This window comes from Chrysoperla carnea, chromosome 1 (assembly GCF_905475395.1).
Source record: "Chrysoperla carnea chromosome 1, inChrCarn1.1, whole genome shotgun sequence".
Taxonomy (NCBI): Eukaryota; Metazoa; Arthropoda; class Insecta; order Neuroptera; family Chrysopidae; genus Chrysoperla; species Chrysoperla carnea.
In genome coordinates, this window is record NC_058337.1 from 76,903,329 (window position 1) to 77,034,911 (window position 131,583).

General features: G+C 29.0%; 11 protein-coding genes across 18 annotated transcripts; 7 read left to right on the forward strand and 4 right to left on the reverse strand.

The window, feature by feature from the left end:
- Nucleotides 1-4,118: 4,118 nt before the first annotated feature.
- Nucleotides 4,119-33,747, reverse strand: LOC123294659 (phosphatidate cytidylyltransferase, photoreceptor-specific). Of its 2 annotated transcripts, XM_044875773.1 has the most exons (7): nt 33,589-33,728; nt 22,333-22,335; nt 8,181-8,582; nt 6,837-7,196; nt 6,383-6,535; nt 6,040-6,171; nt 4,119-4,415 (listed from the first exon to the last, which is right to left on the reverse strand). In XM_044875773.1, the coding sequence occupies exons 1-7, from the start codon at nt 33,655-33,657 to the stop codon at nt 4,191-4,193; spliced, it is 1,344 nt and encodes a 447-aa protein (XP_044731708.1). In that variant the 5' UTR covers nt 33,658-33,728; the 3' UTR covers nt 4,119-4,190. The 2 variants fall into 2 exon arrangements, with proteins under 2 accessions (XP_044731708.1, XP_044731700.1); XM_044875765.1 differs by lacking the exon at nt 22,333-22,335 and having other exon boundaries at nt 33,589-33,747.
- Nucleotides 33,748-38,350: 4,603 nt separating this feature from the next.
- LOC123291097 lies at nt 38,351-43,481 on the forward strand. The gene is made up of 3 exons (XM_044871551.1): nt 38,351-38,406; nt 39,827-40,397; nt 41,023-43,481. Exons 1-3 carry the CDS (start codon nt 38,368-38,370, stop codon nt 41,496-41,498), a joined length of 1,086 nt encoding a protein of 361 aa, XP_044727486.1. The 5' UTR covers nt 38,351-38,367; the 3' UTR covers nt 41,499-43,481.
- A 943-nt stretch (nt 43,482-44,424) lies between these two features.
- LOC123291099 (RNA polymerase II-associated protein 1) lies at nt 44,425-53,779 on the forward strand. Its single transcript, XM_044871553.1, has 15 exons — nt 44,425-44,624; nt 44,683-44,864; nt 44,922-45,029; nt 45,412-45,836; nt 45,956-46,093; nt 46,447-47,012; nt 48,396-48,498; nt 48,573-48,710; nt 48,770-48,977; nt 49,578-49,711; nt 50,009-50,186; nt 50,973-51,439; nt 52,674-52,966; nt 53,343-53,530; nt 53,589-53,779. The coding sequence occupies exons 1-15, from the start codon at nt 44,489-44,491 to the stop codon at nt 53,757-53,759; spliced, it is 3,435 nt and encodes a 1,144-aa protein (XP_044727488.1). The 5' UTR covers nt 44,425-44,488; the 3' UTR covers nt 53,760-53,779.
- Nucleotides 49,457-56,769, reverse strand: LOC123291098. Of its 6 annotated transcripts, none has more exons than XR_006534924.1 (6): nt 56,319-56,769; nt 55,217-55,328; nt 54,670-55,044; nt 50,639-50,886; nt 50,137-50,257; nt 49,457-49,526 (listed from the first exon to the last, which is right to left on the reverse strand). XR_006534924.1 is itself a non-coding variant. In XM_044871552.1 (3 exons), the coding sequence occupies exons 1-3, from the start codon at nt 56,708-56,710 to the stop codon at nt 54,769-54,771; spliced, it is 780 nt and encodes a 259-aa protein (XP_044727487.1). In that variant the 5' UTR covers nt 56,711-56,769; the 3' UTR covers nt 54,550-54,768. The 6 variants fall into 6 exon arrangements, 1 of the variants encoding a protein (XP_044727487.1); XR_006534921.1 differs by having other exon boundaries at nt 54,652-55,044; XR_006534922.1 differs by lacking the exons at nt 49,457-49,526; nt 50,137-50,257 and having other exon boundaries at nt 50,627-50,886; nt 54,652-55,044.
- A 2,036-nt stretch (nt 56,770-58,805) lies between these two features.
- On the reverse strand, nt 58,806-61,504 carry LOC123305449 (protein anon-73B1). Its single transcript, XM_044887163.1, has 2 exons — nt 61,146-61,504; nt 58,806-59,565 (listed from the first exon to the last, which is right to left on the reverse strand). The coding sequence occupies exons 1-2, from the start codon at nt 61,299-61,301 to the stop codon at nt 59,461-59,463; spliced, it is 261 nt and encodes an 86-aa protein (XP_044743098.1). The 5' UTR covers nt 61,302-61,504; the 3' UTR covers nt 58,806-59,460.
- Nucleotides 61,505-62,053: 549 nt separating this feature from the next.
- Nucleotides 62,054-84,633, forward strand: LOC123291119 (inactive histone-lysine N-methyltransferase 2E). 2 transcript variants are annotated; one of them, XM_044871581.1, is made up of 15 exons: nt 62,054-62,117; nt 68,174-68,568; nt 69,250-70,914; nt 72,248-72,386; nt 72,495-72,542; nt 72,997-74,373; nt 75,087-76,227; nt 76,316-76,667; nt 77,979-78,106; nt 78,576-78,816; nt 78,949-79,160; nt 79,267-79,555; nt 79,768-79,899; nt 81,740-82,156; nt 84,419-84,633. In XM_044871581.1, the coding sequence occupies exons 2-15, from the start codon at nt 68,463-68,465 to the stop codon at nt 84,529-84,531; spliced, it is 6,360 nt and encodes a 2,119-aa protein (XP_044727516.1). In that variant the 5' UTR covers nt 62,054-62,117; nt 68,174-68,462; the 3' UTR covers nt 84,532-84,633. The 2 variants fall into 2 exon arrangements, with proteins under 2 accessions (XP_044727516.1, XP_044727517.1); XM_044871582.1 differs by lacking the exon at nt 84,419-84,633 and adding an exon at nt 83,002-83,128.
- Nucleotides 84,634-94,850: 10,217 nt separating this feature from the next.
- Nucleotides 94,851-99,522, forward strand: LOC123296947 (aminoacylase-1-like). The gene is made up of 8 exons (XM_044878682.1): nt 94,851-95,006; nt 95,100-95,269; nt 96,132-96,303; nt 97,236-97,382; nt 97,464-97,651; nt 97,812-98,041; nt 98,103-98,163; nt 99,086-99,522. Exons 1-8 carry the CDS (start codon nt 94,904-94,906, stop codon nt 99,242-99,244), a joined length of 1,230 nt encoding a protein of 409 aa, XP_044734617.1. The 5' UTR covers nt 94,851-94,903; the 3' UTR covers nt 99,245-99,522.
- Nucleotides 99,523-99,869: 347 nt separating this feature from the next.
- Nucleotides 99,870-108,582, forward strand: LOC123291120 (forkhead box protein P1-B). The gene is made up of 4 exons (XM_044871584.1): nt 99,870-100,138; nt 104,403-105,343; nt 107,305-107,537; nt 108,001-108,582. The coding sequence occupies exons 1-4, from the start codon at nt 100,079-100,081 to the stop codon at nt 108,486-108,488; spliced, it is 1,722 nt and encodes a 573-aa protein (XP_044727519.1). The 5' UTR covers nt 99,870-100,078; the 3' UTR covers nt 108,489-108,582.
- A 9,546-nt stretch (nt 108,583-118,128) lies between these two features.
- LOC123291122 (RNA polymerase II transcriptional coactivator) lies at nt 118,129-118,851 on the reverse strand. Its single transcript, XM_044871586.1, has 2 exons — nt 118,675-118,851; nt 118,129-118,610 (listed from the first exon to the last, which is right to left on the reverse strand). The coding sequence occupies exons 1-2, from the start codon at nt 118,726-118,728 to the stop codon at nt 118,341-118,343; spliced, it is 324 nt and encodes a 107-aa protein (XP_044727521.1). The 5' UTR covers nt 118,729-118,851; the 3' UTR covers nt 118,129-118,340.
- Nucleotides 118,852-120,798: 1,947 nt separating this feature from the next.
- On the forward strand, nt 120,799-123,613 carry LOC123291121 (zinc finger protein 569-like). Its single transcript, XM_044871585.1, has 3 exons — nt 120,799-121,059; nt 121,136-121,390; nt 121,625-123,613. The coding sequence occupies exons 1-3, from the start codon at nt 120,907-120,909 to the stop codon at nt 122,669-122,671; spliced, it is 1,455 nt and encodes a 484-aa protein (XP_044727520.1). The 5' UTR covers nt 120,799-120,906; the 3' UTR covers nt 122,672-123,613.
- A 2,888-nt stretch (nt 123,614-126,501) lies between these two features.
- Nucleotides 126,502-129,511, forward strand: LOC123305396 (zinc finger protein 208-like). Its single transcript, XM_044887100.1, has 3 exons — nt 126,502-126,677; nt 126,741-126,980; nt 128,073-129,511. Exons 1-3 carry the CDS (start codon nt 126,522-126,524, stop codon nt 129,300-129,302), a joined length of 1,626 nt encoding a protein of 541 aa, XP_044743035.1. The 5' UTR covers nt 126,502-126,521; the 3' UTR covers nt 129,303-129,511.
- Nucleotides 129,512-131,583: the final 2,072 nt, after the last annotated feature.

Sequence of the window (131,583 nt, forward strand, 5' to 3'; positions counted from 1 at the left end):
GATTAGACATACGCTTCATTTGTTTTTTTAACAATTTATAAAAAAAGTCTTATTCATTTTTTGGAAATTATATTTTAGAGATTATAGAGTTAGAATTTAAGCTCAAAATGTTTTTGAAATAAGCTACAACGTAAAACTTGCTAAGAAGCGAAATTTTACTAGAAAGTACTGTAGGTACAATAAAATTAACTTTAACAATCATAATGAAACCATGGGAAATAATTTTTCTTTGGATGTCTAACAAAATGAATATGGTTCCATTGCAAAATAATAACTATACTTTTTTTCTAATTAATTTATGTAAAAATTTAATTCAAATCTTTATTTATATAGTAGAAATTTTCTTTGGGGCCATTTAATCTTTCTCGAAAATTCTACTGTACTCTATACTTCAATAATATCATTATTATACCATGTATATGAAATATATCAAGGTATAATAAGTTTAGTCCTAAGTTTGTAACGCTTAAAAATTGATTGATGCTATGAACAAAATTTTGGTATAGGTGTTCATAAAATCACCTAATTAGTCCGTTTCCGGTTGGTTGTCTGTCGTCTGTCCGTCTGTCATCACGATAAATCAAAAACGAAAACAGATATATATCTTGTTTTATATAAAACTGAAATTTTTATAGCGTGCTTAGGACGTAAAAGTGAGTCAAGTTCGTAAATGAGCAACATAGGTCAATTGGGTTTTGGGTCCGAATTGTAAACCGTTAGAAATGGAAAAAAAGTTTAAATGTAAAAAATGTTCCTTATAAAAAAATAAACAACTTTTAGTTGAAACATTTTTTCGTAAATATCACTGTTTACCCGTGAGAGCGCAAATTATGCGCAAATTGTATAGTATGTATATGGGTATCAGTTATATATGTGGGACATGTATATATGTGTAATGTGATAGAGTAATCAACACTGTATACATGGTATTTCAACAATTAACACAGTCAATTGTTTGTTTTCACTTGGTTTTACTTAAATTCAATGACTAGGATTGCGAGGCCAAATAGACATTTCGGACTCATCGTTGAACGCAGACATGTTTTACAAGTCATGTTTAAATGCGTCAAGTTCTTGCCAAAAAATAAACTCATACAATACAATTATTTTGAATATTTTCTTGTATGATCGGCTTCAATTATCTGCTCCTTAGATTCTACATGAGATATGTTCATTAATCAACTTAGGATATGTTGCAAACCAACTGGGCGTTTTAAAATCTTTTTTTCAAACACTTTATATTCTGATTTTCGGGGCAAAGTGTCCAAATGAACACATCATGCTCACAGTCCGAGCACATGTTCAATGCAGTTTAATAAGGCGAAAGTTTTTTTATCCACAGCTGAAAAGAGTTACCAAAGTTTGGCTTGTAGTATGATAACTATCAAAACAGCCTTAAGGGAAAGTAATGAAAATTTTAATCAGCCTGAAAATTATTCGTAACTAAAATTTTCCTTATTTCAAATTGGAAATTTCAGAAACACACCCAACGTTTTAATACCATCAATGTATATATAGTTATAAATAACTGAAATTCGAGTATTTCAAGTTCGGTTTTGAGTTTAATCCATTGCGTTCAGAAGACAACTCCAACATAATTTTTAGACTATACTACAACTTTTTTACAAACCTTGAATTGTTTTTACGGATATTATTTTGTGAATCTATTCTTTTTCTCTTATTTTGAAATTATGGTACTAAATTTTAGGAATTGGAAGAGCAGTGAGAGTCGGACAAAAACTAAAACTATAGAATTACTTTATGAACTTGCGGGAATAGGATAATATGTTATAATAAATAAATAAAAAGATATTTTCCATATTCAAGCAACCGGCTATGCTTTCAAATTGTTTGAAAAAGGAAAAAATCGTTTTAACGATACATTTAATTTCCATATGTATTTAATTTGGCAAGTTTTTCTCTAATTATAATTAAAACCATTTCTGGGTAATTTTGTTATACATACTCTTATCGGACAGTTACTGAAATTGATATTTGACTAGTGTATTATTACATTGAAAAAAAAAAGATGTTGCAATCTTGTAGTTTATGGTAGCTCTCTCAAACTACGGACTCAGGTCAGAAAAGAAATCCTAACGTAACAGAGTGGACCAAATACATAGTTTGTGAATGCCCCCATAATTTGATGAAAATATTTATTATTTTTTTTTTTAATTTTTATTATTTTATTACAAAAGTAGTTGAATTTATTTTATTATTTTAAAATATAATTCTTAATATAGATTATAATGGTCCTTAATTTGGAACAGTATTTTTAAAGACCAGATTTTTAGTGTTGTACATTTCATTTTCGTCTACGGATTGATTTTGAAATTGTTCTCATTTATCATTTTTTAAATAATTAAAACATTAATATCAATAGAAATGCCCACAGATTCTTGCGTTTATTTACGATCAAGCTATCTGAAACAACACCATTTAAAAAAATATAAATGAGACCATAAAATTAATCCGGTTTTTTTTTGACAAACACATATTACACACTACATATATTTAAAAATAATTATCGTTGACGCCATATTTTATTAATACTGACCTTGAAGTTACGTATGTCTGAATATCATTGTGATACGCCACTTTTGGCGCTATCGAAATTACAGAAAAGGATTTCAGACTTAAAATTAGGAGAACTTATAGATTCTTTATCGTACTGGCAGCGGAAACCGAATTCCATTTGAGGAAGTGACTATCTCGCTGAATGAACATTATCTTAAATTCCACAAAATGAAATTTCAGATAAATCCATAATACTAAAAGTTTTAAAAAACAAATGCCTTAAAAATCGACGATAATTATTTTTAAAGACAAATTGCGAGATTCTGAAAAATATATTATTCAAAAAATGAAAATAATTTTTCAAATTATAATTTATAAATGTCACTCTTTTTTCTTCTAAACACACACATTTTTTTAAAAGTACGATCATACTATAAAAGAACTAAAACAACAAATGATACAATGATAGCTGACGAGTGCTACGGTTAAGAAAATAAATTATTATGATGAAAAATGATAATATAAACCACGTACATAGTTCGGAAAGATGATAGAAAATGAATATTTTTCGTATAATCGCACAAATTTTAAAATCAGAAATTTCTCTTCGAAAAAGACACCTGTCAATATCTAACTAATTAAAAAAATTTGAAACCACAAAAACAAAAATTTAAATCATCTTACTCAATTTTGTCGTGACAATATTTCCATGCAAATGCTGAAAGGTTACAATACGAACACCTATAGAGAAATTTTTTATTTAAAAGGTGAGAAAGGTGTGTTAAAAATTCATATTGAGATATATTTTGTGTCCAAAGCATGTTATAATAAAAAATGTTAAAAGTGACTAAAATTACGTATTTGATTCTCTATCGGTTTCGTAAAATTATCAATAGGTGAAACCGTATTCCAAGGATTGGTTTTATTGCTGTTATTTTTGTTGTTTATTTCAAAAGTTAAAAATTTATCTATTTCTATTCAAAATAATGAATTTATAACATGGAAAAATACATAATTTTTTAATTAATTACATAAAACTCATAACAATTAGTTTATTTCATAAATATTTCGTCATACTTGCGTGTTTTGAAAAGCTAAATCTAAATTTTAATCTACTAATTGTTAAAATAAGCGATAGCTGAAATATCTCTGCAAAATAATAAAATATTTGAACACATAAAAGCACGAACCTTGGTAAACAAGTATAACCATAGATCTAACAATTATATCGAATTACTGACCAATCCTAGTAGCTCAGTATTAAGCATTTCACCTATACACTCGATTTTGACGTTCCTAAAACGATGACTGACCTAACTTAAAATAACCTTTCAAAAAAAAAGATAAGTAACTATAGACTTATTAAAAGACAGAAATAATTTCTAAGTTCTTCTTAATCTTTCTATACCAGCTTTTTTTCTATAAATCATTCATATCTTCTAATATTTCTACGAAAATAACTAAAATAACAACTATTTAAAACAAACATAATATACGATTTTATACATACAACAAATATATAAATATATATAATATAATATAACCTAATAATAAATATATAACAAAGAAATTTTTCTCAAATATTTTCTCAAATTCTCAACTTATATATAATTAACATATATATTTTCTATGATCGTTTTATTTTATCATCTCTCTCAATAACTGTCCAACAATTAATGAGTATTTAATATATTTCTAGCTTCCAACGCATCTTTTAATGTGTGAAATAGTTGTAGCTGTTGTTCTGGTTTTAAATTATATACTTGAGCTAATAATTTTTGAGGACTTGCTGAACGTATAAAACTGCTGATGTACACATTCACAAAAGTTGCCATTAAAAACTGGCAATCGAAACGATCCATTATACCACCATGTCCTGGAATTACGTCTCCGAAATCCTGCAAATTTTAATATTATTGTAATTTTTAAATAAGTGTTTACTGACATCAAAGGCAGCCTCATAAGTAAAATGTTTAGTAACAAATAAATGGTGATATTATACCGGTGATATGGGCTATGCTAATAATAGCATTACTAAAACTGTGAATTTTATTTACTAAAAAAGTCATATTTAATCTATCGGTTTGAAAAAATGTAGCAGTAAATTTGTCGGACCCTTTGACCACTTGATAACATTAATAATTATCAAACAACACAGCTAAAATGAAATATATATGTATTACAAGAGTACGGCATGTTCGCGATGGTAGACAAACTCATTGGTGCAGTATTGTTGTGGGACAAATTATTTTTATCTTATAAATAAATGTATTAAAACTAAGTAAGTATGCGTCAAGAAAGAAAACTCTAGTATTTCGATCATACTCATTTGAAAACGCAGCACTTTCGAAAAAAAATTCGTAGAGGAAAGTTTGGTAGACTCGTCAAAAGGAAGCCACTCACGAAGTTTCAACTATGTATTGATCATTTAACAGAAAGGGTGCTGATCCTATATATAATGTTTACGAATTTAAACTGATATTTGAATTTGACAGTTAATTTTAGTCAACTAATTTTATTTTAATAGGTATTTTTAATCTATATTAAAATGTGTTATATTAATCTATAAATATATAGGAGACTTTCTATAGATATAGATAGTCACTCATCACGATATCTCTGGAACTATAAGACCTAGAGACTTGAAATTTGGCAGGAATATTCCTTTTGCCAAGTAGAGGTCAGCTAAGAACGGATTTTACGAAATTCCACCCACAAGGGGGGTTGCGGGGGTGTTCATGAATAAAAAATTCATATTTTTTAATTATGGCTTTTAATAGTTCAAAACTTGGTCAGAATGTTTTAAATTACATTTAGAAATTTTTTTAACCTTCGGAGGGTAGAAAGGTGTAGCGAGAAAGTGGGATGGAAATATCGAATATTTACAAATATACCTAAGTGGGGTATCAAATAAAAGAGCATGACATGTACATTACAAAACTGTTATCCAACGCAAGGAAATGTGGAGGGAGGGGTGCAAGTGGGGATGTTGCCCAGAAAAGCGGGTATATTTTACGCCACGCAAAGCGGGCGGGAAACAGCTAGTTTATTATAAATTTGTTGGTATCATTAGTTGTAAAAAGCAATTCAAAAATGATTTGACTAAACTGTTTTTCGCCTCGGCATATTTTAGCAATATTTTAACGGCTGTTCTCTAAAGGAAAAAAATATGTTCTATCATTTACAAGTATGCCTATAATATAATGGTATGATTCAACAATTTTTCATTTTTATTTTGTTTAAAAAAGCAATTTTATTAGTTTTTGGGTAAAATTGGACAATTTTGAAACTCAATCTGGATTTTTGGGTTTTGCTCGTACTTGTACGTACCCTTTATATTTTCTACGATTCTAATAACTTTATCAACAGGAGGGAAAAACGTAGGCTAAGTAAAACATGGGAAAAATCCAAAGCATAATTCGTCTTTGCCTATAAATGATTGCATTTGAATCATCCAGTGAGATAATTTTTCAGACTGTTTTTCTTTTCATTACTATAGACAATTTTCAGATTTATGTTTACCTTAATTTTAAATGCACGTTTAAAACCGGATGCGAAGAATCCACCAAATGGTCCGATAACACTGCTGAATACGGACATTGACAATGAGTGTAATAAAAATGGATATATTGTGAATGTATTTTTCATGTTAAGCTGGAAAAAAAAATTTATAATCATTTTTGTTTTCACTACAATCATATAATTATTATGTTAATGGACTTAGTGGTAACAAAAAACCCTAATACCAATTTGAAAATTCTAAAATTATTTTTATTATTATTAAAAATTAATGCAAACTTCCCAATTTATAGCTTTTAAATTTTCAAATTGGTGGAGTTCCGAGTACTAACTATTTAATACTTACTGTTTCTAAAATACCGGCTAAAAATGCTGGATAAGTATATTCTTGAGGCCGAAACAGTGAACTTGGTTCACAATCCATTGTCATTCGTCCTAAAGTTTCACTATACTCAATTGGGCATATTAAGTATGTATATTGGCTCAAGAACCATGATAACTAAAACAAATTAAAAATTGCATGAAATTTCATATGAAAACAATTTAATCAGTTAGTTGCCATCTTCAATTGTTTAAAGATATAATTTTTTGTCATCACAATATTTAAAAATTCCAGATCCCCTCTGTAATTTTTTGTTTCAAAATTAAAATTAATCCCAAATCCTAAATGTGTGTATTTTATGGATAGCTCCTGGCGAAAATTTACATCATTTGCAAGTTTTAAGCTCAAAAGCCACACAATGATTTTTAAAGATATAATCAGCGATAATAACTTTTGCTCGCAGACATCCAGTACTTACCACTAAGCCCAAAAGAACTGTTGATATACCACCGCCAATAAAACCTTCCCATGTTTTTTTCGGTGATAATTGTATCAATGGTGTTTTACCAAAAAAGAATCCAAACACGTATGCCATAACATCATTAATGACAACCATTGATACAGGTACAATAAACCATATTAAACCTTCAAATATATTTTCAATGATTAAATATGATTGTGTGACAACAATTAACAATGCCACATGTGTCCATGCGAATAATGAAAATTGTTTCATATAATATTTTTTCACCAAACTTAAAACAAACCATACAAAACCGAGGCAATATAAACAAAATGAAAAGAATCTGTGATATGTGACAAGCACACGTAAATAGTCCTGTAAAAAATACAAAAAAAAAAAAGAATTAGTAAATCGCTCCAGTTTCCTAAAATTATTCGTTACTCAATATCATCTCAAAACACTTTAAAATATCCTTCCATCTGTGAACTTTAACGTCGCATGTTCGTAACAACGACAATTGCATAAATTTCTTTTAACAATGTGTTTTTATATCTGTGGATTTTGTTATATTCTCGCTTCTGTCTCGGAGGAGTTTGAAAAGTATTTCTGTCTTAACTAAAATAAGAAGAAAGTTGCGAGCGAATTGCGTTAATATAATATCAAAAAGTTCGTCATCCTTTTTTAGATCTTTAATATAGCTATTCTCAGACGTTATACTAATATTTCTTGTAGGGCAACATTATTCCCAATTTTCATGCTCTAGATTAGATAGATAGAACACTTCTAAATCACAGAAAATTGCCATATTTCTTTTAAGTTGTTTGCCTTCGAAAACAAATTTTTTGATATATTTGTAGCTACAAAAACTAACGAAAAAATGGAGCATCACTAATGCAGGCAATAAATAAACAAAATTTGTTCCGTTTTCTAAAATATAAAACGCTCTGTCATTTATTGTTAGATACTCAACAAAAGTATTAAAGGATTATTTTTTACGCACCAGTTTTAGCGAAATTCGAAAGATCTGTATCTCTGTAAAATAGTTTTTCGCAGAGATACAAAAGAATCTAAATCTCGAATAATTCATAAGAAAGCTTGTATTATTAATTTTTTAATCTAACCCTCAAAAAACTCTTTCCACGTTGTCTCATTAAAAACCTAAAAAGTACAAGCTTTTTATAAAACTATTCGAGGTCCAGATTCGATATTTTTTCGTAGAGTTGCAGCTCTTGGTACTTTCGGTGAATTTGATGCGTAAACAACTATCCTTGAATATAGAGATTATACATGTGCTAAATTTGTCATAGCATTTTCATTAAATTTTCTTAATAGTCTAAAAAAAATTAAAAACATGCTTACGGTCCGATTTATGACTACACCGAAATAATCCACTAAATTCTCTCCATAAAAAAAATAATTAGAAGTGTAAAGGAAATACCATGATAATGAACGAAACCATGGTAAGCCGTGTATCCTGTATACGGCGTAACCAATATTTATGATTTCTTCAAAACATTTGACTTGTACGACTAGTGTCGCTATCATAAGCGCTAAAGGACCCAAATAAATTAGCAAACAAAATCCACCAATCATCAACCATGTGAAGATGCCACGTATAACCCAATTTCGCCATCGATCTGGTAATGAACTGAGTGCATCTTGTAAGAATGGTAATGTTTTATCTGTTCCTTTTGGTATTGTTTTCGATAAATCTATATTTCCCGTTGTTCCAGGTAATTTGTTGTCGTCTTCAGAGTCCACCTAGAAATTACAAGTAAGAAAACTATTAATTTCAAAATGCGAAAATTAAAATTTTTTTTAATATTTTGAAGACATTTTTTCAGCTGTTGGTAGAAAAATGCACTAATTTAAGATAATTAGAATATAATAAAAAAAATGATAAATCTCAAGCAATAAACTTATAAATTCGTCCCATTAAACAACTCATTTAAAAAATGAAAACAGTTGCGACACTCTAGTGTAACAGGTCAGTATCATAAGAAATTAGTGTTTCTATTATAATCTAAAACAGAACAGCTATCATATGGTTTTCATTTGAATGTTGAAAATAATGCGTTTTATCAATCACATCTTTCATTAAAATGTCTTTAAGGTATTTCCAGCATGGTATTTGCAGTTTCTATGTTAAAGCAATGGTACAATTTTTTTTTCGACAGAATTTAACGAAAAATTAAATTTAAGAATTTAATAATGCTTACTATTAATTCCCAAAGTTTCAGAAATTTTGACCGTTTAAAATGGGAAATAATTATGCCAACGTCCCAATTTCGATCAATTTACGTCAAAATTAATATCTCGAAAGTGAAAATTAATTTCTAAATTTTTTTTTTAGAATTGTATTGTATAAACATTTTTTTCTACTTTTTCTTCAATATATAATAATATCATAAAAAATAGTTGGAGAGACCGGACATTTTACATGCTTTAAATGGGACATGACCCTCAAAATCGCGAACTTTGTCTTTAAATATCTCGCGATCTAAACGGTCAAAAATTATGAAATTTTAGGAATTCATAAATAAAGCTATTATAAACCCGAGAAAAAAAATTCGGCCAAATCTGTCGAAAAGTGATTTCATGCTGGTACTACCTTAATGACAATTTTTTTAATAAACTATTTCCTTTTTAACCTAATGTAACCATTCCCTTTTCGTATTCATAATTTTTTTACTTAGCATTTCTACCGCCTCCCCCTCAGTTATGGCACCTTGGCTAGCGACTCAAATCCGCCCCACGAATCAATATCATAGAGGTTATATAACATAGAGGCTTAAAAGCATAGGAAACGCAATAAGTGAATTATTGACCGCTAAAAAAGAGACCGTCTTCTGACTCAGCGCGAATATTAATATTTTGAATTATTGTATATAAACACGTGCATGTCTGTGTATTTTATAGAGGTAATATAAGACAAACGAAGATAGCTATACGCGTACTTTTTTTAGGTCTCTCTCTATAACGATCAACCGTTTGGATGGCCACATTACGGTTCTATGTTATTACTTCTATGATCAATATCGATATTAATCAAAGTAAGAGAGAATGGACTGAGTGTTCCCTATTCAGCTGTGTAGTAAATACGGAAAAGAAACTATGAGAGAGATAAAGCGAGTGTACGGCCAGTAGTTGTCTCTTTCTAGAATTTTTACAGATCTATAGAAAATAGACAGGTTTTGGCTGCACAGTTTCTTTATTTCTTTCTACAGAGCGGTCAATTTTGTGCGGATATTGCTTAGTCAATATTGTATGTCTTAAATATTGACTAATATATTGATCATCTGAAGACTTATATGCCTCAGGCCCTTTTTAATAGTAGATTAAACTATAACTCAGGTACCATTGTAACTAAAATAGGATTGTGCTATCTTGTTTAAGACTATACTAACAATTGAATTGAATTTCGAGTTAAAAATGCTATTAAAATCCTGGACCTCAGTATGTACTTTGCCTTAAGATCAATGTATTAAATATTTAAAATTAATATCAATTAATATTATTCAGTTATTTTTAATTAGGAACAACAACAAATATTTTATAATAAAAACATACAAGTTCACTGCAATTTAATTACAATATTAAAATACATAAGACATACAACAGCAATATTATATTAAAATGACCTTCATCATAATATAATACCATCAACTTTTTATGTTGAAGAATATTTTAATTCTTAAACCTTGTACTGTGCAGTGGACACAACAATCGTATCTAATAATCTAGCATGTAACGGAACTATTCAAAAACTAATTCAATGAAATTTTTGATCGAGCTCAAAAGGTTCAACTTATTTTCAAATGATCTAAGCAGCACACTCAATAAAGAGCCAACATATTGAAAAAGTCGCGTTATTCGTAGTGTTTTTAATTCTCACTAACATGTTGTTCGTTAAATAAGTCGAGGTGAATGGTCGTGGAAACTGTAATTGAGGTAAATGGTCATGGATACTTACTGTTTTCTCCGTGGGAGCGCGTATCCCACAGATGGACACAGTTACTGGACACTGAGTTTTATGTACACTAGCCCCAAGTTGACCTCATAGACCAGATTAGTAAAAGCACTTCGTGGTTTAATGTGTTAAGGCGAACTTTATTGAGAATTTTTTTTTTTTTATACTATAATGTTTATTATCAGCAATTCATATTTAATTTTGTAAAAAAAATAATGAACGAGTTGTGTCGTTGGACACCCGGTAGGAAGTATATTCCTTTCGTACTTTGATACATTATAAATGCATCGCTTACTTTTTATATTAACAAGATATTTTTCTGACTTTTCTGTTTGATTCTTTAAAGAATTTAATTTTATAGCTACTATTTTGTTTTTACTTTATGAATTAATTGTAATATTAGTTTAAAAAAGACATACTTCTGATTTAGCAGTCAACCCAATATGTGCGTACATTACTTTTGGATTGAGCAGGATATTTATTGTAACATAACCTTTAGTTTCCTAGATAATCTAGATGAAAATAGTCGGGTTTTGGTCTTTTTTTTACACTTTTTTTGGTTTTACCTCCCAACCAGCAAATAAATCAGAACGATAACGTGCGATAAGAACTTAAAAACACAAACTTTCCTATACTCTCCATGTAAATTATCTGAACTTTAATTGAATTTATTGAGTTAGAGACGATTAATCGACTTCAAATTTGTATGGTAAATATATTATTATATTCTTAATAAGTATACACTTAATTAAAATTTTCTCTCGACGATATGCCCATAGCAAGACAACAACCTTAAATGTAAAAACATTGTATTTCACAAATAAATCTTGTGAATTTGATCTCTGTCCGAAATGAAGGTATAAATATTCTATTAACATTTCATGAATGGTTTTTCAATACGTCAGCGCTGTTCCACACTGGATTTTACTGTAAATAGAGAAACTGCATTACTGCCCTATAAGTTTATACAATTTATAAATTACAGTTTCAATTTTAACAAATATACAGATAAACCTGTTTATGTTTAAAAAATATGTAATAACATTGACAATGAATTCTGTCCATAATTGAAAAGGTGTTAGTTAATTTTAAGAATAATAAATAAATGATTATAAAACAATTTTTTTTAAATCAAGGCAAGACAAATCATTTTTTCAATTTCACTTTCATAATATGTTTATATTAGGCAATTTAACGGATATTTATTTGTGTAAGATGTAAAACATTCATGACACTTGCCTACTGGTAGAAAATAGCGTATTATTGTTGTAACAATAGAGAACTTGAATTTAATTTTTTGTTTTTGTTTAGGTAAGGCAAAGTTTCGATTTTAAATTTTTAATAACATGCAGCTAATTTAAACGTTTTAAAACTAATTTTGTTCTTTGAGTTATTAGCTGTAGATGTAGGGGTAAATTTTTTTTAAACAATTATTTGCAAACAAATAAATTCATTTGAAAAATAGCGTTTTCTCGGCATTTTTTCACAAAAATTTGCAACAAAAAATTTGTTTTTGGTTTTTTTTTTATTCGGAGTTCTAAAAGAACAAAAAAGTTCGACAGCACCAGTTTCTTTAAGTGCACCATTTACGAGCTACATCGTTTAAAAGAAAGCAAATAAATTTTTTTTTTAGCGGAATTTGCTGAATATCTCCAGTCTCTAGATGCCATTATGTGAGTACCCCTCTCTATAGAATAAAACCATTTCTGATCTGTAACCAACAACACGTAAACCATATCTTTTTCCGTAATTCTATTGGCCTATTAAGAAAATATCCTTAAACGGATTTTTCAAAGTTCGAATTATTTCTGGAGATACAGTTGATTTGCTCGGTTAGCAGAAATAACTTTGCAAGGCATTGCATGCGAAGTAGAAGAATGCCCAATGTATGAATCTGGGATCGTCAATAAATCCAAAGTGAGTAATGTTATTATCTGAGTTACTCTTCCGGAATTGTTTCTCAAACTTAAAAAACGTTTTTCTTGAAACTACATTTTTGGAGGTGAATTTTTTTTGAAATTTGGTGGGAATTTTTCTTATAAATTTTTCTAGCGTCTGAACCGTGGACTTCAAAAAATTTCAATTTTAAGTATTTTTTAAAAATTCGAAAATGTTAAAAAAAGGGGTAAAAATGAATTTTTGTTTTTCATTTCGATGCCATTTTGTGAATTTTTTATTATTATTTTTTTGGCCGAGTTTCAGACGATAACGACATTTTTACTAATTGTAAGTAAGAATTTTTCAAATTTTTTTGTTTCGGATCACTACAAGGGCTGGAATCGTGTTAACCATGCTTCGTGTTTTTTGTAGCCTCCCCTTCAACGGTGTGTAATTTGAAGAATTTTTATTTTTTTTTTTTTACAATTTTCATTTTGTATTTTTAAAATGTCAATAAATATCATATGAAAAATGGCTAAATAAATATTTTTCATTTTCTTATAATCTTAGTTTGAAAAGTGCCTACAAATGAGGCTTCTAGACCAGAATACCTTCAACTTTTGTAAAAAAACATTGGTTTTCATAAGGAATTTGATAAAAATTCAGAATTAAGAGTTATAGACAAATACAAAGTCATTTAAGTTTTGTACATTGACCTAATAACTGGTAGTTGACTGACTTCTTTATTTCAGCACGTTATTATTAATTTTATTGAGTTAAATTATTGTTTTAAACTACCCGTTCATGGAATGAGAATTTTTTTTTGAAGGTATGAAGGAATAAACAAAAATCGTTGCGTAAAATCGGTAAAACGTTTAAACAACAATCTGCCACGTTGACAAAAATATTTCATATTTTTCGCCAAAAAAAAAAACACCTGGTTGACACTTATTGCAGTTTCAAGTGTATACTATAGGATTTTTAAAATTATGTTCCATATAAATGACATTTCCATTCGTTCGATTTATGCAATACATGTTACATACACGTAAGTTCATGTAGCACTTTTAACCAGTTTAAGCAACGCATATTATAAGTCAATTTTTACAGATAATTCCATAAAAAATAAACGAATGAAAATATTATTTTATCTATTCTACTAAAATAAAGCTGAAGAGTTTTTTGTTTAAACGCGCTAGCCTCTGGAACTATCAGTCGGATTCGAAAAATTATTTTTCTATATGAAAACTACATAGTCAGTGAGTAGCATGAATTGTACTTTCCAAAAAATTTAGGGTTCTGCACAAAAAATTAAAATTTATTTTAAATAAAAGGGAGAAGATGACAAAGAAAGCGGAGGCTATAACGCGGTAGTCTGTTTTTAAAGTTGAAATTATCCAGCGAAGCGGGCGGATAACTGATAGAAATAGTATAATTTTAAAAATTTCGTAACAAATACTCTAAACCGCAATAAGTGTCAGCCAAGTATATTTTTTCATAAGAAAAACCAACTTAAAAAAACTTAAATATATAAAACTTCCAACTTTGCTGACTTCACGTTTTAAATAGCAATTTTCATCACCTTACACACTTTTACGTGCCTAAAAGTACGACTTAGAGAATAAAGCAACCATTACTTTCTAGATCATATCTCAAGTTTTTATCCATTAAAATAAAGAAAATATTATATCTTACATAATAATTAATATCTGAAAATGAAACACGTTTAACTATTTTCCGTTTATTTTTCACTCGCTTTTTTAATTTATTATTATTTTGTGAAAAGTCATTACTATCATTATTTTCAATAATATTTTCTGATATATGATTTTCAGCCATCACAGACATAGCACAAACAAAACTCACTACGTTGCCTTAACGCAAAAGCACAAAATTTTTTGAATAATCATTAAATACTTAAATACAAAAAATACATGAAAGTGAAAATTCAAAATCAATTTTATGCAAAAATTGAAATGAATTAAAACAATACCGCTCACGTATACCGGGTGTGTCATGCAAGGGTTGTTTACTGTAACTAATGGATACTATTGCGATAAAGTATTTCTGAACTTTATTATTGTAGAAAATTATTCAATATTGAATGTTTTTGGTCGAAAATATCACCGTTTTCAATAACTATATTTCGGAAACTTTGACCTTGTGAACCAATGGGAAACTTTTACAGAACAACATTTTTAAGACTAATATTAAAAATTGTTTCAAAATTTTTTGCCAGTGTCTAACTATTTCAATCTTTCTAAATATTTATATTCAATTTTCGCGGCTTTTTTGAACTAATTGGACTTTTCTCCATACCTCTCTGAACTCATGACCTGTTCATAATTTTATATAAAATTCGTTTGCTACGAATCTAGTCGTCTTTATACAAATGCTAAGAGTTGGTGAAAAAGAGAAGATGAAAGATAAAACTCATCTCCTTTTTGCAAACCATTTTAGCATAGCAGCCAAAAGACCGCGAAGAGAAATACCGTAGTAAATCCCGTGTTCCCATAACCAATTTGAATAAAAGTCTACAAAGCTCTAATCACATTTCTATTGGGTTGAGGAAAAGTACTTCATGTAAGTACTGCCATTTAAAACCATCATTTTAGACCATTTAAGGTCAACTTTTTTTTTTTAATTTTATCTATAATTGGAAAATAGTTGGTTGAATAATCAGTCAACCTCGTGAAATATTACTATAGCCTTTGCAAAAAAATATGTGTTTTAGCATTTTTTTCTCAGAAAATAATTGTCAAAGACTTTTAGAAAATAGATTCTCATTTAAAAACTAAAAGTGGCTTTTATTAGGCTTACATGGTATAAATTACATAAATATCATTATTATCTCGTGGGTGCTTTCATTACGTCCTTCCTACAAGAAAGCTCTCACGCTATCTTAAAAAAATTAATGTGATGAATTTGACCACTAACGTACACGCGATCAATCTTTTGACACAGCGATAATACGTAGTAATTTCCATTGTAGCTACGGCATCAAGAAAAATAGTATACAACACGGCCAGAATATTGAATGATCCGGCAGGTATAGTACCTCGGCCTTTATATCACATACGCTAGGAAAATCAACTGTCTGTTCTAGGGACATAATATACTATTTGGGTTTCTGGAAACTACTTGTTTTAACAAAAATTTTGACTCATATTTTGGCCTCAAAACTAAAATTATACAGTACAATATTATTCTTTTTTGCTTATTGCAAAGGTTCTTTATATAAGCATATAACATAATCTAAGCAATTGGATCCTTTTTTATTTGCTTTTCCATTATTACAACTTATGTAATAGTTTCCTACAAGATCGCAATTATTCCAACACTCAGAGGTGGATAATCCATAAGGCAAAATAGGCAACTCGACGCGACGTTACAAAGTGGAGCACGGGTAGAATTCTTATAACAAACATTAAATTAATTTTGTAAGTATGAAAAATTCAATGCAGGACAGTTTAATTCATATAATTTCTAAAGAAAATCTTAATAAAAATGAACTGCAAGCTTTAGAATTATTAATAGTCAAAAAATATGAAAAAGGCACAAAGAGTTGCAATCGAATCTTCCGAATTACTTCTTCGGTATCTGGCCGGGAAAGATTCAGAGAGTCAGTATAACTAGTAATGATTCAGTCAATATAGACGAAAAAAAGGCCGGACCTGGAAAAAATTACAATACTGACTCTGAGGTTATAGATCGTTAGGGGGGCATGTAAATAAATTTAAAAAAAATTAAGAGAATTTTTCGTTCCGCTGTTTTTGAGAAAATCCAAAAAAATGGGAAAAAAAAATTTGCAATGCGTTTTTCTCGGAATCTATTGGTTTAAGGGAAAAGTTTTTCAAATAAAAAATGTAGAAGACATTGTCAGCTACATTTTATGTCATTGGAGCAACGTCATACGAGTTAAATTACAAAAAGCAGGTGGCGTTAAAGTATCAAAAAAGGGTTTTTCACGATTTTCATTAAGAAAAAATGATGTTTTTGTAAAAGTGTAAATGAGAAAGTTGTTTGACTCAAAATTAGCTTCAACTTTTATTTAAACAATTTTTATGAAAAACTTACCGTATTTTAAACATACATTGTTTTACTATAGCTCGGAAACGGTAAGTTTTTCATAAAAATTGTTTAAATAAAAGTTGAAGCTAATTTTGAGTCAAACAACTTTCTCATTTACACTTTTACAAAAACATCATTTTTTCTTAATGAAAATCGTGAAAAACCCTTTTTTGATACTTTAACGCCACCTGCTTTTTGTAATTTAACTCGTATGACGTTGCTCCAATGACATAAAATGTAGCTGACAGTGTCTTCTACATTTTTTATTTGATAAACTTTTCCCTTAAATCAATAGATTCCGAGAAAAACGCATTCCAAATTTTTTTTTCCCATTTTTTTGGATTTTCTCAAAAACAGCGGAACGAAAAATTCTCTTAATTTTTTTTAAAGTTATTTACATGCCCCCCTAACGATCTATAACCTCAGAGTCACTATTGTAATTTTTTCGAGTCAAAATGCCAGATTTACTGTACCATAACTATAGACAGACTTGTGATTGAACTTCAAAAGAAACGCGAATTATACAGCAATTTTTACAGTATTTTATTATTAAGCAATTTAATCAATTTGAACGCTGACGAAGTTCAAAATAGAGCAAGTATGTTAGTATCGATATATTCTGGTGATTTAGAAAAGTGATTTTTTAATGTATTCATTTACGTTCTTATTTAACAACAATTACATGACACACTCAGTACAAACTAACACATACACTAACGCACGATTTACAACAAAACAATAAGTTTTTTAATTGAATTCATTGTGATTTGACAATTTTAAGTAGCCATCGATTAACTTTTTTTAACAACAAATGCATAATATTTGAATGTTCACTATAATAATAATAATGTACACGCTAATAAATACAATTAAAACTAGGGGGATTTAACACTTGAATTCATAAATTGCATCTGTAACACTACTTTTTGGAATGAAGATGTCGTTTACGTAGTTGATTGTTGTTGATCAACACTTAAAAAGTCCTTCAACATAAATATTAATAGTGATATAAAAAAAAATGTATATTCTAATCGTAGTATTTATTAATATTAAATGATTATACGTTTTATATACATAAATTTATAAAAATAGTTGATTTCTGACAGTTTGAATCAATTGTATTAGTACTATCAAATTGAAGGTCTACTTCAACCAAAATCTCTTAAAACCTGTTTATTCTAAAATCAATGCAACACATTTTATCGAGAAATGAGTTTTAGAGGGTATTGTTAAGATAGCGATATCAACCGTAATGCTATTTCAGATTTAAAAGCGGAAAACCAAGTTTCAGGAGACGTTGTTGATCTGATTTGATTTAACTTATACAAAACCACTCAGTATAAATAGACGTAATAAAGTAGAAACGTTTTTTTTCCACTAGCATGGACGGCGTCAGTCGTTATGGATCATTTTCCTTTAACAGATCGTGTTTTGTGTACAAATTTTACAAAAATAATGCTCTCACCAAAACCTTTTCTAATGCAACAAGTTTTATTAATTGTTATCTTTCAATAATTATACCATGTATATATGTAATATACATAGTATATTAAGTTTTTATACCATGTATATATGAAATATACATAGTATATTAAGTTTCGTCCCAAGTTTGTAACGCTTAAAAATATTGATGCTACGAACAAAATTTTGGTATAGGTGTTCATAGAATCACCTAATTAATCCATTTCCGGTTGTCCGTTCGTCCGTCCGTCTGTGGACACGATAACTCAAAAACGAAAAAAGATATCGATCTGAAATTTTTACAGCGTACTCAGGACGTAAAAAGTCAGGTCAAGTTCGTAAATGAGCATCATAGGTCAATTGGGTCTTGGGTCCGTAGGACCCATCTTGTAAACCGTTAGAGATAGAACAAAAGTTTAAATGTAAAAAATGTTGCTTATAAAAAAATAAAAAACTTTTGTTTGAAACTTTTTTTTGTAAACATCACTGTTTACCCACGAGGGCGTTAATTAGGTGCAAATTTTATAGTATGTATTAATATAGGAATATCAAAGTGAATATCTTTTGTTATTTACGTGACGTCAAAAAACACAAACGATTGCGCATCAACACTTGCGCATTATATGAGAATATCAGTTAAATATGTCAGATATGTATGTATGTGAAATGTGACAGAGTTATCAACACTGACAATTAACTCAGTCAATTGTTTGTTTTCACTTGTTTTAATATGACATTTACTATACCATTTATATGTAAGCCAATTGAAAATCATTCATATTTTAAATAAAACGCTTGATTTTTGTTGCAAATTTTATAAGATAACAGCGCTATGGTCGATTTAACTATCCCCTCCACCTACCACGCTCCAAGCCAATATTGAAATGATAATAATTGTTTGTAAGAATGAAAGATAAGGATAAATACATTGTCTTTTACTGGTGCATTTTAGACCATTCAATATATATGAAATGAACAATAATTTTATATTATAAAATTATTGTATAAAGTCTAAATTCTTATTATAATTAGAGTCATATCATCCATCCATACCATTCCATGCCATACCTAGTCAGTTGTCAGTTTTGTTATTAACAATCTATTTTCTTATAATCATCAAAATTAACGATTTTAATTATTTAATTTTACAATAATTGTAATTAGTAGTACACATTATTATTGTTTTATTTTATTGCATGCAAGACATTAAATACTTTGTCATTCTTATATTATGTCTTTTATTGATACTACTAGCTTGATACCCGCTTGCTTCGCTGGGTTTAAAAGTAACGATTGGTAAAGACCATCATGTTACATTGGTAAAATATGTGTACAGTTTTCAATTTTTTTATTCTTTTGACGACTCAATTGGAAGTTTGAAGATAGGACGCGTAATCCAACATCATTCAATAGGTTTTATAGAAAAACCAAAAGAAAAAGTTTATATAAGTGGCATCTTCATACTACAGTGTGTCTCACTTTGAATGTATTCGCCTTCGTATTTTTTATTAGAGAGAACGAGATTTAAATAATATTATGTGACACGATTTTGGCGCCCAGAATAATATTACCTATTTTCTAAAACCTAGAATAATTTTACCTATTTTCTAAAACCTTTGCTCTTTAAACATCTGCCTATTTACATAAGTGAAGATATGTATACAGGCTGTTCTACGATTGACTTCAGAATTCCGCACTTCCGAAATAAGCTTATCAAAACAAACGAAAAAAGCTATTTGTCATATTTCGATCTGAGGCCTAATTTCCCATAATATTATCTCGGAAATTAGGCCTCAGATCAAAATTTGGTAAAGAAATTTTCGTTTGCTTTGATAAACTTATTTCGAAAGTCCAGTATAAATAAAATAGCCAACACATTACTTCTAATCTCAAATGATTCTAGCTCTAGTTTCGTTATTGTACCTCCAAGTCGGTAGTTTGATTACTGAAATCAAGATTAAATATTTTCGGTTTAGACATGTGATTGAGACGTGTCACAAAATCGACCCGGTTCGTTTATCTAGACCATCCCAATTTTGGACAATGGTCTATTTTAAAAATAAATTTTTTTCCGAAAATTTTATTTTTTTCCAAGTCTCAAATACGCAAATATGAAGTTTAATACAAAAATTATATACCAGGTGTTATTTTCTCTTGATTTGGGCAGGAAATGGAGAAAACCAGGTAGTAACTAATAAGTATTGAAAACTGATCTTAAATTATTTCCCAAGATGCTTAAACATAATTGAAGCCATCAATATACAGGATGCTCACAGTAAATTACGGAAGTGTCAAGTCTATTAAACAATTATTGACATTACGATAATTTCCTGTAAGGTACTTGTATATGCTCAAATTAAGAAATAATTTTGTATGAATTATTTGGATATTTCAAACAAGAATAATTAGCTTATGTTTTAGTTTTCGAAATAAAACAATGTCTAACTCATAGCTCACACCCAATTCAAAGCCCACCTGATACATCTCATATTAAAATCGTTATCCCTACTTCAATATATGAGTACGGTTAGACTCAAATTGAGACACTTTGTATATGATTTTTTAATAGTACTTTTATGCAATATGTATTACAAAAATGACATAGCTTTTGCAACTCTGTGTGAAACAGTCTATTACACGCAAATGGGTGTTTTAAACAACTGAAAACAAATAATTGACTGAGTTAATTATTGAAATACCCTTTATAGAAAGTGTGAATGTCAGCGCTTGCAATATTTTTTATAAATTAGAAGAATTTAAATAAACCAACATAATAATTTGGTTTGTGCTTGTTTTTAAAAGAACCAGTTATTTGGTTTTCGAAAATTTCAAAATTTTCGAAAGTATTTATTAAATTTGTCTTTTGAGAATTTTTCACAAGATAACTAGTTAAAGCTACCTGCCTATCTTTTAAAGTTTTGGAGAGAATGGACACCAAAGTTTTATCCCAATTTTCACCCTCACTGGAAAACAGTGATGATTACAAAAAAGATTTCGAAAAGTTGTTTATTTTTTTATGAGGAACATTTTTTATATGTAAATTTTTGTTCTATCTCTAGCGCTTAAGATTGGTGATTCCTACGGACCCAAGGCCCAATTGAACTAAGTTGCTCATTTAGGAACTCACTTTTGTCAGCTTTCGTTTTTCAGTTATTAGGACGGACGGAAAACCGGAAATTGGCTAATTAGGTGATTTTATGAACACCTATATCAAAATTTTGTTCATATCAACAATATTTCTAAGCGTTACAAACTTGGGACTAAAATTAGTATACCTTGATATACATTTCATATATACAGAGTATAAAAATTGTACAGTATGAAGTTAGTAAATTTACTATCAATCAATGGTTCCAGCTCTCTTCTGCCAACGAATATAGTCCGAGAGACAGCAACTTTTTTGTTTATACGATTATTACATAATTGAAACTTCGTGAGTGGCTTCCTTTTGGCGAGTCTATCTAAGAGTGGTCATAATTTTCGAGTTTCGACAAATTCCCTGGTGCGTTTTTTCAGACCAATAACTTAAATATGAAGTCGCAGAAAGTTTGGTAGACTCGCCAATTGAAGTTTCAATTATGTATTGATCATTTAACAAAAACGATGTTGTCCCGCGACTTAATATATTAAAAAATTAAAATTGCATTTTATCAAAAATTTATATCTTTTTTTTTCAATTTAATAATTTCATTAATTAAAATTTGTTCATTTAATTACACACAATGATAATTTTAATCTAAATAATAACAAGGAATAATCATTATTATACACGCGAAAATATCGATAATATAATTAAATTACATTTGTAATTTTTGTTTTCAAGGACCGTAGATAAAAGCTATCAAAAAAAAGAAGATAATTGAGAAAGAAAAGGTGAATTGCATTCATTATATTTGAATTTTTTTAAATCAAAATAATGGCAACAAGGCTACTCCACTTTTCCAACCTTAAAAAAATGTGCAATCTTTTCAACAGAGAATTAATTCTATTTTGATAAAAGAATTTAAATTCCATAAAAAGTAAGAACCTTCAAAACCTTCTTTAATATGAAACTATATTACGCCTACCCCCTTTATGGAACAATTCAAAGTCTGTAGGTCCTACGAATCAAAAATATAGCAAGAACCGTACTAACTAAAACCTCATCAATTTCTAAGAACTACGCTATGAAAAGATTTTTAAGAAAATCGATTCAAAAGCTTTTTGCGTCTTCAAAATATCATTGGTCACATTATTATAAACAGCGCCAAGCCCAGGCATAGAAAGTTTTCGCAGCGGATTATAGAATTTGGCACTCTTGGGCAAAATTTCCACGGTGAATCCCATTCCTTGACCTATTACATATTTTTCGGACGTAGTCTTGCATTTTTTGAAGTTTAAATGTGAGTTTAAAACTGACTGAATTGTTTTATTGACATAAGCCTTTTTGGCCACCATTTTGAAAAATGCCCACCTGCGTAATATGAGCTAAAACGCCCACCTATGGAATATAAAAGCTACTTACGATGAGTCTCGTCTGCTTTTGTTCTCGATAATTTGTTACGGTAGTTTGAGCGCCAAGACAAGTTTAGATTTGTAGTTGAAATTATTTGTATCTTATTTTCAACTTTCATGATGAATTTTGTTATAGATTCATGAAAGTAAGCGAAAAATAAGAATAAAATTTTTCGATATCTGCCTTGGTTTTCGAAATATCGAAAGCTAAATAATTAAAATTTTCAATTTTCGACATTTTGAAAATTACTCCAGATGCCGAAAAATTACTCCAGATGCACGAGCAATGGGTTATGATGTAATTCATCACCGGGAACAACGACTTTTTTGTGTTTTCAATAATTTACTAAGGTTTAGTTTAAAATAGTTTTTTTTTTTTTTTAATTTCCACCGACTAGTTTTGGAGGAATCTATGAAAACATATCATTTATCTAAGTAAATATGCCTACTTTTGAAGTCATTTATTTATTTAAATAATCGGGGCAAGCCTCCCTTTCAGAATTGATTTAGACTTAGTTCAAAAAATTAAGCACTTTATCCAAAATTTCTCTGGTGCTCGTACATCCTTAATTGATGCTGATCTAACACTCTTGTATATGCGAAGAAAATGGTTTAGACCGTTTAGATGTAATGGTCGGATATCTAAAAAATTACTTATCTCTACGGTACCTAGTAATTTTTTTCTTATAATTCATATTCTCTACCTTTGAGCTTGTACCTTTTAGCTTATTGGGTGGCAACGCTAGACCCTTGATTTTTATGAAACTTCTGAATTTCCCTGATTAAAAAAGATTCCCTTATTAAATACACCCTGTAATAAAAATAATAAACTAAATGGGTCAGTCGTGTCTATTTATATTTCAAATTTGATAGATTAAATACGATACTAAGTGATAATAGATAAATAGTTGACAACTAGTGAGATGAAAACCAATTTTAGTTCCGTACCCAAAAACGACTCAGCCACAAGGTTCATATATTACTTTCCAGTATCAACACGCTCTAATACAAACGTATCGGAAAAAGTATACAAATAAAAATATTTATACAAATTCTAACATTTACAGTGGAATAGGCTTTTCTCCACTAAGAATAAATAAGTGGGATACAAGTTTCTATTGGTTACTTGATCACAACTGCTTATAACTTGAATACACAAAAATGATATACAATGCGTAATATCATTCAAGGCGCCAAGACACTCTACACAGTTTTCGAAGTAAATTTGAATTGGTTTTTGAAAATGTAAATAGAGTTTTTTTTAAAATAATTTTTTTGTTCAAATTTAGGACAAAACCCTATTTACATGTAAAACGGTAAAAGAAGCATTTGCTTAAATTAAAATTCAAATTATCTCCACAATGAAGAACTGCTCTAACACCTTCGAAAGACAAGAAATCTGATATCAAATTTTACAATTTTTGATATCAATGTAAGATTTGAAGAACAGTAGATTTGAGCGAGAATCGAACTCACAACTAGATTAGATCGAATCCTAGAATCACGAAAATCGAAATAGGCTATTTCTATAATCTCAAAGTTTGAACCATGATTAAACCCACAAGTTGTCTTCATTACCAAAATTACATTTATCAATGCTCCTAGAATACTGTATCGAAAATTAACGGAGAAGGGTGGGGTGTCTAATACATAGCTGGTGTATCAGAATAAATGACCAATAATCTATGAGGTAGACGAAAGAATACACCGAAAAAGATTTTTGGTATGAGAAACATCCACCTTCGGAGCTTTGGAAATTTTGAATTCTATGTCGAATTTCTACTCAATTCGTTGGCTTTTGAAAGCTATTCGACCAAAAATTGTTGGTGATTTTATGAGAAACATTTTTGCTATTTAAAGTTTTGCTAATCTCAAACGGTTTCTTATATTTAGAGCTTGTTTTGCTCTTTCTTCAATAGATCTTCAACAATTTTGCTGCATTTCTCACAATATGCTAAAGATAGAGCAAAATTTTTGTTGGAAACAGCAGCAGAAATTCAACAAATCTATGTAAAAATTTTTAAGCGGTTCTATAAGGTTTGCCACAGCCTCTCCAAATGAGGTAGGTTGAGTTGAAAATCTGTATGTGAATTAGTTCCTTATAAAAAAATAGACAACTTTTGTTTGAAACATTTTTTCGTAAACACCACTGCTTACCCGTGAGGGCGCAAATTGGAACAAAACTTTGGTTTCCATTTTCTCTAAAACTATAAAAGACAGGGATTTAAAAATTTTCAGGTATTTGCTTCAACTAGTGGCTTTGTAAAACAACTTGAAAAACAAAAAAATTCTAGAAAATACATTAGAAAACTTTCGAAATTCTCGAAAAACAAATAAATGGCGTTTGTTAGTATTTTAAACTCTTCTAATTTATAAAAAAAAAATGCAAGCACTGAATTCAACTCTTTCTATAGATGGTATTTCAACAAATAACTCAGTCAGTTGTAGTTTTACACTTGTTTTGTATTGAATCTAAAATCATCTAAAGACTTAATCCGACTGAGACATAATATATTTGTGATCCTCTGTTCTATCGTAAGAAATCCTAAAGAATATGTAGCCATAACTATATAAATTATGCCTTCCGAACCCTTACATAATAACTATAATACTAGATAAAAACCATTTACCCAATGTTTATTGATTTTATTTCTATAATAATATACTTTTCCTAATTCAATTAAACACTTACATAAGAGTACACCGTCCACATATGTGTGTCTCTCTTATAAGTCGTTTAAGCCATTTATAAATTAAATTATTCATAATACCATTGCTATACTGGTATCATACTATTTATAATAACAAGAACCTTTTTAAAACTGGGTGAATTCAAAATAACGTTTATAATTCTAATCAAATAATATTTCTAGTGGACCAAGTCATGAAATCCACCAAAACAATTAAACTTAGAGATCATGTTGATGAGGTACATGTTCAGAATTGCATTTAGGGAAGTTATGGCCTACAGAAATTATCTGCTAGACAAAAATTCATTATAAATGTGGGCTGAAATATTAGTGACCGACTTCACTCGACAATAGGGAATATTCATGTATTTTTTTATATTTTTAATTCATTGTTTACACCGTTATAATAAAGTAAAAAATATAAATACTGCTTAAAAATTATGTATTTAAGTGTAAAAAAATATTTAAAATACAGTATAATTTTGAGATATTTAAACACAGTTTTTTGGCGCTCTCTGTTGATGACGTATAAGTCAATCTGTCAATTGGTGACAGTTCAATGTATAATTTACACTTAAAAAAATGAATTTACAACACAGAATTTACACTCGTCATTATTAAGTTTTCTAATAAAAAGCCGTAGAATAGTATAATTTAATGAAATACCATATAAAATGTAAGTAATTAATACCATACAGCACGTTAAAAAATTTGACAAGCCTGTACTATGATGTCACGTCCGTATAAAAATTTTAGTTTCCGTTTTAGAAATTTTTAAATGCCCTCACTGAATTTGTACTTTTTTTAATTAATTTTAAGTAATTAAAAAGATATTAATTACTACTAAATTAATGGTTTAGTTGAAATGTCCAGTCATTAAGTTACGGGAGAAAAATATTTGAACCAAATTAAATTTCTTGAATATTCCCTATTGGGTTCTTGTAAAAAATAATAATCAACTTTTGTATTTTATTTCAATTATTTATTATAAATAATAATATTAAACTATGCCAAGAAAATTTTTTTAATAATGTATGTATAATTAAATATAAGTTAATTAAAATAAATAAAATATATAGAGTAAGATCCCGGTGCCCCCAGACGTTACTTATTTTCTCATAAGAAATATAAATGGGATAAAGTAGTGTTAGTACGTACTTTGAGTGTGTGCATACCTGCTACCTTGGGTCGACGGCCAATTCATAGGTACCAGGTGCTAAAGGTAGATAAATACAGTACTGATTTTTCTCAAATTCTCAGTGCTGATTTTTACATATGTTTTAGATATTTTTGTTAAAAATCAATAATCATTATTGCCAGACACTTTCCATCGGCGCTTACCCTTACCAGACGCTTTAAAGCTTAAAAAAAAAAAACATATTCTTACTTATAATCTCACTCTTGATTTTTATATATGATACTAAGGGAACTATTTGAACACCCCTGGTCAGCAGCCAGACCAATTGGAGGGGTCAAACATCCCCCCAGACACACATAAAGTGTCGCTATGTGTATAAGCGCGAGGGCATTATTTGTACGCTTGAGTGTGAGAGAGATATCTATTTATGGATATCTTTCTTTATTATTGTCGTCTCTAGGCTACTCTATTCCGTGCTACTCGATTCAGTGCATCTGTGATTCTAAACTAGATGAAGAAAATGAAAAGCATAAGGAGTTAATTAATAAATTTGAAAATTATTCGCTTTCAAAAATTTATTATCATCATCCTTGCAAATTAGAGTTTTTTTATAAAACATCAGTAAAAAAAGAAACACCCAAAAGTGATTGGCATGATCTTCGTCAGCATCATCAAACTGCTTTTGAGGAAATATCTGCTTTAATTAATGAAAATATAATAAAAAAAAGAACGATGCTATTTTTTGACTTATCTTCATTGATATTACATGGAAATATTAAATGAAAGTGAAGAAGGGAATTCTACAAAAATTAAAGGAAGTTTCACTCCACACAATTTAGAAATCAAGATAATAAAAGCATTTGATAAGCAAATTAAATTTTTTATCATTCAGAATAAAAAATTAGTAGCTCCGAAAAATTTAATTTCTATTGATGACCAATCATTTGAGTATTTGAAGGATGAAGATATTTTACACAAAGCTGCTTTATTATTGCGAAAATCTATTTTGCAAACTGAAAAAAAAATTGCCACAACTTATAACCGCACAAAACCTTAAAGAAGGTGAAATATCGATACCACAAGATTTATTAGACTTTTATTACACTCTGATAGCCGGCAGCAATCGAAAGCGCAAAAATAATCCAAAATGTATTCGTCAAGTCAAATCTTACTGTGAAGATGTCGTGTATGGTGTTTATAACGGACAAGTCAAAACGTCGAAACATATTGTGCTCGGAATGTCCTTGAAAAGTTTAACAAGTAGTCGCAAAATTATTGATGTAATTCATAGGTACGGTCATTGCATTAGTTATCCAGCTGTAGAAGAGCTGGAAACCGAAGCAACATATACTTCAATACAGCAGTCAAGTATATGTCCTGAAGCAATTGTAAAATCACCACATCTCTGTACTGGGGTTGCTTTTGATAATTTTGATACGTTTGTGGAAACTAACAGTGGCAAAGATACATTGCACGATACTGTCGGGATCATCTATCAAAATATTGATTTAGATAATCCAGATGAATCCCAATTGATAAGTTTACCCGCTGTTAACAATGAGACACCTTTAAATTCGAAGACGAGGAGACGAAGAACTTGCCAACATTGGGTTGATGATGACTGATCAAACTTAGACGATGATGACAGTAAAGATCACGCTGAATTGTAAAATGACATGTATAGCTTTGTATAATTTTAAGATTTAATAAACATGAATTTTTTAAATAGTAGTATTCAATTTTACTCGATGATAAGATGTAAAACATAGGTTAAAGAAACTTATATTTATTATTCATAAAATTTTCTCAACCCAGATCACTTTAAAATACCTTGTAATCTTCAGGTTCGATTCCATTTTGCATGTAACGAATCTTTAATCTCTCTTGATTATATCGAACAGAGCAGAATTTTAGCGACACTTTATGTGTGTCTGGGGGGATGTTTGACCCCTCCAATTGGTCTGGCTGCTGACCAGGGGTGTTCAAATAGTTCCCTTAGTATCATATATAAAAATCAAGAGTGAGATTATAAGTAAGAATATGTTTTTTTTTTTTAAGCTTTAAAGCGTCTGGTAAGGGTAAGCGCCGATGGAAAGTGTCTGGCAATAATGATTATTGATTTTTAACAAAAATATCTAAAACATATGTAAAAATCAGCACTGAGAATTTGAGAAAAATCAGTACTGTATTTATCTACCTTTAGCACCTGGTATCTATGAATTGGCCGTCGACCCAAGGTAGCAGGTATGCACACACTCAAAGTACGTACTAACACTACTTTATCCCATGTATATTTCTTATGAGAAAATAAGTAACGTCTGGGGGCACCGGGATCTTGGTCTAATAGGTACAAAACAATTCACTGATTACAAACGTTATTTAAGCATAGTGTGCTATGTTCGTGACGTTGAAATGTTAGAATGCAAAAGGCTATGTATAAATTACACACATAATTAAAATTATTATGTCACATGACGTATTCGATTCTCTATTAGTAAAGTTTTTTTTAAACTATATGTACTCAACTTAACAAATTAATATGAAAATATAAAAAAAGTTTTGTTATAAAACTTATATACGATCTTTCCATTTTTGTCAAAAAATACCTCCTCTAAGAATACTGAAAATTAAAGAAAATGTAATATCATCAGCGGAAAATTTAAGGAATTTTTGCATGATCATCATGGCCAAAACTTCGTTTTCAATTTTATACCAGAAATATGAAAGTTTACAAGGAACTAAAATCGGTGATCATAAAATCTACAACTGACCAAAAGTTCAAAGAGTTGAAAAGTAGCAATACTTTTCCATTATTTGATCTCTTTATGGGCTATGCCCATTGGATTCTGGTGTTAGATATCAATGAATACAAGTGACGCCATCGATAAAATCGATTAATTTTCCGCATTTTGCCTCCAACCAAATTAGTTTTAACATCTGTTCTTGGAGAAATAAGCAAGAATCTAGAATTGCGATTTTACGCGCCTATAATGACGCGCTAATTAAAGTAATGGACTTTCTTTCCATATTCATATTTGGCAACTTGCAAAGAAAGATTCAATAAGCGCTTCTTTATTTTTCGAGTTAGTTCATGCATTTGAGCTTCGAGTTGAACAATTAAACCTCGCCGCAGTCTTATGAAAACGGATACTATATTAAAGAGAATTGAAATACTATACTATACTATATCTAAGTACTAATAAAATTTATGCTAAATTTCCACTACTACTCCTTTGATGGTGGTAGTTTCTTTGTGATCAATGTAATCTTCTCTTGTATGGCTACTGAAAAAGCTCCTGCGTGTCTTGGTCACTCATAATTTTAAAGAATATAATACTTAATTTATTTTTTTAACTTAAGCCCCTGTTAGAGGTGAAACCTGTGACTCGATGCCAAAAGCTAATTAAAATAATTAACAAAACCATTTACTATAATGCCATAAATCAATCTTAATCTATGTTTAATACATTTGAAAAAGCCAAACTTGGTAAAACTAAGGCCATAAATGTTTAGTTTTATAACTTTTATTATTTAAGACTTTAACGATAGTCTTATTTTGTAATAAATATTTTTAAATTTGTTTGAATGACGAAACAAAATTGATAAGAAATTTTTAGGAAAGAATTGTTCAGTCTCGTATGTGGTCTGACAAAATTTTTATAATCACATGATTTTAGAACTGATATTATTGTTAAAATAATCAGTAATTAATAGAAGTTGTAGGGCCGGATTGAGAAAGGAGCTCCAGGGCCTCCACCAATTAGAAAAAAATCAATTTCACGACAAAATTTTGACGACCATTTGCTCCAAACTAGAGGAGATAGGGAGTTGAAAATTTGCAGGTATCTTCCACTAGTGGTCTTGTGAAACATTTTCGGAAAACGAAAAAAATATAGTAACTATTTTCGAATTTTCGAAATCTAATTAAATGGCGGCAGAAAGGGCGCCATAATTGTGATGGTTTTTTAAAATCTTCTAATTTATAAAAAATATTGCAACAAGCACTGATATTCAACACTTTCTGTACAGGATGTTTCAACAATTAACTCAGTCAATTGTTTGTTTACTATGTTTAATTTTACGTCACACAAAATAAAATTATTTGCAAATAAATAACAAAGAGTCCTAATTTATTAAAGGATTTTTATTTTACCATAATAAATACCATTCATTATTACAGTTTTTTTAACATTATTGCAGAGCTTTTTTTTTAATTTATATCAAACTATGGAGAGTGCGCCATTATAAAATTATTGTCCCGGTTTAAAAACGTAGATCCTGGTGCCATGGCTAATTGTTTTTATACTAAAACGATATGATATAAAATGGAATAAGTGAATTCTTCAACGGGTTTTTCTTTTCATTTGATATAATTTTAAAATAATCAATAAATTATAAAATTTTTAACAATTAATGCAAACGCATTATCTTGTGTTATCCCATGAATGACTCAATCTTTATTTTAATATAACTTTTCAGTAAAGATAATACCTAAGTAATTTGTCTTGACAAAATATTTGATGAATTAAATTATTAATTTAGTACTTTAGTGATAAAAGTAATTAATGAGTAATTATTTTTGTAGTATTTTCATTTATTAACTTTTAATGATATTATTTTTAAATATTTATAAATAGTAATAAAAAAAAAGAGTATATTATGTATATTGTTAATAGCCCGGGGCCAATCAGTCATGAGCTTGGATAAAAGTATTCAGATGGATTTTTCCAAAAATCCATTATTACCACATCAAAAAAAATCATATTTTCATATAGTTTTCGATATTGAAAATCGTAAATGATCAATTTTTTCAAAATTTGAGAACTGTTAGCTTTATAGTACAAGATCCAAATTAGGGTCGACCTTCACCCATCTGTTTACCGAATGAACATTTTTTTATGAAATGTAAAATATTAACAAATATCCCAGTAATGGCTTACCTAAAAAAATATGGTCAAGACTTCTTTTAATAAAAATATCAAAACTTCGAAAGCTTGTAAACTTTATTTTTTATATTCGAGTAGACGAAAGTTGTTCTGTTAGGGAAAATTAGACGAAAATTAAGAGTAAACTTTTTCGACATATAACATCGTTTATGAGATATTGATGCCTAAAGCTTCAGAGAAAATCACTTATAGAAGAAATTGTATACAAAGTCCATTCATTTCATCACTTTAAATGTATTTTATGGAAAAACCAGTGCCGCTTGCTATAATTTTCTTTAAAGGAAAATATTTTCCATTCTTAAAATTAATGAATATTAGTTTTCCAAATTTTTCTTAAGACAAATAGCTTTTTAACACCTCAACGCAAACTTTAACAGTCCAAATCTATAAATTTAACACTATAAAGGATATTAAAAAATTTATCTACTTATAAAGGGTATTAATGAGAATGCATATGCACGACCCTAGTAGCAACATGACTGATCGGACCAGGACTATAATATTTAATAATTTTAATTACCTATTCAATTATCAATTCAATAATTTTTGTGTTATTTTATTATACTTTCCCTTAGAGTACACTAACGTGATTCTGTCTTTAGCTTAAGGCTCACAGGATCCATGCCCAGGACCCCAACTTGATGACGCAATATGTTCGAACACGTCATTAAGATTTCTTTCTAAACGTAACTTATTTGATTCATCTTAACAATATCTACTCAGAATTATTTCTAATCTCAAAAAATTGGTGAAAACTAAAAAAGGCTAATTTTTAGACTTTTATATTTTTCATAGCAAACAACTCATTTTATATGTCTTTTTTGATAAATGCATTTTTATATAATAAACATGAAAATTCAAAAATCCACGTTCGAAATCCGATAGGATCGACTTTTTTCACTCAAAATTCAAGTGGCGTCAAAAGTGAATAGAAGTTGTCCACCTTCATTAGTGGCAAATTTAAGCTGGGCGCCCAAACCCGACCCTATGGTGTTTCAGCTTGTCTTTTGACGACAGACTGGTTCGCTATAAGCGAGCGCACGTCTAAATGGGCGGAAATGTAAGGGCAAGAAGAGTTAAATTTCTATAAAGTAAAGAAATAAATAATTATTCTTTATAAAGTATTTCTTTTCATTTTTCACACTCATATCAGATAACCCTTAAAAGTTTTCCTGGCAAGTTTAGTCGTTATTTAGTCGTAGTGTCGTAATTAAACAGGGGAGGTACAATCTGTGTTGGTCGCGGAGGTTCAAACGATTAGCGGCGATTCCCTATAAAAATTTCTTTTTTGTTTTTTTTCTTAAATGCGTCACTGGCATTCGCATCAGATTTTTTTTTAAATTAATTACCTATTTATTGACCCCACTAATTATTACTAATTTGTATACGAGATATATATTTATTAAATACAAGAAACTACTTTAGAAACTAAATTGATAAAAATTTTGGAATATTTACTAGAAATAATTAATTTTAACACTTCTATGTACTAAATGCAGACTGGTTTACAAAAGTATTGATTATATATTCATTACTTTAAACATAAATAATTCAGTACTCAAAAAATAACCGGAATTTGATAAAAATTGTACGTGTTTCCTTATTAACCCACCCTATACATCTGTGTTTTTGTTAAATCCTAGGTAAACAAAACATTATATTAGGTATATGGATTTTTTTTATTTATTATGAAATTTGAATTGTTGTGTACGCCGCAAAAAATGGCATTAATTGGCACTTGCGTGGTATAGAAAAACAAGTTTATTCCACAATTCGCAAAATACAAACAAATTTTTTATGTATTACAACCTGATAAACACTACTAGAAATATTATACTAAGTTAATAATATTACGATAAAAGATAAGATTAATTTACTATAATAGATATTTAAGAAAAGTAAACAATAATTAACAGCCGGGTCTTTTTAGTACTTAAATAATTCTCTGCCAGTCGCCCAAATTAAAAAAATAAACAAACAAAAAATAATAATTATATGTAAAAAAAAAGGAATGTTAAACCAATTTGTTAGCCTATAAATTAATTAACTCAATTAATTCATTAATATAAATTCAACTGCATTCGAATGATAATAAAAAAAATGTTTTTTTTTCACATACATGATCGCTTTCAGCACTTTCTGGAGTTTTATCGTCGCCTTCGCCGTGACGTTTACGTATTTCAGACATTTTTTATTAGAATTAACACTGAATTAAATGACAGTAAATTATCTTTTTAATACTGTTCACTTATAAATAACAAATAATATCGAAAAAACTTATTTCAAATCAAAATCATTTTTTTCAATTTTTATGTGTGTAGTGAGAGAAATGTCAAATAAATAACCGATGTACAATCAATAAATATTCGGGTATATGGTTCGGTAGGACTCGGCTGTCATGCGTGTATTCGTTTTTTTCACTCATATAATAATGGAAAGTCATAATAATGTATTTATATTTTAATGTGATAAAATTATTATAAAAATTTTCGTAATTCCTTACTATGAGAAATGTTTTAATTAAATAATTCATAAACTTAATTAACAACTTTTAATTTTTAGCAAATTTCAATCTTTCTTTTAATGAAGGGGGCAATATGCGTCAAGACTTCAAGAGTGTGTAAATTGCAATGAGTACAATTCTTTTCTCTAGATAACTTTGAAATATGTGATAGTGACACTGCATAGATCGATTATCGACAATTCATTTTGCTTTAACTCGTTGAATCTTTTGCTGAAACACGAAGTGCCGTATTGATGGAACTCTCAGTAAACTAACAAAATGTTCAGTTCTGTAGTTTTGCAAACGCATTCAACGTGCATCAAATCATTGTATCTCTCTTTCAAATAACTGGCGAGTATAAAAAAATTAAAGTTTGTACGAAAATACCCTAAATGGAGAGGATCTTCACTAATACTTCAGTTATTTTCTATTTCCACAAAAATTTACTTCGATTTGAACTAAGTTGGAACGTGGGCATCACAGAACACCCTTCAATAATAAATGTTAAGAATATTCAGCAGAACTTCAATATGTTTAGAGCAAAAGTTTAAAAAAATAAATTTAAAAATCAAAAAACCCGACTGCGTTAAAGAAAAACTGAAAAGAAAACAAGTGAAAACAAACAATTGACTGAGTTAATTGTTGAAATACCATGCATAGTCAGTGTTGATTTGTTTATCACATTACACATACAAACATTTGACACATACATAACTGATAATCAAGTATAGTACATATTATAAAATTTCCGCCTAATTGACGCCCTCACGGGTAAACAGTGATGTTTACGAAAAAATGTTTCCAACAAAAGTTGTTTAATTTTTGATAAGGAACATTTTTTACCTTTAAACTTTTGTTCTATCTCTAACGGTTTACAAGATGGGTCCTACGGACCCAAGAACCAATTGACCTATGATACTCATTTACGAACTTGACCTCACTTTTTACGTCCTGAGTTCGCTGTAAAAATTTCAGCTCGATATCTTTTTTCGTTTTTGAGTTATCGTGTTCACAGACGGACGGACGGACGGACAACCGGAAATGGACTAATTAGGTGATTTTATGAACACCTATGACAAAATTTTTTTCCTAGCATCATTATTTTTAAGCGTTACAAACTTGGGACTAAACTTAATATACTATGTATATTTCAATATACATGGTATAAAAATGGGTTCTGAATGTTAATGGGTTAGAAGTCGCTATGTAAACTACTTAACTTATTTGGTTCTTTTTATTTAACGAAGTCAGATTTTTTAAATTTATTTTTTTATTTTACACTTTTAGTTAGGATTTTCAAAGACCTATTGAATGACACCCGATTTACCATAGTTCGCCGACTTTCATTTTTTACATTTTTACTGAAAGAGATTTCGTAAGCCAATTAAAAGAAACTATATTTTTCGTCTGTATCTGTTAAATTACTAAGGAAAAAGATCAATACTTGAATCATTGATTAAATTTAAGCATTTTATGTTTAAAAAAGGATGCTTCACGACCTTTTAATGTTAGCAAGTTCTTACCCTCTGTACTAAGCGATGTAAATACATCAATTTGTAGTATATACACCTGTGTTAAATTATTTAACGAGAGCCGATTAAATAGTGTGCTCATGGTCTTTTGGATACTCATGTCCGGTGTGTTATGTTAATTTTTCGATTATGATAAGAACAACAACAATTAATAGATATTTATATCCATTACCTTTCGGGTGCGTTGGACTATTCTAACTTCATAATCAAATACCATCACAAACTATTCATTCCTCTTTGCTCTTTGACTCTCTCTTCCTTTAAGCCCCTTCTTTAAGTCCCCTTTCAATAAAACAAAATAAATAAAACAAAAATTTTTCCCAATTTGCTATTTTTATGGACAACTTTTCAACTTTTTTTACCTAAAAACCTTATCCGGACTGTGACGTAAATTTCAAAACATGAAATTTCCAAATCTGTCCAACCGATCTCAAGTGATGTATGTGTTTTCCAGCGAACAGTATTTGATTTGTATTTATGTAGAAGAAGATAGAAGATGATCAATAAAACACAAATAACGCACTTGCGATTATTTTAGTTATTAACGATACAAGTGGGTAAAGAACATTATTCGTAGAAATAAGTTAACAATGCGTTATCACATCATAATTATTTATTTAAATTTGTAAATCCATACAATTATATACGCACCCATACAATTCTATAATTAGAGTAGTGTATCGTTACCATGGAAACGAAACTCACGCACGGAGCGAATAAGGTACAAAACTTTACCTATATACTCTTATATTAGTGTGATCAAATAAAAAAAAAATGGCGTCAATTTTTAGATAATTCTGAGTTCGGAGAAAAAAATTGAATTTAGTAGATCATTATGATACAAATTGAGGAAACTAAAATCTAACATTTTTTGATGGTCGGAAGGGGTCCAAAAAAAATGGTAAAGTGGCCTAATCTGGTCTTTCGCGTCAGACACCGTCGGATTGAGTTAAAAATAAAAAAGTGTTTAATAATCTTAGGCGCCGTAAAAAGGCGAAAAGAATGAGCTGCGAATGAACCCGATTGGTCCATCGATGTCCCCACAAATTGCAAAAAACCATCGATTTTGCTCGAAATTTCAAAACTTCATAGCTCTTGTTGTTTTAAAGATTCAAAGCTGAGATTTAAATGGATTGTAGCTTTTGTACCCATGAAGTATCACACACAATTTCAGCAAGATCGAATGTATACTTTTTGCAAACCGCAGCTGAATGCAAAAAACAGGACTTTTGTAAAATGACCCTAAAAAAGTTGTGGTGCGGTAACGCGCTATTTTTTTTACGCGAGCATATGCTTCAATAGTTAAAGTAATACCTACTAAAGTGCCAACCTCTCATCTTTAGTAAAAGTTACTAAAATATTAATTTTAAATTACTATCATTTTAATATTATAACATTAAAAATAGGATGGGAGTAATTTGAGCAATTATTAAGAGACAGAAGTTATGTGACATTATAGTCTTAATAATTGCTCCCATTACTCCCATCCTATTTTTAATGTTATAATTTAAAATAATAGTAATTTAAAATTAATATTTTAGTAACTTTTTCTAAAGATGAGAGGTTGGCACTTTAGTAGGTATTACTTTAACTATTGAAGCATATGCTCGCGTAAAAAAAATAGCGCGTTACCGCACCACAACTTTTTTAGGGCCATTTTACAAAAGTCCTGTTTTTTGCATTCAGCTGCGGTTTGCAAAAAGTATACATTCGATCTTGCTGAAATTGTGTGTGATACTTCATGGGTACAAAAGCTACAATCCATTTAAATCTCAGCTTTGAATCTTTAAAACAACAAGAGCTATGAAGTTTTGAAATTTCGAGCAAAATCGATGGTTTTTTGCAATTTGTGGGGACATCGATGGACCAATCGGGTTCATTCTCAGCTCATTCTTTTCGCTTTTTTACGGCGCGTAAGCTTATTAAACACTTTTTTATTTTTAACTCAATCCGACGGTGTCTGACGCGAAAGACCGGATTAGGCCACTTTACCATTTTTTTTGGACCCCTTCCGACCATCAAAAAATGTTAGATTTTAGTTTCTTCAATTTGTATCATAATGATCTACTAAATTCAATTTTTTGCTCCGAACTCAGAATTAAATTATTCAAAAAGTTAATTTGATCACACTATATATACTCCTCTAAAATGTGAAAATAAACGGTACCTAATTATTATAATTTAAAATTTGTCACGGGTGAGAAAACTAGAGCATTAAAAAAGTTACCATAGTAACTTATTATTAGTTTAGATTTTGACGCTCACTATCATTTTGTACAGGCTCGATTTCCTGAACCCCAATTAGGAAGGAGATATAGCATTATAGTCTAAGAGACGGTATGAGGCCGACCTTTACCCATCTGATAACCAGATGAGACATATTTTTTAAGTACCTACATTTTTTTTTTTTAATTGTAGTAGAAGTTTAAAGGGTCCTTATATAAAGAAGTTTTGGGGCCTGTTTAAAGTTAATAAGAAAAGAAATGGCGATTATATATTTCAAAGTTTGATATTTTGATAATGAATAAATGAGCCAAAAATCAGAAATTAATATATTGGCATAGAATTTTAAATTAACAAGATACAAAGTACAAAACAAAAAGCTGCTATTTTTTTTTTTTTTTTTTTTTGTAATTCAATTAGATCACATAGTTTCGATTCTAATTACAAGTGCAAATACTTAATTATATTTAAAAAATTTGTTTCCCAATATTGTTTCAAATTTTTAAACGTGAAATCAAAATATTTTCAAATTTATGTAACAATTGTTGATGTTGAAGCGCAATCGCATATGTGCTAAAAAAAATTACACCTTTTGTCAAAAATAAAATAAAGTAGAAAAAAAACATTAACCATATGTAAAATGGCTACTGTTATAAGCGGCGATTGTTTTACAAAAAAGGTAAAAAGATTCGAATTCTATTTTTTAGATTTATTAAAATTGCATTTGTTTTAAACCGTTATGAATTGTAAATTCAAATTTGGTAAATTGTTTCTTTTGTTTTTAAGTTTATGTAAGGTTATGTTTCGTTTTTGAAACTTCTTTGTGATATAAATTGATCTTGGAATGAAATTCTTAGTTTTAAATTTTTGTATTTGTACACATTTTATCGATTCAAATCTTTGGCATGAGAAATTTTTTGTTAAAAATTAATAGTATATTTTCAACATGTATGAAAAAAGGCGTAAACCCTTGCGTAATTATACCCTTATGAAACGCAGGCTGACTATATATGTAATGAGTATAGAGTATGAGTAATGCACGAGTATATTTTTTCGATTAGAATTTCTCTAATCCATAATCGTTAACTTTTATTCTACCTAATCATGCACAAATAAGATTTTAACTTAAATAAATTATATAGCCAGAAATGATACTATGAAAAGCAGGTGTGTTTGAATTTCACCAATGCCAAGTATTTTTTTATTTCCTAATGAATCAAGAGTTAGTGAAAGAAATTTTTGATAGTAAAAACCGAGTGAAGTTTTTGAATTTATGTCCACATTTTTTTCTCCGTGAGGGTCCAAATTAGTACAAAATGACAAAAATAGTAGGTAGCTTCAAATATTGAGTCTGTTGATTGTAATTTCATTCTAAACCCATCTAATTAAATTCATGGGAGTAAATTTTCGGGGGGAAATTTTTGTGTGTTTTAAAATTCATTTCAAACCATGTAGATTACAAAAGACGGCAAATTGGATGAATTTTTTTGTTTTTTTAAACTTATTTTATGCCCACGAGAGATCCTATAGTGTTAGAAAAATAGGACAATTTTTTTTAAATGCTGACTTCTACGTCTATTAGAAGATACAAATTAATTTTAAAAAATTTTATACCGGTAAACAAAAATTATTAAAAAAGAGCATTTTTATCAGAATATTAAATCGAATCTATTCGGTAAAAAAAATCGAAAAATTGTCTTTTGCAATCGCGCCTTCCACCGAAGCTCCGAGTTACATTTGGCTGGCATCATATATAACACAAATATCCATAAAATACTTTTTCAAATGTAAAAAATATTTTGTGTTATCTGTTATACAAGTTGTAAATCTTCCTTTACAAAGTATTAAAACAAGTACATCCTGATACTATTATCTTTAAAAAAGCTATGAGTGTCATGAACACTTATGTTAACGATATCTTTAAACGTATTGCTGCTAAAGCATCACGCTTAGCTCATTATAACAAACGTACAACAATCAATGAATAAATTAAATTACATCTCATTTTAAATGAAAAATCTTCTACAAACATATCCATCCACTAATTTTTTGTAGATGAATATTTCAATCGTGATCTCTAAATCAAATTTTTGTTTTAGCTGGTAGAAGATGTTCAATCAACATTTAAAAGATTAGAAATTGCCTTAAAAGCACGTGAAACACAAATATTACGACAAATTGATGTAATACTACAACAATATGCCCTAAACAAAACTGGAAATCCAAAATGTTTTAAAAAAATCAACGTAGTATTTACTAATGAAGTAGATATTTTAAAAGCTGTATCAAATTTTGGTATTATTGATTTTGAAGGTATTAGTTTTGAAAATAATATTTATCAAATTGAAGATTATGAAAATCCAAATTGTGATCATATATGCTTACATAAGTGCTTAAAAAAAGTAACAAATGCTCCGGATGTTGTGCCAAATGAACAAGAAACAAATGAAAAACTTAATGAATCATCATCACCAATAGAAAAAGTATCATCGGATACAATAGTGAAAAATTTACATTCTTATGCATCGACATTAAAATCATTGCAATCAAATGAAAATTTACATGCATTAGCGAAAAATATGGAAATTAAAATATCTGATCATGTAAAATATACTCCAGATATTAATGAAAATCATTCGTTTGAATTTCAAGAATCGAGTTTTACATCAGGTAATAATAATCAAATACATATAAAAAGATGAATTATATTAAATTTTCTCTTCATATTTTTGCATTTTGTTGTGTTTAAGCTTACTTACTTACAATCATCTTAGGATTTCACCTCGGAATCTCACGGAATAAGCTGAATTTTTTTACCAACCTTTATTTTAATAGTAAAAATATTGTCTCAAACGCCACATATGGGCACGCGAGCGTGTCCTTAGATATTTAAGGGTGAAGGTCCCGAAAATCAGTTTTTTTTGAATATCTCTAGCAAGACATTTATTATTATCAGCTGTAATAAACAAAAAAAAAAAAAAAAAAGAAAAAAAAAAGGAAATTGCATGATAGAGTATACATTTTTGTCGAAAAATTTTTACTTTAAATTTGACCAAGAAATTAATAATTGAAATTCAAACACAAAAATACTTGAATAGTCTTTAAAATCGAGTATTTTTGTGTTTTTACATAACACTTCCAACGAATAAATTTAAAAAAAATTGATGACGTTTTTTGTAACTTATTATCCTCAAGAGGCTCTTAGAAAAAAGAAGAATAAGATAATTTAAAACATATACTCAACTTATTGTACCCTTTGAAATTTTAGATTTTTATTAATTACACTATTTTAAAGATTCCAGAAATTCAACTGATGATTTAAATGATGATTCATCAACCTCCAAAGTAATGTCAGATCATTCCTCGTTTGAATTTCATGAATCAAGTATAGAAAATACACCGAAAATGCAAAAAGAATGTACAAAAAGTTTCTATAACCGACATGAAAGTCGGTATGCCAAAATTAGTATGTCAAATTTAGTAGAATCTGAGGATGAATTTAAAGAATGTACACCTGTAATCGAATACGAAACGAAAAAACCACAATTTAGCTCAAAAAATGATTTAGTTAATCAAGAAGTCAACGAATCTAATGAAATAAAATCTGAGATAATTAACGAAAATCCATCCACACCGGAAGTGGTAGCATCAAAAATGAATATAGAATATCCAATTCAACAATGGATGCAACAAATATCAAGAGAACCGGAATTGGAACCAATACAAAATAATGAACTAATGGAGCATGTTAACATAACGACTATGTTATGAGAACAACATTTTAATGTTATACGTTCGAAATTATTAAATTGATATTTATTTTATATATATTTAATTTTTTTAGGGGGTTATATCACTTTGAAGTTCAAATTTAACTAGAGTAATCAGTTAAATTAAGGAATTGAAACTACATCCGACTCGCTAATAATCCGTTCATTGGAAGCTAAGGTGTTCCTTAAAAACGCGTTATTAACTATGCGATGCGATCAGGTCGACATCAACGACTACACAAGGGATTTATAGCTCCTCAGTCGGTATTTTTACCATAATATCAGAACATTACACTTCTCATTTGTAAAACTCATAAATAAGATCGCCAATGATAGTTTAATCGCAAGTGCCTAGAGTAGGCTAAACATATTTTTTTATTTTTCTTTAATCTAAGTCAAACTAACTTAAATTGTCTACCCAATAACAGAGATAACGATTGCAGTCGTTTTCCGATTTGGAGTTTAAAAATGCAGGAAGTTTGTTGTAACTGACAATTTAAAAAATTTAAAATTGCTCCCGCATTACGTATTTTTTATCAATTTCAAAGTGTGTGTAACTTCTTAACTTTTATCGAATATTATCCCAGTTTAATTTTTTTTTTTACTTAACTTGAATTATATTTAATTGTGTAAAAGCTGTCCTAAAATTATCACAAGTAATTAGTAATCTTGTAAACCTTTTTATTGATTCATAAATTATACAGTACAGAGTTATTTAATAGCATATCGGGTAAAATTCGACGGCTTTGTGGACTCATACTAACCTTTTGCCGAAATTTTATATTACTTTTTTGCGTAAGTGTGGCTAAATTACGTTAATACAGTGCACACTTTCTTCCCTCAAGACTTATGTATTTGTGTGCTAGTTGGCATAACCTATTTATTTCAAAATATCTCAAAGTAAAAAGTCCAACGCCGTTTAATCGCAGAATTTAAGCGTGCAATTCTTTGCTAATCTCCTTGCAAGCCGAAGATCTACCAAATTTTCATTACTTGTAAAATATTGCTCAAAAATGAAAACTCGCTGTTTCTTCGTCTAACTCTATTTTCATAACCCTATACTGTACGCTAAGAGCACAAATCACGCTCTCTTTGAAAAAAAATTTAATCTTAGATTAATTTTAGGACACCTTTTATATTCAATTTTCTATTCGAATCTTTATATACTTAACTAGCGATACACAAAGAGACTGATTCAATATGTACACTTTTCTTTTTTGAACCATGGATAAATTCGATAAGATATCCACCCACCGTCCAACCATTTTTCGTCATATCAAACTGTCGATGTGGAAATATAAAACTTATCGTACAATCTTTACAACCTTTACAAGATCGTAACCTTAATAAAAAAAAATTTACGCTCAGTTCGCTGGACAATGATCTGAATTTTAATTTGTACTATTTTTAAGTAAATTTTAGTCAATCGATTAAGTTTAGTCAATAATGCAGTAAAATTTTTTTAAATGTATTTAATAATTGCATTTATTTGGAGGGGAGGTACCCTCCAAAGTCATTAATTTATTCGTTTTTAATTTTATTTTTCAATAATGGTCATACAGGGTCTTAATTTAGAAATACATTTATTTAAGATGAGCCATACGACGAAGCTTACATGCACATAGATAAAAAATATCCTAGGATGTTTTAACGCATTTGTCTCATTGGTAATATTTTGGAAATGGTTTTAAGAAATATAAATTTTCGTGGGGCTAAAAACGCAATTAAAATGTAAATTATTCATTCATTCATCGTGTTGTAAATTATTTTTATTTATTTCGATTTTAGAAAGATGAGTGCCCTAGACTTATCCATATTTTCGAATCTCCAGACAATAATATATTTGTATATAGATCAGTATGATTGTAAAAAGACCCTGTAACCTTCTTATTGAAAAAATTGTATTTATCCGATCATATTGTTACTTATATAGGCACTAATGTTTTTGGAAAACAAAAACAAATTGTAGATAATTTGCACTCCAGTTACCAATTTTTATATTTATTTTTACCAAAGAAAAAAATTGTTATTTTTTTGTGATTAACATTAATATTAAAATTCATTTTAAAATTACATTTTTCTTATTTATTTAAAATAAAATAATTCCTAACAGTTCTTTCAAAGCTTCGAAAGATATATAATACAGAAGATTTTACGAGGTAGGTTTCTTCAACACGTTTATGTTTGAAATAGACGTCATGAAATTTGTGTTAAGGTTTCTATTAGAGTTATGCTAGAAAGTGTGCTCGTTATTTTCCTTTTACAGGAAATAGTAGTGTCTAGCTCAGGGAGGGGGTGAATCTTTATGCATCAACGTGTCATTTTTCTAAACAAATGTTTAATGAGGCCATCTGTTGTGTGCGTAAACATGGTAGGGACAATCAAATCGGCACCAGCGCTTCCAGTAGATAATTTTGGTGGCTGTTATGACTAATTTTCAATTTTTTTACTAATAAATTGTATAGCAAATGTCAAATTAAAATTATTGAAAAATAACAATTAAACTTGTTGCATTAGAATTTAAATTTTATAGAAAATATTAAATTTTCAATGTAAGCCGTATATACAAACCATAGAATATGTCCATTCATACAATCATTACAATTATACAAATAAAGAAGTATCGTGACTATGGGAAACTCCACCAAGAAACCTCATACACAGTACGAATAGGGCGTCAAATTAGTGTGACTTATTAACAAAAAATTTTAAACTATTCAAGTCAGGAAATTGTGGTACTTTATTGCAGGAATAATTTTTTGACTACTGCCCGAAACAAAAGTAAATCGGTAAAAAGGTCTATTGCGTTTGGGCACAGCATCCGTCAACCGATAACAAAAACGCGTTATAAGGTTTATGTAGAATAAGCTTTAACTAAAAAATGCCAATGTGACTCAGCCTTCATATGTTTGAAAACATTACAAATGTCAAACTAAAGCACATGACAAATAATCGAAAACTTTACTACATGTTAATTTAAACAGTTTCACAATGTATAATCGTCCAAGGCAATTAAAAAATGAGGAAACCGAAGAAGAATTATTGAAACAACAAGAAGAATTCTACAAAAAACTTGCCCAAAAAGTAGTAAACCCAGCTGCGAAATTAATAAAAACTGATGACTACCGTAAGTTTATCTTTTTGGTACTTTAATTAGTGTTTTGAAACGTTTCAAATTTATTTAGGTAAAAAATATGAACCACAAAATGAAACGTCACAGATGGAAGCAATTCCTAATACCAATATTGTCCCAGAATATGTTATGGGAAATATTATTGAAAGAATTGAGATATCACAACAAAGTCAGATGACAAGTATACCGAAAAATCGACCGCAAGGTTTTCCACAAGCATTTCGTCGGGATAAGGTATAAAATTCAGATTTCTTTATTGTGAGATATAATCATTTAATTTTTTTCTTATAGTCAAATACTGCCGATAAGCGTGGAAGTATATTTTCTCAAGAAATGGCACGTAGAAAATTAGCAAAAGTATCTCCCATAGATGACAATAATCAAGTTAATCAAGAAGAGGTAGGTGAAAATTTTCATTTTATTTATAAAGAGTAAGATCAATACGGCGAAAGCTAATATGCAAAGAAATGAAAAAAAACCGTACTTATAGAATTAACCAAGTTTAAAAAACTATACCGATTTCATATTACCGCTTGATTTATTTTTCCATAAAAAATCAGATTGATTTCTGAAAACTTGATTTGTTGACTAGTTTTAAGGGCAGCATATATATGACATTTATTGAAAACTTGTAGTTTTGGATTGTGATGGAATCTTTCGGGAAATACAATATTTCCCAATTATGTGCCATGATTTCTATCGTTTTTTTCCAAAGTTTTTCTGTCGTTTTCTTTAAGTTTTCTGGGTTATTAACTTCTAAAAATTTGAATATTTAATTTAGAAAATAAAAATTGAAGAATCCAATGATAGTTACATCATCAGTGGCCCAGAAAGTAAAGAAATACATAAAGAAAATCTAAAATTACTAAGTGAATTATCACCTACAGAAATTTTAGAAGAAAAACAGAATTTAATGATGACTTTGGATCCAAAATTAATAGAATTCATTACCTCAAAACGGAAACATAAAACAACTCAAGAGCCAACAACAAGTACAGTAATGGAAATTGATGAAAATTTTAAACAAGAGGAGACTGTGACAAATACAGGAACCGATGATATACCCCCCGTAATCAATGAAATTTTATCTGATTCAAATGCAGATAAATGGTTGCATTTTGATAAGTTAGAATCAGAAAAATATGCTTGGATGAAAAATATTGAGATGCCTGTTTCCACTAAAGCTGGAGATCAGTATGAGGCACGGTACGTTAAAATCTTTAGCTATAAAAAATAAATTTTTTTTATTCAATTTAATGCATCTATTTAAAAGTTCCATTTTAAATTGTAATTTTAATTTGTGTGCTTAAAAAATTGTATTTTAGATTTGATTTTGAAGGATGGTTACAACCCTTTTCGATAAAGGATGTCCCATTAAATGATAAAACACGAATTTTATACCATCATGGAAATGAAGAATATCGACCTGGATATAGCCTTGAAGAATTGATACATTTATGCCGGTAAATTTTATATATTATGCAGAAACTTATAATATTATCGTCTCAAATGTAGAGAATTAAAGAGTTATTTTTTGGATCATATAATTAAGATAAAAAAAAAACTAATACTTTTACAAATTTTTAGACTACTCCAAAAATTATTATTCGCGTTTCCTAAATAAAAATATTAATTTAACAATTTTTTTTTTTTTTTTTTCAATGCATACATTTAACGAACAATTTAATTTTGGTATTTTATTATTGATTCAATTTTAAAAACATTTTCAAAACGATTCAAGAAATATATTTTTAAATTTTCTCTACATGTTTCATTTACATTCGATGCTTGTGATTTTGATCTGTGTTCCTTATAGATCAACAGTATCCCAACAACGAATTCTAGCATTAAATACAATTGGAAATATATTAGCACTTTACACAATGGGAGTATATGATGGTATTTTTGAATTACCCACTGAACAAATCTTTTTCACGTTACGCGTTGCAATCGATGAAAATACTATCCCCGTATTAGCGGCTGGTGTATGTGCATTACGAAAAATTTTTTATTACGAACTTGATGAAATATGTATTGATAATTTTATGTTATATAATTGTGATTTAACTCAACCAATTTTGGAATATAAAATCGAAAAAAATGAAAGTAATCCTGAAAATACAGAGAATAATAATGAGGAATTAAATGACCAACAATTATCAGAATCAAATTTGATAAAGTGTTTACTACGAACAGATATTCTAGTTCGTATTAAATATATGTTAGAAACATTAAGTGTTCCACCGGATGTGATACATAATATTTGTTCACTGTTAATTCGAATTGTTCGAGATGAAGAGGAAGTTTTTCAACAAGTTAATAATTTTTTTGAGAAAAATGGTTTATTTGAATTTTTTGTGAATTCAGTGTTGTCCGCATCAGGTAAAAATCTTTTCATTTTCTTAATATAAGTACAATGCAATGAGAAATGATCTTTATGCCAACAATTCAGTTTGTTAAGGGGCTAGTTGCCCAGCAAGCTCATACTACTCACATGATTCGATTCCATATTCATGCTCTTTATTTGATGAACTATTCCAAGGACATAAAGTAACTACTCATAGCAGCCAATTTAGTTCTTTCTTATTTATGATCAAGAAGTCTTAGCATGACAGTTCTTCAATAACCTACGTCAAGCGTGCTTTAGTAAAAAGTCTGTTTACTAAACTAAAAAACAGCCTTCATCTCAGGATGATACCGAAAAATTTTAAAATACAAAAATTAGGTCCCTTTAAAAAATTGAATGAGTAGTCGGTAAGCAAAATCAACTAGATTTTTTAGTCTTTAAAATATCTAAGTTAAGTAAGACTCAATCAACATCGAAGGAAAATTTATTTATCTCCGTTTTGGAAAAAAGTATATTTAAGTGTAATTTTTTCATCAAAAAGTTTTCAAAAAGTAGTCATTCAATCACAAAATAGGGTATTATCGTTAGTCAAAAATAAATCATGAAATTTGAAAAAAGTTAAAATTTATGTAAAAATATACTTAAATATTCTGATTTCGAATCATAAAAGCACATTTTTCTTTTAAACCACCAGTCAGTTCAGTGTAGACAGGTGGGTATAATGTATACATAGATAATAAGTATTTATATTTATTATAATCAGATGTCTATGAATATATCTGTCAAACTTATTTGTGTTATTTCATATATACCCATATTACGTTATTAAATTGGATGCCCACGTTTTTGACAATTTAAAAAAGGTTCAAAATTTAATTTAAGTTTTTGGCAAGAAAGCGTGTGTATTTTTCCGAAATAATTTTTTGGTGGCTTTTTATTAGCAAAATCAATATTTTGAAGTACTTTTTCAAAAATAGTGGAATACCCTATTAACCAGATTTACGTGTTATTTTATTAAGTTAATCAAAGGCGCAGTATCGCCAGTATCTTTGCACCGGCGAGTTGTACGAGGTTACATAAGCATCAATTTTAATTAACACGTTTTCAACATCAGTTTTAGCAATACTTTGCGTAAATATTGTATAACCGAAGTGATGTATGTTTATATACACTCATGTTTCTCAACCATTACTCATTAGGTAATTTTCCTGGCTTATTGGAATTGAATAAAAATCGCTCACACGTCATTATTGTCCCTCGTCACACTATACATTCATTAAAAATGAAGTGAATAAACCGTTGATCGTGACGGTTTTTCAAATATTTTTAGGGTGACGTATACAGGTTTTTGAAAAACATTACTGTAATTTACTAAAAGCGACCGTTTATTTTAGTAAATGTAATTATTATATTTATAGCATCATTAACACCTTTGGATTTGAAAGCTAAGTCATCAACTTTAAAATTACTTAGACTAGTTATGATAAGAAGGGAAGAATTTGCTTTACAGAGCATTCAGAAGTAAGTCAAATACTAATAATCAGTAGTTTTTACCGTAATACCCATTTAAATAATAATTTATACTTTTTATTTAGATATAAAATTATGCCCATATTGTTACAAGTTTTAACAAACGACGCTCCTACAGGTGATTTTGTATATCTACAAATGGAATCGTTTTTATATTGTGCTGCACTACTGAAGTGGAATGTCTTATCTAAGGAATATTTTAGGTGCGTATATCAAGGCAAAATTTTCGAAAATTTGACTATAGCAAAAATTTTTTTTTTAGTGAATTACATTCTGTGATTACAAAACATTTAATTTATCATTTAAATCATACAAATATTCCACAATATAAATCACAAACATTTCGACATTATTGCTCAATTTTATGTGTAATTTCAAATTTTACAACGCCACAAGCAATCCAATTGAATTTATTACAAGATTGTCTATGTAAATGGTTAACACAACTTTCTACTTTAAATAATTTCCAAGTAAGTAATTTGAACAATATGAACTATGAAAAAAACTGTATATCATGCTAAGGATCGAACCATGGACTTCCCAATACCTGATGAATGAAATCAAACCTTCAACGTGGTTCTGTGGATGTGTCTGATATACATACCATTAAATTATATTCACGATTAAACGTATAATTACTGAGACATGACATCTTTGTATAAAATTTTATCTCGAGCGCCACTCATCTAGTCACATTCACATTGTTTTGTATCTTTATGTTTGTTCAGTTCCTTCGACTTCAGATCCCTAAATATTTGTCGATTGGTGAATCTAGCAATAGTTTTCCATTTGTAAAATAACACTGGCCCACAAATCCATTGCGCATTATACATAATAAAAAATGTAATCTAGCAATAGTTTTCCATTTATATTGCGCATTATACAGAATAAAAAAATGTATTATTTTGGTTTTCCTCTTTAATCAAAAACTTTTATTCTACACCTTTTTGCACGGTTGCACTTTAGAAGGGTAATATTTCTATTATTTATTTAGGTATAATATATTTAATCTCTAAAGCCTAGAAAATAATGCTTAAATAAATTATAATCTTCTGTATTTTAATTTTTAGTGTGGAAATTTATTAATAATATCAAGTACCATGAGATGCTTTTTAAATATAAAATTAAAACCTTCTGTATCTGTCGAAACTGCTTTAAAAAAAATTTTAACTACAAATATTTCTGAGCTGACACAAGATATAAGGTTTGTAACTTATTAGTAATCACGATTCTATAATATAATTTAATAATGAATCTCTCTCAAATCTTATGAAAAATAATTCTGACAAATTGTATAAGATAAAAAATACGTTCAGATATAGGGATTCGATGGACATAGCTTCAGAGCGTATTTTTTGAACAGTTTTAAGTCAAAACATCGAGTCACAGGACACCCTGCATAAAGAAGTTTACATTTCTTATTTTTTTATAAAAGTACTTTCATAAGATTTGACGTAAAATTTTATTTAAAAAAAAAATACTATAATTTTTAATTTTACAGAAAATCATCTAATTTCTTATGCTCGTTTAAACCACATGAAACATTATCGGCTTTGGATAGTGTTCAAGCTTCTATTTGGAATACTTCCGAACATATTATACCAATTTTACAAACTTCAAGTTGCTTACCATTTTTGACTTCTTTTGCATCATTTATTTTAGAGTTTTGTGAATCCAGCGTAAGTTAATTTATAAATATTAATCAATTTTTAGTGTTACGATGTTACGGTAAGGTCAAATGTTTATGTGTCTGAAAATAAAATTTTGTTAAAAAACCATATAGGCAGGCTTCCATTAAAAAAAAATAAACATATGGTCATAATAATTTAAACAAGGGATGGCTTGATAAACTAACTTCCTGTCATTTCTGCATTCGGTTAAATCTGTAAATTAAGACCCAGTTATTGAGTCATTCATTTTTCTTTTGGCCGATTCGTGTTAATAGGGCTTTTCATTTTAAAATCACGACTCACATTTGTTTCGTACTAAATGATTTATAACCAATGTGATAAAATGCATAACAAATATCTTCTATCTTAGTCCTACTTATCAGTACGAAAAAATAAACTCTGCACTTGCGCATGTGACATGATGAAAAGGTCTATGAAAAGGGACGAAAGTTTTGAATTACCTCGCACAGTCCAAAATTGTTGTCTATCAACATAATTTGGTTGTATGTAGTTTAGTTACTCATAATTCAAATGACTAACCATACATATGATACGGATAGTAACCATTTCATACAAAGAAAAATATTTCCCGCTTCCAATCACCCAGTGATATCAAAATTTACGAAAGAGAAAAAATTTAATATTCATTGATATCTTCGATTGCCGATTAATAGAAAATCTTTAATCTTCAAATTCACACACTTGTTCCCTGGAATAATTCAAAAGCATAAAAAATCTTGGCTTTATACATTAAAGTTCATTGAACTTCAGTAAATGTTGTTTTTTTAATTTTAGATAATTTTGGAATTTCTCCAACATAAAAATATTCAATCTTATTTAAAATCAATTTATTCCTCAAAACAGTTAAATCAAATCGATAATTGGTTTACTCGAATCGAAGCTGAGTTAGTTATAAAATGTTTGATGTTAAGTTTGAAAATTAAACAAAAACTGAATGAAAATGAACGCTATTTTTATTATATTTTATGTTTAAAAACAATTCATATACATCGAAATGAACATAAACAAACTTTGGGCATCATTTTTGAAAATATAATATTCAGTCGTGATTATATACCGAACGAAAATTTAATGAGGTGTTTAGAAATCAATACAACTTCAAGTTTTACTCAATGTTTCGAGCAAGTGCAAAATATTAAAGAATATTTTATGAAATTACTTGGATTTGAAAGTTCTACACAGGATGGAATATGGAGTATGATTTTAAAAAATAAACAGTCAGGATTTTTACCAACTGATTGGTGAGTTATAGTGAAATTATAAATTTTTATATATACAATTAGCAATAATCGAAAAAAATATCTATAAAGCAAGTAAGAATAATGACGTTGCAATATGTAGACTCTATATACTTATAGAATAACAATTGATGCAATGTGGGTCTCAATGAAATTATATAGTACATTTCCACATATTTGTGTGATGTAACATAACATAATTATATCTCCAACATTTTTCCAAAAAATATTGGATTATTCCAAATAATAAGCACTCCGCACATTTGCTCTATAAATTTTTAGGGGAAATTCATGAGAATTGTCAAGTGTTTATTTCTAGGAATTTTTCACGAAGAATTAAAAAATGTATACGAAGCAGCTGTTGCGTTGTTGCTTGTGGTAATTTTTTTTTACTAGTTCATCATTTCATTTTCAATTTTTAAAAGGATTCATAATGTTGTCAGAGCTATCACTCTATCGATATCCTGATCCCTATACAGAATGTTCGATTTACATCTAGGCATATAAATATCACGAGTATGACAGAATACATGCGTTAAGCAATGCATCTAAGTGAGAGTTATTACATGTGTTAAAGCTTCGATATGTGTTGAGATAGTTCTAAGATGCTTGGAAAGTGGGAGTTTCTTAGTTGAATAGATGAACTACAACAGATAAGCAACGATACAAGTCACTTTTGGAATTTCATATAACACCTATAATACCTCTTACTTATATGCATTGCTTAACGCATGTACCTACTCTATATTCGTGATATTTATATGTCTAGATGTAAATCGAACATTCTGTATATTATAAATGTGAAGTAAGGATGTTTGATTGTTTGTTTGTTACGCTTTCTCGCAAAAAACTACCGAATGGATTTAAATGAAACTGTATAATATATATCTCATACATCAGAATAACATATCTCATACATAATCTCATACATCAATATATCTCATACATCAGAATAACAAATGAATTATAATTTATAAATATAATGCCGTCACGACATTTATTATGGTATCACGTTTTGTCTTTGTCATTCCTATATATTTAACATAAGAATGGCAAAAGAAAAAACCAGCACAGACGCCTAAACTATTATCCAAATGTATTAATTACCCTATCGATACTATAATGTCACCAGGTATACTATTATGCAACAGTGCGAAATTCGCCAAATTGTTACGATTTATCTTGTATTTATTTATTTTATTATATTATCTTTCTCATCTATTTTTTCTATTATTAGGTTTTATTTACCAATTATTCATGAATATTCCAAACAAAATGAGAATAGTACGGAAGAATTAAAAATATCAATTGTAAGATGTTTACAAACTGTATGTCTGTTTGAGACACTTATACCAGAAATATCCAAATTTTTGAATGTAACTGATCGATATTGTCGTTTGGCATGTGTATTTTTGTGCAGTTCGGACATATTTTTGGAAGTTGATGTACAAAATCTTTTGGAAACTTGTTTTAAAAATATTTTTAAAGTTGAATGCTTAAAGGATTTAAATTTTTATAAAAAAATTCAAGGTAAATTTTCCCTCCAATGTCACATCAATATCAATAAAAATTTTCTACACCAATGTTTGAAAATATTTGCGTAGCAATACAATAAGTCACTTCATCGTTTTCCTTACAGTGCAAATCAGAGGTGGATTATCGATAATGGAAACTACGCATATGCCAAGGGGTGCGCGCGTGTAAGTTATTAAACAAACAAGCTAGTTATTCTCAAAGAAGCTAGCTAGAGCACTCTCGATATTTAATCCGCCTCTGGTGCAAATATTCGTTAAACATACGGTACAAATATTCAGTAATGCGAATATATGTAATAATATACGATCTTATTAGATTTAAAAATCCAAACTTAAATAATAGTTTACTGCTAAAACTTACTCAATTTTAGGTTTAAATAATTTTGAAGATTTTTATGCATCGTTATTGGAACAATATCAAGGAGTTAGTTATGGTAATATACTCTTCGGTAATGTGATATTATTACCATTAATACAAAATAATGGTACTAAATGGCGAAAAATGGTTTGGTCCGAATATGCTGGTGTTATACAGATTTTAAATCTTCAAATGGAACAAGTATAACATTATTCAATTAATCAACTGAGCTAAAAGATAATTTATGGTTCTTTTTTAGGTAATGATTCCAATTGACGAATTTTTATATCCAATAGAAACAGATGTATCATTACTGAAATGTTACAAGCGTTCCTTGAGTTTTGACCACGTGAAACGTAGTCCATTTTTAAGGCATGTTATTGAACATCATTTACAAGAATATGTTAAAAGTTTAAAATCGAATAAATAAACTAAAATATTTAAAAGTTAGTTTATTCTTAGTTATTACTACTGCAAGCACTATGAGACTATTAATACAGACGCAAAGAGCTTTTCCAATGGTCAACATTGTTATGCTGGATCTACTCAAAATAATGTTGGTCATTATTTTAATTAATAACGGATCTCCTTTTTTTGCATTTTGACCTCTTGACAACGAATTTTTTTAAGTGGAATTTCATTTTAGAAATTTCGTGAAATATTGAAGAATCTTTTTTTGAAAAATAAAATATGTTTTTCGACTACAAAAAAGTAACTAATAAAAATTATAAACAGACAACTTAAAATATTTTTCAATTTCGTAGCCAAATTTTAAGAAAATACACCCAAAGTAGAATAAACTGAAGGGAAAAGGAATAGTACAGCCATTATTCAACTTTATTATTTATTGAGTCCCAAAAACAACAAAGTCATTTTATTGATTTTTTCTGAAGGAGCGGAGATGATATCCATGGTTTAATTATTATAAATTATCGAGTGGCGAACACTACGGTCAGTGTGAAATTCCGTAGCCAAATCGCATCAAAGCCAGTGCGTCCCTTGGTCATTTCTTTTGCGATTCTGGCACTTTAGCAAAACTTCATAAACTGGAATGAAACCTTTTATAGTTCACAATATCGGTACCTAACATAACAGAAAGTATAAAATACTTACATAATGTGAACCGATATTAATTCAAACTCAAGATTCAAGAATATTTAAATAATAAACACAAATTATATTTATAATTGTCGGTCCGACGAGAAAAGTTATATGAGTATGTGCAAGAACATACTTATACTACTTTTTACACCATTTTATTTTCTTTTTTCAAACAAATATCAATTATTTGACGCAAAATTTCGCTTAAAAAATTCACTTACTGTATTTTGAATACTAACGTGATACATAACTATGCAAGTTACTTTTTTTTATTCCACTATAAGTCGATTTTTAACTTTATCTACCAATCCATGAACAAAGTTATTAATTAGAATCATTTAAGCATTCCGCCTTCCTGCAGGTGGGGTATTAAAACAATGAGCCTTACATGGTTGACCATACAAACATATACTTTCTGGTGTTTTATGCACACAATTTTCTCTATTACATGGCTCCGGTCTTTTGCGTCTATTAGGTAGACATTTAACGGCCTTATTTACTTGAGTGAGCTGTCTTTGGTTTACTAGCTGTCGTTGTGGTTTTTCTACTTGATTTGAACTCAAAACTTGATTGTATGAGTTTTGAATGCAGCATGTAACACTATTATTATTTGTCTGAAAAAAGGTGTAATCTTAATAAATCAGAATTGTTGGTTAGATCTTTAAAACCTTAATGAGTCTTCTAGAGACCTTTCAATGTTATGTTTCTAATAGGTATCTTATCTATTTTCGTTATTAGCACTGCCACAGTTTAACGATAAATGATTAACACAAGAAAATTATCTACCTGACAAGGAGGACCTTGAATTAAAATAGGCGGTGATGATGGCGATGATGTTTTAAAACAAATATACTCAGTATTGTTACAGCATCCTATAGGAACGCTGCTTCTCGAAACACTGTAAAAAATAATATACAATACAGATCTAGACTCTCCGATTGCAGTTATATTAAATCCGCATTCATTATGCCAACGGAAATAAGTTAATAACGTTAGTCACAACAGGTCAACCCTTGTAGCTCAGTTGGTTAAGGCGTAACCAATTCCGTTCGCGGTATTCCTAGGGTAGCGGATTCGATTCCCGTCGTCACAATAAAAAAAAATTAGTTAAATTAATAGTTGTGATGGGCTGGTGTAGTGCATGGTATATGCATGAAGGAGGTGCACTCAGCCTCTGAAAATATTTGAGGAGCTAATTAATGAAATTATTAGCGGAAAGGTGGTAAAACACATATATGGTATCGCAATGGGCTCTATAGCCTAAGTGTGTCCTTCGTGGATAGCCAATATAACCTAGCCTAGTCAAAACAGTCTCGAATTCAACTGGATTTTTGTGATATATGACTTTTTCTAAATGAATTTTATTTATTTAATTCTTCATATCCCTTAAATAATATTCATGGCTTTATAGTTATATAAGGGCCCCCACACTTGGATGCAAACTAGTTTGTAACTAGTTGAAAACCAATTTCTTTACTATAAATTTCATAATCAAGACGAAATTAACGCATATAACCACGGAAACCGACTGGTTGTAAACTAGTTTCCAACCAAAAGTTGAATTCTTATAGAAGTTAAAAATGAACTGAAGGTGAATTAACATAAAAAGCGACGCGATTGGTAATAGAATTGTCCATTGGTCTCTAAAAATTTATGATTGTTGAACCATCAGGAACAGTTCGCCCGACGGTTAAACTTAGTGCAATATCTAAAAAATTGCTCAATTTTAATGAGGAAAATACCGAAAACCTTAAATAACACAGTGTTTAAATTTGTAAACCTGTCAGGCAAAATATGTTACATAAGTTTCGTTCGAATGAATGACAACCCTCTCCGGAATATCGGAATACAAAAGACTAAAGCTACCAATTAAACAGTATAATATAACCTTTTTGGATCATTTGTTTGATTATATTTGTTTAAATCAAATTTGAATGGAACACTCTTCAAATCAATCCTTGGTGTTGGATTATAGTGAGTTGAATATGGCTTTTGCTTATTTAGTTGTTGCTGCCTTAGATTATCTTGCTGTGGTTGGTTAGCATTAAATGGATGTTGTTGCCTCGGATAAACTGTCGGTGGCTGCTTTGGTGCTCTTACATTAGATGTGTATGTTGGTTTTGTGTGGCCAATCTCCGTAGCAATATAATTTTTTAGACGTTCACAATCTTCTGGTGATCCTGTATAATTTTTGAATTGATCTAATATTGGTTTGGTTGGACAGTAATTGCAATCTTTTTCCTTATAATCGAAAAATAATTTATTATTTTGTGTATTCATTATTATTATCTATTAATTTTTTATTTTAAACCAAAAATTTGGGTACATTTTCCTAAACATTAAATTGCTAATAAGATGGTAAAAATTATTCAAGTTTATGTGGTAACCATGGATATTAAAATATTATCACAATTTTGAGAACTAGAAAAAACAAGTTTGTTTGAAAAATGGTAAACGACGTAAATTATATATAAACAATTGACAAATTTTCTGAGTTAAATGTTGAAATACCATGTATAGACAATATTGATTACTCTGTCACATTACACATACATACATGTCACACATATAAAACTATACATACTATACAATTTGCGCTCATGGGTAAACAGTGATGTTTATAAAAAAATGTTTCCAACAAGTTCATTTATTTTTTTTATAAGGAACATTTTTTACATTTAAACTTTTATTCTATCTCTAACAGTTTACAAGATGGGTCAAACGGGCCCAAGACCAAGTTGACCTACGTTGCTCATTTACGAACTCGATCTCAATTTATACCTCCTAAGTACGCTATAAAAAAATCGTGAATGACAGACGGACAGGCGACAGACAGACAGACAACCGGAAATGGACTAATTAGGTGATTTTATGAATGATTTTATGAAGTATACCTTGGTATATTTCATATACATGGTATAAAAATTCGAAAATCCTCAAATTAAAACAAACGGAGGTAAATGGTAGAAATTTTTAGAATTTAAGAAGACTGGGCAAATACCGCTCACGCAGCTACTTTAGAAGAGGTGAAGTAAGTTTTTATTCAATAGAACGGGAGGTCGAATGATAACTCAAATAAGCATATAAAGAATTTTTTAAAAAGCTTATTTTCGCATACTTAACAATGATTTAAAAGTAGCACACACACCAGAGGAGGTTAAAAGTAAATAAACAATGAGAAAATGGCGAGCCATGGAGTCCTTGTCTTTTATACGACACACACTAATAGCCACACGCGTTATTTTCGTAAAACCGACTACTTTTAAAACAAGTTCACAAAAAAAGTCGTAGCGATTTTTTTCAAAATTCGTTGTATACGTTTTAAAAACTCGAATTTAAGATAAAACTCGACCCTCCGTTCTATTTCAAAAATAAAAAATAAAGTGTACTTTGATCTAAACCGATTTAAGCTCTTTATCTTGAACCGTTTATAAATTGAGACTTTCTGAACTTTCTCCCATTACTGTATTTATAATTTTCATCAATTATAAATTTTTTCTGTGGTAATGATTCACTTGAATAAATAAGATATATGTTTAAATACTAATTAAAGACATATCTTTATATACTGAAGGTGAAAGTCAGTAAGATGTTACAATCATAAGTAAAAAAATTTAATTTTAATTTAGACTTTAAATTAGTGAGATTTAAAAAAAAATTCATTTTGGCTCATTTGAAATAGTTTTTAAGACGTATACAATGGATTTTGAAAAAAAATCGTTACAACTTTTTTGTGGAAGTTTATTCGTTGGATGCAGAACATAGCTGCCTTTAAAACACCTTAAAAAATAATATAACTTTGGTCGCTCTGTGAAAAACAGCAAAGTTCTAGCATAAAATATGTAATGTTTATTGCTAATAAAAAACACAGCAAACTTTTATGTCGCTAAATATACCGATATTTTTATTGTTACACGAATGAATTTAGCTACTGGCGATTATTTCGATACTTAATGTAAGTCCGTTGTACGTTTTCTGATGGTTTTTTTTTATATACAATTTTATTTCGAGTCTAGTGGTATATTAGTAATTATGTCTCTACTCGAAGTCAGCAAAAATAAATCCTCATATTATTATGCTTTTTTAAAATAAAAATATGAACTTCCTAAATTTGCTGCCTTCTATTGCACCACCTAAAACTATCCACATTATGTTAGTTATAAAAACTAACACTATCCACAAAACAGTAAAATTTTGATTACTTCAGAACATTAGATGATTCTATTTTTTTTTTCTAATTTAAAGTTATGCACTGTGTTATTATTAAAACTTAAAGATCTTTCTTAAATTTCAATCACTGTAGAAATTAAATTTTAAAAAAAATTGAATAATTCTATTCCATAATATTTTTTTATTTCATCAATTATAAGCACTATTTATTTTTATAAACGGAACAATATTCTTAATATATTTTTAATACTTATTGTAATCTTTCGCCGAGACATTATCAAAGCAAAGAGGGTAAGATCTTTATATGTACACTTGTACTATCAGGCTTTGAAGTAATTAATTCTCGCCGTCATGTGTACAATACGCATATCCTACAAATTCTTTCTTTCAGAATATATTTTATTTGACTCCGGCAATAAGGTCAAGGACTAATAAGGTGGCACGTATCACTTGCAGTTTTATATCATTTTCTTGTAAACAACTAGGAATTTTATCTAAAAAATAATTACTATGAGTTTTTGTAAAGACATTCATAAATTTCAAACTAAACCGACACTGGGGTGAACGGAGGAACAACGTTTATAAAATTTCAAACTGGTAACAAAAGTTTACAATCTTTTTTCTTTCAATATTATGATTCGATTTCCTTAATTTTCACTTAAAAGAAGTTACACAAAGAGAGACGAGGCGCACCATGGATTCCTAGACGGAGAAAATTGTCAATAAAATCTAACGATTATTTTCAGTATAATCTAGCGAAGTCTTGGCGAGAGTATACATAATTACAATACTGATACAAATCACAAATAATAAAATAATTAATAATCAGTGTTAAAAATTTATTTACAAAGTTCAACACTTTAGCGTCGTTTCTTTTTATCTTGTTTCCGTGACCTATGATACGGTTTTCTTGGCGTATTTTGTGGACTACTGTGTTCGGAACTTTCGTCATCACTGTCACAACTCTGTAATATAAAAAAATAAAAAATAAAATAAATAAATTATTATTTATAAAATTGCCTCTAGTGCTAGTAAAATTGTATTAAATACCAAAAATTCAAATATTACATGAGTTCGTAAAAAGATAGTTAAAAGATTGTTAAATTGCAAATTTACCTCCTATTAGATGCTTTAATGCTTGTATGTAATAAATAAGTATTATAAGTTTAGTAAAATTTTGAAACAGAAATTTCTATCGTGTTATGAGTATTTTTATAGAGGAAAAAGTTTTTTAGAAGTACCTGGTCTACTACGTTGATTATAGCTTGTACAATACTCAATCTTTAAAGTTAACTCATAGGAAAAAGGTCCTAGAACTTAAATACTTAAAGTTAAAAATTTACAAAGTTACAGCTTCTTTGGCTGATTATTTCTCTCTAATTAATTAAAGTTAAGAAATAACTTTTTGTTAAAGAACTTCAAGAAGTCTGAGCAAATTTCAGATTATTTCTGGAAAATCACCGGTAGCTAGACAATAACATCGGAACAAGTATTAAAAGTTCACTTTTTCGGTTTTGGAAATATCGAAAAATTTTTGAAATAATAACCATACAAATTTTTACCCGAAGACTGACCCCGGAATATTATTATTGCCGAAGTCGTAATATTATTATTATCGTATTATTTCCGGATGAGTTTAAGGGTGCCGAATGTAGTATGAAATTGGAATCAATAGACCCACTATTCGAACCTACTCATAAATTTACAACCTTGTTTTAATATTTGTGTTCCAAATTGAGCACTTACGGGGAAAAAATCGTGTTTTTTCATAAGGAATATTTTTCATTTAATCTTTACTTCTATCTCTTACGGTTTAAAAGGTAGGTTTTTCAAACTCATGGCCCAATTAGCCTATGAGTCTTAATTTGCCGCTTTACGAGCTAACCAAAAATTTCAACATGATTCTCTTATCGTTTTTGATTTATCGTGTACACATACGGGAGAACAAGCAAAAGTGGACTTATTATTATGCCGGTTTTCCACTAAACGGACAAACAAAAACAAAACACAAACAATAACTTAACTTTTAGCAAACTTTTTGAAGACTTATGTCTTGCGACAGTTGGATAATAATAATCAAATATGGGTTTTTTAAATTTTTTATTTGAGTTTGTTTCCGTTTTATTTTTCAGGTTCTAGAAAACATAAACTCTACTGTAATCTCAACATAATAATAATAACTGTCCGTTTGTTGGAAAACCGCCTTTAGGTGTTTTTATGAACATCTATAACAAAATTCTAATTGCTCTATCAAGTATTTCTAAGCGTTTCAAACTTTATACTAAATGTAATATACTCCTGATTCATTACATAAATGTAGGGTACAATAAGTAACAAAATTGTTTTGAAAATACTTAAAATTTTAGTATATGTAAATCAACTTTATTCTAAAAACTTATTTCATTCCTTAAATCCCATATTAAATTGAATGATCTTACTATTTAACACTTGCAAAAGTAAATATTGAAATTATCGCAGCTTCAACTAATAAGTCATTAACTTGGGGGCTAGTAGGTAATACATTTTCGTAAAACTTTACTATTACCTTATTTCCAGCCAAGGTGAATAAATCACTCACAGAATCTGGTAAAACAATGCACGCAAATAAACAAACTAATTGAAAAATTGCACCTAAATATAAGCCATATCGTACTAATAATGCCATCATATCCTCGCTTGCAATATTCACCGCCACATTCATTTTGATAAAGTTTTTTATTATCAATTCAATGCTTGAAATCGAAATCAATTATAACAACTTTACTTCAGCTTAATGCCCCGTTATTTTTATAATACTAATTTCAAAAAATCAATATCCCAGTTATTCCAATTTTAATAGCAGATTCAGCTTTAATGCCATAAAGGGTATTTATTTAAAGAAAAAAAGTTGTATTTCTTTTATTAAAAAAATCATACAGCTAATATTTATTTATCAATAAAAAAATAACAACAAAAATATTTTTGGTTAGTTAAATTTTTAATTCCGAATTCAATCGACAAACAAATGGCCAACATTGAAAATTTAAAAACCATTCTTTAGAAATAATAATTTTAAATAGGATAATATAATTTACTATTTTATTAATTAAAAACCTTAATATTAATTTTAAAAAGAATAGATTAGATAGATTTCAAAAATTATCTAAAAATAATGTATTTAATCGTAAATTTATATTGCAAGGCGGTACAATTTAAATATAATCGGAAGTAAATTACCGGATGAGTAGTAAATGGGTTCGAGGCTTTCTGTACACGAACACCGAGCAGGCCTTTGTTTTGTACAGAGATATGGCTGCCATATTCAGTTTTCTACTATGTTTTGAACTTATTAATAAGTATTTTGATTATAATGTGATTAATATGTGTGAAAAAATTGTAATAACTGATTAGTAAAAGTGTTGGTATTTAATTTAAATGTAAAAATTTAAAGTATTTGTCAGTAACGTTGAATATATTTAAAAATGATTGTGTTTACATACAATTTTTTCAATTTATATTATAATTATGTCATTTACAGGTAAATTATATGATATTTTATTTATTTACTTAAATAGTTTTACTTAAATTGAGTATTCTTTATATAATTTTCATACATTACTTGGTACAAATTCATATGTAGGTTTGTATTTCCTATAAAGGTTTTTGACATTGGTTCTAAATATTATAAATAAATACTTTTTGAAAAATTTACTTAAGTCAAAATTACTTAAATTAGATGTTTTAATTTTTATTTTATCGGAATATTATGTGCGAAAATCTTTTCTCTTTTAAGTGATTAATTTCCATATTTTCAATAAGGAATTTGGGGTATCAATTAGAAAATGTAAATAACATATATTGCGGTAATAAAACAATTTGGTTATTGTATTTTTTTTGCGTCTTCCAAAGGGAAATGTCAAATTAGCATAAAATAAGGAAGTCAAATAAATGTTCGGTGTCGTTGGACTCGAAAAAAATTTTTGAACCAATTACATTTACTTGTATTTATTTTGAAGTATAATGTGTTTTTAAAGATGTGCGAATTACTATGATTAAAATTTTAAAGTGGAATATAGAAGTATTGTTGAGAAAATAAATAAAAAATAAAAAATTTGAAATTTTTTAGTTAGAAAATTTTTGTTGTGTATATAAAATGGCGATCCGCCCACATTTTATGTATCCATTCTAGATCAATAAGTAGTGTTTAGTTTGAGTTGCACTTGACGTCGCATTCGTTGAGATATATATGTTATGTATATATTATACACGGAGCTATATAGTTTGTTTTATTTTGAAAGGCGTGTTTGCTCACAAATAATGATCAATAATATAATACATACCGCTACATCTGTTGGTTAAATTATGGAATTGTGTCATAAAATTAAAATATTTTCTTTATTAGGACTAATCAAAATTTATTTTTTAAGAAAAACATAGTATCTGTTTAATCATTTTATTTAGGGCTCCATAACTAAAGAATTCAACATTATATCTGTTATGCGGTTGTCGTATTTTAATACTGACTTTTTTTTTTAGTTATAGGTTTGATTAATTTTTTGAATTAATCCTTTTTAGAAACTCATAGACAAAAGATGAAATCAAGGGAAATGTATTATTTTAGAGTAAATTACTTTGTGATCTTTTAGAAAGTTGAATTTTTAATTCTCAATTATTCAAATAGAAAACTACGAAATTTGTTTATAATTGCGGAGGACAAGTGAAGCTAAGTAATAATATTTGAAGAACAAATTGACATTTAAATTGTGCTTGGAAAATAAATTATATCCTAATTAGAAGACTAAGATGTCAGTTTCGAATTTCATAGATATATTTTTGGCTTAAACGTAGCTATACCGTGACTATTTGCTTACAGAAATACCCACCAAGATAGTTTCTTCGAAAGGCTTACCAGTTTTAAAAATTCGGAATTAACTGTCCATTTTTTCTAAAATTACATATTTTTTAGGGTACCGTATCAAAACAATTAAAAGTAATTAAAAAATACAGCCTGCCAAGATGTGTCAAAAATAATTTAATATATATATAATTTTGTTGAATTAAATTGAGATTTTAGATTTACTACTCGCTCATTTTTAATTTTTAATGACGTTCAGTTTAAATAAAAAATAAACTTTTTGGTGTTGGAAAAAACTACAAAACTTCTCAAGAAATTATCAGAATACCTTATACACAAAATATAGTTCTTCGCTTGTATAAAACATTCAGATTATTGGCCTCCTCTAAAAAGTTTGTGTTAGGTATTGAACGAAAAGATAATAAAATTAGTTCATTATCATATTTCTTTACAAAACCTACTTATTAAATCGTACAAAAATAAAAGCATAGTTTCAAAAATTTATAACTAAACAACTTTCGTTACAAATATTTTGTCCCAATAGCTTTTAACACAATATTGTACAGAGTATTTAAACATTTAGCCCTCTTAGGATGTTATTTTTTAATGCTATCAGTGGATGTTGTACAATTTACCTTCTTAGTATTTTTCTCGTTTAATATTTACAGAGATAATTATATTTAGAGTTCGTTTTGCAGGTGAAAGATTAAGAAGATAATTTGTAGTAAATATTATTTTCTATAACTTAGCTTATTGTAAAAATTTCAATTTTACATAAATTTACATTTGATTTTACAATTTCAAATAAAAACCTTATTAAATTTTCCCCAAATCACTATATAGTTTTGAGACTCCGTGTATATTATTACATAAGTGATACTATATTTGCATAAATACTCATAATATTTAGATTACTTGGATGGGCGAAAATTATTATTTTTTTCTTGTAAGATGCTTTAATTACCAGGGAATAAGCATTGGAAAAAATTATTTCAAACCTTAATTAAATAGCGAATGAGTAATTATTCTTAAATTATTGAAATAAAACTATTGAAAATTTGCGTATGTAATAGACCTTTTCATTTTAAAAAGTGATTACCTTTTGTTTCGGAAAATTTGTTAAAAAACTAATGTGATAAAATGAATAACAAATATCTTGTTGTATCTTTGCCAACTTATTACTGTCTATCTGGAACAATCATGAATCCTAATTGAAATGGAAAGGTCTATTGACTATTTAAGGCCTTTTTTTGAATCTAAAATATTTGATTCAATCATCCAAAGATTTGTAAATATTAGCCTGTATATAGAGGTCGTTTCGAAAATAATACAAATATTGGAAATTGATTAGGTACTAAAAAAAATAATATTAATAAATTAAAATATAAAAGGAGCATATTTTTTTAATAAAAGTTTTCATGTAAATATTAGAAAGTCATAAATTTAAAAAAAAAATTAATTATGCTAATTGATTTTGATTACAACCCATGACAAATAGTATGTATGGAGAGCACATTTTCCAGGAAATACAATATAAAAAAAAGTCAAAATAAATTACGTCGTACAATTATTATATTAAATTAAACGTCCTTCCTAAATAAAATGAACTATAGCACATAACAATCTTCTATGTATTGTGTATTCAACTTCAAATTGAGATACAAATTTCATTTGGTTCGCTTTGCTGATTGTATATGTATTTAAAAAAAAGGAGTGTAGTTGTGTACATACATATATACAAATCATTTTGCTGTACATGTATGTGGATAGGGAATGCGCTCCTTACTTGAACCTCTCTTCACATACAAAAATCATTTCCATTGCTTAGTTGTGTGTTAAATATTTATACCATAGTATGTACATATAAATGTTCTTCAGTAGAGACACTTTTTAGTATAGGTATGTGCGACAAGTTTATGAAAGAGATAAACTGTTGTAATACAAAAATCCAAAACTACTACTTGGACGAAAAAATACCTTCTTTGCAAAATTTAATTACAATTCAAGGATTAGAAGGAAAATTCAGTTTAATTTAAATATTCACATTTTGTAAAGATGAACTAAAGTCCTTATGACAGCTGCGATCTTCCATATTGGGAAAATTATGTCATTGGAGATCCGATAGGTTAAAATAGTACTACGATAACCAATTAAAACTGAGTTTTAGCAGGCGTTGAATAAATAAAAGAAACTATACAACAAAATTATTAAAATGTATAAATGAGCTCAGTTGTTATTAATGGCACACTTTTTTAAAGATCTAATTATTCCATAGAACACTGTTGATTTGTTAAGATTTAAGCCTGTTTATGACTGTATATGCTTGGTGTTTTCATTAATTTTCTTAATGGATAGGTTATAATCTATACTCTCAAAATTAGTGTGATATTTTAAAATTCTGCTTAAATATTACGTAGGGTAAATGCGGATACTTTTTGGGATGTTGAAATTAATTTTCCTAAATCTCCTTTCAAAACCCAAAGTTGGGGAAAAAACCCAACTTAGTAATGTCCACTTGAATGGTTTTAAAATAGAATCCTTGTTCTATAATACATTGATGAAAAGAACGAGAAAACATCTAATAATATCTGACAACCTGCCAAATATTTTGGAATCTCTAGTTTTGAAACACTCTACTTTGAGTGGTTTTTTCACTTACATGATAGAAAGAACTGCTAATATAGACTAAGAACAGCACAATTTGATAACAATTGGTTTTATAAAAGTAGTATTTGCTTAAAGAAAAAAAAATATAATTTTGCAATAAGCCACTTCTCTAGAGGTATTGAAGGCTAAGAATAGTCACACATAATAATTATTTATTCATCACTTGTTAAAAAATTATTTTATAAAAACTCGTGAGTCTTATGAAATAACAGTGTAGGGCAAATATTTGATCTTATTAGTAGTTAAATGGTAGTTATAAAATTGAGAGATGTAAACAATTAATAATAAAAGGTGTCATAACTATATAAGAATTATCATACTATGCATTTGTGTTGAATAAGTACTTCTCTTTTCCTCTGTATACCTCCTCTATAATAATAGTTGCAAGTATAATAAATACAAACACAAATACCGAATTAACTCGATATTAGATTCGTTATAAATCGTGAATATTTTATTTTATATATTGCGCATGGTTTAGCATTTTATACTTTGATTGTATGTTTATTTATTTTATACAATATTTTTATATTCTATTTTTCATCCGGCAATATTATTATTAATATAAATTTAATAATTTTTATTCTGTAGAATGAGCTACGACGATTGGAATCAATTACATGTCTACCATATCATACACAATTAAATTATACACTTTACTGTAAAATTATATAAAATTTCAAATTTTATATTTTCATAAAGGCAGGATTATCTTTACAGTAGTCTCAAGATTAAATATAACAAATAAATTTAAACCTTAATTTATTGAAAATCTCTCTTGATTGAAAAACAACTCTCCAAATGCATTGTTTTGTAATTAAATTTTTTGTTTCTTTAAAAACTAATATTATTTTATTGACGAATGATGCATAATTTCTAGCCAGATGGGCGATCTCTTACCCTTATAACTTTTCCCGTATATCAATCTATAGAAAATTTATAGAAAGTCTTAACAATTTTTGTGCTTTTTGGTACCCAATTTACTCATAGTATGTATGTATCGACCAAATCAAAGATGATATCTGCCGATTTTGTGTTCAAGGACACAACTTTGAGAAAACTGAATAAATCATAAAAAATTTCTATTAATCAGGAGGTAGTTTTCTTAAATAAAAAATTTATTAGAATGGTAACAGAAGATAAAAAAATCAATTTGCTCTCTTAGTTACCTTAAAGAAAAAAATCTAAGAGGTCCTAAAAGGAAAGGAAAAATGTTTCATTTTCTTGCCTTGAAAATAAATCAAAACTAAATTCTGTGAGCGCAGTATGAGACTGGATTAGTATTTATTAGCTTTTAATATCAATATAGTAATTTTGAAATGAAAGTATCATTTTAATTTCTCCATATCTCATGAGAATTAACTTCATGTAACCAGCGATAAAAAATTTTTAAATCTAAATTTTATTGTTTTAAGTTATTCTAATGTATTAATTTCGAATCAATAAAATTTATACAGTTATGATAAAAAATTATAAATTTTTTTACATCTTAACGGTTTCAGAAAATTCTCAATAAAAATCTTAATATTTTGTACGCATTTAAAATCAAATATTATTAAATTCTTATTTTTGGAAGCTTGGAGCCATCAAGGCACTAAGTTTTCGTTTTGAAAAATATATTCTTGTTACTCAGATAATTCTAGTATTTGTTGACGCGAGGAGGGCTTCATATCGTGCTAATAAGAAAACTTATTCAAAATTCACGATTTTTTGTGAGGAAAACTTTCGGAGAGATAGTCACTGCGCGTTAGAATACATTGTTTCGAATATTTTATCATCAACTTACTTGACTTATTAATTTTTTAGGATATTTAAGTAGACCTCTCTACTTATCATTGAAATTCTCTGAAAAAGCTTTTGCACGGCAGTGCAAAAAACATGCATTTATTAGAATAAACTTATCAAATCTAACAAAGGGTATCGAAATTCACGTAGCAGATATCCAAATGAATGAAATTTTGATCTGAACTTTTATTGATTCAGAATAAGTTCTTATAACTTCAAGACTGATTTACAATAAAATAATTTAAAGTATAATTAATTAAAATTTGAAATAATTTGTTCTGTTTCAGTGGATATTTCATAGATAAGAAAATACCAGCCGTGTAGCATTCGTGGAGAAAAATTAAAAAAATTGCGAAGGGAAAAAATTCCCTTATTAAAAAAGAAATTCAATAAATATTTTGTAATTTATTTGTCTCAGTTGTATAAAAAACATTTACAAATTTGAGGGTATTTACTGAAAGCGGTGTCATTGTGGCTGACATGCCATGTGGCCGCTCTCTTTACCCAGTTGAAAATCATTCTCCACGTAAAGTATTGGAGAAACATATATATGAATAAAATAGCATCGTCATCGTCATGAGCACCAAGTCCACAATTCCAGTCGAAATTAATAGTATCATTAAGTCAAGATCACCGTCACCTTTAGAAACTCCAAAAACCATGAGTTTAGTTGTTCAATTAGGTAAGTAAATAAAAAGTTCAATATTTGAGTTTATTGTACATAGTAAATGAATGATACCCTTTCAAACGCGCAGCTACAATCGTCAAAGTTTTTCGATGAATTTAATACTGCCCCTTTATTCAAGAAATAAGATTTTTGGAGTGACTTGTTACTTTTAGTTATGTATATTAGTATACTAGTACATAATCAAGTACTCGGAGTGACTAACAGACTATCTTTCTCTAGATATTCGTTTTCTTGCGCCACTCACCTAGCGGCTTTTCTTGTCACTTTGTCACCGACAATTTTCTCCAGTAAGTTTAGTGTTTTCCGATTTCTAAATAACAGTGGAAAATTAAATCGGTATGTTTAACAGAACTGGTTTAACTTCTCATTAAGAAGAAGGAGAAATTCGCAGTAATTTAATTCTGTCCTAGTTCTAATTTAATTCTAAAGTTAAAAATAGAACTGCCTTATTAGGTAGTGATACATTATACACGGTTGAACTTATTAAAGAATTTGTTCCAGTAAACTATTAGTACTTAAACGCACCGGTATTTTAAAGTGGGTGTGATTCAATTTCTCAATGATAAGTGCATTTAACGAATTCGTATCGCCAGAATATGTTAGAGATCATTTCTCCAGTGGCTAAATATTAGCTAAACATATGTTTTAACTGATTCCAAATTTCAATCTTTTTAGGAACATGCAACAATAATATAATATCAAATCAGCAATCATCACCATTAGCTGCAACGGCCGTTGCATCACCCAGTAAGACAGTACGTCAATTTCCAACGTCACCCGAGCTAGTTGCATCCGCTGCTGGTGGCCATAACAACAATGGCCACAGCAATCACGTTGATGTAATCAATAATGCAATACCAATCCCACAACAAACATCCCTAGTGGTCACCACATCACAATTCCAGACAGTTTACAAACGCTCATTATCAACTACAAATCAACTGACAAAACATTCAACATCATCTTCAGCAATTGTCACAACGAATGGAGGTCAACCATCACAGCGTTTACAAACATTGAATGTTCAGCGAGCCGCTGCCGTGCAGTTATCGCATATTGCTCCTCAAAGTAAAGTACAAGTAATCAGTAACGTCGTTGTTCCGAAAAATACGAATTATGTTCTAAATAAAGCACCACCTCCTACAGTTCGTCAAAATAACACAACAGTTGTCGGCAATAAACAGGTAATCACTAGTAGCGTTGTTACACAGCAACAACCATCCGTAAATCATCGTACACTGAGTAATGCTGGCGGTAACACAATCAAATCTCCTCAAATATTAAATAATTTTGCACTGCAAACAAAATCACAAAATTATATAACAGCAACTACAGTACAACCCCTGAATAGCAATCAACAGCAACGTGGAGGCGAAAATATACAGAATAATAATCAAAATCGAACAATTACAAAATTTACTTCACAGCCAACTCCACAAACTCATGTGATCAGTCGTGTAATTGCACCAATTACGAAAACACAACCGTTAAAGGTGAATACTTCTTCAATGGTTATTCAACAACGACCTGGTGTTAATTCAGGTATTAAAACATTACCACCACAAATTTCACCACCCACCTTAAATAATAATAAAAATGTTCAAAATTCACGCATACAAAATAATATAGTTGTACAACAACGTAGTGGGGGTATTAAAACGATACCACCACAGCGGTATGGAAAAGCACCTCTTTCAAGTGCATCAAAAATTACGAGTAATTCGTTAAAACAAAATAATTTTATTGTGAAGAATGCTATCGTGCAACAGCAACAACCTAGACAAAATTTGTTATCGCCAAAAAGTAAACATCAGCTGATCGTACAACAAGCTCCAAATCGACTAAACTCTGTGAATTCGAATAATGTTGTTAAATTTCATGGACAATATGCACAAGAAACAAATTCTCAGCAACAGCAAACATCAGGAGCATTACCTTCTGTAACAGTTGTTCGAACAGTGGCTAGTTACGAAGATAATAATGTTCCCAGTAGTATTGCAAATACTTTATTTTCACCGAACTCTGCATCGAATAATCGTAATTCGGTAACGAATTCAAATCATGATGAATTATCACAGGAAAGTTATTTATCTGAAGATGATGTGATCAGTGAAGTACGTCCAGATTATTCAAATTGTAATATAAACCCGGTATTATTTGATCATAATTATCATCTGCCACCACCTGATAGTCCGCCAGTATCGCCAGTAGCAAAACCGCATTTATCACCTTTAGAAAGTTCGGAAAATCATCATAGTCATCATCACCACGAATCTAGTAATTTATCAGGATTGAACGTGTCGCAAACTTCACCAAGCTTTTTACAATATGCATCAAAACGTAAGTTATTTATTTATTTGAGAAAATACGTATAGCTTTGTTTTTATTAGACCATATTCCAATAAACGAGGAGAAAAAAGACGAAATCTCTAAATTTTGACCTATAGCACAGATTTCTATGGAAATTTGGAATTAAACTTTGAACACCCACTAGATCAAAAGTTATATGGTGCCTAGTGGTGCTTTTGCCCAGGTAACCTTACTTTCTAGGGGAGTGCAAAAATAAGTGTTGAAAATGGCAACGAAAAGCGATAGAGCGATGAAATCTAAACAAAAAGTGTCATTTAAGTATATTCGAAAAGTCAATACTTTCCGAGTTATTGGCTATTGTAATTCGGAGTGTTTAACGTTAAATAACTGAAAAATTGGACTTTTTTGAAAATAGGATATCATACACTTTTTAAAGTATTATAAAAAACAACGAAAATGAAAAAAGTCATTTGCACGAAAATTAAGGGAGTTATTATGAAAAGAAAGATTTTCGTACCTTTTTTTTAGGTTTTAGCCAGGACAAAACTGATGAATTTACCACGGGAACTAAAATTAATGCTTGTCGCTTTATAGTTTACTTTATTTGGGTACTGACAACATGCTCAAAAAGTTCAAGCCGTTTCGGGTATATGGTTTTCGAAATATTGCAATTTAATGCAAAAACAATTTTCAAAAAAAAAACAAAAAATGTGTCTTTATTGTTTAATAACTCGAAAAATAATAGAGATTATTTTATAGTACTTTAAAAAGTGTATGATATACTTTTTTCAAAAAACGTCCAATTTTTTAGTTATTTAACTTTTATTGACTTATCGAAATATACTTAGATGACACTTTTTACTTAGATTTCATCGCTTTATCGATTCCCGTTGCCTTTTTCAACATGTATTTTTCCTCCCCCTAGAAGTTTGGTTACCAATCCCTGGACAAAAGCAAAACTAGGCACCATATAAATTTTCATCTAGAGGGTGGACAAAGCTTAATCCCAAATTTTCAGGGCAATCGGAGCTATAGGAAAGAATTTAGAGGTTTTAGCCTCGTTTACTGGATTTACAATATACAATTAGCAAATGTGTTAAAAATGAACATTTTTTCGTAATCTAAAACTATGAACTATAGTAAATAATAGTATTTGCTGATAATAATTTTTTTAAATAAAATACTAATTTGGCCTTTAAACGCTTAACAATAATGAATATACGAAAGAAGAAATTGTAATTGCATTATTTTTACGATTTCCACGGCGTTAAATTACTTTTCATAAAATTTAAATTACTTTTTCATGTGCTTACCGAAACATCTAATTAGCATTTTAGTTTCAAATTTTGTTTTGATTTTTTAGGACCTGGTGAAATTCAAGATGATGATGCAGGATCAACCATTAGTAGCGATGCTGGCCGTGAAGTTGAACCTGAAGGAGAGGAAACAGAAACAGCACCAGAAGGCGAAGGAGATGAAGATAGTGTTACACGTTGCATTTGGTAAATATATAAATATTTAATCTTACTTTTAGAAGATTCAAAACTGAAATATTTTTCATCAAATTAAATCTGTTCATATATCAAATAAAATGTTTATATCTTTTTCAGTGAATTTGAGCACGACGATGGTTATATGATATGTTGCGACAAGTGCTTGTAAGTATTCTGTTTTATACTTTTATTTCATAATTTTTGAGATAAGTCGCATTTTGCATACAAATTTAGACTTATACATTAAATTATCACATAGATTAATTGTGCCTCCTACGGACCCATTTTGTAAACCGTTAGAGATATAACAAAAGTTTAAATGTAAAAAATGCCCCTTGTAAAAAATTAACAACTTTTGTTCAAAACATTTTTTCGTAAACATCACTGTTTATCCGTGAGGCCGCAAATTATGCGCAATTTGTATAGTATGTATTATATGGGAATATCAGTCAGTTATATATGTGTGACATGTATGTATGTATAATTTGACAGTGTAATCAACACTGTTTATACACGGTATTTCAACAAATAACTCAGTCAATTGTTTGTATTCACTTGTTTTTTTTAATTTTTTGTTTCACTCTTGTAAATTTCGAATTAATAATTTGTTATTCTTCAGTGTTTGGCAACATGTCGATTGTATGTTTATCGATCGAACCAACATTCAAGAAGAATACTTATGTGAACGGTGTGAACCACGTCGAGTAGATCGCCAACGTGCTCGAGCTATTCAACTGCGTAAACGAGAAGAAATATTGAACAATGGCAGTTCGAGTGATACATCATCTGGATCATCGCTACTTGAGAACACTGGGCTAAATAACAATATTCCCCCAAATAAGAAACGTCCGAATAACCTTGCTACACATCCACAGGGTGCTGTTATCGGCCAAACTCCACAATCGGCTATTGTTAATCGTAATAGAAAGAATGACACAACACCTACTAGAAATCATCGACCATTATCAGCGTCACAACGTCGATCCCGACGTGATTTACAGCAACAAACAAGTTCACAGCGTAATAATTCATCATCATCGGTGCGGAAAAATTCAGCAGTAAAACGTCGCCAAGAAAGGAAAGTACAATCTAAACGAAAAACTAAAACAAGACGTCAACAGAAATCACAAGATAATAATGATGAATCGCAAGAGTTTTGGGATCGTAATACTCGTGAAAATTCAACGAATTCAGTTGTACAGCTACGTCAATGGATTGAAAACTATGAAGAAGCTGTTACTAATCATTATTCTCCTGAATTACGGGCGCGAATTATGAAAACTAAAGATCAACAAAATGCGGACTCGAAAGTGAACTTAAATTCCTTGGTACAAGCTAGTGCAAATGTACATAAATGTCGAACTATACCCCAAGTGAACTTGGGTACAAAAATACTTGTATCCACAATGTATTTACCTCCAAATACACCGATTATTGAATTACGTGGTAAATATATGTTAGGTTCACCTCAGCCTCCAGGTGGCCCTGGAGGAGGTAATAATGTAATCGGATCGAATAGTTCAAATGTTTTGGGACGTCATCATACAACCCAACGCCCTGGCCCATTTTTATTTTTCTACAAACTACCAAAAGATGGTACCGAAGTGTGTGTAGATACACGCACATATGGTAACGATGCTCGATTTGTACGGCGGAGTTGTAAACCGAACGCAGAAGTACGACACTGTATTGAGAAAGGAACATTACATTTGTATTTAGTTTCATTGAATGCCATTGAAAAGAACACGGAGTTAACGATTCGGCATGATACTTATAATGTGGGATCCTCAACTTCGAATATTATGTCATGTGCTTGTAGTAATCCGGAACAGTGCAGTGTAAATACAACTACGCAACAACAACAATCACCGGTAGTTACGTCCAATGCGACAGCGGCAGTGGCAACTGCAAATGTTAAAAGTAGTTCAGAAAAGAGTTCCTCGACAACGATGGTGACGAGGAGAAGTAATGGCGTTGTGCATGATTTGGTTGAATTGTAAGTATAAAAATATAATTATAGATAGAAATTGCAGCCCAGATTTGAAGCTTTGACAGCGCTCATTAGTTCAGCATAAAATTTGTTAATAATCATCAATTCCTAAGAAACTGGTACTGATAATCGACTTCTGTATCTATTAGGAAATTAAACTTCCTAATTAAACGAGGAAACTTTTGTCATTTTGTATGGCGCTCGTTAGGCTTCAAATTTTTAATTTTTCCGCTTCTCCTACTCTAAATATGCGAATTAAAAAAATAATATTCTATTTCCATCGAAATTTCCTTTTAAGTCTTCTGGTAGGAAATAATGATGCAAACTGTTTATTGTAAAAAGACGAGAAATTATGTTACAACTGCCAAAAATATCCTAATCTAATAATCAAAGCATTTAGGCACGAATACATTAAGTAGGAAGGCATAGAAGGTAGAAAGAAGGTATAGCTAGATTAATCTAAATCTATTCAGCTGTTAATTCAACCGATTCTTATATGACCTCTGGTAAAGATAGGGAAACTATTTTAAGCGATATGTCAGGAGAGCTCTATACTGCCCTAGGTAAAGCAAGGTAGTCTAAAATTTAGGTAGTGTAAACAGTTCGTTAGAGTTGATTAACTAGAGCTGGCAAACTTTAACCAGATCAGATTTAGCTATAGTGTATTTGTGCCCTGGTACATATTTCTTCAAAAACTTATCATAATATCATATTTTAAGGGGTACACAAAGGAAAAGAAGAGGTCGCCGAACAACGTCTACGTCTGAACAAGAACTAACTTCACCAACATCTTCAACGGTTGCTACAAAAGTTTCTCCCGTGAATACCACTCCAATTCCCCCACAACCTATGTCTCCAATTCCTGTTGTTGAACCAGTAGCTCAATCAGCACCTACTCCAATGGATGTAGTTGTTTCACCTACACCACCACCACCACCACCACCAACACAACCATCACCTGTTGTTTCTCCTGTACCTACACCTCCTGTGATACAACCTCCTGTTGGAGGACCAACACGACGCAGTTCACTTAATTCACGTGCAGTTGGAAAGAGTGAGGAAAAAAATGAAAATATAACTCTTCCGACTAACGCTGCTGCTACACCTAGTGAAAAAACACAACAACGTGAAACAGATAAAAAAGATAAAAAGAAAATGACACGTGAAGAACGAAAAATGGAAGCTATTATGAAAGCTTTCGAACGATTAGAAAAACAGGAACAACGAAAACAAGAGTCAAAAACACGACAAGCTCATCGCAGAGAATCAGACCCACCGTTAATTGACCATTCAATAAATGAAATGCGTTCGAAACGTAAAAAGCGTAAAGGTCGAGCACGAACAATTAGCACGAATTCGTCATCGAATTTAAATATGTCAATAAAACGTCGAACGCGGGTCAATTCAACCGATTCTTATATGACCTCTGGTGATGATAGTTCATTAACTTCACCACCATTACCATCATCGAGTCACGATAACGATGTATCAAATTCACGTAACAGTATTGATTCAGAGATTAACAATAATCCAACAGTTGATGGAACAACTAATTCGATTGATATTGAAACAGAAAATCAAACAACTCGAAATGACGAAGAAATCTTAGAGAAATCATTCCAAGATGTTCAACATATGAGTACAGAAGGACATGCTGCTGGTTTATTATTAGCACTAGCCAATGGTGGAGGTCAACTTAATGAGGATCATTTAAAATCACCAATTCGGGATCCAGATACATGTAGCAGTGCAGGCTCTGTACAATCTTCACCAGGAACACCCGTATCATCTAATTGTTTGTTAGTTGCAGCTGCTGTTGAACAAATTACACCTGGATTTAAATTTCCAAAAACTAAAAAAGTAAGTTTTTATCTCAAGCGTAAAGCTAGAAATATTGACCTCACAAAAGAATTATACATAAGTTAGGTACATATATAATTTTTTTCAGGCAATTATGAACGAATGGCTTAATAAATCACCAGAATCATCAGTTAGTCAATTACCACAGCAATCAACTGGTACTGTTGTCACGTCAATACCTACAACTCTAACATTACAAACCCAAACAACTTCGTCGTCTCGTCCATTAGAGTTACAAACAACTTCGTTATCTGTATCACCTTTGACCACATCAGAAGTAACATCTTCATCACCTTGTCGACAATCACTAGCTACTCTTGTACAAGCTGCAAATATATGTTCATCATCAACTGTTGCACATCCAACGGGTGGAAATGCGAAAAAGCGGTGGCTACGTCAGGCAATTAGTGAGGAATGTGATTCACCGAATAGTCGTCCAGGTATATATCCAAAATCTATTATGTCTTCCAAATTATGAAATAAATTCTTTATTTTCAATATTTTTCGGTTATTTATATTTCTAATTAAGATTTGTTTGGTATTTTGTTTAGTTTAGTTTATTTATTTGGTACTTTTGTTTAAAGGAGATGCACAACTTTTCACAAAATTTTGAAGAAATATAAACAATCAATGAAATATGTCAAAAACTTTTTTTATATTAAAATTAATTATTATGCAATTTCTTCGTGGAACGTATATAGGAGTTCTAGAATGAAATTTGTACTGCTACAAAAATTGTAGATCTAATAAATACTATATTACAACCCTAGACCAGAAGGTTGGATTTGTTGATGTAATAAAAATGAAGCTAAATAAGTCAATTAGACAAAAATTCAATTTTCTTGATCTAGCCGAAATTACGGTCTTCACGTATTTTATTATTTATATATTAAAATCGCAAAGATCGTTCGACGTTTATCTATAAATAATGTAATCCCAACATGTACCACAAGTGAGAAATTCAAATTGAAATTTATTTTTATACCATGTATATATGAAATATACATAGTATTATACCATGTATATATGAAATATACATAGTATATTAAGTTTAGTCCAAAGTTTGTAACGCCTAAAAATATTCATGCTACGAAAAAAATTTTGGTATAGGCGTTCATAGAATCACCTAATTAGTCCATTTCCGTCCGTCCGTCTGTGGACACGATAACTCAAAAACGAAAAGAGATATCAAGATGAAATTTTTATAGCGTACTCAGGACCTAAAAACTGAGGTCAAGTTCGTAAATGAGCAATGTGGATCAATTGGGTCTTGGGTCCGTAGGACCCATCTTGTAAACCGTTAGACATAGAACAAAAGTTTAAATGTAAAAAATGTTCTTTATATAAAAATAAACAACTTTTGTTTGAAAAATTTTTTTGTAAACTTCACTGTTTACCCACGAGGGCGCTTATTAGGTGCAAATTTTATAGTATGCATTAATATGGGAATATCAGTGTGTGTGTAGCTATTTAAAAGTGGATATCTTTTTTTATTAACGTGACGTCAAAAAACAAACGATTGCTTCATCAACACTGTCTATACATGGTATTTCAACAATTAACTCAGTCAATTGTTTGTTTTCACTTGTTAGAAATTGATTTTATACTTTTAACAAATGTTGCTATGCTACCGAGTCACAAAAGTCGAATACCTTTCTTTCGACTAGACTCGAGAGGATAGAGAAAAAAAATTTGTTGTTACTTGTCATCCTTTTTATATAAATATTTAAATTTTCTTATGCACAATATAGAATCTCCTCATGCTCCTGAAATGATTGCACCACCTAAGAAACGAAGATTAGCAAGGGAATCATTATCATCTGAACAATCATTTACACCACCTACAACACCAACAAGACCTAACAGTCTTAATGTAATGGTTAGTAAAATTTTTAATACAAGATTCAGTCACGCCATGTAAAATTAAATTATTTTTAAATGTTTTAATTATTTGTTGAAAATTGACACTAAATTTAAGCATTGAAACTTTGGATGGGGCTTCATTATAAGGAGTCTAAAAAATTTTTCATTTGAGAAATTTCACGATAATTTTCGCTCATGAAGTATATACTCAGCGTCACAAAATTTGCACTAGTTGATTATCCATATTTATAAAATCAGTAAAAATTCTAAAAGTTAAGGTTTGTTAAAAATAGTTATGACATGATATATGACATATATATCACCAAATATACTTTAGAGAAAAAGTATGGCACCTTTTCTACATTTGCTTTGTGCAAATTTTGTGACGCTGAGATACATAGTAATCAATGAAAACTATTACTAAAACGTGCTGCATCATAAAATTTTTAATTCGCTAATAATTAATTTCATGATATTTTTTATAGAATGAAGATTACGAATGTGATCAAATATTAGGAAATGATGAAGAATATTACGAAGAAACTACAGAACCAACAAAAATGTTGGTTGACGATAACAATTCAACGCCACCCACACCAATGAATTCGTCCCCAATATCATCACCAAAGAAAGCGGGTAAAATTAGGAGCAATAATATTCAAGAAAATGGATTTTCACCTTCACAACGGGATGATTTAATAGAATCACCTGTAGTTGAAAAAAATGGTAACAATTTCGAATATTTTATTTAAACTTATAGCCATAAAAAGAACCTTGCTCTTTAAACAAGTTTTTCCATAGCACTAACTATTTCTATGCTGGTTGTCATTCTTATTTGAATTATTTCATTTTTAATAGATAAACGTCATAGTACTGAAGAATTAATTCCACAATCCACAACCACAGTACCATTACCCCCGCCAAATAATATCAGTTTGGATCCACGATTACGATATGAAAGTCCACAACACTGCTTGGGTAAAGTTGAGGAAACATTACAATTGCTGGAATCATGGACATACACTCCAAAAACTACAGCTAATGAATCAATTCCACCAGCAAAACGAAAGGTGATTTTACATAATTAAAAAGATAAAATTCATATTAATAAAATCATTTTGCTGTTTAGCTAGGCAAAAAAATTAGTTAAACAATCAAAAAATAAATTTGTTATAGCTCTCTATCTCAGAGTATCGACAACGAAAACAACAAGTTGGCAGCGGTGGAACCACACCTTGCAGTGATAAAGGCTTTTCAGAATCAACATCATCATCATCAATAAATACTGGTGTATCAATAAGCGTATCTGATATAACTAGCAGTATAAGTACACCAGAATCACCACGTCCAATTGCACGAACACGTACGAATAGTGCAAGTAGTGCAACGTCGTCGTTGTCATCTGATGATGATATCCAAAAAGATACAACACAGTTGGTTTTGGATTTACCAGAAAAAGATAAAAGTAAGAGCAATTTATTGTATATTTGAGTAATTCCATTACCTTATCCTTATTTATCCATTAATTGAAATGTAAATTTACTTTATTTTGTATATGAGGCTGCTTAGCTTCTAATTTATTTATAAGATATATTCCAAAATTAATTACATATCGTAATTCAAAACTATAAAAATAGTATTTTTGGATCAAAATTTTATTGAAAATAATTTTTTCAGGTATTATAAGTGTAGCACCTGCTTTTAATTCAGCACCGACACATCTGGAACGACAACGTGAAAATTTAACAGCCCGGTTAAAACGTGAATTTGGACTGTTTGTACCAGAAGATGACGAAAGTAAAAAAAATAGTAAGTGATTTACAAAACCTACCTTGCACCTAAATGCTTCAAAAGATTAACTTATAAAAGACTATATATTTTAAGTTCTTTAAGAATGCCATCATAGTGGCCACATTATTAGAAAACCTGGACATGTCATAAAATTCCATGAAAAGTCAGGAAATTTTATTAGTTTCCTAACAAAGTTCAAAAAAAATTGTTATAATTTTTTTTCTATACGAATTATTTAAAAAAATGGCACCTGTGATTGTAATACCTTGAGGCATATTTAATATTACGATTTTCTCGGTTCGTTATTTGTAAAGTTTTCTTTTATACTTTTATATTTCTTTTAAAGCAATATAAAAGTAATAATTTGGTTAGGAAATTTTTAAAATATTCATCTGCAAAATCTGGACAAGTTAGGGAATATTATTATGGAAAAATAGACACCATCATGACTATAATATATGATTTATTTATATTCTCAAGCAGCGGATTCTGTATTTTAATAGAACACATGTGTGGATACAAAACTTCTCTCTTCTAAAATCAGTCATCCTAAATTTCTCGCCCGCTTCAGTAGATTAAAAAAACCACAATTGGTACAGTAAATCTGGCATTTTGACTGGAAAAAATTACAATAGTGACTCTGAGGTTATAGATCGTTAGGGGGGCAAGTAAATAACTTAAAAAAAAAATTAAGAGAATTTTTCGTTCCGCTGTTTTTGAGAAAATCCAAAAAAATGGGAAAAAAATTTGGAATGCGTTTTTCTCGGAATCTATTGATTTAAGGGAAAAGTTTTTCAAATAAAAAATGTAGAAGACACTGTCAGCTACATTTTATGTCATAGCAACGTCATACGAGTTAAATTACAAAAAGTAGGTGGCGTTAAAGTATCAAAAAAAGGGTTTTCTACGGTTTTCATTAAGAAAAAATGATTTTTTTGTAAAAGTGTAAATAAAAAAGTTGTTTGACTCAAAATTAGCTTCAACTTTTATTTAAACAATTTTTTTGTAAAACTTACCGTTTTTGAAATACAGCTTGCTAAAAAATCTGAGAGTTAAGTTTTTTAAAATTTTGAAAAGGAGTACTTGATTTCCTTTTTATTTTCTTGGTTTATTTTAAACATACATTGTTTTACTATAGCTCGGAAACGGTAAGTTTTTCATAAAAATTGTTTGAATAAAAGTTGAAGCTAATTTTGAGTCAAACAACTTTCTCATTTACACTTTTACAAAAACATCATTTTTTCTTAATGAAAATCGTGAAAAACCCTTTTTTTGATACTTTAACGCCACCTACTTTTTGTAATTTAACTCGTATGACGTTGCTCCAATGACATAAAATGTAGCTGACAGTGTCTTCTACATTTTTTATTTGAAAAACTTTTCCCTTAAACCAATAGATTCCGAGAAAAACGCATTCCAAATTTTTTTTCCCATTTTTTTTTATTTTCTCAAAAACAGCGGAACGAAAAATTCTCTTAATTTTTTTTAAAGTTATTTACATGCCCCCCCCAGCGATCTATAACCTCAGAGTCACTATTGTAATTTTTTCCAGGTCCAGCCTTTTTTTCGTCTATATTGACTGAATCAAATCGAGATCTTAAAATCAAGACGCTCTAAGTTTCCTAAAATTGCATTTTCTATTATGAGTCTTGTAAGAGCCTTTCACAATGATGTTCTATTGGTTCAATTCTTTAAATTTTTTGCAGCAGGCTCTTATAAGCCACGGATTCTATGATTCTACGAGGTTCAGCTTTCTTTTTAGTAATCTGTTAAATTCATTGAACATATGGAAATTTTCCAAAATATTATTTACCAAATGAATAAAAAATAATAGTGGACTGTGTTCTCATTTTTTTAGTTACAATTGGGGGTGAAACTTCATTATTGGGACAACGTTTATCTTTAAGAACAAGTTCATTTTTAACAACACCACCATTGAGTACTAATGAAGAATCATCTGTTACACGATCCACTGGTATTCCACCTTCTATTATTACTGAATCAACTGAAAATAGTAATTCGGCTACCTTAACAGTACCTCCTGCATCGACAGCTATATCTGTTGATATACCTTCAAAAGTTTTGGAACCAACAACTGCTTCTACGTATTTATCGAGCACTGATACGTCTCATTTGTATCCAACGCCATCTGTAATACCAAATGGTGCTGCTACTTTTTCTGGCAAGAATGCTGTGGTTCCATCAATGAATTTTATAACGCCATTTGATAATCCTGTTTATCCGAATACTACATATTATACTGGATTTCCTACAGGTAAGTTTCAAATTTTTTTCTGACACTTGAAAAAGTTTATACACTCTCAAATATTGTTTGCATCCAAAAGAGGTACAGATTTTGAAATTGATACATTTCATTTTGTTATTAATGTCCAGCAAGACGCCCTTGAAAAATTCCAATGATTTTAAAATTTCGACACCACCTTTATCTTTTTTTATGTTTTTCCATATGAAGAATTTTATAACATGTAAAATAATATTATGTATGAATCACTTTGCTGTACGAGTGCGTGCCTGCAAAGGTTAGACAAAATTTATTTGGGAGTTGATAAATTTATTTTTGCATATTTTAGGTGAATTTCGTAGAACGTTATTGCGGAGGTTTTGACAAGCCTGTCTCAAAACGCATTTCCTGGTCAATCAAACGGAAATTAAATTTTTACCTGAGTTATTTTTTAAAATCTGAGTTGATTTAGAAGTCTTAAAATAAATACAGAAAATTTGTAAAAACTATTTTCTATCAAATTCATCTGTTAAATTGATGTCTGCCATCGGGTTTTGCTTTGTTTTTCGAGAAATTTATTTTTATATTATATTTAAATAAACAAATAAAACATTAGATAAAGATGAAAAATCAAATATATTTAATTTTAATTGACGAAACTGCTTTATAGACGTGATTATAATCGAACTACAAAGAAAGGTTGTGTTCTTATTAAAATATGCCAATGATTAATTATTTCGAGTACTATATTTATAAAACCCTTCTTCTTAGTTAGATTATTAGTTTATTAGAAGAAGCTTAATGGGTTTCTCCTAACGCTAGTAACTTTTTTTTTTAAATCACAATTTAAAATTATATTAAAAATTTGTATTTGATAGCAAATGATTCCAGATTCGAATTGAAAGGTGTAACAACAAAAAATTGTGATTATGTAAATGAACTAACTAAAAAGCTACCCGGGGTCAATCAATTTTAAAATATTCTCATTTAAAAAAATATCCCAGTATCCAGTCCAGAGTTGTATTTTATAAATTTCTATTTTAATGTTAAGGTACTTACTTGTTTTAGCTTAATTATTCAACAATAATTCATATAATTAAATTTTTTTAAGTTGTCATGATTTTTTTTATTTGTTAAATGTTATTTTCGTACACTGACTCGAAGAATTTTAAAAATTTGTTATAAATGTGCATAATACTAAAATACGCTATACTGTTTGAAAACTTAAATCAGTTAGAAAATTGCATTCTTCAGATTATTCAGATGTACCCCTAGACGATTTCTTGGTCGAATAACCAAGTATGCTTTTTTTACCATGTATATATGAAATTAAATCGAGGTATACTAAGTTTAGTCCCAATTTTGTAACGCTTAAAAATATTGATGTTACGAACAAAATTTTAGTATAGGTATTCATAAAATCACCTAATTAGTCCATTTCCAGTTGTTCGTTTGTCCGTCGTGGATACGATAATTTAAAAACAAAAAGAGATATCAAGCTGAAAGTTTTATAAGGAGCTTAGTACGAAAAAGGTGAGGTCGATCGTAAATCAGATTACATTTTTTCGTAAACATTACTGTTTACCCGTGAGGGCGAACATTAGATATTATATAGTATGTATCACAGAGCAAGTGAGAAGAAAGATACTCTTATAACTTTGTGTGTAAGAGTGTCTATCTTTCTTTACTTACATGACGTAAAAAAATAAACAATTAACATTGTCTTGCCTAATCAACATTGTCTATACATGATATTTCAACAATTAACTTAGTCAATTGTTTGTGTTCACTTGTTTATTTGATTTTTGAAAAGTAAAAGAGCCTGTTTTGGTATGAACGAAATTGAAACAGATTAAAATTGTCGACCCGAACGTTGCATTGCCAGCATGTGTAAATTGTATTTTCTAGAAATAATTATTAGTAAAACTTGAGAATAATTTATTTGAGTCAAATTACGTTTCCGTAGTGTTATATTTTGGGGCAAGTATCGTTATATTTATGGAAAATTCTATTGCGTTTAATCTCGTTATTGATAATTTCATTGAAGCATAGTATCACGAGGAACAATCTGTAGCGAGTGTGCCATAATTTTTTTCGTAATAGCTTTGGGTAGCTTGGCCAATGAAATAATTAATATCAAAAGTTCGTGATTTGACATATATAGAATTTATTAGGATGAATTTTAATAACATTTAACAAAAAAAAAATGTTTTGGCAACGTTGCAAACATTTTTAACTATATATTTTTTTTTTTAAATTGACAATTTTTCATTTGACTTAAATTTTTCTATCTAGGTAAAACTTCGTACCTGAATAATGAGACTCCAAACTCAGCAACATCAAATGCTGATACTAGTATTCCAACAACATACTCGTATTTAAAATCATCTGCTGTTGCTCGCAAATAAATTTGGGGTTTGCAATAAAACAAAAAAAAATTTTAGTAGCACTTAAAAGTAAGTGTGACGTGTGATGATGTGTGATCTTAAAAAGAAATTTCGTGTATAAACAAAAGAAAAACAGTTTTTTTTATTTTGTGTATATAGAAAACAGTGTATAAGGAGATTTTTTTTTGTAAATATTGTATAGACAATTTTTAAAAACAAATATTTTCTTTATAAAAAAATTTTGAAAAAAATCCCAAAAAAATCATTAATGTTGTAAATCGATCGAAGATTTTTGTGGTACAAATATTTAATAATTAATTAATCCCAGTGAAAAATGAACGAGCTGCTCACAGTTTGTGTACATAAAAACATTTTTTGTAATTATAAAAAAACGCGTTTCTGTAATATTTATGTATAGAGAGAAAGATTTTCAAATCGTATTTAATGATTACCGTGTTAATATGAGATCTGATTTCTTTTTGATTCTTTCTTATGTTTTTTCCTCCCGTTTATGGAAATTTTTGAGCAAAATTGTTAAGGATATATGAATATTTAAATTGTATATAAGATTATCAAAAAATATGTATTTATATTATACATAAAAAATAATTACTTGTAGTTTGTAAGAGAAAAACAATTTAAATTAGTAATTAATTCAAGTTATCAATTAGTATGATGAACAAGTAGATAGCGTAATTGGCAAATGAAATTTTTTTGTATCGTAAATAATTCATAATCAAAGTATCTATCGTATTAATTAGGGAGTAGTTCAGGCTGAACTTAATTAACTAGAAGAAGGCAAGAAATTTTGGCAGAAAACTAAATAAATTTGCATTTATTTAGCTTTACAAAAATTAAGCGATGAAAGCTAATTTTTTCTTGAAAATTCATTTAACTGGTGAAAATTTTTTCAAATAATCAACTCAAAACCTGTTTAAAAGTCTTGATTTTCTTAAAAAATTTAGGAATGTCCACAATACTTTAAAATAGAGAGTTATAATAGCGTTAGCCGTCAATTAAATCCTCACCTGTGGAAAGGAGTCATACTTTCTTACATTCAATCTACATTTTAAAACTTGGCTGTAATTATGATCAGATTTATATTTCGAAAATTTCACAAAAGAAAGTTAATTAGCAGGTTCAATGTGTTCTTTTAGGATATTTTAAAAAAATTTGTGTATCTTGGTAAAGTGAAGTTTTTTTTATAGTTATTATTAAGAAGCGCGTAAATGGTTATCTTTATGCACTTTTTATAAGACATTAAATTATTACAATTCTGGAAATTAATTAAATAAATACTTAGAGAAAATTGATCTTTTCTCCGTACCTGTATTAGATTAATATCGTTATAATCATAAATAGTCAAAATTTGTTAAATAATGAAATGTGTAACTAAAACTAATTTTTGACACATTCTATTGTCAAATTGTTATCTACAAATATGTGGGAATTCAGTCATAATATTTTTAGACAAACTTGTTTTGATTTTTTAGTTTGTCTTATAATATTGGTAAGTATGAACGAATTTTTATACGAGCGTGATGAAATTTCTAAAAAAATAAATAAATTTTGAAGAATGGTTAATATTTTCAAAAATAATTATAGATTATATTTATGTTTATTCGAAATAAATAAAACTTTCCATCAAACTGCGCAAACTTGGCCCTTGGATGATAATTTTTTTATTTATGACCTAACAATACTCAATCGTCATTTGTTATCGTTTGGTTAATCCACCTTGACAATCATTTGGACATGGTCTAATCACGATAGATAATTTGTTTTACATTTTTTTACGATACATAGATAGGAATTTCTAATAATAAAAAAAACAATTACGACTACTTAATAAACAAAATATGTTCACTTTTGTTATTATAATTTAGTTTATAAAAACAACAACGCAGTAAAAATACGTTATCTAACCGAAACGTATTTCATTAAGTTAAAAAACAATATACAAAAAACACCCCCGTACTAAGTTTAAAATTATATATAAATATATATATAACTTGAAACCAGTGAGTATTAAGGATGGGTTTTCAGGTATTAAATTTTTCGGTGCGTATGCAACATTTATTAATATAAAAAAAAAATCGCATCAAAAAATTTTCTGCTTGTAAGGGCCACCATAAATAGTTACACAAAAATTACCCGCTAATCAAACAAACATCACAAGAGTATTTAAAAAAATATAAAAAAACAAATAAACAAATTGATCTCTAATTTTTTTTATATACTTTCTGTTGTAAATATTTAAAAATAATAAAATTCAGTGGGCCTAATTGATGGAAGCTCCGCTCTAGAGTAGAGAATTTAAAAAAAATTGCTCACAAAAGAATAAATATAGCGCTCTATAATTGTAAAATGCAATTTGAGAAAATATTTAAAAGGAAATTATTTTATTAATTTATTAAAATGAGTACAAAAATATTTAAAAATTTTGAAGGAAAAAAAATTTTATATGTCCGGATCTCGATTTTGTTTAGGAAAATATTTTTCGTGTAGTAATTTGTAAAATTATCTATATTATACACCGGGAGCTAGTAATTAATTTGATGCATAACAATATTGAGTTATCTTTTTGTAATGAAATTTAATGGAGACCAAGGAACGAACATGTAGGAGTCATCTATATTACATATACGTATCGTAGTCTGTAATTATGAAAAAAGTAAAGTAAGGTAAAAATTAAAAAATGTATACATTTTTACAACACATTGAATGTGATATGGAATAATTGAATTTTTTTCTAATTTTGACTTTACCTCTTCATAAGTACGAGTACATAGCCAATATAAAATTACATCGAATTTCAAATCTCGAACTGATTTATTAAATATGTTTAAAGAAGTCATCGTCTAACTAGCAACTATTTTGTATTAAACTTAAAACTGACAACTTTAGATCACTTGATTACTTATAATCAAATGAATACAACTTTTGATTAAAATAAAATCACTAAAATATAGTGGCAGTTTCTATAATTGAATCAAAATTTCAAATTTTTAGCTAAACCACCACAAAAGGGTGATTCAATATTAGAAGTTATGAAATTCATCACCAGCTTCCGTACTAGTATTATACAATTCGACGAAATTGGCGAGTTTTTTATATTTTTTGATCGATGATACAGTTCATTTTTGTTAATTATTTTGTTTATAAATTAAGTTTCTACTAATTTATTTTGTATAATTTATTTAAATAAAAACTTAAACTAAGCGATGAGATATATAAAAAAAGGGTTGTTTCAAAATTGTAATTTATTAATATGGGTCTTTATAACTATCCTTCATTTTTTCTAAACCTAATTTCTTATAAAACAACGCGTCATCGAAATTTAATTCTCTTCTTATTCTAATAAATAATTTTTCAGCGCGATAATTTCATGCTACCTTATATGGGGCAAATTCCAAGTAAGAGTCAACGTGTTCGCTTGTATTTAAAAAATGCCATTATAAAAATGTTTGTTTTGGTATGATTTTTTAAGTCTCATCACAGTTTCGTTTTCACAGGTTATTTCTATTTTTATTAAAAATCTTGAGTGTCTTAATTTATTTATCAAATGTTCTTGAATAAAAAACATTTGTTTTTATGCGAATATAATTATTCGTAAAATATGGCTATAGGCAAAGAATATTATAATTATGTCAATCTGATATTTGTAAATCTAAAGGTAGCAAAGAATTTTTTGTTATATACGTTCAGAACAGTGCCGTTTTATTGTTCAACATATTGTAAATTGGGCAAGTTAACTTACCACAGGATATCTATTGAAGAAAATATTTTAAACAATAAAACTAAATGTTCATAATTAGATTGAACAAAAATATTAACACTATTTACACTTAGTTGTATTTCTGTGATTACTTGTCTATATCGTGAATTTCTTGATATTCACAAAAAAAATATATGGTATTTATAATATTATCTGAATAAATGATAACAAGTAATTTTTATTTGGCACAAAATCTTATTAAGAAGCGAACGTGTTCGCTTGATTCGCTTGAAATATTCAAATTAAATGCCATATTCTGTTTGTTGAACATAAAAATAGAATTCTAAGTTTTTAAATATTAAAATGAATTTTTTATTCAAAAATTTTCCAATGAGTTATTGTAAAAATATTTTTTCGTGATTCAACATCGTCCTTTAATCTTTTGCGGGTTTCATCTATTGCTGGGCAAAAACTAAAAAAAAGTTATTTATTTCCGATTTACGCCTTTCATTTATTTTTTTTCATGCATATAGATCTACTTTAATTTTTATTTAAGATTTAATTTATATATTATTTAATTTACTTTGATAATAAGCTAAAACACATTACACACTTTCTTTAAAATGGTATTTTGTACATTGTATGTTTGTGCTTTTGTTTGGTTGGCAATAATGTTCTTCTTTTTTTCTAAAAAGAAACCTATAATAGTTCTTACTTGGAAACAAATTTAGTTTATTACTTTTTTTATTATTTGTACACAATGTTTATAGAAATTTTAATGATTTAAAAAAAAAAAATTATCTAAATAAAAAATGATAGTTTTTTATGAGTATCAAATTTAGATTATTAACGTTGCAACGTTTGCTTTCTTTTTGTCAAAATTTGATAAAAATGGATACATAATTTTTTCTTAAAGTCGTTAAAACGACATTTGGTTATTATTCTACTTTCACGTTTCATGTACCCACCATACGATAAAGTTGGCTGCAAATTATTAGTTTTTTCTTCATTACAAATTTCTGTTTTGTTCAAAATATATAAAAAAATGTATAGAAAAAATAATTTTAATAAATTAGAATATCGATTAACAAAAATTTCATTTTGCTATTTATCTAATATCAGGGTTTTTATCAGTAGCTCGGAGCTAGTTATAGAAATTATTAAATCAAAAATAATTTCTTTAAATATTTCCTGGTGCTACGTATAGTGTACGTATAATCACCAGTAAATTTTTACTACAAAACACGTTTTGCTCAAAAACATGGTCAAGAATCTGTTATAAGCAGAAAACTCGTGATTTGCAGCTATATCCTATAACTTTTGGCTAAAAATTATTGATTTTTTTCTTGATTGTGAAAATTCTATAGAGATTTCTTCAATATAAGAAATCGAAATCAGTTTTAGCCAAATGCTATAGAATAAATTACTCAAAGCTTAGTTTTTTCAATTGTATGCATTCTGCATTCATTTGGCTAAGAATAACAACTTACGCGATTTTATTAAATTGTAAAGTTTGCAGTTTATGCTATACCATTTTTAGCAAAATGAACACATAAATTGAAGAAACTTATAATAATTTGAAATATTGTTTCAAATGACAAGAATGACGGAATAGGAGTATAGAGCGTAACGTAGTGACACATACGTTACGAGTGTTTCATATTCTTTTCATTTTAAACTTAATCTCGTTTAAAAAAATAACATTTCAAGTTACTTTCGAATTTACTAAGACTAGTTGCAAATGTTGTATATTGAAGTTAACTGACCACTAGTTAGTTACGACTCCTGAATAGAGGCGCATATGTATATAAGTTTAACACCGTTTTTATTGAAAATTATCCGATGTTCAGAAATTTTTCAACTTTCGAGCTTCGTATATAGTAAAGTTTTCTATAAACATTGTGTATATCTTACCCATCTCTATAGTAGATATTAAAAATAAATAGATATGTTTAATTTATCGTTATCAATTTATATAAATATTATTAAAAAAATGTCTCTGTAAATTTTACATATTTTGTCATAAATGCGAGAAGAAATCAATACTAATTTTATTAAAAAATAAATAACTAAAAAAAAGAAATCTGTATATTATTATTTAGTAGTCGTATATAAATTCGCAATTATGGCAAATATATGTTTAAAAAAATTCAATACTATAGACATTATTTATAAATATTATAAAACTATTGTCAAAATAATCAATTATTTTTTTTCTTGAAAATATTATAATGACATTTTTATGTTGATAATATATTCAGCGTAAACTCAACGATTTTATCGAAAAGTTAATAAAAAGCTATTTTAATAAAAAATTATATTAAATTGTTTGGTGTTTCTTTTCTTAATCTATTAATTATTATTTCTTAATTTTCAAGGAAATGTTAATAGTTCATTCTGTGTATTCTAAATTTTGCAAACTAATGTTCAAAAATTTGGACAGGGGTATTTTTTGCAGTTAATTTGAATTGAATCGTTTTTCAAAAAAATGTTTTAATATTTGGATACTAGTTTTGACGTTTTTTACATGGGTAAGTATTGCAGTAAATCACTGGAAAACCAAAAACTTGTAACTAATCGCTTAGATAGTAAATAGTTGTAAACTAACCATTTTTATAAATCACACCTTAATAATTAAATTATTGGACTAAACTATTTGGCAATTACAAAACATCTTTAAGGGTAGCTTTTTCAATTTTTAAAATAAGGCTAATTTACACGAAGGAAGGAAGGTTCATCATACACTTGAAAGTCTGATTCACAAGATGCGTGGTTCTGTGAGTTATAACTAAAGTTTTTTTGTACCTCTTAAATTACTGAGTAATATCTATCCAAAAAATTCGTGTTCCGAAAGTCATACATAAAAAAAAACTCAAATAGATCTATATCTAAAATTACACAATAACATAAATTTTTTAAAAACCGATTTTTAAGTTTTTTACTTTAGTATATTCGGACAAATTTGCGCCCAAAAAATTATGTTTTAAGGCATTTCCATTTAGAATTTTTGTTCAATAAATTACTTTATTGTTTGAATTTAATAATTACGACACGCTTCATATATATTACATACATATAAGGTATAATAATGTAATAAGTCTTTCCATCTAGAATATATTTTCATTAGTTTTATTTTGAAATAGTCAAATGATAAGGTGGTAGGATAATTTATATATCCAAGGACATTTAAGTTATTAAAACATTTGTATAGCAAAACAATTAAATTTTCAGTAGTTGGAGAATTTTATCACCATTTTTTATAACAATAATGAATTTTATAAAGGTTAAATTAAAAGTCTTTATATAATCAATACTTTGAAATTTATAAATATAATTTTGATTGAAAAAAAAAATAAAACTTGGGAAACTACCTTCCAAAAACTTCCAAACAATTTGGCCGAATTACTTTATTTTACTCTTGTTTAATGCGATATCTTTATTATCGCTTCCTTATTTATTAACATAGTGCTTGTTTGTAATCCACCAATTACATTAATCTAGTGAACCATTTTCTTCAAATACGCAAAAATGGTTCACAGCGACGACCCAGCTAGTGGTTAGTAGATATAATCAGTTTTTAATGCCCAGAACAATTTAGGATATAATTTTTATATTTGATGAGATCTATTATATTTTTATGGAAGTTACACAGCTAATATTTCAACCATAACTTGAAACTGAATTTTTTTATTAGTTTAGTTAACGAAGTAAACAAGTTTTATTGCCATTTGGATTTTCATCTGCATAAATAAATGAGTTATCTTGTTTTCATTGTTAATTATCAAAATTAGTTACACTTCATCTTCTAGCAGGGCATTCCCTGCAAGGCCCAATCTAGCTATTTTGCCACTCCGGGTAAAAATAATGTTCGCAGCTCTTTACACTAACACTACACACGCTGGGCCATTTTACTCTATTATGGCTAATAGCTAGTTTTAACTAATAAAAAAATATTTAAACAAAAGATGCAGAGCTTGATTGGGACATCATGTTCTGACATCAGATTGGACCTAGTTCTCCGGGTTGCTTTAATAGTTAATTTAGATCCTTAAAAGTAAGAGCTAGAATAACACTTTAAATTAGAAAGCTAATTCTCATAAAAAAATTATCATTTTTTATTTAAAACATTTTTTCGAATATCATTTCGTTTCGGAGGAAATTCGACTTAAAAATATTTCATTATTGCATTTAATCGAAAGAATCATTTTCCTATTTAGGTATTTCTTCTTTCTTTTGGCGTGGCTGCTTTATAATTTTCTTAGGAGACTGTAGGTACTAAAAAAAATTATACACCACTTTTAAATAAGTTAAGTACAATTAGTAAGACAGGGGATGCATAAGGAAAGTTGAAAACCGTACCGATTTTAATGAAACATTTGGTAACGTGTTTATAGTACCTCAACATTCAACCCACTTAGGCGAGGTCATATGTAGCATAAATTTTTTTGAAATTCTTATTTTGGCTTAAAATTGTCATCTAGTATGTACTTTTGGTCGCTGAATAGAAATCCGATGTCTGATTACACGAATTTTGCCAGGTATTCCACAAATCGTACCAGTTTTGACCCGAAATTCCACTTTTTGGCACAAAAACGGAAAACTATTTATCGTCCAAACTGTTATCCAAGAGGTATTTTTGGTCGCTGATTACGAATCGGATGTCAAATTAACGGATTCTGTCACATATTTCGAAAACCATGCCATTTTTAGCCAAGAATTTCATTTTTTGGCTTAAAAATGGCAAAGTAAGTATTTATGGTCCAAACTTGGCTCTAGGAGGTATTTTTGGCCGTTTATTACCAATCCAATGACCGATTACACGAACTCTACCCATCTTCTGAAAATCGTGCCATTTTTTAGAAAGAATTTCATTTTTTTGGCAAAACTGCAAATTAAGTATTTATCGTCCAAACTGTGCTCTAAGAGAAATTTTTGATCGCTGATTGCGAAATATAGAATCCATGTAATCCTTAAAAATACCTCTACAGCAAAGTTTGGACGATAAATACTTAGTTTGCAATTTTTGTACCAAAAAAAAAATGCCTCCTTTTATTTTTTTTAGATCGGGTCCTACTTCTCTTGTTGCTAAGTTAAGTTTAACTTAATTTCCCTTTGCCCGTTAACATATCTATGAAAACAACCATAGGTATATGTCAGAAACAGAAGCAATTGAGGTAGCTGCTTATAACATAAATATATTATGTTAACTAAGGGTCCTAATAGCAGAATATTAATCATACTTTTGTCATTTATATTCATAATTTAATTTTTGTGTGTGTTTTTTTTTTATAAATTATCGTTGAGTAATTCAATCTTATCAAGACTAATCTTTTTGTATTATAAATAAAATACTTTATCTAAATTTTATTATATACCTAAAACCAAAGGATTGAATATGGTGTTAAACGTTATGTTTTAGAGACTATAGTGAAACGTTATTTAAAGACTTAAAGGAAAATTTCAGTTAAATCTTTCTTCGTCCAGTATAAATTACATAGCTCTCATGGAATGAGACTCGGTGAGCAGTACCCATGCCAAATTTTTTTGTATGCTCCCAGACTTGTTATGGTATTAAAAATAATAATACAGGTCTGTTTGTGTAGTCTCAATTGAGATCTGCAAACTTACAAAAATAATACAAAATACCAATTATTATTATAATGCAAATAATAAATTGTAGTACCTAAAATGTTTTTTCTTATAATGATAGCTCCATAGTCAGACTGAGAGGCAACGAATTCATCTGAGCCTGTGCTTCTTACGACATGTCTACCTACGTAATTGCTTATAATGGAATTTTGCGAACGGCTTGCAAAATGCTCAGTTAGCTTGTGCTCTGTTGAATCGTAATAGGATACAGTTTAGAAAGATAGTGAGCCTTTCGACAGGACAGTAGAGGTGGAACTCATTTTTAGTTGAACTATACTGCTGAGGCTGTACAAACTAAGGTTCGGTTTGTCTATAGCAGAATGACAAATTGTAAAACTTCTTTGATGATTCTACAATTTCATAAATTTTGTAAATAATAATAGGCACTGAAAGAATTTGGATTGAATAAAGATGTATTGCAATTTAGGCATTGCAGGGCCTTATCAGAAAAGAAGTACAAATAGATTTTCAATCCTAACTATTATCAATTTCATTGTTCTATATACGAACTCTATCTATTTCTATATATTTAAAAAGGCCTTATTCCTTTTGTTGTGTTAACAAGATTAGAAATTCATATCAGACGGTATAAAAATATGTTTTGATTTGTGGTTAAAAACAAATTTTATCATTGTTGAAGACAACCTGTTGTCACACTTGTAAAAACAAAATATATCTATTTATATCATACGTAACTTGCATAATTTTCAATATATAAATAGAATTTAAAAAATTAATTCTACTAATATGTTTATAAACATTGTAAAGAGAAAGTAGTTTTTACAAATTCGTTCAAAATTCAACAAATTTTAAAGCAATTACATATTATATTATTTAGATAAATTACATTAGATATATTGTTGATAACGCATAATATAATTGTTAGGTGTATTTGTCTCACTTGGAATCATAAATTAAAGTGTCGGTTTATTCCATGATAGCAATTATTTACTTAAAATCATTTAAAACAAATTAAAATAGTTATTTTATTCATTATTATAAGTTAGTTGAAAATACTCAGTCAATATGAGCACATCAAAAAATAATACTGTTTTCAGTAAAAATGAATCTGTACGTACATTTCAAGAATATCTACGAATTCCATCGGTACAACCAAATATCGATTACAGTAAGTACAGTGCATGTAAAGAAAATTCAATTATAATATGTCAAGTGTGCTTGAATTATATGAACATCATAAAGGGTTCCTAATATATTTTAGGTGAATGTATCAATTTTTTACGAAGACAAGCTGATTTATTAAAATTACCGCTTAAAATATATGAACCTGTACCAAAGAAACCAATTGTTATTATCTCATGGTATGGAAGTGAACGAGCTCTCCCTGGTATTATTTTGAATAGTCATATGGATGTAGTTCCAGTTTTTGAGGTAATAATTCCGTTATCGAGAAATCATTTTCATAAAGAAATCATAAAGATAAAATAATAAAACAGTATCATTTAACAAAAAGAATACTATTTCTCTAGTTTCTATTAGGTAATAGCAATCAGATATAATATACACACTGCATGAGACTACTGAACATATCGCGCATGGAGTCTAGAGAGTCTCTCTCAGAGTGAGCATCATATCGCAGTGGGCAGTACCGGCGAATACGGATCGGATCATAATTATTTTAACAACTAGAATAATTCACTACCTACCGCCTCTTTTACTAGCGGTACATTCTTGAACTATTCGATATTACTTCGTTAAGCGGACACCGATTCCGTATCAGTACTCTCAACTCTGCCTAAATCTCTAAATCAAATCATGAAATAATGTGCTGACGTTGAGTATATTTCTTTACTACTTTGTGTCTTCTTGCATTTTTACTTTATTTTCAACAAATCTATTTTTTAGTAATATTGTTTGACTAACGATAATGATGGAAACAAACGATTTGCTTAAATTTAAATGATATTGCCTCAGTAATTGATTTCAATAAAACCTAAAAATACATTAATAATTTAAACTAACTCTTTTATCCAATTTGTGTTATACCCAATTCAAAGTTATTCAAACTGGGACATTCTTGCATATGAGTTTGGGACATATCCGCACAGGAAATTTCCTTCGTAGTGCGAATTATATTGTTAGCAAAATGTGCTTTTAAAACCACACCATTTTCGTAGTTTGCCCTTTTGAACGCTGATATGATAATATTCTGTCAAAACTAGAGATTAGGGAGGCTATGAAGGTCATTATAGATAGAAGAAACTAATAGTAATTTTGATAATTCTTACACAAGGACAAATGGACTTATCCACCATTCAGTGCTCATATCGATGAAAAAGGGAATATATTTGCTAGAGGATCTCAAGATATGAAATGTGTGGGAATTCAGTATTTAGAGGCCATTAAACGCTTACGAAAAGCTGGAGTTTCCTTACGTCGAACAATTCATATTTCATTTGTACCAGGTAAGTATCGAATTCTGAGTTTTAAAATTGTATTAACAAATTGTGAATTTATTTCCTTTACGCCAGCATCAAGGAGTCGGTAAGACCGAGCAATTTTAGTAGAAATAGTGCAATGGCAAAATGCTCTTGAATATTAAAAATAGAGATAGTTCTTAATGCGGAATACGATGCGTTCGTGGATGTCATAATGCAAGGAGCTAAAAATAGCACATGTTCGCAACTGTTAAGAGATAGAGGAAAATTTATATTACAACGTTATTAAGTTAACGGAAAAAAAATTAGAAATTGTTAGTTCTTTTAAAATAATATTCTAATATAAATTTGTCACTACCCTGGTGGAAAAAATATTTGAAGAAAGAATAAGAAATTCTGAAAAAGTCTTAGGAACTTTGAATTTCTCAACGTTTTCGGACTAGTCTAATTCAGAATTATTCAGAGTTCTTAATACTTTTTTAAAGTTTCTAAGACTTTTTCAGAGTTTCCTAAGACTTATTAAGACTTATTATTTTTTCAAATATTTTTTCCACCAGGGTATCTTTTACTACTCTATATTAATTACTCAGGTACCAACATGACCTATTTTGGGCCCCCGCATTATGTAACACTTGCGACCGCATAAAATTCTCCATTAAGAGTATTTATTTCTGATAAAATCGCTGGATCTAATATAGGCGCCCAATATACCCCCAGCTTGTAGAGACCTTCCATGAATCTTATATATTGTTGTTCCATAATTTGGGGGAATGAGAGTTTCTTCTTAGTTATATGCCCATGAATTGAGGCTCTCAGCACAAAAGCGGCTTAATCCTCAATCCTCAATTTTTCATATATATATATATATATATATATATATAATTGCGTTGACAGCCTCAGTTATACTCTCCAAGATATAAAACAGTTTACATTGATAAACAAGGATTTGATAATTTTAGATGAAGAAATTGGAGGTCATGATGGTATGGAAACTTTTGTGAAAACTGCCGACTTTCGAGCGCTAAATGTAGGTTTCGCATTAGATGAAGGCATGGCGAATCCAACCAATGATTATGCTTTATTTAATGGTGAACGTTTTATTTGGCGTAAGTGACTTTTTAATTTAGATAATGTATAAAAAGTACTTAAGTATTTTAACATTTAGTAATTTTTTTGTTATTTTATAGAGATTTTAGTCAGATGTCCAGGTACACCTGGCCATGGTTCGTTGTTGCTGCCAAATACAGCTGGTGAAAAACTACACTATATCATCGATAAATTTATGACATTTCGTGCTAAGCAAAAAGCTCGTTTGGAAAGTGATCCAAAATTGTCAATCGGCGATGTGACATCTATAAATCTTACAAGACTTTTCGTAAGTCAATAAATTTTTCTTTTCACTATTACAGGAGTTAATTTTAAATTACCCTTTTATGGCATTCAAAGGAAATAACAAAAGGAGGTATTTGAATAATATTTTTAAGCTTTACTCTTCAAATATTCTTACATGATAGTAAAAAAAGATATTTATACAGGGAGGAGTTCAAAATAATGTTGTGCCACCAGAGTTAAGTGTTGTGTTCGATATACGTTTGGCGGTGACCATGGACGATGTTGCGTTTGAAAAACAAATTTTACAGTGGTGTAAGGAAGCTGGCGAAGGAGTTACCATTGAATTTTTGCAAAGAAATAATCGCGCTCCTGTAACACCTTTAGACAATACAAATCCATGGTGGATTGCCTTTAAATCTGTTACGGATGAATTGTAATTAAATTATTTGTAAATTGAAAAGTTTTTGTACTAACAAATTTAAACTTTGTTCTAGGAAAATGAATTTAAAACCGCTAATATTCCCAGGTGGAACAGATAGTCGATATATAAGAGAGGTAAAGATAATAATAAAGTCCAGGATTTCTTGGTTATACTGTTGAGGCTAGTTGTATCCGTTTTGTTTTAAATCCACATTTTTGGAACTTATCCACGAACAAACTGTCAACACAAACTAATTTTCTGTGCTTTTTTGAGTATTCTATAAATAGACTCTTAGATTTATTTTCATCCTAGACAAGCTTATAATCTTTTAATAATGAAATTTAAAGCTGGAATTGGTATTATTTTTGCGAATATTATGTTGAGCAGAAAGGCTAGAACAATAAGCACCGTTATTTAAATATTGGCGTTAAAACTATTTCTTTCTCGAAAATTTTAGTTAAACTACCACTAAGTATACGTTTCTCAATAATTTTTTTACGATTTCTCACAATTACTCAGTACTCAATCCAGTTCAATTTGATTAAAACTGTTTCCTCGCTCTCTAAGTCCTTAATATTCATTATTAAACGATAAAAAATTTGTAGAATGGTTTAAATATTTTTAATATCACTTTGAGAGATCAGACTTTATGTCGTGAACTTTGAGCATAAATATCTCTGTAAATATTTAACTTAGAGAAAAATGATCAGACGATGAATTATAGTAACATATATTTTCTATTATAAAAATTTCGATTTTCCTAATTTCGGAAGAATTTTCAAAATGAAATATTGTTAACATTAATTTCGTTTCATATTATGCAACATAATAAGTACACCCTGTATATTTCAAATTTGAAAAAAAATATTATATATTTACTTATATAATTTAATACAGTTTATGCTACACTTATAGTTAGCGACAAAACATATTTTATAAAATGATTAATGGTACGGAACCCTTTTAGATCAGACCTCTCACTCCAGAAAAAGCACTTAAATATTTGCTTGCTGCAAAAATTTTATTAGAGAAGTAACAAAAATATTATTTTTTTAGGTGGGATTACCTGCAATAGGATTTTCTCCGATGAACAACACTCCTGTGCTATTACACGATCATGACGAGTTTTTAAATTCGGATGTATTTCTACGTGGAATTGACTTTTATGAAAAATTAATTCCTGTTATAGCGAATATTGAAGAACGTTCAGGTTAAAAAAAATAATAATAACCCAAGACAAAAATTGTTACATTTGAAAATTGAAAATTTATTTAAAAAAATTTATTATAGGTTAATAAAAAAAAAAGTTCATCCCCTTTGTTTAAAATATACCTACCTATGTATTTGTTTATAGACAAATGAATTCCAGTTACAAAAAAAAAAATATTTTGTTATTGACTGTATAAATTTAATCATCCTACCTCACCTTATGCAATATAATGGACCTTCCCCAAATGTATAATGAACTTAAAATATATTTTACGTAGAAATTACCAATAATTTTTAATTAAAATATAAAATAATCATAAATTAAAAAAATGTGTGAAAATTAACACATTCAAGAAAGAACTACGAAAATAAATATCGAAATAAAATTTTTTTTTTGATTTTTCCTATCATTGAATGAACTCAGTTCAACAAAATGCCGCCATATTTGTATCAAATTGATTAGCCCGGCAAATTATTCATCAGTGTTATATTTTACATTGACTAAATTTTTAACGTGATCAATTGACTTATTACAGAACGATTACTGATAAAAATATTTGATATTACATAAAAATTTCAAAAAAGTGTAAATATTGGATCAATTCTATATTTAATAGACCATGTGCATTTGTTATTCAGTTGTAAAGCCGGTGAGAACCGCTCTGTCATTTTTTTAACCAATGAACGCTCGGCGGGAAAGACATGTGGTCGTTATTCACCAATGACGATACACAGATTTGAAATTGGAGTCTGCTCTTTATGCAAGTTGTCTAAAGTTGTATACAGTTGTGTTGATGTTCTGTGTAAGTACTGTCATTGTGAGTATTTTTAAGTAATTATATGTACGAAATTGAAGATTTTTCTTTGGGACAACACGAATTATTTACAGTAAAATATCCAGTAAGTAAAATTAAATTTTTTTGTACATATTCGTACTAGGTTTAAGTTATAAAGTTGTGAAAAACTACAAATTATATTATTTGTATTTGCATGACATCAAGTAAATGGAATAGTCCATTAACACTCTCCCGCTCTTTTGCCGTAAATATTCGGTTACAATGGTCGACTGTATTCAATTTTATTCACCGGTTACTAGGTTTTGTTTACATGTAAAGTGATTCATTTTTATTAAATTTAGAAGTCATAGTAAACAGAATAATATTTTCAAATATTTTCTGTTTTCTTTTGCTTTTATAAACGGTTGTTTATTTTCATTAAAAATCGATATTATAGTATTTCACTTCATTCAGAATGAAACAAAAGACAGATAATCTATCATTATTACTTCAATCTTTTGGTTCTCATATATCCGATAAATTCGATGTTCATTTTGATAAAAATTACTATTATTTTCATAAATTTCTAACTAGGAGTACGAATTGAAATTATTTGATATCAAGTTGAATTTATCCCTCCATTATTTTTTATGATGACAAAGATAACAATATTAATGTTAGACAAAGTAAGGATGATAGTTACTAGGCATCTGTTCAATATTCAGTACAGTTTGCACAAAAAGTCAGGGGTTTATTGTTTCATATTATTCGACTTCATATTTTATTACTCTTGAATTAATTTTTTCCCATCTAAAAGGTGTATCAAAATTATTTATTCGTTATCTTATTTTCTTAATTTTTTTTAATATATATTGTATTTAGTTAAGATAAAATTTAAAAAAATTTTACAACTAAGTATTAAATATTTGTACTGAATTTGCTTTAAGTAGATAGATTGTTATAAAGGGGGGTTTTTTAGGGTGAGAACTTTAGAGGAAATGTACAATTAAATAATTTGTTTATTTTTAGGGAAGTAATTTTTGTTGTGTGATTCGTTTTTATTTAACTAAAATTGAGTTACTTTATAAATACCTAGTGTTTTTTTTTAAAACTAGGTATTTATAAAGTAATATCTTATAAAAGATGTAGGAAATCGTGATTTTCTTTACTTCAGATTTATCCTGCTACCTCTATGTCCTTTTTTTATTTGTTCCTTCTAGGTTTATTTCTTGCAACAAATTGAAGGATTTTCTCGCCGAGAAATTAGTTGAGCGAGCATTCTGTAATTCAAACTTATTTATTTTATGCCTTTTTCGAATAAATTTTCTCTTATGTAAAAAAAGATGCATGTATATCGGACTATCTGGATATAACAAATATTTGCGCCTGATTGTCTTCAAAGTTACCAGATAGTTAATTCATGCACTACCAAGATGGTAACAGTCAAGATAATTGGGTATTACTATTATTACCCTTTAAGATTTGAAAATCTAAAGGGAATGGAGATTTGTTACACAAATTTTGAATCCCCGGCGCAAAAAAAGGTGTTATAAGCTTGACCGCTCTGTGTGTATGTCTGCCTACCTGTGGCATCGTAGTTCTGTGGCATTTGTCGGGGTTGTGAATTTCACTTTTAACTTATTTAACTAAAAATTGTTAACGAAGCCCTGTCTCATTTATGATACAGCGGAACGAAAAAAATCTTAAGGATTTCCTGCTTAGAATTTTATTATCTATACCAATGTTCTGTATTGCCCAAACGCAATCATACTTTATAGGTATATGTTAACATAGGAAAATTTTTTTTAAATCTTTCGCTTTTGTCCTCAGACTTGAAGCACTTAGCGAACCGTGGCTCTATGAGTGGCCCATTACTGAAAAGAGTAACTGGTTAATATTGGTTTTCTAATGTTTTGAAAGAAATTTGTTTTATTTAGAATATTTTAAAATGAACGATTTTCATTGACATATTTAATTTTGAAAATTCCGCTGAATTGATTGTCATCTGTAATATTATTTTAAACACCCCACCTTGTGTGCTTACATCGTACCATAGTAAAAAGAAGATTGTTTCTTTCTTTGCGAATTTAGAACGTTCCCCCGGTGTTCAAGAACTTTCTGAACATACTATTCGTATGTTCGTACATCTCTACTGCTTACCTAAGTTATTTAGTGACCAATGAATTTATTCTTAAATATTCTGAAAGATTTTGTGTCTTCTCATAAGAAATAAGTGTGTTAAGGAAATATTTACAACCTCACCGTTACTCCGTTTGGATAAATTCAAACTGGAAGCATTGATTACTTTATAGTTAAAGTATAATTTAACCTCCCTAGACTTGCCATTGCTTCCACAATTTGATTATAAAAACTTTCTATTAGTAAAGGGAGACCAATGGCTATAATAATTAATAGAAGACATTAATTGTGAATCGGGACAGTAGATAGTTGAGAAGAAAAGTCCGTACATACACTTTTACTTAAATATTTTAAAACATATTAATGACTGGAGATTTTTTAGACTAGGGTAAAATATTTTTTGAATATCTTAGAAACAAAGAACGTCTATCTTTCATTTACCTAACACGAGAACTTTAAAACCGGTTAATAGTGGTTAGTAGGCGTGAAGTAGTTTTTTTTGAATATTTCCCATGATTTTGACCTGAATTCTTTTTCGATAGTCTACTTATAAACGTATAATTTTTAAGCAAATATAATTTAATGCTTAATTGGAAAATATCCAATTTATAATGATTATTTTCTTAATGAAAATAAATACATATTTTTCATTTTAATAATAAAGTCTTTAATATTTTTATTAAAAGTGTGTTGAATATCTTTCTCGGTAAATTGTGTATTTATACGTACAATCATAATATCCATCTCACCCGGAGATTGTGTACTGTCGGGTTAGCGACCGCATTGAAGGCTGTTAGACCTATAATACCTCCTCTATGTATAAACTACTAAGGCTAACTCAAACGATGGTTGAGTTAGAGTTCTTTTGTATAACATTCGTTATAGTAAAATAATATGTATCTAATATTTTTTTCGATATAAAAATTAAATAAATATATTCGAAACTTATTTTGTTCTTATGATATATTTATTATATTTTTAGTTATTTATAATTCGTTATCTAAATATTTAATTATGCATAATTTTCTTATCTACTTAGATTATGATAATAAACATAATAATATTATTTAATTTAGTATACAAAATTATATCCGATTTTTGCATTACTAATCAATATTTTGACGACTTCAAAATTATAAGGAAATTTTTTTTATTATTAAAAAAATTTATTAAATGGTTGGTCGAATTTAGTTTGTTTTTAAAAAAAGTAAACTAAACATTTATTTAGTTCCTTAGGTGATTTATGAAAACCTGTCTAACTACATTAGAAGTAGATTCAAAAAACATTTTTATTTACATATAAAATCAATATTTTAAACTTTGGTACTAAAAATAATACTGGCAATGCCATCTATTAAGATCGTGATGAATTACATTTTATAATCGTTTTAATAAAATATGTTTTTAAAAGTTACTTTAATATAATTAATATATTTGAAATAACGCTTATCTTATTTATCAACTAGGGTCCTTCATTTTTATTGACAGATTAAAAATTTGGATAATTTTGGACATTTTATTAATTTTTTATTTTTTTTATTTTAAAGTTAGAAATTCAGTACCTTGATAATCGAAAAAATCCATTTGAAATGTTACTAATAAATTTTCTATAAAAAAATATTTATACGGATCTCCAAGTAAATTAAAGCTATGAAAGCTTATTTTGAGGAATTTTAAAATTTTTTTGTATAAAACTGTACCTTTTTATGGATATAATGGAAAATAAAAAACTCGCTCTCCAAAAGTGGAACACTTCAGAAAATGGTACAAATATCTCCAAAAGTTTTTTCCTTAATTCCTCTACGTACATTATAAAATGATGGGAGATTTTTTATCGATGCCATGTAAGTTCATTAGGGATGAACTAATCTAATATTCTGATCACAATCCATTAAAAATGAATTCTGTCTTTATTTCTATGTATGCTTGAAGAATGTGCTCCACATAAAGAGAAAAGCTAAAATAATATAATTTTCAACATTCAACACTCCACCCCCTCCTCGTGAATGTGAAATCCTATTACCTAGTCTTATTATCTACGTAAAAGTCTATATAGCCAGTCCTATTACCTACTTAGAAGTCTATATAGTCCTATTACCTACGTAGAAAATTTCGATGAAGTTGATTTATGAGGAACCTAGACTAATATTGTTATGTTTTTCTCGTGGTTATTACTTATATTCGAAATGAACCATATAATATGATTTAGTTGCATGTTAATAAAGAAGTATTTATTTTTTTGTTTACAGTCTACTGTAAATGCTTGTCCAGCCTCAAAAATGGATCTATACTTAGGATCATCAACGTTTCAAGAAATGCTGGATATAGATATTAAAAATGAAATGGATAACGTATTTGGCGGACATGAACTAACATTTAATTTTGCCGAATTATCTGACGTAGATGATACTGGTTGTCTTGGTGATGGTGACTCAAATGTATGGTTTTCAAACAACTCAAATCATTCCAGTTCGAATTTATTTGAATTACGTAACGAGGGAGCTTCACGCATGGTCAATCCAAATTCAGTAATGCCATTAAATGTTTTAACACGAGTATTAACGCCAACGCTGGCGTCATCATTGAATCCTGATGTTGATACTCCATCACCTAAACGTAGTCATTTAACATTTTCACCGGCATCAATCGATCAAAATAATTCGATCAAGCATGAAGATATGACTGTTAGTATTGTGAAAAAGGATTTAACAGAAAGTTTAGAAAAAGTTGACGAACAACCACCTCAAAAACCTATAATCGAAGAGAAAAAATTACTAAACAATACCATAAATGATCGAAAAGAAACACAATATTTTATACAAACTAAACAAAATTTACCTAAACCTATTCATATATTAACAACGAAATCAATGGCGCCCAAAATTACAACACAAAATGGCCATAGTATTCTTGCTAGCAATATTAAAGTTAGTACAAATTCAAGGCAAGTACTTGTTGCAACGCCTACAATTACATATAGTCATTTGGAGAATAAAATAACACATTCACAGAATAGATCGCAACAAATTGTACAGAATACTACAACGATAAATCGTAAAAAGAAAACACAAGAGGAGGAAGAGAATCCGTTTCCAAAGCCTACATATAGTTATAGTTGTTTAATTGCAATGGCCTTGAAAAACAGTCGAACGGGTAGCCTACCAGTATCTGAAATTTATAATTTTATGTGGTAAGTAAGACATCCTTTTTTAATATATTCCTACATTTTAAATACTTCCCAATGCTAAGTTAACATTTTACTATTGGTGTATCTCGACTAAAATGTAAAATCTTCGTACGATAAAACATAGAGGTGTCGTTATGTGACCAAATTGTACGATAATCCAACGTATGCAACATAATTTTGCGATAATTTTTTGAAGGCTATAAAGAAGGAGAACGATCGCTATGTACTAAAGCATTAGCGCAACTGTCCCTGAAAATTTGTAGAATTTATAGTTCATTTTCAGCCACCAGCCGCGCTGTCGTCGGTAAGTAGTATATTAGCGCACAACAGCCCGCATTTAATGATACAACTTAGCGATCCCAGCGCCTCACTTATTTTTTTAAAATATTGGGGACAATATTTTCTATTGCGATCGTTCTCCTTCTTTATAACCTCCATGATATTAAAAGGTCAATGGATTTTGTTGAAGAAAGAAGAACACAGTAATAAAATTAAAAATTTTTTGGAACCATTCATTGATAAAAGTTCTAAGAAGATATTTTAATTTAATGTATCATTTTAGATATTTGTGATTTAAAGATTAAATAATGATTAATTATTTTCATACTTCGCGCTCAATAATAATAAGTGAGACGTCTATGCCTTTCTAATTTATTGAAAAATTAAATTATTTTAGAAAAATAAATATTGTTTATTTAATATTTTGCTTATTAAAAATTAACATAGCTCACATAAATAGGCTTTAAAAAAATTTTCTGTTAGTACGATAAATTGAAAAAAAAAAACGATAATTTTACGGCCCTGAACACATAATCCTGTCGGCCAACTATGCTAACACTACCAACTACTCTTACTATTTTTAATTTTCATAAAACCAATGGTTGGGGAAAGAGACTCTACAGGCCAAATAATACCGGCAAGATTTTAAAAAAAATTAGGTATAGCTAATAATAGGCCGTCACGTGACTAGTCAAGTTGCCAACTAATTTGTATTCAACGAATTTAAATCTAAGATACAAGTAAAATTAATGAACATTTGTATCACGGAAATGTAATAAAATGCTTTAAAAATATTGTAAAAGATGAAATTTATACGTCAATTTGACTAGTTAAGTGATTGAGCCCGCCATGATTATAATAATTTTTGGATAAAGTCGGATCGCTGCCCCTCTCACCTCCACCATGCTGCTACCGATGGCACTAGTGACAGCATAACCTATCTATTACGAATTTATTTTTTATTGATACAAAAGGAATATTGAAAAGATTATCCTTGGCATTTCTTTATAAAATTTAATTCAGTCATGACAAAAAGCTAATGTCGATCACTTTGAAAGTTTCTCGAGAAGAATTTGACATTCCCGCGATTTCCGACTCTACCTAAAGCATCAATCAAGTGTTACCAGCAGGGCAACGTAATATCTAACATCTGCTTCAGAAACGTCAAAAACCAAAGTTTTTTATGTTTTCTTTTTGGAAAGCGCCGTAAGGTTGTTTTTTTTTTTTTGCATAAACAGAATCTGTGATAAATTTTCTTCATGATGAAAACTTTTTTGAAACTCAATCACCGATTAATTTTTGTACAATTAACATTATTGCGAGTTCTTCCATAACATACTGTGTTAAAATTTCCAATTTTAAAATGACATAATTCACAAGTTCCAAAACTGTGTTTATTGTGATTAAGGGACTTTGAACTATCATTTACCGCAAAAAAAAAGAGCATTCACCATGCTTGCTCAAATAGTCGAACTACTTTAAGAATCAAAACATTTGCAAAAAAGTAATTTTTGAAACCTTTAAGTCCAAATCAAAGCAACCTTCCCGCTCTCATCCAATTTGTTGTGCCTAAATATATTTTTATTTACAAAATCTTTTGAATTTAAATAACGTTCTAATATAGACCTTATAATATATATAGGAAAAAACTTCAATTTAATACTTATGCTTTATTTTATTCATAGTGAACATTTTCCATATTTCAAAACTGCACCAGCTGGTTGGAAAAATTCAGTGCGACATAATTTATCCTTAAATAAATGTTTCGAAAAAATTGAAAAACCCGCAGTGACTGGATCACAGAGGAAGGGATGCTTGTGGGCAATGCATCCAGATAAAATTAGTAAAATGGATGAAGAAGTACAAAAATGGTCGCGGAAGGATCCGGCAGCTATTCGACGGGCGATGGTATATCCAGGTACTAAGTGGAACATATTTTCTTCTCATTTCATACTTTTCTATTCACTTTTTGGCATAATGTTTAATGATGTCCCCCCAAAAAAATGATTACACACTAACTCTGTTCGAACGTATTTTTAAACGGCTGTTTTCTCATATAACAATGGTAATTTTTATAGGAATAGTCTAGAGATCTCATAAATTAAACTTGATAAACATTTTTCTGTAAAGAAAATTATAGCATTTTTCCGTAATATTTTTTTGATGAAATAAATTAATGTTATTTGTTACGCATTTAAATATTGTATTTCTCTAAATTTCATTAAATACCGAAAAATTTTAATCTTGCATTACACCTAATTCCGAGTTCTAATAGAACCCATCACCAAATTTTTTTCATGCTTCTAATTTTGGAGGAACTATCTTAATATTTAAAATATTTTGAATAATATTAAATTTTTCTGGTGTTATTGTGTTTACAGAACATTTAGAAGCGTTAGAACGAGGTGAATTAAAATATGGTAGTGAATCATATGGAGATTCAAGTGGTTCAGGTGCATCTGATTCAGAGACCGAAGAACATTGTGATGATATCGAATCAGATAATAATATTACAATAAAAGAGGAAGATATTAATTCTCAATCAGATTTTATTGAAATCAATAGTTTAGGCGATTCGTACGACGAAGCAAGTTTAACTGATTTCGATAACGAATACGAAAGTGTTGAAGGTAATTCTGATCTAGTTGAAACTGATGACGACGCCCTACGAATGGAAATCGCATTGGCACAACAAGAACTATTTAATTATCAAGCAGCTCAACAATCATCAGCACAAAAGCGTATGCGGCTATCGGCAAGTAATGTTGAATTTATGTATCAACCACTAACAGCTGGCCGGCGAAAAACTCCATTAGTATTAAGAAATAATTCGAACACATCGTTTATTGAAATTATTAGTGGTGAATAAAACTATTTGGTGAGTTTATAAACAAAAACATTGAGTGATTTTTATTTACTTTTTCCAATTAGAAAGGATTTTTTTCAAAAATTTTCATTTCACACGCGACATTACAATATTAAAAAAACTACACTTACGTCACAATATTTGGAAACAATTGAAAATTGTTATTTGATTTTTAGATTTTTCTGCCAGTAATTTTACTGTTTCTTGCATTTATTTTCCCGTAAGAACATTTTTTTTAAAACTAAAATTATTGCAACTTGGCTCAGATTAATATTGAACTATACGAATAGTTCATACACAGTTTTTCAATTTCAGGATTCACTGTTGTCTCAAAAATAATTCACTTCTCCGTCATCTCTTAAAAAATTTAAAGAAGTTTTGAAGAACTCATTTACAAGTGGTTTAATTTTTGCATAAGCTTTAAGCATTTTTTCTACTTACTCTGAAAGACGATTAAAAAAATTATCCTGAAAGACGACTCACAACATTGATCGTTATTTTAGTAACTTTAATTTTTAACATGCTTAAAAATCTCGTGAATTTTTTTTTTCAATTTTTTCCAAAGATTTTTTTTTCTCAAAAAGGACATCAATTTATTTAATTTAAAATTTGAGTGATTGGATTATAAGAAATTTTTTTATATATTTTTTTTGGTCGTTATAAAAAACGACACGAAATTATTTTAAACTATTCCGTAACGGAATTCTTAATTTATATACAGGATCTTTAAAAAAAATCTTAAAAGTTTGTTTTTTCAAATTCCAAATGTCTGACAAAGTAAGTGAGTGACACGTAATCAATTGGTCTCAAATTTAATAAAGTATGTTTCTTATCAAACGCATTTTTTCTTTTTTTGATAAAGCAACTTTTAAGATTACAATTTCTGTATGAAAAGAAAAATTTTACTGTTTTATTAGGTAAAATTTTTTGTTTTATTTATAGTAAAATTATATTCAAGATATATTTATTTTTGTTTAAATTTACTTAAAATACAATGGGACCAAATGAATAGTTAAGGGAATTATATTATTCGTTTAATAGATTTTGGGTTTTATTTTACGTTAAACACTGCGTGCAATTGAAGAGATAATATTTTGTAGGTACATTATAAATCACTCATGTCACATATATGATTTTATTCAATTATATTTAAAACTTTCTTAAAATTTATAAAGCAGGTTAATTATTCTTTAACCACGGCCGAAAGTACGTACTTTCTGCTTCTGTTGGGAGGTAGAAAGTCCGACATTTATGCTTTGGTACCTAAGCGTAAATGTGGGGCTTTCGGATTCCCAACAGAAGCAGCGATTACGTACTTTCGGCCGAAAATTAACAAAAATAGTATACATCACACGGGCAGAAAGTTTGGGAGCCCTGAATATCGCGCAGTTCAGGAACCTCAAACTGCCCTTGTAGTATAGTGTACTAATTATTCTAATCGATAGTGACATGCGATTAAGACAATCAATAGTTGGGACGTGTAAGCATATTTTTTATATTTAAAATATTTTTCGTACTGTTTTTTATACTACTTAATATTCAAATTATTCTTAAGTTGTTTCTGCGAAATATTTGAAATCATAAAAATCATCCTCCAATCTAAACGTGCTCTGTTATTCAGCTATAATTTATGTGTTTGAGAGCTTGCGATTAAAACTTCGCTACTTTTAAGTGCTTCCAAATTAATCTCTTTTTAAGGAAGTAATTCAATATTCTATAACGAAGATTCTGAAGGCAATATATTTATTGTAGTTCGATGCGTTCAATTTATTTGTACATGTGTGTTAACTTCAGGTTACTAACATTTAAAAAACTTTTTCTTTTTATATACTAACTTCTGAACAGAATAAACGTGTTTCATTGGAAATCATACTTCGGGCTTTATTTTGCGTTGTGATTCCTCATGTTTATTGCATAACATATTTTAATCTTCTTTAAAATCCTTTAATGACTTGAAGTTTATAATAAATAAAAATACATAAGTAGGTATTTTATAAAATGGGGCAATATTTTGAATATAATTTTATTTTTTCTAAAATTTACTTTAATAGGTTTTATTAATAAAATATACATTTACTAGCTAAAGTTAATTAATAAAATCTATAAAAGTTTATTAATCCGTTAAAATCTTTCACATTCTTAGTTAAGTATACAATTTTTTTTTTAATTATAGCAATTTTGAGAGTTTTTCGATTATATTAGAAAATTGATAATAAATCGTAGAAAATAAAGACCATATTTTATTATCTGTCAATTTCTCTAAGATTTATATTTATGGAGTGTAAGTAATATTAAAAAAAGGTTAGATGGCAAATTGATATTTGAATTTTTTTTCTAATATACTCGAGAATACTTATCTTATTTAATGTTACATTGCTTAATTTTTCTAAGGGCTCTTCTATTTAAAATTTTACTATCTATATCATCTGTATAGAGTATCCCGAATCCGGCTATTACGTGGAACACTATATAAATTCAAATATACATCTTCTTGTTTGTTTATATTTGATTAATATGTAATATATAATGCTTTACTTCTAACTTGTACTGTACTTCACTCGCCGCACATTACGGCGATGTGCTTCTCATGACTTTTCTGTGAAGCACATTACTACATAAAAAAAAAAAACAAAGCCCAAACCGTATGAAAAACATCTAATTGAGAATGTGAAAAAGATTAATGAAAATACTTAAATTAATATATAAAAATTATATTATATATTTCGATTTATTGTACATGTAACTTTTCTATAGTACAAATCATTATAATAAAGAATTTATTATTTTTTATATTTTTGGAAATTATTTAACGTTCATATATGTTTTTAAGGATACTCTATGACTCAGAAAATAAGACAACCATCGGGACAAAAAAACTTAAAGAATTACCTTCATAATATCAACAAAAATAAGACTGGTTTTATTTTCTGAGCCGTTTAGTGTACGTAGACATCAGTACTTTTTTGAGGATATATGTTAGTGTAAAAAAGAGTAAATAGGTTTAAACGAACAATAATTGAATTTTTTTCATTTAATCAACAAAATAATTGCAAAATTTCTATGTGTAGGGTGTATGCCCTTTTGAGACAAAATGTCACGAGACTAATTTTTGATAAACTTGACCCAGTAATTTTATATAATTAAAAAAAATATGCTACTGGTCCTAAATAATAAATAAAAAAGTAACTAATAACATTTTACTATCTGTGTTTAACTTGCAGTTGTGTTTATTAGTCCAGTTCAGTAAGTCCATATACAAAGTATTTTTGTTGCAAACAGTATTTTTAAAACAATTCAGTTTAGAATTGAATTTCGAAGATTACTCTTGGGATTATCTTTTAAGAGGTCACACACTCTTTCATTTGTTAGATAAATAATATAAGTGGCTATCATTATTGACAGACACTCAAATATATAAATCTTAAACAAAAATCAAAAAGGATCAATTATGATCTTTAAAATCATTTTTTCTTTGATAAATGTGTAGAAATTCGAACGAAAAGTAAATGAAATAAATTCAACTAAAATTTTGTATGAAATTTTTTAATAAATTGAACGAAAATGAAGTGTGCTAAATATTCGAAAACTAAGTTGATTTTACCTCATAATTTAATTGGAATATCTGTGATAAAATCAGGCGAATTAAAATTTTTTAAATTTTTTCCCTTTTAATTTGCTTCTCAAAATATACAAAGTTTAATTTTTTTTAATATTCTTGGGTGAATTTTATTACAAACGAATTTTTCAAATTCTTAAAAATACAATAAAATTGTAATTAAAATTTGCATTATTTTTAGGATAGTTTTATCAAAATAGAATTGAAAATAAACTATCTTCAAATTGTACAAAATATTCGAATCTATTAGTTAATTAGATAGGATGCAATATTTAAAAGTAATAACATAATTTAAAATATTTTATTAAATTATAGGCAAATATATTCTGTACATTGTAGCTTAAAAATTTGAATGTTATGTAATTTTGCATGCAATATCCACGGAAGATAATTTACAAATACGACTTTAAGATCAATCAATAATAGCAACAGCACTATGAATGCTCCTTGAATGTGAAATTTCCCTCAAGACTATTCATTTATTCTGCTTTCAATTATTCTGGAATCTGGATTCTTGGTGTAAAATAGTTTATACAGTTATGTAGCTTAATTAGCTATTGCAACGTCTTATTGTTAATCAAAGGTTCTCGAATTGAAATTTTGATTAAAAAATTTGTTTCTTTTGACAAAAATGGAAAGATCATATATAAGTTTTATAATAAAACTGTTTTTATTTTTCCATGATAATTTTAAAGTTACAGGCAGTTTTAAAAGAACTTTTCAAAAGAGATACGAAAACGATCGACATCTTTCCATTTTTGTAAAAAAAAAAATTTGGTTCAAAATGCCAATTGCAGAGAAAGTAGTAGTTCAATACAAAGATTAAGAATTTTAGCACTTGATCTATAATACTTTGAAACTTGATATAGGTTCCCATTTTGTGAAAAAGCAGACATTTCATAATTTTCATCAGAAGTTTAGTTCAGCAGTGAAACGATTGTCGCTCAACTCGATTTGAAATTTTTTAAGCCATAACATTCGAATTTATACTAAAACTAAACTATCATTAAAAAAAAACATGTATGAACATTAAGTATTTAAATAAAACAACAACTAATAATACTTTTAATTTAAAAAAATATGTCTTTTACTAAAAAAATTGACAAATTTTTTTATAAGACTGAAAACGAAGAACAGATAGTGTTTTTGTGAAGTAAAATTAGGCGGTGGAAATCCAAAAAATAAAAATTGGATTTTCATAATAAATTTTGTTTAATGTATTTAAAAAAATGATAGAATTTAGAAATTTGTTCATATTGGTTGTGTAATTGTTGTAAAACTTAAATTTGTGTAAAATGAAGACAAGATAAATAATTTTTTTGAAAATTAATTATTTTCTTGAATATTCCAATACATAAGGAAATTTGTGATAGGGTATTATCGTTAGTCAAAAATAAATTATGAAATTTGAAAAAAGTTAAAATTTATGTAAAAATATACTTAAATATTCTGATTTCGAGTCATAAAAGCACATTTTTCTTTTAAAGTATTAAAATTAAAAATCGTATTTTTTTAACTGTATATCACGTGATATCTATGGTATGAGCCATAGACCATCAGCTAGTTCAGTGTAGACAGCTGGGTATAATATATCCATAGATAATAAGTATTTATATTTATTATAATCAGATGTCTATGAATATATCTGTCAAACTTATCTGTGTTATTTCGTATAATGATACCGATATTACGTCACCAAATTGGATGCCCGCGTTTTTGACAGTTTAAAAAAGGTTTAAAATTTAATTTAAGTTTTTGGCAAGAAAGCGTGTGTATTTTTCCGAAATAAATTTTTGGTCGCTTTTTATTAGCAAAATCAACATTGTGAAGTGCTTTTCAAATATAGTAGAATACCCTATTTTTATACATAAGTAATGGGGTGTAATTATTATGCACATAAGTTACTGAGTACTCTAATAACGACGAAGTCTTAACAATATGTAGGAAACAACTTTCAGTACATAACATTGCTCTAAAATTTCAAAATTTTTTTTTTAAATTTCTATAAAAAGTCCATTTTAGCATTCTGTGGCTACCTCAATTCATTGCTACTGTTAAAGAAGTCATAATTAGGATTAGATACGATTTATTGCCTTCACGATAAATTTGAAAATTACATAAACTAAGAAAATGCAAGTATCAGTGAAAATAGGTTTACCATCATATTAAGCTTTTTCTAAGCAGCCAACACCGCTTTTTATTTAATAGAGGGTTACTCTGTTGTACCGATTTCTATTCTAAAAACAGTCTTGAAATATTTATCGACTAATGATTTCTTAGCTTCGTTTTAAAGCGGTCAATAATCATGATTACTTTATGAATTTGGGAAGGTGTGCTCAGATTTAATAAAACATTACATAACAGAAGAAAACAGTTTAGAGTCTTCTTACTCAGGTTGATTAATGATTAACCTTTTACTGTCGATAAGTGAGTATTTAAAAACGCTATTATCTTGAAATAACTGAATTCCGATTGGTCCAACATGATAATTGATTAATTATAAAGATGGGCTCGAGGTATATATAAAGAGACAAGGTATATAAAGAAGGATCTGTAGCTACTTAGTACAGATTTTATACAAAACTGATCATGGGAAAGAACCTAATTTATTTTTGCACTAAATCAAGAAATTAATTTTATTTCCAAAAAAATGTAAAATCTTCATAAAAAATAAAAAAATTATAAATATTTTTTCTCGAAAAAGATAAAATAAATTTTCCTATTTATTTCCATAATTGTGAAATTATGTAAATATTTATTTTTAATTGTAAATGTAAATCAATAAAAAAAAATTCAAAAAAAAAAAAAACCTTAAACAATAAAATTCAATTAAAATACTTAAAAAAAATTACCTATGCAAAGTATTGTTTTCTTTTTTTTAATTTTGTGTAAATACGAAACTTAGTCATATGTTTTCTTTTAATATTATATATATAAAATTTAGATTAATTAATTAAAAAATACTTAATAATGTTATTTAAACACAAAAAACATTTCCAATATAAATCATACATTATGTTATAGTAATTAATTAGTATTATGAGTGTTCACAAAAAATAATAATAAAATCAATTTTTGTATTTTGAATTGAAAACAAATTTTTGTAAATTTATATTAAAAATAAAAATATTCAATAAAAATGTTGGTTTTATTTGCGAATTTTTAAAATTGCCACATGCCCATACATAGAAACCAACTGAAATTAAGAAAAACATAAAGCAGTTACAGCCTTACTATAGCTATAGACCAAAGAGGGCGAACCATTGGCACGCGAAGCTTTCACACTCGGGCTATCTATTGTATGAATGGCCCAAGCCTCAGCCAGCCAGTCCATTAAATGTTGTATCAAATATTTAATGAACTGGCTGGCTGATGCTTCAGTGAAGTATGTGTATTGTATAGGGCTTTTCATTTTAAAATCACGACTCACATTTGTTTCGCACTAAATGATTTATAACCAATGTGATAAAATGCATAACAAATATCTTCTATCTTAGTCCTACTTATTGCTGTCAGTACGAAAAAATAAACTCTGCACTTGCGCATGTGACATGATGAAAAGGTCTATTACGAACGAACCCGAGTGATCCTACGAACGCAAACTTGTTTATTATTCAAATTTATTGTATTGCATTAGAGTCTAATGATCCATAATAAACAGTTTGTTTTTTTTGTTTAAGAACAATTTCTCCAAATTTTAAGATCATGGTGTTTTTTTGTGTTGCGTAGTTTTTTTTTCTATATCGGCTCAACAACCTTAATATGGCTAATTCAGCCAATAAAACAAAAAGTGCAAGACAATATAAGTATAGCAGGGAATTTAAAACTTGGTGGACTGAGAAATATGACATGATTAGTAAAGGCAACAAAGCGGTGTGTATTTTATGTTCTGAAACAGTGGTATAAAGAAAATCATCATAAAACAACATTTTGAAACAATTCGTTAATCAAAAAAACGTTGTAGAGCAAAAGGAATTGCAAGTGAAATGAAGATGTCAGAAAAACAGCCGACGTCTATAGCTAAAAATTTTGGCAAAAATTGTTTAAGGAGCGCGGCAAGTTACTCGGCTGCAAACATCATAAGGGTCTAAAAATTTTGAGTTGAGCAGTATTATTATTTTCCCAATAATAACAAAGATAGCAAAGCCAAATTATTTGTGGCACGCCATGGTCTCATTAAACATTTTTTTTTTTTAGAAAAATGGCACGCTGATACAATAAGGTTCGCCACCTTTGTTGTAGACAAACATGTAGATATGCAAGCTTAATTTTAATCATAGTATTAATGCAATTTTATTATCTATGTTTTGTTCTAATGTGTAGTATATATGTAAAATATATCAAGGTATACTAAGTTTAGTCCCAAGTTTGTAACGCTTAAAAATATTGATACAATGAACAAAATTTTGGTATAGGTGTTCTTGAAATCACCTTAAGAGCTTTTATAGCGTGCTGAAGGCATAAAAGGTGAGGTCGAGTTCGTAAATTAGCAACATAGGTCAATTGGTGTCTTGTAAACCGTTAGAAATAGAACAAAAGTTTAAATGTAAAAAATGTTTCTCATAAAATCCTCTCAAAAAACTAAAAACTTTGGGATTTAGGGAATGTATAGAATTTTATGAGTAAAATTTAATTAAAAAATTTCCACCCGCCGAGCGATCCCTACTTAAAAGTTTTGCCGATTCTGGCCAGAAAAATTTTATATTGTAAATATATATCAGAAAACTTTCATATTTTGGTAAAAAAAAAACAACATAGGTACGGTTATAAAACGCATATTAATTTGGAGCGAAAGCCTATATTCAGTTTTTACTCGATTTTTTATCGAAGTCGGCTGTCGTCTGGGCTTAATAATCGTTAAGAAATTCAGAAAAAAAACTAATGTTTTGTTTTTATTTGATTATTTACTGGTCGGCCAGTTAGTGCAATTCAGTGTGGCTCCGCCCACATGCATCGCCTCTTCAATCATGCTCTTGCACATTGGCAACAGTTCGTTCAATTTCGGTGCTTTCTAGATACCTGCTTTCCGCCAGAAATTCAGCCTATTTTGGCCGGTGGGAAAGTCGAAGTTTTGATCGGGCACGATTAATAATCGAACCCACCTTAAAATGCATCAAATTCATAAAGACAGAAGAGTCTGGCATGTTCTGAAATCGTAGCCAGTTGCAGATATTACAAACTAAGCTCCGTGAAAATAGCATTTGTAAACCCAAAAATCTTATGACATCAGTACCTCTAGATACAAATTTTCATAAATTACAGATGCTATTCGTTTGAGAACAATTTGTTCACACTAATTTTTATTTGTCCACCCTTCAATTAAAATTTGCGTCAATAATCCTAAATGCATATTTTCACAAAATGCAAATGCCATTCGTTAGTCAACGAAATGACGTATTATTTTATTTATTAAGATATTATGCTCCGGTTCTTTAGTCAAGGTAGTATCTATGTAATGAGGCGACATTTTTCACGGGCGGTACAAAAATGACGTGAAAAATCATGGTGCATATCTTTACATTAGTTTATTTAAAAGAATGCTTTCCAGTAGTGGCCTTAGGGCGATTTGAGTAATAACCCTGCACCACGTGGCAAGTAGGCGCTAAAAACGAAACAAATTTCCTTCTTTTTAAATTTCTTGAGTATTTGACAAATTATTGACTTACCTATTAAACAGCAGCTGAGGAAAAAGAAATCTCAAAACATCCTTAATACTTGCTATGAGAAACACGTCCTGCCAAAAATTTTAATATAAGGTTCTACTAAAGTACACGAATCAAGCTAGTAGAGTTAGTTGTATTTAAATAAACACCATAGACCCAGATTAAATTAACCCAACTAAATCAAGCTGAAGCAAGTTGAGTACCTACCCATACGATAAACATGTGATTTTGTACGAATACTTTTAAGAGTATGCTATGTTATTTCGAACCCTAAAGGTAACTGAATAAAAAAGACTGGGTAAATTTTATTTTATTTATTAAGAATATAATATTTAATTATAAATTATAATTCCAAAAATGTGATTCAATAATCAATAATAGTTACATTACGATAAAATTACACTGGGCTTGACGCTTAATAATTAACAACTGGGAATAATATTATTAACATTTTTTAAATCACAAAGAAAAACCTTTCAAACACATAGGTATTACAAATTAAGGTATACCCAAATTAAAAATTATTAGGATAAAATTAAAAATTATAAGAATAAAAACGTTTAAACCTAGAAAATATTATACATTTTTCTTAATAGCTTCGTCCACTTCATCCACAATTTCTTTCAATTTCTGCCATTGAGGTATCGATAATGCGATACCTTTTTTACCAGGTTTTAAATCGCCATCAGCGTCATAGTATTCACGAATGTCAACCATCCATTTTCTATTAAATTCACGTAATTTAACAAAACGTCTTTTATCAATTGGCCATGATAAATCTTCTTCAGAATTACTTTCTTTTGCTGATGATTTTCCCGCGGGTTTTGATTTTTTTGCCGGTAACCTCTAAAAGTGGAAGGAAAAATGACGTTTAACATTAAATAATTTTTTACTCGTCAATATTACTTACATCATCTGGGCCTGAATCACTGTCTGATGTATCCGCTTTCTTATTTTTAGGCATTTTTAAAATTTAAATTATAATTCGTTTACAAAAACAATTATTACGTTGGAACGTTAGCTTGAATCAAAATTGAATTGAAATGATATGAAATATACACAGCCATAAAAAGTTGAACAAAAAGATAAGGATAGAGATATTATAAAGCGAAACAGAAAAACTTACTATTTTTTAGAAACAGAAACTCAAGAACATATATATAAGGACGTGAAACTCGAGTGGAGAGAGTAGCGCGAAAAAAGGCGCTTATCGCGGGGCAAGTTCAAATCTTTCGTCGTCTCAAGCTGCCTTTTGTTTTCAATCGATTGAAAATAATTTCAATTGTTTTCAATCACTTAACGTAGCTTTCTCTCTCTATTCCGTACATGTAATTAGTTTAATTTGTATTGATTGTTAAAATATTGTCTCTTATATATTAACTATTTGTATGTGTGTATTGTATGATAGTATATTATGATACTTATATTTTCTATTATTATTAGAAAAGATAAAATGAAATAATTTAATATAAACACCACATATCAGGACCGGATTAAACAACTGAGGGGTTCTGGGCCGAAAATCATAGGAACATGAAAGGGTAGAAATTTCTTTAATTATTTTGACTATCTGTACCTACAGTTTTTACTTTGTATTTATAATAAGCACCCTGAGTTATGTAGTTTTGGAGATCTACGATTAAATATCGCATGCTCGTTTATCTGCCATTTGCTGAGAGTCTGATAGTTTCACGCCCTTATATATATATGCTCTTGCTGAAACTGTTTTCTTACATAGAGATAATATAATACCTATACCACTCCATGCGTGAAGGAAGCATAACATGGAGGTTACAGAGATCTTTATAACCTCCATGATACCAACATACCGCGTACACCATACCACGTGTATGTTTTGCGACACTTTTAGGATGTCAAAATACAAGTTTATAGCTGAGTACATGAAGGTTATAAGAGGAGAACGATCGCTATGTATTAAAGCATTAGCGCTCCTGTCCCTGAAAATTTGTAGAATTTATAGTTCATTTTTCAGCCACCAGCCGCGCTGTCATCAAGAAGTAGTATCTGCGAAGTTAGCTGTTTATGAGTACAAGTAGATGAAGTTAGTTGCATAATGTACAAATTGATATATCATTTCAAATTAGCGCACAACAGCCCGCTTTTATTGATACTACTTAGCGGTCGCAGCGCCTCACTTATTTTATCCATATTTCGGGGACAATATTTTCTATAGCGATCGTTCTCCTGGCTGAGTAACTCAAAATCGGAGGTGAACTTACTACGATGATTGAACTAATAGTATAATAAGATTTTTTAGTGCCGGGACGCTAAAAACTATGAAATAAAATAAACAAGTGAAAACAAACAATTGACTTAGTTAATTGTTGAAATACCATGCATAGTCATAGTTTCTTTATCACATTACACATGCAAACATGTGATACATACATAACTGATAATCAAGTATAGTACATATTATAAAATTTCCGCCTAATTGGCGCCCTCACGGGTAAACAGTGATTTAATTTTTGATAAGGAACATTTTTTACATTTAAACTTTTGTTCTATCTCTAACGGTTTACAAGATGGGTCCTACGGACCCAAGACCCAATTGACCTATGATGCTCATTTATGAACTTGACCTCACTTTTTACGTCCTGAGTACGCTGTAAAAATTTCAGCTCGATATCTTTTTTCGTTTTTAAGTTATCGTGTCCACAGACGGACGGACGGACAACCGGAAATGGACTAATTAGGTGATTTTATGAACACCTATGACAAAATTTTTTTCCTAGCATCATTATTTTTAAGCGTTACAAACTTGGGACTAAACTTAATATACTATGTATATTTCATATATGCATGGTATAATAATACAGTCGGAGCCCACTAAAATCTAGACCGGCTCAAATCATCCCAATAATGGACTTCGACTGTTAAAGCATTATATTATTCTATGCTGTTAAAGTCGCTATGTCAACTACTGGACTTGTTTCTTTCTTTTCAGATTTTTTTTAAATTTTATTAAATTATTTACTTTAGTTATTTCTTTTAATAATATTTTGAAGTGTCTTACAAATGTCAATTTTACACAGCCTGCTTTTTCCTCAATATATTACATGCTTGTTTTTAGAGTCTGACAGATTGTTTTTAACCTCAAACTCTTAAAGGTGAACTTATTATGCCCTTGTGTGCAGCAGTTAATTGTTCAAATCGTTTTGAAGACGGATTTCGTCTCTTCTTATTACCTACGGATGAAAACAGAAAGAAACAATGGCTTATCAACATAGGTCGGGAGAATTGGACGCCGTCAAAGATTAGTTGTGTTTGTGAAGTAGGTTTTTTTTAATTGCCATGTTTGAATTTAGTTCGTAGTATAAATTTTTGTTGATTTTCTTATTTGTTGTTAGGTACATTTCGATAACTCACAGTGGGTGGAAAATGAATCCGCCGGTTGGAAAAAATTGAAACCCAATGCGATTCCAACTTTATTTAATAATCAAATTATTCCAGTTTTTGTTAAAGAAACGGATGTTGTCATCCCAAATTTTTTACAGATTTGTCGAATATGTTTAAGCTCAAATAATTATTTAATTGATTTATTCAAATCATCGTCTAACAATAAACCACCATATTTAGAATTAATGGAATACACCTTCTTACAGGTAAGTAATCGTGAGTAATCCAAACAGTTTAGATGCACAGATGTTGACATTTAATGATCAGGGCAGTCCTAGGATGGGTCGAGTGGGTCTGATAAATTCCCCACTTTTTTAATTTTACAAATATTTCACAACTTTTTGAACTAATACCTTGTAGATTGTAATATTTGTATATTGTAATATTTCTTAATTTTGTACTTCACGTAATGTTGAATAAGGTGATTATGACTTTTTAAGGTGAGTTCTGATGATGGGCTACCACCATATATATGCAACGAATGTTTTGAAACTTTACAAGGAGTTAAAAACTTTAAAGAAAAATGCATTAGTTCCGCAAATTTATTAAAACACTATAATGGCCCAAATACTATAGAAAGTTTTAACGAATATATAATATCTAAAACGCAACCTGCAGGTATTTGGTATATAGATAATGAGGAAAATTTAGAACCTATAACCGAAGACAATATTAACACACAGTACCAATCGGAAGAAATTATAGACTTAACAATTTTACCAGACCCGATTGAAAGGAAAACAATTAAGAATGAACGGTATTTAGTTTGTGATATATGTGGAAAACTGACAAAGAAAATTCGAATTCATCTAAAGACACATATTAATTCATTAGATCTTAAATGTGATATTTGTGGAAAACAATTTCGCCATAACATAACGTTACGTTCGCATTTAGCACATCATAAGCGTGAAGAAATTGAAGGAAAGCCTGAGTGTGACATTTGTCATAAAACTTTTTATTGCAAAGCAGGTTTGGATCGACATATAAAAAACATGCATCAGAACACACGCCCAATTAAATGTACGTTATGTCCAAAATCATTTCATGACATATATATATTAAAGGTACATATGGTTACACATACCGGTGAAAGGCGTTATAAATGTGACGTTGAAGGTTGTAGTCGAACGTATACTCAACGTACACCATTAGTTCAACATAAATTAAAATATCATTCGAATAATGAATCGGAAATAACGAAATTCAAATGTAAAATCTGTTCAAAAAGATTCAAATATAAACGGAATATGGAAGAACATTTACGTTTTCACAACGGTGTAAGCTGTAATAAATGTAATAAATTATTTACATCGAGTAAAAAACTTAAAAAGCATATTAGAGAGCATTTTGGCACAATAGAAACAGAAAGTATAGAAGTGAAGAATAACCATGATTCAAAATTATTAGAATCAATAGATAATTTAATACAGCAAGAACTATGTTGTACACAAAAAGATCTAGACTTTTTGGAGGCCAAAGTTTGAAGTTAAAAAGCAACTCCATATTTGACTATTTACCATACCAGATTACCAGAGCGTTAAAAATAGTTAAGATGATAAATGTTTTTATAATTTTTCTTTCTGGGTTTCTTTCATTATCAACAGTTATTTTCATCAGAATAAAAAAACTAACAGCAAAATATCTATATGACAAAATTTCTCATGAACATATAATACATATACAATTCATATCTAGAGTCTGTCTCAAAAGTTCTTACACATTAACTTTTAACACTTTGAGCATTACGGATTATTTATGATCTTAAAAACCATACATTGTCTATTTCCAAATTGATAGTAAAAAACTATACTCATTACAATAAAATGTTAAACTTTCAAACATTATTTTTGAAATGTGGAGCATTTTAATTTTGGTATTAAAAACTTTGATCGCAGAAAGATCTTTGGTTTGCATAAAAATTCTTTTAAACTGAGGTCACTGCCTCTTCAAATTTGGATTTTGGTGGAGATTTAGAAAAAACCCGATTCAAAAGAGACAAAAAAACCTACATTAAGCTAAAATTCAAATACAGTTTAAAAATTTTGTTATAATTTTGTGATGTTAAGTGTTATGAGTACTTTTCGGACAGAATTTATCTATAATCAAAGAATCTGTTAATAATGAGATTAATATAAATTGAAATGTAATCGGCCCTTCAAATTAGGTTATTTGTATTTATTATACCTTCATTTCTGCTATGAGTATCTACTTTCATTTATGTTATGAATTGTAAAATTAGCTTTTATAATAAAAAAGAACATTTAGAAAATATGTTGCACAAATCTTATGGGAAAACATGTTCGGTGAATTCGAATGGAGCTGCAGAAAATCAATACATCATAATCAGGAGCCATCAATTAATATGGAATAAAATATGCGTTCGGAGCTTACATCTGACAAAACGATAATTAACGAATGAAAATGAAGGACGCAATTTATTTTCATTTATATCTATATGTAAAATTATTTTTGTATATATCTTTAAAATTAGAATAAATGTTTCTCGTAACTTTGCTTCTTAGACGAATATTTGGCCAAGTTTCTGTAGGATCTTATTTTTTAACTTTGACTCTTACATTGTCAAAACTAGTTTTTCGAGTTGTGATCATTGATCAAAAATATATCTTCACTTGTCAAAAACACCCAAGAAAATTTTAACCTTAATTATAAATATTCAATTCATCAAATATTTATTTATAACAATATGCAAACAATAATTTATTTCGTTGAACAGAGAACTTTTAAATGAACATAATTTTCGTTTGACAATGGTGTAAAAAAACGGGAAGACAGTACACTGAACTGCATTCCGTTTTAACCAGTAACCAGTACAGCTAGCTAAAAAGGAACAGCTTCGCAGCATACTGAATAAATGGCATATCTTACGGTGGTCTATAGTCTATACCCTATATTTGTTTATGATTATCAAAAATTCGCCAAACTTGAAGATACAGCCACTTTAACACTTTAGCATAAAAATAAGGACAACCTCGGAGTAAGAGATAATAAGCTGAATGAAAAAATTTAAGTTTTCCGATTTTTCAAGCAATTCCGCTTCGAATGCCGAAAACCGCATCTTTCTAGCTAGTCCCTTAGAATTTGTATACATCAGTCAATGAGTCGGCTTCAGTTATAGCGTTCATCGCCTTCTTTCGCAAAAACGGTTGAGCGCATGAGAAAATGTTTCAAATATTTGTTACAAATTTGTTTTCGGATCATATTGCCGTTAATAATCCTTAATCGACACCTCAACGAAGTCGATATCATTTTTTGTTCGTTTTTAAGACTCGCCCGACTCGAGCGAATGTTATGAAATTTTTTTCGGATCATATTTTTGTTAATATGCTTCGATCGATACCTCGACAAGAAAAATGTCTACGGACGTACGTTCGTACGTACACACATACTTGGTGTTAAAGCCTTGTCCTAACCATGAAACGTAAAGATATGGTGTAAATTTCGATTTCGAAAATCGGATGCATTACAATAACTTCCTATACTGGGAAGTTAATAATATTTTAATTTAGTATGAATCTTTAATTTTTATGTAAAGATTTTCAAGTGATCCGGTCTGCAGGGCTTGCATTTAAAAAAGTATATAAATTAGTTCAAATTATTTTAAATATTTCCGGTTTATTTTTAACCTGTTGCCAAACTCAGTACATTTTCAAAGGTATTAGCAGTAGAGTTGTTGGAAAAAAATTATGCATTGTAAATATACGGAAAAAGCACGATATCCAGTCCATATATATTTGGTCTGGACGAAAGACTAGCTACGAGGCTAGGAGTTGAAATTTCAAAAACTAAAGTTACAGATTTCCCATATATGAGACAATAATGAACTAACTATCGATAATATAATCGATAATAATATAATAATATCGATAAGCGCAGTTTTTTATATTTTCTTATCTATAAATAAACGATATTGTCAAAAAATGGGCATTCTTTGATATCGTGAAATCAAAGATACAGAAAGAATACGTGCACCCTTGTATAACCTCGAAATAATATGCACGTGGAAATAATTTCAACTTCCATATTTTTAATAGGACTTTTCATTTTAAAATCACGATTCACTTTTGTTTCGTACTAAATGATTTATAACCAATGTGATAAAATGAATAACAAATATCTTCTATCTTGATCCTACTTATGATGACATGATGAAAAGGCCTATTATGTACAATCATAGAGAAAATACAGATCAGATACAGATAGAGAACGCCAGGGGTCTGCTGCTAGTGGATCCGATACGTGGAGCGAGAGAGAAGACTGCCAGTGAGTTCCCCTGTGTCCTTGTAATCAATGTCATCGTATGTACAACATATATACTTATTATACACGATAGTCAGTATTATGGAGTGTAGAGAAGAAGGAGAATCATCTCTTATGACTGTTTGACCAAAAAAGTGTCCACAAAAAGCTGTTAGATTATAGTTCCAAAACCAACTAAAAAGGCGCTGATGACCACTGATGATTCTTGGCTATCCTACTCTATTAACTTGTGTTACTCTTATTACTTTGAGAGGCGCTGATGACCACTGATGATTCGATGTGAATTTGGCTATCCTACTCTATTAACTTGTTTAGTTATCTATCCTACTCTTATTACTTTGAGCACATGTTTTAAAATGTACACTTTTGATACATTATTTAATGCTTTACGATGGACACTTTTTATATACAGAGATGATTCTCCTTTTACTCTACACTCCATAGTCAGTATATTACATATATGTATTATTAGCACAGTCATATATGGCTGTGATTATTAGACAAGGACACAGGGAACTCACTCGCAGTGTTCTCTCTCGCTACGCATATTGTAAGTTTTGGCTCCTGATGTGCTCTATGTATTCATATATCTATATGTGTACAATAGCCTATTAATTGATGAAATCATTGTGTGAAACACGGTTACTTTTTTTTTTCAAACAAAAACATGAGTATTTAACTAGGATAATCAATTTAGGTACCTCATTAGTTGCAAGATACCGTTGGATTAGAGTGGTGGCATTTTTAATTTTCTATTACCATTTTGGTCAATAGCTCTTGGTCTATAAAGTATGCTCAAAGTTTCAAAGTGCTATCTATCTAAAGCGGACATTTTGAATCCAAATTAAGTTTCATACATGCAGATGTCATATTTCAAGCGTTATTTCTATTAGAAAATTTATACAATTAACTAAATTATAAACTCAAAAGTTATGCACTAAACTGAATTTAAATTAGAAATAAGGAACAAATTTTGCTTATATAAATTATATATTGTGATATATTTGTATATATTTTTTCATAGCATAACCTTAAAGTTTCAAAAGTTAATAAATTATGCCTATCTGTGCAGCTCTTAATTGTAATAATCGCTGTGAAAAAGGCTTTCGTCTCTTTCGCTTACCTTCGGATGAACATAGAAGGAATCAATGGCTAGTTAACATGGGTCGAGAGACATGGATACCAAGAACCAAAAGTACTTATTTGTGTGAAGTATGTTCGCATTTAACTAAACATAATTTTGTTGTTGTTTTGTTTTAATAAAATATTTTTTAGGTGCATTTTGAAGATTCCCAATTTGAACAAAATCGTGCTGATGGATGGAAAAAATTGAAACCGAATGCCATTCCATGTTTATTTAAAAACCTTGTGGTTCCAATTACCGTTTTTAAAACAGATATTTTTCGAATATGTAGAATATGTTTAAGAGTACATGACAATTTGATACATTTATTTAAGCCAATGCCAAATAATCAAATACCATTTACAGAGTTAATGGAGCATACTCCTTTGCAAGTAAGCAATTTAAATATTACTTATTTAGTGGATGTTAATGTTAATCCTAGATTGTTGACAGTTAGGCATAATAAAAGAGCTTCAGTGTTTTAATCATCGCTCAGCCGTTAAAAACGCTGAACAGCAAATTTTTATGCATTACGATATATAACATACTAGAAATTTTGTCTTTTTGCACAACTAGCTTTTGCTCACAGCCTCGTTCGTGATAATGATTCATTTCAATGAATTCCAAAAATGATTCATAGTCTGAATCATTGATTCATTAAGGGAACCAACTTTGAATACCCATTTGCTACCCTTCAACCTGTTTGCCCTTGCTTAGCCCGCCCTCCAAACATCAAATTTACTCCCAGCCCCATTGATAAATAAAACTTTCATACTTTCAACTTTATGTTACAATAAGTCATGAAAATTCAATATCCGAAATATTATACGAATAGATAAAAGATTTAGTTATATTATATGTTATAATTCTATGCGCCTTCATGTCAGGTAAAACCACATGTTATGCATATAGTATACCCTCAGTTACCGCTCTGGCAATAATATTACATCAATTATGATAACCATTTATGAAATCTCATCTTATATATAATATAATGTATAATACATAACTTATATTCCCATGCGCGGCGCTAAATTCGGCTTTGCTGCATTAAAGTCAAAATCAAAGCTACATTATTTTGCGGTTTAAGTGTTCAATTTCGGATTGAAATAACTGCGACGACTTTTAGAAATTTTCAATGGTAATGATATTGAAACTACCGTTGCTAATTTCTAAAAGCACTCGCGTACACTTGAATTTTTACAATTTTATGGAAGCGGGGAGGTGATATAATATGATACTCGTCTAGGATGCGAATTATCTCAGTTGCGCTACGCTATATATAAGTAATTTTTATCGTACAATGATACTTGCGAAAAATGTAACACGATCAAATTGAAACGCTCTCAAGAAAGGAGACTTAAACATAAAATTTTAAATTATTCGGTTTATTTTAGTAAAATGGAAATATCATGAACATAGTCGTAGAAAATATTTATAATTTTTCCGTCTAATGTAAATATATTTGTTTTTGAAATTGACAGGTGAGTTCGGACGATAATCTACCACCATATATATGCAATGAATGTTTTGAAACATTACAAGTAATTAAGTCATTTAAAGAAAAATGCATTCATTCGGACAATTTATTAAAAAATTATAATGGACCAAATACATTTGAAAATTTAATCGAATATGTAATATCTAAAACGAAAGATGAAGGTATTTGGTATATAGATAATGAAGAAGATCTGGAAATTTCAACTGTTAATAAACAAAACCATGCGGAAGAAATAAAGCCATTAAATAATGAGGTTATGGAAAAATTGGATAAACTTGATGAATTTTTAGACGAACAGTTAGAAATTTTAGAAGGACCTATTAAAAAAATTAGACAATCACTAAACGATTCTTCCCAAAAAATACCATTTCACAAGAAAAGAATTCAACCTATGAAACCACCGCTAATCCTTTCCGCTTCCAGTAATCCAAATACTCTACCAGTGATTACAGAAGTTATTAAATTACCTAAAGCACCTTGGGCCGCCACCTACGAATTACAAGACTTTATATGCCATATATGTGGGAGAAAAGTAAAATATTTAGACTCTCATATGAGAATACACAATAATTCAATGGAATATAAATGCGAAGTTTGTGGTAAAAAATTTAACCAAACTGCTCTTCTTCGTAAACATTCAGTTGTGCATAAAAGTGAGAAAAAATACGAGTGTGGTATATGTCACATGGCATTTACGCGTGTAGAAGTACGTAATCGGCATATACAAACAGTACATCAGAAAATACGTCAGTTTAAATGTACCATATGCCCTAAAGCATTTCATTTAGCATATCGGTTAAAAGTACACATGATTACACATACCGGTGAAAAATCTTACAAATGTAACATTGAAGGATGTACTCGTGAATATAAGCAACGTTCAGCGTTGGTTAATCATTTACAAAAATATCATTCCAGTGATGGTTTACGTTGTGAAATTTGTAACAAAGTTTTTAAACAAAAACGATATCTAGCCAAACATATGCGGTTACATGATGCAAATGAAGATAAAATTTTTCAATGTACGCTTTGTTTACGAGAATTTCAAAAACAAATAATTTTTCAAGAACATTTGCGCAACCACACGGGTGACAGACCTGCAAAATGTAATAAATGTGATGAATCGTTTGTATCGGATAGAGTGCTTAAAAAACATATGAAATTGCATATTAATACAGTAGAGAGACAGGATACAGTTGGTAGTAAAGAATGAATTCCTAAATATTCAGAATTACTAGATTATTGCAGTCAGACAGTAAAAGATTGATAATTATGTCACATTATAAGTATATTCAAGATAGTATTTTCACTTTCATAAGCCCACGAAATATTGTAGCTGTTTTTGAGCTTTTATTCCATTAACAAAATGGCGTTTTATACACAGATTGATTTTTATATCATGTATATATGAAAAATTTTGGTATCGGTGTTCATAGAATCATCTAATTAGTCCATTTTCACTGTCTGTCATCACGATTACTCAAAAACGAAAAGAAATATCAAGCTGAAATTTTTATGGTGTGCTTAGGACGTAAAAAGTGAGGTCATCTTTTAAACCGTTAGAGATAGAATAAAAGTTTAAATGTGAAAAATGTTTCTTATAAAAGAATAAACAACTTTTGTTTGAAACATTTTTTCGTAAACGTCACTGTTTACCCGTGAGAGCAAATTATGCGCAAATTGTATAGTATTATATGGGTCTATCAGTTATATGCGTATGTGTGACATGTATGTATGTGTAATGTGACAGTGTAATCAACACTGTCTATACATGGTATTTTAACAATTAACTCGATCAATTGTTTATTTTGTCATTATATAATACTGACATAATATGACCTTATAGCCTTAGCCTTTAAAAGTACACTTAAGTATTCAAAATAAATTATAGTATGATATTGGAAAAAGAAACTATAATTTTGTTGTACAAAATGTACAAATTTATAAATTTAGATCCTACTTTGAAAGTATTTACGAAAGTATTTTAAACATCAGAGGACTGACTTGAAAACACTATATATTTATGCAATTATGATTAGCCTGAGTAACTGTAACGACGGTGTATTTATTTTATTTCTATTCATGTATTATATCCCTAAGACAAAATACTTATGAAATGCCAATGACACGTTGTTCACGTGTATAGGGTACATTGATAATATAGGGAAAAAAGCGGGCCAGTGTCAGTCCATATAAGTATCTATTATGTTAGTTCCGAGAAATGGCTAACGGGGAAATTTACTCGCCACCAATAGGTGTCTGTAAACGTTAATTCAGACTTGAGAGTCGAGCAACGACAGATGAGCGATGAACTTTCCAACTAATAAAATCGTAATTGATTGAAATCTGCCGTACAGCCCTGACTTCATATGAAAGTCTGTCGTTCATTGCCCTCTTTTATATCTGAATTTACCTTTAGACAATAATGTGATAATAATTAATTGGTAAAAATACTTGTCTATATGATTCTGATTTTAAATTATGATCAATGAATAATTTAATATTGTTAAATTTTATAATTTCAATAAATTTTATAATTTTAAACACAGTCTTTTATTTTATCTCTCATTTAAGGCCTGCACACACGCCTGCAACTTTTTATACCCTGAGATCTAGCAACAAATTTTTGAACAAAATCACTAGGGTGATTTTTATATAAGGTAGGTATTGTGATGGTTTAATAAAGCCTAGTGAACGTCTGCAAAGAAAAAATAAGTGCAACTACTTCGGTTGACAATTTAGATATATGAGTTAAAGAACTCAAATGCACCATTGTGTGAAAATAAACCTAACCATTTGAGTTGATTATTGGTAGGTTGATAGTTGGTGATAAGACAGTGCTTAACATCTTTCTGAGCAACTCTGTATATTTTTTTATAAAAAGTCAAACCTGGGTGAGTGAGATCTGGGTAAGTTAGATAGTCACTGCCAGTTCCATCATTTTAAACCTTATAAGACCTCTATAAGTTAAAAGCAGAAGAGTCGTTTTTCTTTCGTGAACCTCTATAAGTGAGACTACTACTTGCCTGTACCTTTATAAGTGACTAATGATATTTAACATCTGCTATTTTTATGATCCATTCTTAAATTTTGATTGAAATTTTGATCCATTCTTTTTTTTAAAGGTATATATTATTTAATGTGAAAAAGTATTGAGGAAAAAATTAACATTGAAAAAATCGCTGGAATTAAAATCGGTGTTTTCGAGTTGTTTGCTTGTGAGCTGCTGGAAGTTGTTAAGGACGTTCCCAAAAAATCACATTTTTTTAAGGATAATCTTTAAATTGTGTATATGCATTATTCTCATTAATGCCCTTTGTAAGCAGGTAAATTTTTTAATACCCCTTAAACGATTAAATTTACAGATTTGGGCTATTAAAAGAATTACGAGTTTTTAACATGTAAATCATTCAGGTGTTTTTAAAGGTATGCTTTAAATATGTAACGGCATTAGTTTTTTTATAAAATACTACAATGTTTAGTAATTTTTCAAA

Coding starts and splice junctions, on each gene's coding strand:
- LOC123291122 (XM_044871586.1), bottom strand. CDS start 118,728: ATGCCTAAAAATAAGAAAGCGGATACATCAGACAGTGATTCAGGCCCA. Junction 118,611..118,674: donor GTGATTCAGGCCCAGATGAT/GTAAGTAATATT, acceptor TTCCACTTTTAG/AGGTTACCGGCAAAAAAATC.
- LOC123291120 (XM_044871584.1), top strand. CDS start 100,079: ATGTACGAAATTGAAGATTTTTCTTTGGGACAACACGAATTATTTACA. Junction 100,139..104,402: donor TATTTACAGTAAAATATCCA/GTAAGTAAAATT, acceptor TTTTGTTTACAG/TCTACTGTAAATGCTTGTCC. Junction 107,538..108,000: donor ACGGGCGATGGTATATCCAG/GTACTAAGTGGA, acceptor TTGTGTTTACAG/AACATTTAGAAGCGTTAGAA.
- LOC123296947 (XM_044878682.1), top strand. CDS start 94,904: ATGAGCACATCAAAAAATAATACTGTTTTCAGTAAAAATGAATCTGTA. Junction 95,007..95,099: donor ACAACCAAATATCGATTACA/GTAAGTACAGTG, acceptor AATATATTTTAG/GTGAATGTATCAATTTTTTA. Junction 96,304..97,235: donor TCATATTTCATTTGTACCAG/GTAAGTATCGAA, acceptor TGATAATTTTAG/ATGAAGAAATTGGAGGTCAT.
- LOC123294659 (XM_044875773.1), bottom strand. CDS start 33,657: ATGTCTGAAATACGTAAACGTCACGGCGAAGGCGACGATAAAACTCCA. Junction 6,536..6,836: donor CAGTTCTTTTGGGCTTAGTG/GTAAGTACTGGA, acceptor AATTTGTTTTAG/TTATCATGGTTCTTGAGCCA. Junction 4,416..6,039: donor AACGTGCATTTAAAATTAAG/GTAAACATAAAT, acceptor TAAAATTTGCAG/GATTTCGGAGACGTAATTCC.
- LOC123291121 (XM_044871585.1), top strand. CDS start 120,907: ATGCCCTTGTGTGCAGCAGTTAATTGTTCAAATCGTTTTGAAGACGGA. Junction 121,060..121,135: donor AGATTAGTTGTGTTTGTGAA/GTAGGTTTTTTT, acceptor ATTTGTTGTTAG/GTACATTTCGATAACTCACA. Junction 121,391..121,624: donor TGGAATACACCTTCTTACAG/GTAAGTAATCGT, acceptor TGACTTTTTAAG/GTGAGTTCTGATGATGGGCT.
- LOC123291098 (XM_044871552.1), bottom strand. CDS start 56,710: ATGAATACACAAAATAATAAATTATTTTTCGATTATAAGGAAAAAGAT. Junction 55,329..56,318: donor CAAACAAATGATCCAAAAAG/GTTATATTATAC, acceptor TATTTTTTACAG/TGTTTCGAGAAGCAGCGTTC. Junction 55,045..55,216: donor TTCAAGGTCCTCCTTGTCAG/GTAGATAATTTT, acceptor ACCTTTTTTCAG/ACAAATAATAATAGTGTTAC.
- LOC123291097 (XM_044871551.1), top strand. CDS start 38,368: ATGGCTACTGTTATAAGCGGCGATTGTTTTACAAAAAAG. Junction 38,407..39,826: donor GCGATTGTTTTACAAAAAAG/GTAAAAAGATTC, acceptor TTTTTGTTTTAG/CTGGTAGAAGATGTTCAATC. Junction 40,398..41,022: donor AGAATCGAGTTTTACATCAG/GTAATAATAATC, acceptor ACTATTTTAAAG/ATTCCAGAAATTCAACTGAT.
- LOC123291099 (XM_044871553.1), top strand. CDS start 44,489: ATGTATAATCGTCCAAGGCAATTAAAAAATGAGGAAACCGAAGAAGAA. Junction 47,013..48,395: donor TTCAGTGTTGTCCGCATCAG/GTAAAAATCTTT, acceptor TTATATTTATAG/CATCATTAACACCTTTGGAT. Junction 52,967..53,342: donor TTTTTATAAAAAAATTCAAG/GTAAATTTTCCC, acceptor ACTCAATTTTAG/GTTTAAATAATTTTGAAGAT.
- LOC123305449 (XM_044887163.1), bottom strand. CDS start 61,301: ATGAATGTGGCGGTGAATATTGCAAGCGAGGATATGATGGCATTATTA. Junction 59,566..61,145: donor TCACCTTGGCTGGAAATAAG/GTAATAGTAAAG, acceptor TTTATATTACAG/AGTTGTGACAGTGATGACGA.
- LOC123305396 (XM_044887100.1), top strand. CDS start 126,522: ATGCCTATCTGTGCAGCTCTTAATTGTAATAATCGCTGTGAAAAAGGC. Junction 126,678..126,740: donor AAAGTACTTATTTGTGTGAA/GTATGTTCGCAT, acceptor AATATTTTTTAG/GTGCATTTTGAAGATTCCCA. Junction 126,981..128,072: donor TGGAGCATACTCCTTTGCAA/GTAAGCAATTTA, acceptor TGAAATTGACAG/GTGAGTTCGGACGATAATCT.
- LOC123291119 (XM_044871581.1), top strand. CDS start 68,463: ATGAGCACCAAGTCCACAATTCCAGTCGAAATTAATAGTATCATTAAG. Junction 74,374..75,086: donor GTGCATGATTTGGTTGAATT/GTAAGTATAAAA, acceptor TCATATTTTAAG/GGGTACACAAAGGAAAAGAA. Junction 79,900..81,739: donor TGACGAAAGTAAAAAAAATA/GTAAGTGATTTA, acceptor TCATTTTTTTAG/TTACAATTGGGGGTGAAACT.